This window comes from Thermobia domestica, chromosome 1, assembly GCF_964235325.1.
Source record: "Thermobia domestica chromosome 1, izTheDome1.hap1.1, whole genome shotgun sequence".
Lineage (NCBI taxonomy): Eukaryota > Metazoa > Arthropoda > Insecta > Zygentoma > Lepismatidae > Thermobia > Thermobia domestica.
The window spans coordinates 20218377-20362555 of NC_137454.1; positions in this window are offsets into that span (position 1 = coordinate 20218377).

Below are 144179 nucleotides of genomic sequence, written 5' to 3' on the forward strand. Positions count from 1 at the left end.
TATTTAAAATCAAGGTCTCTTAGTAAGGCTGCATTTAAATTTAAATTGTTGATATCAATGCCTTCATCGATTCATGTCTGTTACTTTTTAAATCATGTTGTAACATTTTTATCAGTAGAAAGTTACATTTTTATCGGAAGATCTTGAAGACCTTGGTACTACTGTATTTGAAAATCTTGTCTTACCATAAATTGTCATTAATGTATACATTATTCTAAGTTTAGAGTACATTATCATATATAGTTTGGTTAAAATATATATTAGTTATTACTAATAATTATTTTATTTTATTTTTTATTTGTTTCTTTGATTATATTGTGAGTTTCTTTATTATATTATATTATATAATTAATTGTTGCATATTGTAGTAAAACTCTTCATGATACGAAATTTTACAAATATTCTGTGTCCACAATAATATCTAGATAATTAGTTGGATTCGATTTTTTTTTTTTTTTCAGTTTCTTACGACATACCTCTATCTTGAAAAATTGTCTATGTGAATGTGCTGAAATCAAAACTAATGCCCACCTATTGTTTCGTGCAGTAGCAATAACCCCTGGGATTGCTGCGGGGAATATTTTTGCATTTTTTCGGAGTTCTCCCGTTTCCCCTCACGTTCTTAGTCCACCAATTCATTCATAATAATAATAATAATAATAATAATAATAATAATAATAATAATAATAATAATAATAATAATAATAATAATAATAATAATAATAATAATAATTTACTATTATTAACCACACGTTTTTCTTAGCTTAAAGGGCACAGTCGTAGGATCTTCTCCATTTCTCAACTACAAAACTCCTTTTCGTTTCATTCAATCAGTTATTTTTACAAATTTTTACTGTGTTACTGTGTTTTCGACAATATATCATTGTCCTCATGAGACACATTACATTCGTTCAATATATATTTTTTTTAATGTTTTGCCTATCCAATTTCTACTATCTTCCAGCCTCATACTTTCACGTTTATCTCGTCACAAACTCTCTTGATTTCTGTTTAATTCCTTCCTGTTTCATGACTACCACTGTTCTTCCTTTGTCAGCTTGTATTACAATATTTTCTTATTCTTAAGCTTTTCCAACTCTTCTTCATTAGGATTACTCACTCTCCTGTTCATACATTGCTTACCTACGAGATGTGTTCAAAAACAAGCCGAATTTTTGCTATAACATCTTTATTGCTCATTGTACAGTTCGCAGCAAAAAAAAAAAAAAAAAAAAACTGCAACATGAGCATGTAAGTTTATTGTAAAACTACGCCCAACAGCCCAGAGAATCAACATAACGTCTACATGGCACGAATCACGCCAGGAGAAACCTCGACATCCTCTCCTGCACACTTATTTTTGGAGCAAAAGACTTCGTCGTTGCACAATAAACTTACATGCTCATGTTGCAGGATTTTTGCTGCAGACTGTACAACATTTTAAGCACTATCCCCTTCCAAGCAGTCCCCTTTGCCGACAATACACCGTTTCCAGCGGTTTTTTTTTTTTTTTTCATTTTTGGAAAACCTCCTGGAATGCACGTTTTTTGTCGTATTGTCCTGAACCTCCTTTATGGTTTGGAAATGACATCCTTTCAAAGTGCTTTTAAATTTGGGAAAAAGGAAAATGTCTTACGGAAGTTTTCATTGTCATATGCAGCAGTAAGCAGCCCCTTGTTGATTTCAACACGATTGTGTTTACGATCGTCAGTCAATAAACGCGTCATGAATTTTGGACTGACACGGTGCACGTAAATTTTTTTCAGTCCAAGTTTGATGGCATGATGCTATGCTGATGCCCACTTCGTGAACAACTTTTTGAACAGTTGAAGGACGATTTTCACGTACCTCTTCAAGACCTATCTCGATATGGGCATCATCCGTTGATGTGAAACGCCGTCCAGGGCTGGGATTCTCATCGACCGACATTCTGCACTTTTTAAAACGCTTACGTTACTCGTAGCACTGTGTTCGACTCATACAAAAAAATGAAAATGAAATGAAATCTTTAAGTTTTACGTCCCACGGTTATGCCGGTTAGCCTAAAGGAGACGGTGATGGTGAGAGATGAGTGAAATGGTGGAATGAAGAAAGTGGGAGGAAACGGGGGAACCCCGAGAAAACCCACGAGCACGGTGTCGACTCATACAGTCCTCCCAGTATGCTTGTTAAAATTTTTATCAAGTTTGGAGCAAATTTTCACACACACACACACACACATGCGCGCGCGAGCGTTATTCTTCAAGCTCATACATTGTCACAATGTCACTACATCGATGAACACATTGTGCACGTTCTCGCTGTAGCTTGCGAAATAACGGTCATAGCAAAACGCGGCAAATGGCATTTTGATGTTTATACTTGTCGTTAGGTGGTTTCAACAGGCAAAGCGTGCTCCTTCTACCGGTTGATGCGCTATTTGAAAGGTTCGGTTCCTTTTGGAACACACTTCTTATTGCCACTATTTTTCTCAAGAGTCTTCATCCCGGCGAAATTAAAATACCGCTAATTTTACAGTAAATATGTGATATCTTCAAATAGATAAAGATAACTGAAATATGGAACATGAGCGCCCTAGACAATATTATTTTGGGTGAGGTACCGTTATCACAAGTCACCTAGTGGCTTTCCGTTTTCAGCTGTTTCGAAACGCGAAAATAAATGCCGATTTTCAAAATGGCTCGAAATCGAAAGCAGATGAGTGAGTCGTGATAACGGTTTCTCATGTAAAATGATATTGTCTAGGGCGCTCTTGTTCCACATTTCGATTATCTTTTATCTGTTTGAAGATATCACATAATTACTGTAAAATTAGCGGTATTTTAATTTCGCCGGGATGAAGACTCTTAACTCTTTCTTACTCTTCCTTTATGTCCATAATAACTCTTTTCCGCCGAATACATTAGTTCTGTTGGCTCTGTCTTTTCTTCTTTCACTCTGAATGTGTATTCTAAACAAAGATACTTTCCTTCTTCTATTAGTTCTACGTGTAGGTTAAGAATGTCCCTTAAAGAACACAACTTTTGACATGCCACCATTTCTGTTCTAGTAAGTTGGCAGCACTGAACGTTATACGATTTTCATCTGTTGTCTTTGTGGTTAGTAGTCACGGAGCGACGAATAGCGCCTGATCGTCATTGACAAACATTCACCAGTCTCTGCACAACATTCACCACATTCACCACATTAGTAATATGTTCACTATGACAACACGCTGTTCCGTCACAAAGCGCTACGCGTACAGGATACAGATGATGACCATGCGCTTCGGCTCTACATGACTACTAACCACGAATACAACAAATGGAAATCGTGTAAAGTTCAGTGCTGCCAACTTACGAGCGGCGGGCGTTTCAAAAGTTGCCTTCTTGCTAGAAGTATATTAGTGCGTCTCAGAACTATATGTTCCATTAGTTATTATTATTAGAAGACAAACAATAAGAGAGAAAACCTGCCACTGAACAATGAATATTTTTTTCATATGTAATACAAAAATAAACAATCTATTTATCTATATATATTTTAATTTTCTCAAAATTTGCGCGTGAAAATTCATTCTCAAATATATCGTTCTGTTTACCTTCCTGTGACTTAACGATCACTAGATGTCTTGTTTTAAAAGAAGAGTAATTAAAAAAAAAAAAAAATGAAAGTACCTATAAGAGTTTTTTTTTTTTTTTTGCTATATCTCATTAATCCTGCTATTTTACAAAGCCATAACTATGAGAAACTTGATAAAAAGTCATTTCAGTGTCACCTTCATCTTAATAGATTATTTATTTGGTTGCCGTACAATTGTCGAAAATTACACATGAGAATGTACACTCATGTCCAAAATTATTGTCGCATGTCTATAAATATGTTGTTGTAGGAACATAATTTGATAAGAATTCGCCCGGTATTTCTTATAATGTTAGTATGTGTACAGGGTGCCCCAAAAGTAGGTATATACATCTGCATTGATCAAGTATAAAATTCTAGTTTATGGGTTTATTTGCTTCGGCTCTTCCGAGCTTAAGATGTAAACAATAACACACTAAGAACAGATAATAAAGAATCTAAGTCTACCTGATAGATAACAATAAGAAATGATATAAAATGCAGTACGGTACTGTGTGCATACTTTTGGGCCACCCTGTATAATCGGCAAAGACATGAATGTTTCAAATTTCATGTCAAAACAGTAGTAAATAAGAAGAATAAAACGAAAATGAAACTTCCTTGTCCATTTAGCAACATTTTGTTTTACTCTTTCTAATTTTCTTATTTATAATTCTTTTCCTATGAAATTTACCACAAATATGCATTTCCCGATTATACACATAGTATCAGTATTAAAAGTACCCTGAAAATCATTATCAAATTATATTTTTACAAGATGACAGTTATAAATATGCGACAATCATTTTGGACACGAGTATACACTCATTTGTGTCAGTTTGTTCATCAATATAAGATTTTATTTTTACTTCAGGTTTGCATAAAATAGAAAAGTTATTAAAAATTGAAGACTCATCATTTTTATTACTGAATATCATAAGGTTCCATACTCTCAAGCACAGGGAACTGCGTGTATTTACTATAAACACATGCTCCTAATACGAACACGTGTTAATGTTTTTTTTTTTCTTTTTTTTCTTTCTTTTGTTTTGTATTGTTTTGTTGTTTGTTTGTTTGTTAATGTAGTTGTAGAATGGCTGTGGTTTCGCCACATCCAATTCCTTAATCCTTATCCCAAATAAAGATAATATAAACAAGGCTATTGAAACATTTCACTATGATGAGAGCCTTGATCAGCGTTAATTATAAGGTGCTGACAACAAAGGCAACTGAGTGAAAAATGAACACGTGTTATTATGTTCAAACATAAACAGCAGCAGACGACAGAAGAAGGCTACCAGAAAGCCACGAAGAGGTTTCGGAAGGGAAACGAAGACGGCCGACCTCCCCTCAAGGGCCTCCCCTTCAAAAGGATGTCTATAAAGGGGGATCTCAAGTGGGCAGAGTCATCAGTGCCAGTGCTGATCGCTAACCTACTTAAACTGTCTCCCGAAACCGCTATGGGTTATGGAAATTTCCTTTAATCTCTACTCCTCAGGAGGCTATAAGGAGCAACAGAGTATCCCTTTAATCAACCTACCCCTAATGCTGTGATGAGCAAAAGGCGGTAATCTTTAACTATACTATCTCCGGAGGCTGCCTTGAGCAAAGGAGATGTCATTTAATTACCGTCTGATATCGCTCTGGGCTAAGATATATAACCTTCAAATCAGAGACCACCTTGTATACCGAAGATCTTTTCCACAGTAGAAATACATTTTACAAACTTTGAAATAAGAATTTTATAAATTTTACATATTCCAGGCTTACATTGACACATATATATTTAAAAAAAAATCAAGATGGCTCGTTTCGAAAGCATGGTTTTGTGCTCAAAACACGAATCTAACCCAAAGCTGTCAGAGTTATCTATAACAATGAAATGTTTAAGGTGATGGTTTTTCCTGATGACAAAGGAAAGCAAAACATATGCCGAAGCGTCAATCAAATTTTCCACAACACAAGAATATATTCTCATTATGGTTACACTACATAACATGTGAAATTCCTGAATCTTATATTGAAGAAAATTTCTAAATTTAAAATTATTACATTACTTACAAAGCGAAATAAACAAATGAAATATAAGCACATAAAACACATTTCAACATCATAAAAGTTGAATTTTTATTTTTTTTTAGTTTCATTTAATTCAAAAGGTCATATCGTATTTTTTTTTCTTGTCAATGGAAGGCGTACTTATATTAGTTAACTGCCTATGTTACGTCACTTTAGTGAAATAACATTACATACATAGCCTTGTTTACAATGAATAAATAAAATTGTTAAGCTGCACGCGAGTGCACTCAAGCTTGACTTTGCGTTTGCCAAAATGGATTTTCCTTTTACACTATAGTCAAGGAAATACCGTGATTGTTAATTTTGTGTAATCACCAGAGGGGAAATACCGAAAAAAATATGTTTGTAATTCTATTCTTTCTTTAAAAAAAAAAAAAAAAAAAAAAAAAAAAAATAGGCGTAGCTTACTTACGTTCTAAATGTATTTTACATACATAACACTTCTCGTGACTACCATCCAAATAAATAATTAATTGATGCTTTTACGTAACAATCCAAAATATTTCCTATATCCTATGGTCACAGTGAATAAAATATATTCAATATGTTTTATTAGTTACATTGTATGCTGTAATAAAATAATGTTATGAATAGAGTTGGGGATTTTAGGTGCAACATTTTGCTAAAAGAAAACAAAAAAAGCAGGACGAAAGCCATATTCTGATATATATATATATATATATATATATATATATATATATATATATATATATATATATATATATATATATATATATATATATATATATATATATATGTGTGTGTGTGTGTGTGTGTGTGTGTGTGTGTGTGTGTGTGTGTGCGTGTGCAAAAATGTGCATAACTTTGAAAAAAATAGTACAAATTTCAAAATGTCAATATTATTACAAACAATACCAAAACTAATTACATCATATACAAGTAATCAAAATTCACTCGTGTATTAATAATTTTGCCTAGGACACATCTCAGAGCACAATGTTATTAAAGTCAGAAGTTCAGAAAACTATTACGAGGGTAAGTCAAAAATTATCCGCAATGTACCTATAACTTTTCTTACATTGTTCATGTTTTTTTTTTTTTTTTTTCATTCTTTCGGTGAGATTTCATCTCCGGTCACTAAGTAGATATTTGTATGAAGAAAGCCATGTTTGGTCAGTTTTATGTTCCCATCGACCTTCACTTTCTAGTCAATATCGGTAGCTTTCGCCTAAAAGGATTGCATTGAAGCGAAAGTAATATGATACAGCACACTTTCGGTGTTCCTTGTTTAATAATGCGGCAAGGAAGTCAAGCATAAGTTTTAAAAAATGAAAAAAATATAGCATTTGAGAAAAGGTTCCAAAGAGGTGCTTGCATTGAAAGAAAAGTGTAACCCAAAACACAATTAGGAATGTTTGTTTATTTTTTAATTTGTAAGACAACCTAATTTGTGCATTTTAATAGGGAAAAAATATGATGCAGTCCCTAAGATTCCTAGCTCTAGTTGTGTGTATAATATATGAAAAGAATATTAAAAAACTCTGAAAATATTTAACTAAGAATGTTTATAGAATGAATGTATGCACTAATGTCGTCACTTCCGCTGGTAAGGAAGTGCAATGTTCCGAAAGTTGTATATTCAGTTTCAAACAGAACGTCTATTAAGTAAAGAAAGCATCGGACGATGTATGATTCATATTTATTTTTGTGAAATACATTACCCAACTCCTCTTGCATGTTATTTATTTATTCTTTATGTTTCAGCCAACACCCTAACCTCGCCGCTTCTCGCGAGATTAGCAAAATCAAGCAGTGGCGAGTTCGGTCAGACAGAAGATGGAGACCGTTCGTATTGACTAGATGCTGTTGACGTTGTGACGTCCATCCAGTGCCGTGACGATAATTGGGGAACTACTTGAAACAAAGAAGTAACAAACTCTGTTCTAGAGAGACAGCATTAACGGCAAGGAGAGATGGGCTGCCCACACATTACCTCAAAGGTGTGAATGCTACATGCCGATTGGTTGGCTCTGACTTCGCCAAAAATTTAACATTGTTCCAATTCTCTATAGATTCTTGCTTACGAACTTTAGACGAAAGACAGAATTGTGTCTTTCATTATAACATTTGTGGTTTAACACGAAACGCAATTATTGGAAGTTCCCACTGGCGTCTCTGGCATGTAAAATTGGGGGGGGGGGGGAGCATAAAAGAAAGTGATTAAAATGATACTACCTAGCCCAACCTTTTTATTATCTTCGATTCCATTTGTTACCTTTCTGCTTACCTTCAAGGACCTCCTAATGTATATCAAGAACCAAAGTTGGCGTGGGTCAATGAAAACTTGACCCACGACCCACTGATCCACTACCCACCGTGACCCACGACCCACTGACCCACCACCCACCGTGACCCACTGATCCACCACCCACCGTGACCCACTGACCCACCACCCACCATGACCCACTCTGACCCACGACCCACCATGACCCACTCTCATCCACTTTGACCTACTCTGACTCACCAAAATCCATCGTCATCAACTCTGAACACGATCCACGGCCTCTTCTGAACTGACTAAAGTTTACACTTGTAATAAAACAAGACTGTGAAATTGTCACTAATTGGAGTTTGAATTTCTAGTCAATCGCTCAAGCACCACTCTGTTACAATAACAGTGGATCTGACCTAAGGTATAAAATGGTAAAGTGTTTGTCAGTGAGGAAATTGAAACAGTTCGAGGTGGGGGAAATTAGTGTGTGCCTAAAATATACTTGTGCTAAGAGAGTATTCTTTCAAGTGTTAATTTCTGAACGCATTCCACAAGAAACTTCTATTCGCAGGAAAATACCCCTGTACAATATGGAAAAGGTTATGGTTTTTCAGTTCACAGTATTTTTCTCACAAAAGACTTGAAAAATCAGTTGTTCATACGGTATGAAGGTGCTCAGTTACCCTCTGTGAGAGCATCTCCATAAAGTATGCTCATAATTGTAATTTGTGTAATCACTAAAACACCATGTTAAATTTAAGTTACAAATATGCATAATTGCAATTATTATGAATATTTATTCAAAGTAGTTTACCTAATCCAAAGAAGAGACTTACTAAAAATTAGGTACAAAGTTGAATAACACAAATAAGACGTTAGTAATACAAGTATACATTTTCCGTAACACGTAATTTTCCACCTTAAAACAAATCTGAAATCGGATTTATTTCCTGTTGGTAACTTTTTGGCGGTAAATCATCCGCAGTGGAATGATGTCCATCCTTCATCCAAGAAATAACTAGCTCGTCTACTTTGAGCTTGTCTAGCGGTGGGCAATTAACATTGATGAGCAACAAGCTAGACAATGTTTGAGCACTAAGTGTATTTCTAATATTAGTCACCTGTAAATTCATAAGGGGAAATTCCCGTTCGCACTCTGTCGTGGAAATTGATAATATTTCTACCTGATTTCTGCAACTTCTCATCGACAATGTACTTGTTAGACTTAAGTCTAATAACGATTTTTCTTGGTCAGGTTTGAAATACTCAGCAAGAAGTATCATCTCTCTATCACCATACAACATCTTTTCCATATCGACCATGTCAGTTGGTAATGTCGACCCATGTAGAACAGAAACTTCATCTACCACGCCTTTGATAGAGAATCTTGTGAAAAAATTATCAATTAAAGCCTGATAAACTGATGATTTCTTATTTGTTTATAAATTTAATTTTTGTAATGATACATGAAGGTTTGATACCATTACCAAGTTCCCTCCCCCGTCTAGAAAGCGAAAGGGAACGAGGTTCCTGGAAAGTGTTCAGAGTTGAGTGATAATTTCCCTCCTTCTTCAACTTCAATTACCACACTGCTGTTTGCCATGTGCCAAATTACGATAAATTTCAATTAAATTATCACAGTATAATTATTTCCTTGTTGAATTATCAATACTATTCAGTGGAAAAAAAGACGAAATTTCAAAGTTCCAAATCAAAGTAAGAAGACCAACGTAAAGGGGAAGAAGTGTAAAATTTTCCATACAATTATGCGTACAATCCAAACTTCAAATTTCCGTGTAATTAAGCTTACAGCACAAATTTTATGCCGATTTTTCTCACAACTTTATGGGTTGATTGCACTGTGCTGTAAGCGCTCCAAATAATAAACATAAGCTTCAGCAATTATTATAGCAGAAAGCAATGGATATATGAAGCCAAGCACTGTATTTTTTGTTTCTAATTTTTTTTCTTAAATAACATCGATAGTTTTCGATCATTTTTACAAACCAACTCACTACCAATTTTCCATATATAGAAATCCCCCCCCCCCCCACATAAAGGAGAATTTTAAAAAATGCTAGGACACACACTGTTTATTTTCAATAAAGAGTTAATACACTGAATTTCATCTCCGTAAGTTTAACGGCTTGCGAGATACTCATTTTTTTTTCGCAAAAATTCGGATCCTCACTACCTCCTTAGGATAATGTGCATTATAATAAAAGCAATATAGCATCCTAATTTGGATTAAGGCCTAACTATATACCAAAAATAATTTCATTTGACTTTGCAATTTGACCGTGATGATCAGGCGCACATAGTTACATTCAGTTTTTTTAATATAATAATTTATATATTACAGTGATTCAAAAATGTATTTTTTCCAGTAGTTAGCTCTAAAAACTCTCAGGCTTCGAAAGCCAAGTAGTAGTGTAAGTCCTATTGCTATTGTTACTATTAAAAATATCAATATCCAAAAGTGCCTGAAGTTCTTTTTTCACTTGGTTAGATATACTCATCTCAGGTATGTAGACAGAAACAAATGGAAAAGAAAGGGAAATGAAGGTCTTGAAAGTAAAACGGAGACAAATTTATCAGTCTTCAGAATATACTCTCTACAATGCAGTGAGCAGAGAGGGTCGGTAGATCATACTGAGTCGGTGGGTCGCAGTGGGTCACGGTGGGTGGTGGGTCACAGTGGGTCATGGTGGGTGGTGGGTCGAAGTGGGTCACGGTGGGTAGTGGGTCACAGTGGGTCACGGTGGGTGGTGGGTCACAGTGGGTCACATGATGTTGACCCACGACCCACTGACCCACCCAGAAAACTTGACCCACTTGACCCACCGACCTACTGACCCACTCCATCTCTGTCAAGAACTCTGGTAATAATCTTTTCACAGCCTGAATATTACATTCCAAATAAATATAATAATTAGACTATAATTTATATGTTATTCTATTGTTAGTAAATAAATTAAATTAGAATAAAATATTGAATATTTTGTACTTTAAATGTTGGAGGTCACGCGTCCCCCTCGTCCCCCGCCAGAGACGCCCATGGAAGTTCCAATTGATAATTACACAATAAATAAAAAGGACGATCCAACATAAGGAAATCCTCTTTATCTTTATATTAACAGATCCTGTACGAAATATGATTAGAGTAAGATGAATTTGCTGTAGCTTTGCAAGAGCAAACTCATTATGAAAAATGCCTTGTTCCTTATGCAACCAAAATATCAGTTATATTTTGCGGGTCACTATAACATCTACTATGATGTTAGGTAGATCCATATAAGAAGCAAGTAGATGTGTCACGTGAACACCATGTAAAGAAGTTTGGTTTGTAGGAAGTGGTGGTTTCTCAATTAATACTGAAACCGGAAGTGGAGTGGAGATGATATATATACTTGGGAGACTCTATTGCTTGTAAAAAAAACCAGCTTCTCGCTATATATTTCCATTTTTTACTCTCAAGTAACCAATGTTAAAATAGGAAGTGGTTGATATCTGCCTCTTCCGGTTTGAATAGAGAGTTAAGGCAGGCACGTAGCCAAGGGGTGGGTCCGGGGGATCCGGACCCCCCCCCCCCCCTTCGGATCCAGAAATGAAAAATATTAAGGAAGGATGAAACAAAAAGAAACGAGAAAAAGATGAATCAGCGTCAAAAATATAAAGCTACAGCAAGTGTTTGGTTACTCTTTCTTATGAGGAGCTTTGTGTGGAGGAAGCCGAGGGGAAAGGGAGTTGAAAATTGGTATTCTTGTAAGGAAGCATTCCAAATTCCAACTATCTGCATAGATAACATAGACTCACAGGTAGAACTTAAGAAATGCCCAGATTCACCAATAATATGAGCCATTTTGAATATCGTGGCAACTCTAATCCATTTAATAGGATGTCTTTACTCCCGAAAGAGTATCTCGTTGCTATCCTTGATGGCAATAAACGAAGATAAGAAAAAGAAGAAGGAAGAAGACAAGTAGAACCAAGTTCGAATTACCTCGGAAGTCTATATCTTTTTCAATACTTTTTATTTTCTTTTACTCAAGATTTCTTTATAGTTTTTCTTCTTAAAATACTGTACTTACTAACATGTTCTCATTTTATTGTCCTAAAAGACTAATATGGGTATGTTGTCAGTAAAATAGTTTAGATTGCTCGATCTCCTGGTGTGTAACCATAGTATTTCATGTCATCTCCCCCTCGATTACGAAATCCTGGCTAAACGAACGAATATATGTTGCCACTAAAATAATTTAGAATGATCGAGCCCCTGGTATGATAACCACAGTATTTCATCACGGACCCCCCCTATTTCGAAATCCTGGCTACGTGCCTGGTTAAGGGACAAAATGGTACCTATTTTCAGAACACTAAATTGATTCTCAAAAAAAGAAAAACAACGTTTCTCGTTGTCTCTTACTGTTTTTTTTCGCTCTGTTTACGTAGATCAATATTGAAACCGGAAGTTGTAGCGGATATCTATCACTTCCGGTTTTCGTAGACAGTTAAAGATGATGATGATACGTATTCTTAGGACGCTCTGTCGATTGCATGAAACCGCTTCACATTATGCATCACTGCTTTTGCTCTATAGTGATCAACGTTAAAACCGGAAGTGGGTGATTTATACCATTTCCGGTGAATCAATCATCTCCATTACGAACTCTAATCCCAACTTTTGACCAAATATATCTTGACCAAAATTTATGGTGATCCATCATGTAGTTCTTGAAATTTTTGTCCCCCGGAAGAATATAGAAGCGTAGGCCTATATTGACAGAAGAGTATAACATGGGAATTCTGAAACTCGTGAACACCCTAACAGCACAATTACATAGCAGGCATATGCCTATCATGTTCCCTCAGATACATGGGAATGTGTCCAGTATGTGCCTTATATACTTCTGACAAAGAAATCACATGGATAGCAAGTGATAGTCACAGTCTATGTCCGACCCTAGGCAAATGCCTGACATGTACCTGGGGAACGTGCCTAGTATGTTCTAGTTATGTCCCCATGCCGTAAGCGTCAACGAACCACAAAATTACCCCCCCCCCCCCAAATATGTTAAATCGCCTATATGCGTAATGTGTTTACATTAAGGTTAGTCTGAACAACACTTTAAACAAGTAAAAAAAAAAAAAAAATAGGGCTACCCTAGGGTGTGCGCGAACCACCAACCTTTGGATTACTAGCCGCGTGCTCTTTCAACTTGGCCACAGAGACGATGAAGAGAACGTCGCTTGTACACAAATAAATTATTGAGGTCTTTTGCATTCGGCTAATCAGAGTGCTCTTTTAACCGCATATATTCGACTATAACGTTTGGGATCAGATAAAATCTGCTCGCCATGTAATTTTATAACAAATTGACGAGTGTCTATTTACTTTATTTCATGGTTCTTCCATATTCACTTTCAAATGATCGGAGACAGTTGCTATCTAATAAAGTTGATGCGTTTGTTGCTTCTAGTACACAATCACTTAGAAAAAGAAGCAACAAATCCATCAAATGTGGGAGATGAATTTAGAACACCTAAATGGCGAATGCTTAGCATATCTTGTGCTGTTACGGCAGATGTGACAACTATTTAAGTGAAAGTGGTGATTATGTAGAGAAGTGAGAGAAGCTTGAGGCATGTAACAATTTTTTTTAAACAAATACTGTGTTTTTCATTTTGTATAACTAAACGGTCTTTATTTTCTCGGTGACCCTCGTAGATATGGCAACATTGGATCAGGCAGCCACGGCAAGTGACTGAAATCAAGCTAGCCAGCAGCGATGTCATTGTGTTCCTTCACTACATACTTTTGTTAATACAAAGTACTGTACACGCGCCTTCCTTATTCAAGAGCTGTGAAGTTAAGCTCTCATTCCAGACCACTAGTGTTCGTAAGACAGAACAAACTTCTATGTGCATCCGTTGGACTACAGAAATAAGACGTTAACATTGAAAACTTATTTCGAATTCAAGATTACTTCTGCCATATTAATTGACGCCGTACATCGAATTAAACAAATATTCATGCCTGAGTGAACAGTGCTATCTGTAAGCGTTACTATACCCTGGCCGGTGAACGATGATTTCTGACAGCTTTGTTCAACGGAACGGCGAGCGAGCAGAAAACAGCAGGTCAACCAATCTTAAGCTCAGAACCTGTCACGTCTCCATGGTAACCAACGCACATTGCCAAACTTTCACTCACCCTCAACGAGGAAGCAGAAAATTTTCCCTTTGCGCGAGAAGCACATGGCAACACCGCACTCCTCAGTCGTCCTCGCAAGCTGAGCTGTCAGAACTCATCGTTCGCCGGCCAGGGTATAGGCTGAACTAGCTTAAAGTCTGGCTCAAATCTCTTGACGTTTGTCGAAACCCAATGGTGTGCAGGTGCGACGTTGTCGGATTTAGCTTTCTTCCGTGTACAGGCATAACGTAAAACATTAACAAGAGAAATTAAGATACTGAAAACACGAATTCGTTCTTACTAATTTATTAACGCTATAGTGACAAATATCATAAGGATGTATCTTTGAAATTGCTTTCTCCTAGTTCAGGAACAAATATATTAGACAACTTCGCCGAACTAGCATTGGATATTGTGAAAAGGAGGGCAGGCCGAAACGTCAGGAGGTTTGACCCGGACTGTAAATAGCGAGTCTATGTGAAATGGGTATATCATCCGACAGAAGATGCCACAATTTTAAGGATATTCTTAACATGAGTATGGCCATGATATTAACAAAATGATAGCTTATTGATAGCCAATTACATTTGGAATTTGGTATGTCCAACCAACGTCCAAAAGAGATTTATCTTAGGGAGATATAAATACGTTCTAGGGTTAGTACTTTGCGGTTTATCCAGAGAAGGTGAAGTAAACAATGAATAAAATAAACAACGAGTTAATCCGTAATATAACAGACGAAAATTCTGGAATCTACTTTATGGGAACTCAGAAATTAAACTTACGTAATGCAAGAACGGAAAGCTCTGAAATTTAACTACCAGCTCAACTATTTCCGTGTTCCCTTCTTCCAGTGGAACTATATAAATTAGATATAATTCAGCTGAATACGACACTAGATTCTTCCTGCGCTAGGCTGAAGACAACTATTCATCGTAAAAAATCTGATTTCTTTATGTATATAAATAAAAACAGATTCTTGGCATTCTTAAAAGGTTAAAGTGTTTGACAGATCCCCGGTCGTGAACAGACAAGACATCTAAATCTATTATTAATTTAGATCCACTACAAGGGCTCTAATAGGAGACAAAAGTAGATTTAAAAAGAAGGACTGCTCGGCTCTTGTTAGGGTGTTTTACCAATGACTATGAAAAGGAAAAGCTGAGAAAACATATTTCTCTTTTTGATCCCGGGCACACGAGAGAAAAAGATAGAGGATTATACAATGTGTGCTGACGACCTTGTAGTTTACCAAATAAAAAGTTTGTAACAGACGGTTCCAACCAACCACCCTGCCTTCTGGCTCAAGCAACATGGAAATAATCTTCATTAAGAAGCCCCTTTTTTTGACACCCACGCATCAGATGCATACAACAAGTATAGTAGTTGGGGGCAAAAGGGAAACCAGTCTCGTATCGTCCAAACAACAAACGTGAGAAAGATTCTTAAAAAGATGAGTCTCTTTTAGGTTTTTCTTCTTCTTTTTTTTTCTTCTCGTGCCGTTCTTCCCTAGTGTTCCAGTCAATCCCACCTTCCCCTATGTCTCCCCGCGAGTGGTCCCATTTTAATAATGACGTCACTTCATTTAATAGGAGAACGTGGCAGCGAGGATTCAATGCCTTAACACACAAATAAGTCTCAGGGAAGGTTTGATTTGAAGGATTATGGGAAGAAGAATGAGAGGGGGAGCAGGGAGTTAAAAGGGCACACACAAACACATACACAGTTCCTTGTGGAACTTCTGTCAGCAAATTGATAAGACTTTTAAATTCGCGTTTCTATCTCTCTGTCCGACTGAATTATTCTCATCCACATTATGGTACCTTTTTCTTTTTCATTTTTATGACATCTGAGCAGGAATTTTAAGATAATATTCTGTAAGTATTTTGAATAAACGTGAATATGTGGAAATGAGTTCTTTCCGTATTCTCCTGACAACACTGTTTCCATACATTGAAGTAAAGAACTATAACAAAAAATAAATTTAAAATACTGGGATCAGCATTTTGTATCCAGTTTAAATAATAAACAAATGTTTAAAATATAATTTGAATATGAAATCAAGCATGTAGAAACGAGGAGATGCATTAAATTATCTCCTACAATACAATATTTTGAATAAATCCAAGCCTACACCACAGTCTGTATGAGGTTTTTTTTTTTTTTTTTTTTTACAGCTATGTTTTTTACTGTTTAATCCTAGCAGGACGAAGGGACCTAGGCTATAAAACGTCATAATTTTTAAAATTTGGGTTCTTCATCTTGAATCTTGGTGAGTGCTTTCTCCTCGTTTTTTTATTTGCTGTCAATAAGTGTCTAAAAAGTCACTAGAATACTATATGGAATGGAAATTAACATCGAAACATCGAAGGTTATGAGAATACCCCGTGAAAATGCGCCCTTACAGGTCAGGGTAGAATAAAGAGAACTTAGAGAGGTCGATAATTTCAAGTATTTGGGAAGAATTTTGACGGAAGACGCTTAGTACACCAAAGAGATCAAGTCAAAAGAATTGCCATAGTCGGAGAAGCATTCAACAAGAAACGATGAGTCTTAACTAACAAGCTTACATTGGACTAAGGAAGAAGTTTGTCAAGTGTTATACAGTAGAGCGTCGATTATCCGAACGTCGGTCAACCGAACGACCGCTTAACCGAACTGTGTACTCGCACGCACCTGTTACTCTCCCACCCTACCGTCCATCATCCCCCTCACTCCCAAACCAAGTTTCCCACAGTAGTCGCCGCACTGAGCCACCGCTGGCGGAACATTGCTTCTAATGGGGCCTTCATAAGGCGCTGCTGACCGGCCAAGTCGCCAGTCGCTGTGTTTCAACAATCAGCACACTTCTGTCGGTTTGGCACTGGCTGTAGAAGTAGCGGCAGTATCAAAGCTGTTCACAGCAACAGCTGCACCAGCTTAGAGTTGAGGCGTGCCGCTCCGCGCATGGCAAATAACCATGTACAGCTCGATTATCCGAACAAACCAGTTTTCCGAACACTCATGTCCCCCAATTACTTCGGATAATCGACGCTCTACCGTATATGGAGTATTGTACTGTATGATTCAGAGACGGACAATTACGGAAGTTACAGAAGAAATATTAAGAGAGCTTCGAAATATGGTGTTGGAGGAAGATGGAGAAGATAAAATGGACAGAGAGAATAACAAACGGAGATGTTTTAAAACGGATAGGAGAGAAGAGGACGCTTTTAGCCAGCATCCTTCGTGGAAAGGCCATTGGATTGGACACATCTTGCGAATAAATAGTCTTGTTCATACCGCCATAAAAAGAAAGATGGAAGGAAAACGAGGAATAGGAAGAAGAACACAACTGATCGATGATTTGAAGAATAGAAGAAAATATTGGGAGTTAAAAGAGGAAACTGAAGATCGATAAAAGTGGGAGAAACATATCTAGGCCTAAATTTAAATAAATAAATACAAAAGGCAGACACTACAAAATATCTTGGCCAAATAAGTTTGTGGTGGACAACATCGTGTTTGTGGGTTTTCTCGGGGTATTCCTGCTTTCTCCCACATTCTCATTCCACCAATTCATCTATTATCACTCATTTGCCTTAATCATTAGCCTAGAGAGCATTAAACGTGGAACGCTAAACTGAAGAAATTTAAGATTACTAATAAAACTCCAACTGACCAAAGCAGTATATATATATATATATATATATATAATGCTTTAGCAATCTTAAATTTTTCAAAAGGGGCCGCGGTGGCTCAGTGGTAGAGCGTTCACCTCTGGTGCTAGGGGTCTCGGGTTCAAACCCTGCTCCCGCCAAGTGAACTTTGTGGTGGACAAACACCGTGTGCGTGGGTTTTCTCGGGGTTCTCCTGTTTCCTCCCACTTTCTTCATTCCACCATTTCATTCATTACTCATCATCACCGTCTCCTTTAGCCTAACCGGCATAACCGTGGGACGTAAAACTCAAAAATTTCATTTCATTTTTAAATTTTTCAAAGCTGCAATGAATAATTTACAAGCTGAAAAGTTTAATTTAATTTAATTTTAACTATCTCTCAGTACACACACACACACGCACACAAAAGAAAACTTTCACAAGCTCTCCAACAGATGGGGAATAGATATTGCCCATCATTTCATAATTTATTGTATAATTATACTTCATTTATCATCGTCACATGTGGCTAATGATGTCACATATAAACATAAAATATATTTAGTTGAACAATGCTTAACCTTGGATTGGAAGAGTTTTCCAATTTCCATTCCACGTTTCGTTATGTGAGTTTTATAACAGAACAAAAATCCTATGTTTTCTTCAACAGATTCTGTTTTGTCAGCTTTTCTTAACAAAAAAAAAAAAAAAAGCTATATTCACGTTACAAAAACGTTTTTTAAATGTTTTTCTTGTTTATTTATTTCTTTGTTTAATAGAAACTCAGTAAATATTTTAACATTTTTTTTTCTTTTTGATCTTTAAAAAGGAAAGTCATTTAAACTTTATGAAAAAAAATGGTGATATATTTGAGGATTGCGTTGGTAACACTGATTAAAAAGCAGAGGCGTGCCAAGATGAGAAATGGTGATGAAGGCAGGGACGCTAGAGGGCTCCGACTGAAGACGAGCTGTCGGATTGAACACAACAGGAATAGAGAAGATGATACCCCCTCTCCTTAACAAATAATTATAGCTATCTCTTCTCCTCCCTCCCTCTTTCCCTTTCATTTTTAATTCGTAAGGAACTTCATCATACAGCAAATACGAATACTATGGTAGATGAGCCAATTCCCTTAACTTTGTCTCCAGCACCCATATATGCAGCTGATTTATACACATGGAGATCCTGTCCCTTAAAATGATATGAGAAGTTCTACCAAATAACACAGTCTTCAATTGCTTTTTTAGTATCGGTAATTTTATTCTTTACTAGTTGAATATACCCATGCTTCGCACGGGGGCTGTATTTGGAAGTCAACGCCTGTGGGAGTATCACCATTGATCTCAGCGACCGCGAAAACTATGAATTTGATACAAATATCGGTCATTTTGAGCTACTTTTTACATGTCTCGGTATACACCCCCCGTTGACTACCGGCCTGCATACAATTGTAACTAAATTTGCAAGTTATCGCTAATTTGAGTGTCATCATTGATTTCAGCGACCGCGAAAACTATGGATTTGACACTAATATCGGTCATTTTGGATTACTTTTATATGTCTCGGTATCTCACCCATCCCCCGGTGACCCCCGACACGGAGCCGAATAGCGTGAATTTGGAAGTTAATGCGATCAGCGTTTCACCATTAATTTCAGCGACCGCGAAAATTATGAATTCGACACTAATATCGGTCATTTTCTACTACTTTTACATGTCCCGGTAAACGCCCCCTTGAGACCCCCCTGGTTCGAATTTTGACAAAAACGTTTAACTTTGGTCTGGAGCCTGAACGAAGGTGTTCGTGACTAAAATTTGGTAACTCTCGGCCAATTTGTCTGGCTCCCAAGCCGGTTCCGGTAAACGCCCCTTCCCCCCCCCCCCGAGATCCCCCTGGTTCGAAATTTGAAAAAAGGGCTTCGTCTTGATCTGGGGCCTAGGCCAAGATACCCCTGACCAAAATTTGGTAACTCTCGGTGCACTGGTCTGGTTCCCAGGCCGCACACAGACAGACAAACACACAAACAAACTCTTTATTTATATAGAAGATAAATTTACTTACAGTTAGTGGAGTTTTAATTTCAAGAATAAGTTACAATTTTAGATTATCCTAACATGTCAGTGCGTCACGCAAATTGGTAATAGTCAACAGTCAAGCTAACAGATGTCGTTACCTGTACTTGCTATCTGACTGTTGTCAATAAATGTCGCTAGCGTGCAGGCAATTTGTAGATTTAATTGCAACTAAAACTGTATTGTTTCAAGATAATACTTGAAAATACATAGTAATGATACCGAATATAGTGTACACGGGTTGAAGGCTCTGGAGCAACAACTAGTTTAATGTAAATAAAAAAATGTGCCCCATATAAAACGCAACTTTTGAAATGCCTGCCATTTCTGTTCTAGTAAGTTGGCAGCACTGAACGTTACACGATTTTCATCTGTTGTCTTTGTCACGAAGCGCCGAATAGTCATTTGTAATACAGTGAAACCTGTCTTTAGCGGAATCGAGCGGGACTTGCAATAATTTCCGTTAAAGTCAGGTTTCCGCTTAATGGAGGTAGACCTTTCCTTTAAAAAAAAAAAAAAAATACATGCTTATAAAGGGGCATACTGAGAAAATATGTTGCTGTACGTACATTGTTCGATTACAGTACTTTTTTCTTCCACGAATAAATACACAAAATAATTAAAATGAATACAAAATATACTATGCACACGTTTTTCTAATAGCCAAGCAGAGTTTTCTGTGTACATTGCTGCTTGGCTGCTTGACTTTCCGCATACACTTTAGCCTGAGAAATTATACTAAGTGAATCAGAATCATTTTTCCGTAAGACAAATTTTTCAGTTCCTTTAAACTTCTGGCAGCATCTTGATATGTATTTATTCTACACTCTTCTTCGAACTCGGTATCGTATTCCTCTTCTTCCTCTATCTCGTTTTCTTCTTTCCGACATTCCGTATGATTTTTGATTAAGTTGCGGGGATTAAGGACAATTTGTGGGGGTGAATATGAGTAGTGGTTGGGGAAGGTAAACATTGTCCAGAAATATTTAACAAAAGAACTAACATTTTATCGCAGACAGTGTAATGTATATATCTCACAAAATGTCTAAACATCTTCTAAACGCTGTAGTCCGGAACTCAGAATTTTCCGTTAAATGTTTATTTTTCTTTCCGTTGTCCGCGTAACACAGTTTCCGCTTAATGAAGGGACTTTTACACGTTTTGTTCTCCAAAATTCATGGGTCCGTGAAATATTTCCGTTTAAGACAGTTTTCCGTTTAATAAAGGGTCCGTTGAAGACAGGTTTTACTGTAACAAGTTTTCACTATGACAACACGCTGTTTCATCGTGAAGCGCTCCATTATTCCTACTCGTACAGAAAACAGATGACGATCATGCGCTATTTGCATTCCGTGACTACTAACTACAAAGAAAACAGATGAAAATCGTGTAACGTTCAGTGCTGCCAACCTACTAGAACAGAAATGGCGGCATTTCATTTTTTTTTGCTAGCCCAAAGGTAGCCCCACCCAAGGGTTACGCCCTCAACTCGGGAAGAGGTAATCAGGAAAATGGAATATGGACTACTTTTGTTGGAATAAGTGATATTTGTTCATTTATTTATTTATTTATTAACATTTAATTGTCATTGGATTTTATGATCTTGTGATCATAAACATTAGCATAAGGTAGATATGGAATGATTATATGGTATGAAAGTAATGAGTACGTGCAATACACATCACAACACATAGGTGAGGTTAAAAGAACAAGTGAGGTTATCTTCTCGCCCCGGGGCAACGCGGGGCATTGATGTAAGACAGTTGGTGCACTGTTAGTACAGTAGGATTACTGTGGATGATGTAATGGAAAGATGAAATGTGAATGAATATCGAAATGAAATGCATCGAGAAGAGGAAGGTCGGGATGATTCGGAGGGACAGTGTAGCGATAGAGAGTAAAAAGCAGAGATAGAGGAGTGGGGCGTAATGGTGGGAGGGTAACGAAGTCGGCTGCAGTATGTACTGTGTCCATGAGTAGAGGGCGGTTCATTGTCAGTCGATCAGTGATGTATTTTAAGCGAAGATGTTCTATGTGGGAAAAGTAATACGACTATAGAGATCAGCAGTGGGGCTAGGTAAGGATATACGGTAAGCTATTCTGAAGGCATGACGTTCTAAGATTTGTAGTTTTATATAAGAAGGGTGCTGCAGGTATCCAGGCTGTGAATCCGTAAGTCAGTACTGGTCGGAGAAATACTTTATACGTAGTGAGAACTGTAGAGGCGTTGCGGCCCCAGTTGGTACCTGTCAAGCGACGGAGTAGGTTAATTCGATTATAGGCTTTGGACAGAATAGATTTTGAGTGAGGTCTCCAGGTGAGATGTTTGTCCAAGAGAATTCCTAGATATTTGGTTGTGTTGGAAGTGTGAATTCGTGTTCCTTGTACGCAAACATTCAGCAACGTTGGGTTGCGGTGGATCCTAGTGAATGCATTTCAAAAGTTGCATTCTTTTTGAGACACTATAATGTGTATTTTGACTGTGAGTATCTGAGTTATCAGATACATTGATGGACAATAGAGCGACACTAACCTGTGCATGTTTTTTTTATTGTTGCAATAACTTTTTAATCTAATTTCGTAATAAAAACACTGTGGTCCTCAGGATTTTAAATTTTTTTCCAGTGTACCAGTCAATGTGTTATGCATGTTCAAGATTTCATTTTATTTTTACACGAATTTTAAGCGAGCACTCTATCCATCAGATCACGGGAAGTTGTTAATTGAGAACAGTATTTTATCAAATTTTAAAACTGCACAAAATGGGTTGTTTATAAAATAGTAACAAGTTTTGCATAAGTAGATAAAACAGTGGTTTTATATCTAATCCTATTTGCAGCATCAGCTGTCCTTTTAAAAAAATGATCTGTTATATTTGTTTTCGTCTTTCAGGGACATAATGAATACCGAAAATAGTTCTGACTTTAGGACCAAGTGGCTAACCTACCTAATTTCTGTGCTTATGGGCCCGGGTTCTCTTCTCGATTGAGGTATTTGGTTCGGATATGATTCCCAGTAGTTACTTTAAGCAGTAGGTGCTGTCTCATACGGCCTCTGCGCTAAAAAGGAAGTTAAACTGCAACCAGACAAACTAACCAATCGACAAATAATTTTAACAACAATAATTTCTCAGGTTTCCTACGAATAACGTGCTTTCATTAGTGGTATTATTAAAACGCATAAACCGGCAAAAGAAACGTCTTTACCATCATCAAAATAAAAGAAAATCATAGACAGTAGAAGAAAATATAACCTTCGTATTGTGGAAATAGAGAGAATACATATTTAATTATATAGACGACGTGATTGAAGGCAGACATTCACACCATACATTGTAGGAGCTGGAAAATAATCAGGTTAGTCCTTGAAAAAAGTTCGACAGATGTGTGTAATAGGTTCTCTTCCTCCTCCCCCCCCCTCCTAATCCCCCCGCAGCCTTTTCCTCCGTTCTAATGTATGTTGTAATTTCATACAAGAGCACGCGTCGTAATAACCCTGTGGAAACACAGAAATAACATGAAAGAGGTAGTAGCCAGACGCACATGGTAAGTAAATAAGGCATTTCGAAGTTATAACTTCGCCTAAATTAGTGTAATAAACTAATAATCGGAAAAGCATATTAAGTTGAGACGAAAAGAAAAGAGCTAATTCATGAAAAAGAAGCGAAAATCTTTAGAAAGTTATGTCTAAATCCCAGGGGGCAAAACTGTCCATATTTATTAGCAATCTTCACTAGAAACCTTGATATATATATATTGCAACCATTTTACGGACACACAGAAACAAAAGAGAAATGAAAACGATAAACATGTAGCGTGTTTTAAAGAATACAATACACAAATCAATACATGAAGAGAGAGCTGAACTGAAAAAAAGAAGAAAAAGAAAAAACTTGGGAAATAATCTGTGTGTCGAAGATACGTCACAGACACCGACCGTGAGGATCCTATTATCAGAATTTTGGACAACACACGCTCACAAGTTGTCTGTTTGGGTAGAGGGGGTAACCTCGGGGGAATCATGGGAAACATGACAAACACTCTACCAATCAACGGACCAAATTCTACTCTGGTACAGACCCAAATATGTCAGCGTTGCCAGAACAGTCGAAAACACTTCGAAGCTCCACAGTATTTCATATTATATATGTGTGTTGATGGTTTAATTGACGTTGCAACTGTGACATCAAAAGAATTTTATTCGCGTTTCTGTTGTCTCAGACAATATCACGTAAAATTATGAATGTATGTAAAGATATTTCTTTCACATACGAGGTGTGTTCAAAAAATAGTGAATAATTCTATTAGAAACAAAGTAATAAGCTTGCACGGAATTTGATTTAATCTACAAAGTACTGTACTTGCCTAGCAATGCACTTATCCCAACTTTGAATCCATGACCGGAAGCATTTCTGGAAGGCTTCTTTTGGAAGGGAGTTCAGTCGTATTGTTGTGACCCTCTCAATATCAGGAATGATGTCAAACGTTTTCCTTTAAGTATGGTTTTAATTTTTGGAAAAATCCAGAAGTCGCATCCCTAACAGCACAAGATGTGCTAGGCATGTGCTATTAAGGTGTCCTAGCTACTTTTTAGGTACCCGACACTTGGCACATATGATATTCATGTGGTAAGTATGTACTTCAGGTACCTACAGTTTTAGGTATTTCTTACACCTAATTGACATTTTCAACTATGTTCCAGAAATATAGCATTTATATACCTGGCTCAGTTTCGCACTCTAACAGTCATTTGTTTTTATGTCGTCACTTGGGACATATATCTGTCATGTTCTAGGTACGTCCTTTAGGTACATACCCTAACATTGCTGATGCTTAAGATACCCTAACAGCACAAGATGTGCTAGGCATGGACATTTAGGTGTTCTAAATTTATCTCCCACATTTGATGTATTTGTTGCTCCTTTTTTCTAAGCGATTGAAGCAACAAACGCATCAACTTTATTAGATGGCCACTGTCGCGGATCATTTGAAAGTGAATATTGAAGAAAGTAAATAGACACTCGTCATTTTGTTATAAAATTACATGGCGAGCAGACTTTATCTGATCTCAAACTGTTATCGTCGAATATACGCGGTTAAAGGAGCACTCTGATTAGCAAAATTCAAAAGGCCTCAACAATGTATTCCTCCACAAGCGACGTTCTCTTCATCGCCTCCCTGGCCAAGTCGGAAGAGCACGCTGCTAGTAATCCAAAGGTTGGTGGTTCATGTCCACCCTGGGGTACATTCTTTTACTTGTCTAAAGTGTTTTAGACTCACGCTAATGTAAACACATTACGCATATAGGCGATTTAACATATTTTGGGGGAGTAATTTTGTGGTTGATTGACGTTTACGGCATGGGGAACATACCTAGAACATACTAGGCACGTTCCCCAGGTACATGTCAGGCATGTGCCTAGGGGCGGACATAGTCTGTGACTGTCACTTGATATCCATGTGATTTCTCTCTCATTGATACATAAGGCACATACTGGACACATTTCCATGTACCTGAGGGAACATGATAGGCATATGCCTGCTATGTAATTGTGCTGTTGGGGATGGTGCTATATCTGGAGGAGAGCACAGCAAATGTGGATAGACAGGAATATTTCTTCGGCCAAAAACTCACGGATCAAAAGCAAAGGGTGCCACGGCGCGTTTTCGTGGTGAAGAAGAAAGCCATTTGCCCATTTCATCATCGGTTGAAGTAATTTTCACGGACTCATAAGAGATATTTAGTTCTTCGGAAAGCTTCCGAGTAGTCATTGGCCTGTTTAAACAAATCATTTGTGCCACATTTTGCACGTTTTCATCTGTTTTTGACATCGAAAGACGTCTCGATCATTCATTGTTTTCAATCGACTCCTTGCCGCTTAGGAATCGCTCACACCACTTGTAAACAATCTTCAATGCCACCCCTTCATCGCGATGTACTGATTTTGACATTTCGTGAGCTTCTTTCGCACTTCTTTGCACCTTACTGTCACTTAATGTTGGCGCTTAACAGACACTCTTCTGCCTCTAGAAGCCAACTAACATGTCGCAACTCGTTCAAACTCGACACTGACTATACCAAAGATTTAGGCTACCGGGTTTACTAGTTGAAATGAATACAACATTGATAGATGGCATGTGCAACTACATTCGCCGTACTTTTTGATCACACCTCGTAAATATCTTCTGAGGTCATGTTACTCAAAACTTTAATAATGATAAATTAATTTAGGAATAAGTCGACCATGGAATATGTCTAAGGATGTCAATCCAGCATTCGTCTGATGGAATTGAAAGAAAGATTTCGGAATGTCTCAAAAAGCCAGCAAAGAGATTCGAATCCCAGACTCTAGTAACGAAACAATAAAGTTACGCATAACCTTGGTCTTCATTGATCTCCCATGAAGGATTTTATTTATTTATTTATTTATTTATTTATTTATTTATTTATTGAACAAATTCCCAGATACAGCATAACTTTGCCATTTTACACAGGGACATGCTAACAAAAGAGTGTAAGAGTAAAACTATTCCGTCAAAGCTCGCTTAATTGCTCTTTCAAATACTGGGTAGCTCGAAAATATGTCCACATCAGTTGTTACTTGATTATAACAGTTTGGTATTCTATGAAAGGAAGGGAATGGAGGATTAAATCTGGACATGCTTAATTGTTGAAAGTGAATTTATGAATATTTCCTCATCCACTTCGGCATACTATTCAGAATTTGTGTATCCTTTCAATCAGTGTGGCTTTATTTGACATTATTACCATTCGCCTCGGATGCAAAAGCGAATATTGACTGATTCAGGTCCCGCTTTAAGGCAGGCCACACACATTGCACCCGATTTGCCACCCTGCGATTTTTGGTTATGGCGTTACGTTAAGACACAGGTATATGCAAAAAAAAAAAAAAAAAAAAAAAACCAAAGGACTTGCAGGACCTGAAAGCTAGATTAGTGAGTGATCCATGACATTTCTGGCGACGCCAGACGGAATAGCATTCCCAGATTTCGCCAGAGGTTGCAGAAACGTATGGATGTCAACGGAGCCCAGCTGGAGGTGTGGCGAGGAGGCAGTGTATCTTTGGATGCTGATACAAAATGTAAGTCTCAATAAAGATCTTAATATTCATTAAAATGCAATATCATTGTTTTTATTTAAAAAAGTTATAAGCATTTGTTTTATAGCAAGAACTTTATAACAGCCTCGTATATTTTGAAATATTATTTACTTTCTTCTTTTGTACGACAAAATTTTTAAGACACAGAATTGTGTGCTTTTCCCCAATACATGGAATTAATATCGTTTTGACAACATTACGTTAAAACTTTAAAATAAAATTCAAGACAGATAATTTAATCATGGTTATTGTAAATAAATAACAACATATTGAATAATCATACTCATCTAGAAGTTTGTAATATATGTGTGCTCAAGGGCTTAAAGAAAACTCCTAGTATACACGTTGAATAGTAATGAACATTTCATAACACTTGTTGAGTTTCCCTGGGATAGTAATAAATAAGATAGAACAGATTATCGGATTATGAGCTTACTGGAAGCAGTGTTCCTTTCAGAAAAAAATGTTTCCGGAGACACATTCAGTATTCAGAGGGGCACATATTATTTTCATATGGTTTCGGTGTGATTTTTTTATCATTATATCATGGACGTATTATTTTGGTCTGCTCCAGGGGCACTCTCAAAGCTCCGGGGGCAGTGTCCCGCAAAAAAAAAAGAAAGAAAAGAAAAGAAAAAAGAAAAAAAGCTGAAAGGAACACTGGCTGGAAGTACATTCTGAAGTCAAATGTTAACTGGTTAACTGTTTCTTTTAATTTGCTTACAATTATTGGTTTAACGCCACAAGCCAATTATGTATTAAAGATAAAATGGTATTAGAAATTGAAACCAGGACTTTCTTTCATCCCCTCATGTAGAATTAATGAATAAACATTGTTCTACCGTATATTTAATAATAATACCGATAATATGTTTGAACAACATAATAAAACGAACACTGGCGAGCATTGATTTTCCAAGCATTTTGGAACCACCAGGAATGTTTCGAGAAGATGGAAAGCGGCCAGATGGAATTACCCTAACTCCATGGAAAATGGGTCAACGGTTGATATGGGATGTCACATGCGTGGATACCTTTGCACCATCTTATTTGCCATCAACACAAAACGAAGCAGGTAGTGCAGCTGAAGTGGCCTGCAAGAGAAAACACTCCAAATATTCTAAACTGAAAGAAGAGCATCTTTTCGTTGCTTTTGCAACTGAAACTATGGGGGTTTTCAGCAAAGAAGCTCACAAATTTTTGAAAGAACTGGGTTCCAATTTGATTGCTAAATCAGGCGACGCCAGAAGCCAACAATTTTTAGTACAACGCATTAGCCTAGCTATACAAAGAGGCAATGCGATTAGTATCTTAAGCTCCTTCCCTTCACACAAGTTAGAAGAAATCTTTTATCTTAATTAAACATAAATTTTCCCTTATAAATTTTCAAAAATAATTCATTTTAGCGGCTCATTCTTGAAAAATATTTGATGTATAGAATATCCATTATTTAACGGATTCATAAGATCATAATACATAAATAGCTTATATTTTTTCATATCTGTAATTTCTTGCTCTGTCTCTTCATAATATCATTGTGGCATTGGGGTTTTATATTTGCCATCTAAATGTACTAAAAGTATTTCACCTGTTCTCTAAAACTCTTTCTGTAAAACCAATACTAATTTTATTTTTAAACATATTCATTTATTGGATTTTTCAGTTCTAAAAATATTTGTCTTTTGAACTCTAATTTTGTTAGAATACAATAAACAACTGGTATATTCAGTATATATCAAAAAAAAAAAAAAAAAATGAATTAGTTTGGTTTTGTAAGAAGGAAGAAAAGTGAAATAATTGAATAATTCTTTAAAGATCATACTAGAAAGAAGAATTATTTTGTCATTTGTGATTCTTGAGTGCCTTATCGGAAACCTCTTTCGTGTAATCAACTTACATCTGGACAAGGAAAAGGAAATTTTATCGGAAATATAATAAATATCTTAAATGTAATTAAGAAAATAGTCTCTGTTTGAAGTAAAATGAAAGACCATGACAACCATATTGAAATACACAGAAAAAAAATGAATTAGTTTTTATCACATGTAATATTATAATTACAATACCTTTGTATAAAATACATTCGTGTGTGAAAATAATAATAATAATAATAATAATAATAATAATAATAATAATAATGTACAGTTAAATGTGTAAGTATATATGTGTGTAGTTTAAAACCCTGATGAAAGAATAATTGTAAAATTTCAGTGACTTGTCTCTTTATGTTATCTGAAGGAAGAACAGGGATGGATGAAAAATAACATTTTCATATTTTAGCATGTGTCTATTTCAAATACAATAAAGAATTCATGTTATTTCTATGTCTTAAGCAAACTATGACAATTCTTGCTCTTGTGATGAAACATAACAACGTTGTATATAAAGAAAATAGAAGCAAAAATCTCACAGAAAGAAGTTAATATGAAATTAAAAGGTTTGAAATAACATACAGTATGTATATCTATACATGAGTGAAAGGCTTTTCCCGTTATTTGACATTTAATTAAGTACACGTTTACACTAAAAGTAATATTATGGTTGGTTTAAGGAAAAACAAAATAAATTGTTTCGTATGCGAAGCACGTCATACATTTCACTGCTGATTCTTTTCACTGTTAAGTTTTGTACTGTACCTCTCGCCACGAATTTCCCACAACATTGGGTGTCCTAGGATAGATATCCAGTACATCTATTCCATTGGCCTTATTTTGTACAGCGACGGACACTTCTAAATGGTACACCTTAGCCGTAAATCTCCATATGGCTGTACCATTTAGAAGTGTCCACCGCTGTACAAGCATCCATCAATGCAACACACATACACACAAATGCGTCTTAGTTTGCAATATTCGAAACTCCAGGCCGATTTTGCAATATGACATCAGTGACGCAAATTTTGCGTTTTGATACTATCTGTTTTCCACATTCTTATTTATTTATTTTTACTGACTCATCATCAAAGTTCTTAACGCACATTTTGCGTTGCGTTGCGGTCAGCAAATTTTGTGAAGATTGATACTGAATGAGGACCTATGTCTACACCACAGAAGAGTAATAAATTGTTGCTACTGTTGAAAATTGCTGTCAGCACTTTTTAATGCAGAATTTTAACTTAACTATATGCTTTTCTATGCAACTTTTTGACTAATTATGACTAATCCGTTAGAGGTGCCTCTAGGGATGCGCACGAGACAAGATTTGAGGCTATCTCGTTTCGAAAATCTGCTATAAAAGCGATGTCTCGACTCGAAAAATGTATATTTCTCTATTGGAAGAGCTGAGTCTCGACTCGAATTTTGTTAGAAAAATTCTGTCTCGACTCGTCTCGTGCGCATCCCCAGATGCCTCAATTGTTGTGTCTCATAATATAGTGAAAGGGAAATTCAACTGGCAGTCCGCTCTGAAGTCTCTTGCTTTTAGTGTTACTTGGCTCATGCCTAGTGTCAAGTGTACTACGTATCAATTGTCTACAGAAATAACCTTTGCAGCGCAGAAAATAGCCCAAAAATGGGAAACGGTAGACTAGACAACTGTCCATTTGCCCTTTGTTGAAATTAGCTGCTTTGCAATAATTTCCCAACCAACTCAACTACCAACGTTGGCTCTGCGTTATAATTAGCCTACGTTGGCTTTGCCTACGATTTTCCAACCAACTCAATTGCCAACGTTGGTCCTACCTTCTAACTGGTCTCTTTCCTGAGCATTTGTCATCTAACTCAACTGCCAATGTTGGCCCGTAGCTGCAATTACGCGCTTTGTCGAAGATTTCCCAACCAGTTTACTTTTCAATGTCGGCCCTACGTTCTAATTGGTCTCTTTTCTGAGCATTTGCCAACCAACTCAACTGCAAACATTGGCCCTATGTTGCAATTAGCCCTTTTCCGAGCATTTGCTAACCAAATTAATTACCAACATCGGCCCAACGTTCTAATTGGCCTCTTTGTGCAGCGTTTACCAACGAACTCAACTGGTAACGTTGGCTCTACGTTGTAATTAGCTACTTTGCCGAGGATTTGCCAACTAACTCAACTGCGAACGTAATCCATACGAAAGAAGTAGAATTTTGATTGAAAGTTCGAGGTCGTAACTGTATGACAAACAACAGTAAATTGTTGTTTGGCCAACATAAACTTTAAAACAGCGTTGGACCAACGTTTTTTCAACTTTGATTTGCAATTACCAATTTCCAACCATAACAACCATGAACCTACTGAAATGTCCTGCTGCTAGGAAGTTAGATTTTCACATAATCACTTGTTTAATATTCAATGCCATGCGTGGCTATATCAGGGTAGCCAACCGTCCTGATTCTGTCGGGAATGTACCGATTTCTGACTTTGTCCCGCGTCCGGACCAAACATTCGTCGGGACACATATTGTCCCGATTTATCGATTTACTAAGTTAATTAATATTTTACTGGGCCATTTCACAAAGAAATAACTTATTCATTTACACGCACAGTTTTATGTATAGAATCAATTTAACAAATTTATGATTTGACTCATGAAAAAATAGCAGCTCTTCTTTAATTTATAGTTATTCCCTAATGTTTTGAATTGACATTCCAGCCGATTATGATGATAGTATATTCCATGCAGTGCTAAAAACATTCTTTTTGCAACCTCTACAAAATAGCGACTGCTATCTCAGTGGCAGTGGCAGTAATACTAGTGCTCATTTTAGCGGGTAGCTGCCACGCTAACTTTACCGGGTACCGGCTGTCTGCTAGATCTGCCACCACTGTCGGCGTCTTCTACTTCACTTTTGGTTTGGCGCGCAATCGCATTGTTTACATTAACCTGTGCTGTGCAGTATTATTCTGTTCTTCGACGTTAAGTTATAAAGTTATTTTTTACACAAGTCCATCATGTGTTGAATGTCCGCGGGGGGGAGGGGGCTCCAACACCGATTGTCCCGTCCCGATTTTTTCTTAAGAAAAGTTGGCAACCCTGGGCTACATAAGCATAAAACAATAATTTTGATTAATAATGTCATACAGCTATAAGGTAAGGAATTAGTAGACCTATATGGATTTCATTTTAATTTAGCGTCTCTTTCAGCACTGAGACCATATGAGACATGGGCTCCGAACCACATGAGCTCCCACTGGGAGTCGAACTCGGGTCCTCCACGCCAAAGACGCAGACGCTATTCACACAGCTACGAGGGAGCTTACGTCGTTTTGCTGCTGTTGTCGACCACATTCCACTTTTTAGGCGAAAAGCGACAGCGTAGGACAGCCCTCGAAACTGATTAAGACGGACGATACGGTCAAACGGAATGGTCAACATTAGTAGGTTTCAAAACCTATATTCGGTTATCAAAACAGAAATTCAGTTTCGGATTTATAAAACCATTTTCAGTATATGCAACACTCGAAATGGACCAAGGATGTTTTAAATAGAGGATCTGCCCATATGTATCTTCATCCTATTAAACCGATGAAGCCAAAACAACAACCGAGCATCGACACGTCTGATTGGCTACTCTCGTTTCTGCCATCGTCTGATTGGCCACTTTTGTTTCCGCCATGATTGTTGGCTCAAAACATTGCAATCCTATTGGGCGGAGTGGGCAGAGTAGGGGTGGCGAAACTGTGACGTATGGCTTCAAGATTTTGTTGTAAGGGCAGATCCTCTATTTTATAAGATCCTTGAAATGGACCGTATACTCCAGTATGATGTGCTCTGACGCTTCTTCTTTCCATTATTTTCATACCGGCACCTTTCATAGTCAGATTGTATAGGAAAAAGCTTTTATCTGGACGTCACACTTGAATATTCATATGTAAAACATATGCTGGTGCTTTGCATTGCTCGTTTCGACCACTGGTTGTATAGGAAATGTATCCAAAACTAGAGGAAATGGCAATATTAATGAAATGAAAAGAAGGGAATATTATTAGGGACGTTTGCAGGATTTTATCTAATAATAATAAAGATAGATACACGTCATTTACGGCCGTGAGACAGTTACGTTAAATTCGATTATGTACATGTGACCAACTCAGATGAATTAACAATGAGTCAAATAGAATCGAATTGAATCTAACAGCTTCGTATTACCATAAATGATAAGTAGAAAATCCCATCAATGACCGCATCTGACCCACTTAAACGGGAATTTTCTTCATGGTCGCAAATGTCGTGTTGCAAAAGACGCTGTACCACTCCGCTTCCTCTATTCCTTTAGGCTGTAATTTATAGAAAACGTGTCGTCAGTGAGGTTTATTGATTAAAAATCGAAAAGTCCCTTAAGCGCATTTTGACTTTTTGTTTCTGTAAACAGTGGTCCAAAATCCTGTCTAGAAGCTTTCTCCTCCCTCTGCTCCCGCCATATTAAGTTCCTGTAAGCGAAGAATATATTTGTATTTTCTCTGAGTTGAGAAGACTCTATATACCACTATTTATGTTATATGATCAACAGTTCCAAATAAAATGTCAATAATGGTAATTATTTTATATATAATGATCATATTTACATATTTTGATGTATTATTCTATTAATCAAAGCGTTCACAATGTTTGGAATCAAAGTTCAGTGGAATCAAAGCGTGATGATTCGTACCCAATGACAATTTTAAAATTCTGTTATTCAAATGAGCACAGTAATCTTTTAGGCTTCGATGGCCTACAAAAGGTTACAATGTAACACATACATAAGGTTATAATGTAATGAAATTTGCTATGGGCCGAGAATGGCGTATGCGAAACATAGTAAAGTCAACTTGAAGATGGCGCCACAGTATCTATAGTCCAACATCAGAATGAAGTTGTGCTCTTTTGAAAATAGAGTAATTTCCAAAGAATTTTCAATATACTCTTGAGTTCGGTCACTCAGATCACCTGATCTTAACCTCACCCCCTTTGGGTTTCTTCTATGGAGCATATTGAAAGAAAGGTTTCTCGCATAAAGTTTGCCGGTTCTCAGAGAGCTCCAAAGACAACATTCGGTAGGAAATTGGTGCTATTTTTATTATTGTTATATTTTGTAACATGGAGAGATTTATGTAGACATGCATTATTTATAATAGGAACTACTTTTAATATTTATTGTGACGTCACCACGTTTCTAATACACCAAGAAGAGACCGTAACAAATTTCATTACAATGCGATCAATAATTTTATTTTTAAAAGCGAAAATGAGGGGCTAAGAGTAACTGAAGCACCCTGTATATACATACGTAATATCGCACTCCCTAAGAGTTTTATTATATTAGCGTAAGTGGTATACCGTTATGACTAAAGAATGTAAGTGACAAATGGTATCTACTAAAATCTCTTATAGTCTTAGATCGAATCTGGAACCCATTATATCAGATATATCATTGAACCACCATGCTCCCAATTTCAACTAATGGATTTTTTCTATTAGTTACTGGCAACCTTGAACTGTGTCTATGGTCCCCTTCATTCGCATCCACTGAGTGGAAACACTTGAGTTGCGCCACTGCTTATGAAAAGACGAGCAACTGACAGCAGGTACCAAGACTTCTTGTTATTTTCTGTTTCCCCACCCCTTTTATTGCCCATGTTATGAATGGTGTTGCCAGGACACATAGAAATACATGGAACACGCAGAAGCGCACATATAGCTATTCATGATTCGAGATTTCAGTGTCCATTCGGCGACTATCCGGTTCATATAGTTCGTAGAAGCATTTCCACTGTCTCAAGTTATTCCAATTTGAGAAATAGCTGTTAATAGTAAGCAAGCACTTCTTCTTATTTTGCTGCTCAAAAAGAAGAAACGTAGAGGGGAAAAAACGAATGTCCGTGCATCCTATGCTATCAACGAGATTGCAAACTGGCCTGTATCATACTTTGTATCGTGATCTCTGTGCAGACAAAATGAAGTTCTTTAACTACTTCCGTATGTCGAAAATTTTTAGATTTTTAGAACTAAATCCTTTTCATTGAGTGAGTTCCCTGGGTTTTGAAGATGCTGACATGAAGGGGAATATTTTAGATTCCCCGGATGACAGTTGGCCTGAACTAGCTTGAATGAGGTTCCTGAGAATTCACAGGACGGCTCTCTTTCTGCTAAGAGATTTGCCTTAGAGGAGGATTTGCATGAGAGCAATCCTGTCATTAGGACTATATACATATGCATATTATTTCCATACTTTTTTTTTTTTTTTTTTTTGAGGCGTTGCAGCTCCAAAGTCAACATAAACTTTGTAATTAATTTCTCAATTTATATTCTTTTGTTAGACGCAGGTAATACTCTTCCACTTACCTATATTTTTGTTTATATATTTTTATTACTTACTCCGGTGCTTGTGGTCCCTAGTTCGATCCCAGCTCGCGCCGTGTGGACTTTGTGGTGGACAAACACCGTGCTCGTGGGTTTTCTCGGGGTTTCCCGTTTCCTCCCACTTTCTTCATTCCATCATTTCATTCATTTCTCATCATCACCGTCTCCTTTAGCCTAACCGGCATATCCGTGGGACGTAAAACTTAAAAATTTCATTTCATTTTTCATTTTTATTACTTAGAGTTCAACTTCATTTCAACACGTACGCTACTAGGCTACATGGGACGTAGATCTACAAACCACAGTACCTGCCACCGGAAATCGAACCCGACTCCTGCAAGGGTGCAAGTTCTAAGCATTTAGCCACAAAGAATCCCATAAATATATATTTGATTTTGTCAACAACATATTTCCGTCCTTTACTTCTTTCCTTAATGATTTAATAATAATAATAATAATAATAATAATAATAATAATACATAATTCTGTAAAGACAATAAAGTGGAGCGTGCCAATATTTTTTTCAAATTAGTCTGGAAACCAAAAATGGTACATGTGTACCAGGTTTGGTTTTAGTAAACAGATTAGAGTCGAGATGGAATATTATTCTTGGGACACAATTGATTACAGAAAACCGCTTCTCCCTACCTATTACTGTTTTTACCTTATAGTAATCAACGTTTAAACCGGAAGTAGTTGATTTATGCCATTTCTGGTTTAAATAGAGGGCTAAGAGGGGAGATAGTACATTTGAAATGCTAAATTGATTACAAAAACACTTTTCGCTATATATTATCGTTTTTATTCTATGGCAATCAACACTGAAAGCGGAAATGGTTGATTTCTGCCACTACCGATTTTAATAAAGTGTTAAAAGAGAAAATGCGAACTATTCTCAGAACGCTAAATCGATTCCAAGGAAATCGAACTTGTTCTCTTATCGGTTTTCTTTATATAGATTAATATTGAAACCGGAAGTCGTACTGGATTTCTACCACTTCCGGTTTTAATACAGTATTAAGGATGGACATGGAAGATATTCTTGGAACACTTAATCGATTTGAGAAAAACCCCTTCTCGCTATCTATTATGGCTTTCGCTCTATAATGGCAATGTTAAAACCGGAAATGGTTGATTTTTACCACGCCCGGTTGATTAATCGTCTCCATTAACGAACTCGGACGAGATATCATAATCGCTCCACATATCTATTGCAAAAACAGAATATAACAATTTGGCATTTGTCCAAGAGTTGTCGTAGGAGTAACGGACGGACGGACTAAGAATACAATATTATAAGTCCCGTTACGTGATAATAATAATAGTTATAAACGTATCCGGAAATGATTCATTTGGCATAAGGGGTGGCTGCTAATCTGGTGATGAATGACTAATACCCAAAGAACAAAACATAATAAACGACTAGGCAGAGTTGGATTTACTACTAGGCCCGGGGCGCAACGTTTTGAGCTGAGCACTTTGAATAAAAATTTAATTAGCAAGACGAAGAAAAGTGCAAAAATATAATAATAATAATAATAATAATAATAATAATAATAATAATAATAATAATAATAATATAATAGAAGTCAAATAGTTTCCAAATAATAATTGATTTAGGAAGTCTATTGGCGTTAATCATTGGTCGTCGAAGCTAAATAGAATTTTAACATTATACTTGCAGTAGACAGTAGCGAAGAGGCGGGTAATTATGGTGTACTGCACTTCCCTCGCAACAGTCTGTGCATGAGCTCCTCAACACCTTGTCACAATATAAATCTAGATAACGTTCAACAATCCGACAAGGGCGCCCATGTTGTGGTTTACAAGGGGGGCAGTATAAGCGACGTTTCAAAAATAGTTTCAAATTTTGCTGTAACTAATGTAAAAATTCTATTGGATTTTCGATATTCTGAAGTACAATTTCCTCTAGGGGGGGGATCGCCCCACCTTGCACCTCCTGATAGGCGCCCTTGTAATCCGATTATTTTATTTCCTTTAATGAAATTCTTAGTGTTGGAATATTCAAATTATTACGGGCGAAAATTCAAAATGAATTTATTTCATTATTGCGCCAACGCATATCGTAAAACTCATCATTCTCTGTAACTATTTCAAACAACAAGAAAAGATTGTGAATTTATAGTAATTAAAGTCTTTCTTCACAACATATGTAAAATGAAAATTCATTAAAATTTCTACTAAAACGAAATAAAGGTATGCATAAAATAAGTTTTTCATTATTATTTTCTATTGTGTTAAAAATTTCCCCCATCGGGGAGGGGTAGTAAACCCGTGACTAGGGCAGGCACGGAAAGATCAAGTGTGCATGTTTCGTCTGATCAGCACCTTTTCTTCTTTTCTTTCTTCCCCTTTTTTTTTTTTTTTTTTTTTTTAAACAACATATACATACATTGGCATCGAGATACACTGGCAACCTTGTGCGGTGACCGCCACTTCAGTGTCCCCATACGAAGGCTACAATTTAAAGCAATGCTTTTCCTCGAGTGGAAGACACTGAGAGTTGCTCGGGACAGTTGCTCGAGAGCGGTCGGTGGCGGCAACCGTTTTAGTGGAAGCAACTGCAGTGGAAGCAAACGAAGGCAGCAATTTAAAGCAATGCTTCACAAGCAGTTGCTCCACTGAGTTGCGCCACTGCAGTGGATAAATATGAAGAGGCAGTATGGCTCATGCCTTTTCATCCCTCTAAACGCTTGGTTTGGCCTCAAGCAAATTGTATTTGGCTCTCGAAGTGGGGTTGGTTTTCTTGTAACGTGGTTCTGAATCTGAAGAGGGATGGATAAGCTGATGCAAGGCAACCAAAGGAAACGAAATAAAAAAAAAAAGAAAAGAAAAGAATACGTATATGGTGCGGAGAGGAGGGGGGAAACGTTTTTGTATGTGAAGAAAATGGCTCTCTTTATACATGTGGATGGATCTTCCTTTTCAAAGCCTACCTACGGACACATGTCAAAAAAAAAAAAAAAAAAAAAAAAATCAAAGGAGAAAGTTTAGACTACGAAATTATTTTTTGTACCTTTTCTTCTTTATGTGTTTTTGTAGCTGAGTTTTTGTGCTTTCTTCTTTATTTATTTACGTTTTTTTGTAGAAAGAAAAACATTATACATCTAGGACTTCCAAACTAGCGGGATTTAACTCTTTTTCAATGCAGGTTTTCAGATATTAAATTCGTGTTGTATGCTGCATTATTTCAGAAACTGTAAATATTGTATATTCGTATCAATTACTACAGTAGCTGGCAAATAGCAAGTTCTCGATTTCAGCGGGAATATGAGAGAAAATTCCTACCTCTTCTCAAAAGTAACTCTATTTCTAAATCCAGTTTCGCTTCGTTCTGTGTCGCTCCGCATGAGTTATCACCGCCAGCCAATTTCAATAATAGTATCTTATCTGTAGATGATAGCAAAATAAATGCAATTTTGTTGAGTACAATAACATTGATCGCATTGGTAGATCCTTTCTATTTGAACTGTGCCCCTTCTGGCGCTGCTGTCGACATGTGATTTCAAGTACCTCCCTCGAAAAAGGTGGGAAAAGTTGCTGCGGACGAGATCTTTCAATTGTTGGATGCGGAAGCGTTGCCACAATGAATTATTTCATGGACTTCGCTCTGTACTGTCTTGTTAGCCATTCTAAGTAACCTATACGATCTTCACTCGTCAAGACCAAATGACTGAATGACAAATTGGCAACACAAGGTAAGATCTTTCGATTCTTTTCCCTAAGCAAAGGGAGGGTTTCCTCCGTCACAGGTTGGCGGGGGTGGCGCCGAAGTATAGTTCGCATAGTTTCCGAGGGCACAGGTGGAATAGACAGGTTCTAGTAGAAAAATTACCAAGTGGGTTTTATTTCCCTTTATGATACTAAGAAAGAACTTCCAAATTTTGCAGATTTAATATTTAAACCGGAAGTGGCACATGATCACTTGTAGTTTCGTTAGTAAAATAGGTTTCGAGATGCGACCTTTTCGCTGAATTGATAAGGAAGACCGTTTTCCGATATCTCTTATAGTTTATGCTTTATGGGAGATGTAATGGAGGCACGGTGGCTCAATGGTTGATCACTTGCCTGTGGTGCGTGTAGTCCCTTGTTCGATCCCCTGCCAACAACATAGTGCTCGTGGGTTTTCTCGGGGTACTTCCATTTCCTCCCACTTTTCATTCCACTAATTCTTAAATAACCATCCACTTGCTTTAATGATCATCGTCTTCCTTAGCCTAACAGGCATAATCGTAGGAGGTTAGACTTAAAGATTTCATTTCATGTGAGATGTCATGGAGAGTGAGTCATCCAGGACACGCTGATGGAGTTTTCGGCAAAATTCTAAGTGCAATTGCCTCTACTACTTCTAAACCAATAACCTGGGGTCGAACTTAACAGCAATACGCCGCATGTTCAAGTCACAAAAAAGGATTGCCTGCCCTTGTCCTATGACACATCGACATTGGTTGGAATGTTCTGAATTGTTCTTCGACGATCCTCATATAGAACTTTTCAATGATTTGGGACTTTCTCTGTAAGTTGAGGTCGCTAAAGATTGTTCTCATCTCTTGTTGTCTTCCAATGTCCGCTCTTGAAGTGCCCGTACCACTCAAAACTCCTCGTACAACTCATTGCAGCATCGTCGTAACTCATGTTAAACATTTCTGTGGTAGATTTTCCAGTTTAACCAAGGACAGGGAATCACCCACGAGGGGGGTCATCGGATCCGGACCCCACACCCTTTCTCAATAGAACTATACTTGTTTAACACGGAAATAATTGATGTAGAATAAAAATTTGATCTTAAACTTATCTGTACTCTTTCTCTTAAAATATATATAATATAATCATTCATAATTGATTTCGTTCGTATTTGTGGACAATTATGAATGATAATATTAGATTCGTCACTGAAGGTTTGGTAATAGCGTACTGCGAGCTTATTGGCTGACTCTATACGCCAATCTGGATGACACGGAGTCTAGTTCTATCGTGTTTTTTTTTTCTCCTAAAAATATACTGTAGGTGGATTTATTTTACAATTACTTATCGTCTTTTCGGGTGCAGAATAATATCCGTTCAATGCTACATAGACGTAGTGGTTTGCAGCATTGAACCCTCCCTAAAGCCTGGATACCCCCAACAAAAATTTCTGGCTGCGCGCCTGCTGTGTTCCATGATCTTGATGTTCATGATGAAATAGCAGACGCGGCAAAGTACGGGTCTGAGTAACATTAACTGCTGAGCTCCCATGTACATAGAACGATGTCTCTTAACCAGTGGCGTATTTAGGGGGGCTTCCGGGCTTAAGCCCCCCCCCGAAATCTTACTTACTATAGTCAAGTATATGAAATATCTTGCAGAATTTTCACATTTTCAGGCAAAGCCCCCCCGAAAGTTAGCAAAGCCCCTCCCGAAACAAAATCGTAAATACGCCACTGCTCTTAACACACGGACGTATGAAGACACTCTTCCTTCCTGTAATTGCGCGTTCAGTCACGTTCCGCCAACTGTTGGCAAATTTCAAAACTAGTCTCGAAACTTTTAGGTACCACCTCGTACAACGACATTCTCAGTGCAATACCAAAACTGTACTTCAAGTGATGCGACCTTTGTAAAGTTATTGCCAATAGAGAATTTTACAGCGAGTATATAGACTTTTGTTTGCGGTTGTACGTAGGTTAAATAAAATAACAGGTAATACCATAAAATTATGTCTGTCTATTTTATTATATACATGGAAAAAATGAAGCGGCGTATTTGGAGGTTCACAGAACTGGAATATCTCAAAATTGCAAAACAAAGCCAAGCACGTTGCTAACGCGTGATGAACCTTCTTCTTTCACTAATCTCTGTCATTTACGTTAAAATAAAGCACAAAAAAACCGCCACCCATTGATCGTACAGACAATTATTACACACGTATTTATAACTTTGTCTGTTATATGATTATTTGACTGTGGCAACGCTGGTCAGTGAGTTGGTTTTTCGGCTGAGGTGGTACTCCTTCGGGGCTAATTCATCTCAAAGCGCCATGTGGTTACTCGTTCGGCAATTTCGGTAGGAGATGCGGTCTGGTGCCTAAAGTCCTCACGACCCAACCTTGAACCTTCTTCAGCCAGATCTCGAGAGCTGGTGGAGGGTACATCTGGGAAAATATGTGATCGTGACCTGGTTATGCTTCAAGAGAGAAGATTCGTGTGTTAACGATTCCGGATCCATTCTTTGCTTTTCTGGCTCTGTTGTCATTGTCCATGAGTCAGTACCAAGCAGTTAAATTTATACGTTTTTTGTAACTGCTGAAGATAATTTGTAGCTCTATAGATTCGTTGAGATGGTTCAATTATTGCTGGAAGCGTGTTAAAGTACACGTTCATCACATCACATTACGATTGATCTATTAGCTATTCTTGCTTCATTCATTTGGAAGTAAACCACGTCTTTCCTCCTTAATGTCAAAGGTTTCTTCAATAGCTCTAACAGAACTGATACAGCACATACAGGGTGAACCGAAAAATAATTATGCATAAATTCCGGGAGGTGACTAGAGTTGCCAACTGACCGGTTTTTCACCGGCCTGGCCGGAAATGTTATTTTGATTAAAGCCGGTGATGGTACAAACTTCTTACCAGCATCTTTATAATCGTTTTTTTTTTTTCAATTTGTATCTAGTTCGAAGCAATTTCATCTAATTCGAAGTATAGATTTAAAACGTATCTTTCACTTTGTAAATCCAAAACGGTCACCTTTCACCATCTATCAACGATTAGTATGTTTTGTTCATCTGTTTAGATAATGTAAAAGAGATGACAGGAACTGTATTAGGTAAAATTTGAAATTTACTTGTAAGGAATTTTATACATTTATTGAGAGTATCAAAGGACTCCTTAAAGTAATTTCCTGTAGTTGAAGTATAAGCTTAAAGAATAAATTTCATTTTCCAAATCCAAAATTGTCACGTAAAGATTAATTAATATACGAGTCATCTGTTTCGATAGTTTTAAAGAAGTGGTAGTTACTGATAAATACTATAAAACATCAATGCCGATTTCAGTTTATCATTTATAACTCAATGTATCTATTAAGCTTATTAGTGAATGTACTAAGGATATGCAGAATACAGGTGCTAATGCACTTTTGTTCACGATAGTACATTTCCTCTCCATGGATTGGTCCGAACAGGGATACTTTACACTTAGACCTATATCATAGGGAATTATGAGGGGGTGCGAGTTTTTTTTAATTTCCAGTGTTGGCAACCCTGGAGGTGACATAAAAAGAAGACAAAAAGTCATCTTGCATATTGTCGAATGCCGCGTCGTGTACGAGTGACAGAGGTGCCAACTTGGAATCGAAACTCGAATTCTGACAATTGGAACGGAATAGAATAATGTACACGTACTTCGGAAGGTGATTCGTAATATCAAAAGAACACAAAAAAAAATCCTCTTGCATGTTATCCAATTCCGCATCGTGTACGAGTGACAGGAGTGCCAACTTGAAATCGAAACGCGAATATGGATCCAAGAAGTATGATGGATGCCTACGTTTCCCAGCCAAATCACTGAATGGTATACCTGGTCGCCCTTGCCACGTGTTGTCTCAGGAGGTCGTAGAAGTACAGCACACTCTTGGGATTAATCAACGCTGGTTCCTTCTGCTGTAATGCACGTTGCACCCGTTGCAGCTACTGCGAATACAGGTCCACAGCAATGGGTAGTCTTGTGGTATGTGAAGCAGGAGGTTACGAGTAACAACCAAATGGCTGATACGTTTGGGAATGTTAGCCATTGTCATTGGGAATCCAGTTTTCGTTACTCGTGAGTACTTGACCAAATGTGGATGTGTTGTGATGCAGAAACAGCAATGACATACAAACTGTTACTCGTTGTTCCTTGTTGGCTGTCAACGATATGTGGGGTACCCATTTGCTTAACTTGCACACTGTGTCTATGCGGTGAAGGCTGACTGTTCCCTCTGAAACGAGGAAGCGTTTGGAAGTTCACAAGATGTTTAACTGCTGTCCTCCTCTATGGTTGTCTTTAGGTCCTCATGATCGAATACTTGTGGTCGCCCACTGAGGATTTCATCACATAGGATTAGATCTCCAGGCCTGAATCGCTGGAACCAATTCCTGGCAATGCGTTCGTTCAAGGCATCTTCCTCAAATGCCTAACGTATTCGAAGACTTGATATATTGATGAAGTTCTTGAAAGGCTCATCTTAGCGTATGGCATTTGAGAATGCGTTTTTGATTCGTTACCCACCAGAGCGAACGCGACCTGAGTGGCTACTCGATAATTTTAGGTTTTCCAGAGTTATAAATCATACTGTGAGCCAGTCAGGGTTTCCAGGTCTATAATAGCAAAGTTCCAATACTCTGCACAAAGCATCTTCCCAGCAGCTGTTTCTTGCTAAAATCCCCTTACCTGGCAACATGTCTTTCATCTTTTAAACAGCAGGCGATCTATTGTTCCGAAACGCACCAAATACGCTCGAGTTGACGTTTTCTCCGCGTTTTTATTGCAGCGCACTGTGATTAGCCATTCGCATTTAAATACATGGCCAGCGTATTCCAAGCGTACGTTTGAGCAATAAAAAACGCTTCGCGAACGCTTCAAATAGCCGCCCTGTTAAAATCACAGCAAACAACAGCGAATCAGCTGCTTCAACCTCTTCGTATGTCTTCAACGTTGGACAAGCTGTGATTGTTGTGTGTGTAACGTGTCAGTATTTGCACAGGCCAGTAGTCACAATAAACCTTCTTCTTCTTTTTCTTCTTTTTCGCGTATGTCATTTCGTTACCTTTCCATGAACGCTTCATCAAATGGGACATAAAAGAAAGGTAAGAACTTTTTCGGCTACCTTGTAATTTTATTTGTACGATACTAATAGCTTTCCGTAATAAGGAATATAAGATTATAAAATAAAACTAAATAAACATGGGGTCACTCTAGCTATAGAATTTTTTTACACGTTGTTCCTTTCCATTCCATTGGTTTCTTTAGGTCCTAATTATATAACCTTTTAGGTTAAAATATCCTCGTAAAAGTTGCAAGTAGGATACTGTTAAAATAATAGTGGATGGTCATGTTGCCTTTGAGCACGACATTCCCCCTCCCCCCTCTTTAAAAGGTAATCTTTTATCACATATAGCTATCGATCGCATCTTACATTCCTCCTAACTCAAGATTTTTAGCGTGACAGTGTTCATCGTACACAATGGGCGGCGAACAGAATACTTACTTGTTCACAAGCAATGGATTTATCTGTATATCGCAACTTTTTCTTTTTATCTGTTTTTCTTAAACGCCCATTTACTGTATGTTTCCCTAAGATATTTTACAATTTGATGATCCAGGTTAAAAAAAAAAAAAAAAGAGAGAGAGAGAGAGAGAGAAGTTCCCACTAACAATGATTTTCAATTCAATTGTACTAAAAACTTCTTTGCGTTCAGTTGTTTTATTGATCGCATGTATAGTTGGTTTAATTTCATGAATTTTTCAAAATGTCATTGTAATAGGAATGATTATAATCTTTTTTTATTATTTTTTTTGTACATTACTGGTTTGTATTTCGTGGTTTACGTGAAGATGATAAGCATCAGGTTGTCACGGGACCTTTTTTTTTTTTTTTTTTTTTTTTTTGGAAAAGGTTAAATGCAGATAAGTACCAGAATAAATGAACCGTTTTCATGTCCATAATATTAGGCAATGACGCAGAAAATAAATTATATTCATTACAAAATGAAAAAAAATAATAACGGGTTTGTCGGTTGCGAAAAAGCAAACAAACACGTACTTCAATGATTTTAGTAAGTCTTAGTTGTAAGTACACACTGCGTTTATTTAACATTTATTCCAAAATTAATGTTTTTTTTTTTTTTACATATATTTCATGTATTTTCGTCTAACTACTGTTCGAAATACCATTTATTTATTTATTTATTTATTGCTGAATATACGAGGGTAAGTCAAAAGCTATCCGCAATGTACGTATAACTTTTTCTTACATTGTTCATACTGACCTGTGACCTCTATCTTTGTTTATTTTATTGTTATGCTGTTGTGGCCATACTATGAAAGTTTGATCCGAATTCCTCCATTTGTCTTCCTTTTGTTGCAGATAGATCATGGCCGCTCCATTAGAAGTATGCTATGTTGTGGTCATGCTATGAAAGTTTGATCCTAATTCCTACATTTGTCTTCCTTTTGTTGCAGATAGATCATGGCCGCTCCATTAGAAGTATGCTATGTTGTTGTCATGCTATGAAAATTTTATTCTAATTCCTCCATTTGTCTTCCTTTTATGTCAGATAGATCACGGCCACTCCATTAGAAGCATGCTATGTTGTGGTCATGCTATGAAAGTTTGATCCTAATTCCTCCATTTGTCTTCCTTTTGTTGCAGATAGATCATGGTCGCTCCATTAGAAGTATGCTATGTTGTGGTCATGCTATGAAAGTTTGATCCTTATCCCTCAATTTGTCTTACTTTTATTGCAGATAGATCATGGTCGCTCCATTAGAAGTATGCTATGTTGTGGTCATGCTATGGAAGTTTGATCCTAATTCCTCAATTTGTCTTACTTTTGTTGCAGGTAGATCATGGCCGCTCCATTAGAAGTATGCTATGTTGTGGTCATGCTATGAAAGTTTGATCCTAATTCCTCCATTTGTCTTACTTTTGTTGCAGATAGATCATGGCCGCTCCATTAGAAGTATGCTATGTTGTGGTCATGCTATGAAAGTTTGATCCTAATTCCTCAATTTGTCTTCCTTTTGTTGCAGATAGATCACGGCCACTCCATTAGAAGCATGCTATGTTATGGTCATGCTATGACAATTTGATCCTAATTCCTCCATTTGTCTTACTTTTGTTGCAGATAGATCACGGCCACTCCATTAGAAGTATGCTATGTTGTGGTCATGCTATGAAAGTTTGATCCTAATTCCTCCATTTGTCTTACTTTTGTTGCAGATAGATCATGGCCGCTCCATTAGAAGTATGCTATGTTGTGGTCATGCTATGAAAGTTTGATCCTAATTCCTCAATTTGCCTTCCTTTTGTTGCAGATAGATCACGGCCACTCCATTAGAAGCATGCTATGTTATGGTCATGCTATGACAATTTGATCCTAATTCCTCCATTTGTCTTACTTTTGTTGCAGATAGATCACGGCCACTCCATTAGAAGTATGCTATGTTGTGGTCATGCTATGACAATTTGATCCTAATTCCTACATTTGTCTTACTTTTGTTGCAGATAGATCACGGCCACTCCATTAGAAGCATGCTATGTTATGGTCATGCTATGACAATTTGATCCTAATTCCTATATTTGTCTTACTTTTGTTGCAGATAGATCACGGCCACTCCATTAGAAGCATGCTATGTTATGGTCATGCTATGACAATTTGATCCTAATTCCTATATTTGTCTTACTTTTGTTGCAGATAGATCACGGCCACTCCATTAGAAGCATGCTATGTTGTGGTCATGCTATGACAATTTGATCCTAATTCCTACATTTGTCTTACTTTTGTTGCAGATAGATCATGGCCGCTCCATTAGAAGTTTGCACCAAAGAGAAACAAGAAACAGTGATCCGGATTTTGTGGACGCAAGGTGTATCAGGGCATAAAGTAATAATATAATATAAGAGGTTTCAGCTGCTCTTCCCGCTGAAACTGTGTAGATTGTGGCGCCGCCACTCAAGGAAGTTGGGTACTACGAACTACTAAAAACCAAGAACGAATCAAATCATTCAGAGCGCGTGAGTCTGATAGAATTAGCCAATGATACACTTAGCTACTGCCAGTAGCAGACAATGCAGTTAGTTACAACTCTAGCCGGTAGTGTCGCAGAGTCACTTTTGTTGCATTGTGGGAACGATTTGGATTCCATTAGAAATATAGGGAATCAGTGTTGCCACACTTGGTACAATTGTACCAAATTCAGCCCTTTTGTTTGTCATTCATCGACCCGTTGGTACCACGCTGGCATTTTCAGCCCCTTTTGTGAAATAGTTGGTACAATTCAATCCAATTCAGCACCATTTAACAAATATTTGTAACATTTTCAAAAGTGTCAGTAAAACTTTTATCACATCTCACGTTACTCATACTGTGAACTTAAAAAATTCTCTTGAACATTCATTCTCTGACGTTGCACCGCATAACGCTACGAACTGTGTGTGGAAAGCGAGAATAAGGTGCAATAATTTATATTTTAATATTTTATTATAACGTACTGTTTACACATGAACTCGGAGATGATTGATTTGTTCTTCTTCTTATATATTTTTTTTTCTTATATGGCCATAATACCGTTTTGTTTTATTGGTCGCTTTGAAATAGAGGCGCGTTTGGTTTCCTTACAATACACATCGAAGATGATAAAACTGTTTCCCCTTTTTAATTTGCAGCTTCTGTTATACTTCCTACGTGCGAAAAAGTTCAATCTACTTCCACGGTTCTTCGGGATCCTCCTATTTGGATCCTGTAAAAAAAAAAAAAAAAAAAAAAGTATTTTTATAAGAACACTTTCTTGATTGGACTCTTGGAAGAGGGGGTGGGGGAGTGTTCTAGAACTTTACCTATTTATGAAATAATGAATTTAGCCCTTTTTTGTTTCAATTTGGTACTATTTTTCAGCCCACTCCAGAGCTAGGACTGTGGCAACACTGTCGGGAATGGTTCATCAGGGACCGCCATCCATCAAAGTCTTTCGGCACAATACGAGAACAGGGGTCTTGCCGTAACGGAGTGTTTACTAATGGATTGAAAATTTAAAAAAAAAAAAAAAAATGGTCGCCCAAGTGTTACGCACGAGGATGGAGCCAGACGACCATCTACTGTCACAAATAATGACAACATTGAGCGTGCAAGTAGCATTGTTCTGTTAGAGACAGACGAATGACTATTGATGAAGTGGTACATGGTCTAGAACTTACGAGGAAACGGTCTCAAGTGTAAACAACCGATTTGGCTGGGGTCCGCTGTGCAACTTTGGTGCCCCGTATTTCGAAAATTTCTGCGTATGGGCCCAAACGCCAAAATACGTGTCTCCTACTTTGGTCTCCCGTAACACATATCCGGACCCCAGCCAAATCGGTTGTTTACACTTGAGACCGTTTCCTCGTTAGTCATAGTTCCTGATACACTTTCCGACCACACAAACCGAATCATTGCTCGTTGTTCCTCTTTAGTGCAAAATTCTAATGGAGCGGCCATGATCTATCTGCAACAAAAGCAAAATAAATGGAAGAATTACTATCAAACCTTCAAAGCATAACCACAACCATTTTTTAAAAAAATAATACACATTTCACTATTTTTGGACACTCTGTTTCTGCTTATGACCACCTTTTTCTCCACTTATGGTTACTCAAAATAAATATAAAAATCACTTCCAAGTTAAGGGTTATGAAGTAAAAAGGCATCATAGATAATTTATTTATACATAAAATTAGCCTCTTGCTTGCTTATAGCCTAAAGATATACAGGCTACGCTACAAAATGTATAACAAGAAGTTGGTAATAGAATAACATCTTAACAAACAGAAAAACTAGTCGACCATGGATCAATATTCATGTCCTAGTGTTTTTTTCAACTGTTTTTGTAGCTCCAGGAAATACATTTTCTAACACTAAACCTTTTCCTTTAAGGCTCGGTTCTGGTAATAATGTTTAAAATATTTAGTTGTGATATGTCATTCTTAGTGATTACATATTGTGTTTTCTTTGAATCCATACATTTGAAACATTGAATATCATACTCAAACTTTGATATTTTGTTCAATATCACACCAACATATTTGTACTCTGTCACACGGAGAGATTTTACTAAATTTACATATACACTAACACACACTTTTTTTTTTACCGAGTAGGCTATAGTAGGCTAGGACCAGTGGCGTATTTAGGGGGGCTTCCGAGCTTAAGCACCCCCCCGAAATCTTACTTACTATAATAAAGTATATGAAATATCTTGCAGAATTTTCACATTTTCAGGCAAATCCCTCCCCCCAAAAAAATTTAGCAAAGCCCCTCCCGAAACAAAATCGTAAATACGCCACTGGCTAGGACTATTGTATTTTATTTAGTTATATGATCAGATAGGGTTAAGAAATTTTATTTAAGTCATTTTGTTACGTCAAATTATGTTTCATTTTGCAATTTAAAGTTAACTGAATATTTAGGCATATTAGTGGATTTGCCTACTTAAGCTTGGAAGCTAGTGACAGGATTTCAAACATTTGAACATTTCAGAAACATTTAAATCAATCTTTTCCGTTACTGGTGTATAGATATATCCTAGGTATTATTATTATTATTATTATTATTATTATTATTATTATTATTATTATTATTATTATTATTATTATTATTATTATTATTATTATTATTATTAAACGGTTTAGATCTTTATATGGCATGTAATGTAATGGTTAGTTCACTTTATGCGAAATCTTCTTGCTATCGGAAGCTTCTGGAAACATGCCGAGTACAGTTGGTCAAAGAAACAATCTTTGATTGTTATCATCCAATTACTTACGAGAGCAGGTAAAAACAGAAATATTGTGTCTTATGAGAAAAATGTAGAAGTTGATACAAACAAAACACACCCAATAATCACGAAGATCGTGGCAATGAATTATCTGCTTTAAAAAAATAAATAAATAAATAAATACTCTGGGATGCCATTCTGTTGGATGGCTACGGCAACCGCCATTTGTCACTACAAGAAAATTTTGTGTCCAGGAAATGTAATCCAATTGTTTTGAACACGCTTTAGAACAACGCTTTAGAGCAGCCATTGTACAAGATGATTAAGATAATGATCTCTTTAGGAGATTGCCAATGTTCTTCGGCCTTCTAACGAGCGATATTTATGTGTATTTACAGCCAGGTGATGGAACATCCAACGGGTCACGAGAACGCTGAATGGCCAGGTACGCTTGAATTTGGAGGCCGCACAATGTTACTGCATTTTTGACCTTCAGAAAAACCCACGCTAACTAAACTGAAGCCAATCTCTTTTTTTTTTCTTTATATATAAATAAGAAAAAAAGGACGCGGTTCGTCGACGCTCTCCAACGGCGTCCGTGCATTGCAGACATACCAAAGTGATGCTAGGGACTTTTTTTTCTGAATCAAAGGTATGTGCATGTGTTGTCTACAGGTAATAGAAGAAATAAGGAAGAACTACCAGCCCAATGCAAAAACAAGGACAGATGACCATGATTTGTAATGTTAAGAATTGTGAGCAATTTGTACAATAGATCTGTAATTAATCCGAGCTTTTAGCAGCTTAGTACTTCCGTATTGTTTCTTTCTTTCTTTCTTTTTTTTTTTTTTTAATGATTTTTCGCAACTGAAAATCGCCTCCAGTAACTTCTTTTTTACTTTGATCTTATCGGTTTGAATTCAGCCATTGAGCAAAGACAAACAACTTTGTGGACAGCAAGAAAATAAAGTTGAATTTTCAATAATACAAACCGGAAATAAGTATTCAAAAGTGCTTCTGAATATTAATTAAAAAAATAGAAAAGTTAAAAAAGATATGAAGAAGCTAACTTCACTTAACTGAAGACAGTCGAAAGTAACCAATTAGGTACAGTACAGTACAATTTTCAGCACTAAGTCTTACGGTTGCCTATGAAACAGGAGCTGACACTATCACGTCTCGTAAAAGTGTGTCCAAATTGATGTCTCGTCTCGGAAAAAGTGTGCATGTTTCTGTTGAAAGAGATCTGTCCCGTCTCGTGGGCCTGAATGTTACCATGAACAGATTTAAAACTTATTCTATTTCTTGTTACTGACAAGAAAACGCACTTTTCTTTGCTCACAATAATATATTTTTTAACTATACAATTCAAAACCTAATATATAATATTGACAGTAACTATATTTGTGTCTTCATCACTCTTGAACCACCCGACCGATTTCAATCAAATTTTCGAACTCCTTCGTAGCTAAGCGGTTAGCGTACGCGCCTTTGGCATGGGAGACCTGAGTTCGACTCCCGGAGGGAGCTCATGTGATTCGGAATCCACATTAATCAGTAGGTCCCGTCTCATATAGCCTCGCTGCTGAAAGAGACGTTAAACTCAAAATCAACTCAACTCAATCAAATTTTCAACATAAATGCGGTTCAGGCCTGGAAGGTTTTTATTATTGCACTTTGACGGTGTAACTTTGAGGAGATAAAGGGGGAGATATTTTTAAAAATATCGAAAATGAGCGATATTATTGTCGAACCTATAGTTTCTGGGGTCGCGAAGAATGAGCAATCTGCTAGTTACTACTGATGATTGGTTATTATTATTTTTTTAAAAGAAAAAACGAATCACGGAAGTTCGCTGACAATATATTTCCAATTAGCCAAGATGACATTTTGCGATCAATGTCAAGAAAAAAATAATAATACGTTATGCTAGTTGGAAAACAACTATTATCTATTCATGAGCCCAGAAGAACTAGCAAACAGCATGATTCAATAAGGAAAGAAACGTTACTTACACTCGTGTACTTAACCTTCAAGTACACAGCATGATCTTGGCTCTACTCTAAGGAAGTGAAAGGAAGAGAAAACCAACTTATTTATAAAGTTAAGGATGAATATTGACGGAAATAAAGGGTTACGACAGCACTTTTTTTTCTTTTAAGAATGTCTCGGAGTGTCCAAATATGTCAGCAGCATTAAGATAAAATAACCTATTTCTTCCTCTGGCCAATGTAAGTAACAATGGCGCTCAATAACCGTGTTGCACTGCGGGGCCGTGCCGTGGGGGGGGGCGACGGCCCCGGGCGCCGAAGTAAGAGGGGCGAAAAAATCGAGAGAAAGAGGCTAAAGAAAGGAAAAATTACTTGGAACATATGTATGGTGGCGCCGTCGCTGATTTTCGCCGGCACGGCCCTGTTGCACTGTAAGTTGCATAGCGACCGATATTTTTTATATAGAAAATATATTACTGTTATTACTAGTTGTTTGCTTAGGCCTTCGGCCTGCTGTACACTTTAAGTTAAAATCTTTCAGTTTAACGTTCCACGATTACGCCATCTGTAGGCTAACGGAGACAGGCAAGTGAATGATGATGGAAGTATTGGTGTAATGAGAATGCGGGAGGAAACGGGAGTACATAGCTCTTTTTAAAACCAACTTTTAAAAACAGTACATAACGATTTAGTATGAAATATGTGTTCACAAGAGTTCAAATTAGAAGTATATTGTACAACTTTGTCTCATATAGGTTGTAGGTAGAGCATTTAATAAAAAGAGCGCCCGGAATCAACTCCCACTACCAGTTTTATTATAAAAGCTTCCACTATAAAAGTATTTTTTACAAAATACTGTACAAATTAATCTCTCTAGAATCAAAGGTTAGTTTTAGGTGGTCTTTGACCGTAAGGTCGCAGACATGATCTCCAACAGAGCCCCGTAGCAGGCTAAGCCAGGAGATAGGATAGGCGTAGTCCCGTAGCAGACTAGAGGCCTGGGGTTAGGTTACTCCAAAAGTCCCGAAGCAAACTAGAGGAGGGTCACCAGAAAACTGGTGTCGTGTTACCGTCACGGTCACGGTCACGGTAATTTTGAAGTTTTGAGTAGAGTATCGGGCCGAAGCCCCTGACTCCATGAGTTAGATGGTATAAAATATATGCAACATGTGCAGGTGGTTTGTTGGGTAGTACTATTGTTTTGTTAGGCGTGGTAGACTACATCGGCAACTGTCGCAGAGTAGCTGATGATGATATCAGTGCGAACGCTGGGAAGATATTAAATGCGTGGCGTGCGATAGACATTTCGTAGAGCGAATTCGGTGCCGATGTTAGCTATTGCTGGATTAATGTGTCTGGGTAAAGTACGCCAGAACTTACTGTGAAGATGTCGCAGTAGTTCTCTAACAGTAGGAAGTTCTAAATCTTCCAGAATTTGTCTGTTTCGTGTATATCTGTCGTGACCAGTGATTATACGACCAGCTCTAGTTTGCACACTTTCAAGTGTTCGAAGGTGACTGTATGAAGCGTGTTGCCAAGCAGGGCATGCATATGAGAGGGTGGACAGGACTATCATCTTAAGTATGTGAACGCGGACCTCATGAGAAATTGAACTCCAGCGAAAGATGGGATATAACGCTGAGATTTTTCGTAAAGCTCTTTGCTTGATGTCGCTGATATGTCCGGTAAATGTTAGCCCACGGTCTAAAGTCACTCCCAAGTATTTGGCGTGGGTGGCGTGAGGAATGTGTGCGTTCTCATAGATAAGATGTCGATGGACGCGGATGCGTCTGCGACTGTGGATGACAGCACAACTTTTGTCTGTATTTATTTTAATCCTCCAACGTCTTGCCCATTCCTGAAAACTTGTTAGTTGACGTTGCATATAGATGTAGCATTGTGCAAGGGAGCTACTGGTCGTGAAAAAGGCAGTATCATCGGCGTACGTTGCGAGAAAGCAATGTGGTAGTGTCGGAAGATCTGCTGTGTATAGAGTATATAAAAGCGGTGAAAGTACAGTGCCCTGCGGAACACCTGCTTTGATAGTCCTAGAGGAGGATTTGACACCGTCAACAGAAACATGAAATTTTCTGCCTATGAGGTAAGAACGAAGTAAATGCAGAAGACGATCGGGAAGACCTTGGGTGTATAGTTTATATAGTAACCCTGCTAACCAGACTTTATCAAATGCTTTTGAAACATCCAGATATATTCCAAGGGTGTGTTGTTTTCTGTTGAAAGCCACTGTTAAGTGATCTACTACGCGTACGAGTTGCGTAGTAGTGCTATGTTGTGTACGAAACCCAAACTGATGGGGTGGTATGAGATCATTATTGATTACATGCTGTCTCAGCCTCTAGAGTAACACACGCTCAAATAATTTACTTAAGTGTGAGAAAAGACTGATCGACCTATAGTTTTCTGGGTGCAGCGGACTTTTTCCAGGTTTGGGTACAGTGATGATACGAGCTTCCTTCCAGGTCTTTGGGAAGTAGCATAGTTGAAGGATGGCATTAAATAAATAGGTTAAGAAGACCAGTAATTTAATTGTTGGGTGTTTCAGTATCTCACAAGGGAACCTTCCGAAAATAATAGTCGCAGTGAAAGATGTGACCTATGCCAATTGAAAGATCTGTAACAGAGATGAGCATTCCCAAAATATTAGCTGCCCATAGCAATAGGTTCAAGAAATATAAGGAAGGAAAGTTCGGGAAACAGCAAGGTTGGACAAGTGGGGAAAAGTGCAAATTCCGCAAAAAAGGGGGTCACGGCAAAATACAATGCTGACAAGTGATGTATAGAAAGAGACTTGCCACAATAGGGAACAAATAAAGGCCACCAGTCGGGTTAACAGTGTTGCCAACTGCAATAAAAGTACATGTTTTGCAAAGTGAGTGCAATATTCAGTGTCAATCTGTCATGTAGAACATAAGATATGACGTGTATAATCAGTGGTACAATGTAACAAAAGAAAATAGAAAAAACATAAGTACGAAAAATACGGAAAAGACGGAGTTGGCCATAATGCACCACATTTGATCACGAGCTGTACATATTAGAATGAACAAAACAAGAAAGCACCAACTAGGCAGGAAACCGACGTACCCCCTAGAGTCGAAAAGTAAAACGAGTTACAAAGTTGGCAACACTGCTCATGAAAATTCAGACAAGTCTAATATAGTTAGGCCACTCGCTTCACAAAATGAAAATTCCGGCAACAGGCATCAGTCGGAATGCATCAATGCTGTGATTGAGGCAATGTCAAGTCGGGGAACATGAAATGGTTGGGTTGAGCCAACAACTGATAATAGAAGTAGTGAACACTATGACATGGTTGGGTCGTATGTGGGAATATATAGAGTGTCCCACCAAACTTTGTGACCTGAAAAATTTGCGAAACGAACAAAAATGTGACGGATCAAGTTGTGCAGGAATGTACCAATGTCAGGGGGTGATAAAAGTCTGTAAGAAGCAAGTGCCCACAGGATCCCCATCATAGGGCCCCAGGAGCCAACTTCAAACTTTCAAATGGCAACAGGGACCGAGTGGTACCTCTTTCGATAGATCATGGAATGTGCAACAATACCTATAGGAAACATTTGCTATATGAAGCATGGTTTTCAAAATGGCCGCCACAAATATATGTTGTGTCTTAACATGATATCGAACATTGTGATCTCAAATTGCTGCGAAGCGAAAAGAGATGTAACAAATCCAATTGCACGAGAATGTACTCATGTCGAGGGCCAAGAAAAGTTTGTAAGAAGCAAGTCCTCCAGGGCCCCCATCATAAAGCTCGAGGGGCCAAACGCAACATTTCAAATGGGAACAGGGGGCGGATGATATTTCTTTGGATAGATGCAACACCGCCTATAAGAAACATTTGCTTTATGAAGCACAGGTTTCCAAATGGCTGCCAAAAATGCACGTTGTTCTTGTCACCGAGCAGATATTTTTGGCGGCCATTTTGACTTTTTGTCAACTCTTCCGAATATTATGGCCTTCCCAAATACAACCTCAAACATGCGGAAGAGTGATTTAAGCGTGTTTTATGCCAACGTGTTTTGGCCAAGTTTGGCAGAAAGAAACCTAACTGATGTGCTACTTGTTGATTCTTGGAGAGCGAACAAAGACACCAACTTGCTCTACGAGCATGTACCATCCGGAGTAAATTTCAAAGTTGAGCTGATCCCTCCTGGTTGTACGGGTCTGATACAACCACTTGATGTTTATTTTTTAGACCATACAATAACTTTCTGCGCTACGTTACAGAGCTTGTGTTATCAGATACTCACTTTAACATTTGGTCCCGCGAGAATTTTCTGAAACTTCAAGCCTTAACCCATTACAAGTTTACGACATGTTTATTCAAGCCTTTGATTATGTATGCTTCCTACAGGTGTAGATATGTGATAGAAAGACCACCAAAGGTTCCGACACCTCTAGAATACTGTTTCGAGACATTCACAGGCGATCATGGTACCATGTGTGACGGATTGGCAGTATTCCGCTGTGCTTACTGCAAATGTATCTTCTGTTTGGACCATTGTCTCATCGAACAATGCACGTACAATGTTGACGAGCATGCACAGATGAATCGAAGGCTAATGCCTGTTGCCGGAATTTTCTTTTTGTGAAGCGAGTGGCTTAACTATATTAGAATTGTCTGGATTTTCATGAACAGTGTTGCCAACTTTGGAACTCGTTTTTCTTTTCGACTCTAGGTACGTCGGTTTCCTGCATAGTTGGTGCTTTCTTGTTTTGTTCATTCTAATATGTACAGCTCGTGATCAAATGTGGCGCATTATGGCCAACTCCGTCTTTTCCGTATTTTTCGTACTTCTGTTATTTCTATTTCTTTTGTTAGATTGTACCACTGATTATATACGTCATATCTTATGTTCTACATGACAGGTTGACACTGAATATTGCTCTCACTTCATATAGTGCTCTTTGCGAAACATGTACTTTTCATTGCAGTTGGCAACACTGTTAACCCCATTGGTGGCCTTCATTTGTTCCCTATTGTGGCAAGTCTCTTTCTATACATCACTTTTCAGCATTGTATTTTGCCGTGCGCCTCTTTTTGCGGAATTTGCACTTTTCCTCACTTGTCCAACCTTGCTGTTTCCCGAACTTTCCCTCCTTATATTTCTTGAACCTATTGCTATGGGCAGCTAATATTTTGGGAATGCTCATCTCTGTCACAGCTCTTTCAATTGGTATAGGTCACATCTTTCACTGCGACTATCATTTTCGGAAGGTTCCCTTGTCAGTTCTAATCCCATCAGGCCCAGATGCTGTCCTGGCCGGCAGACGTTTGATATGTCTTTCTATTTCTCGAGGTGTTACTAAAGTGATATCATCTAGAGGGTTTTGTTTATTTATGGTATATAATGTGGTTCGGATGTGCTGTTGGAAATAAGGATCGAGAATTGCTCTATTTGGCTGGAACTGTTCTTCCAAAGAGTCGGCGAAAATATCCGCTTGTGACTGAGGGTCTTGAGTCAGTCCTTGAGATCCTTGTATGACTCTAGCTTTTGAAGCGTTTGTAGTACGTTGGAATGCTTTGGAGTACGTCCAGATTTTGCGATCATTTACTGTAACGTTGCGAAAAGTGTCTTCCCAGTATTGTTGGTTTTTTCGCATAGTCAGCATCTTGAGTTTTGCACGCAGTTTGTTCCATAGTGTCTTATATGCTGGATGTAGTGTGTGCTGCCATCGACGCCTAGCCCAGCGTTTCAGATGAATATACAGGTGTAGATGAAAACTGTCGCATTGACCGGTTTGGGTTGAAGAGATTTTGATGGTGGTACTTGCCGTCTCTGCAGTACGAAGTGCTAAAGTGACGTGGGAAACTGCTTGTTCTATGTCCTCAATGGTGGCGGGTCTATCTCGTAGATCGATCATAGTGTTTATTAATAGTTCCCGTTTAAATACATCCCAATCAGTTTCTATTTGTTTGATGAGAGGGGTGGTATGTTCAAGGCTGCGGTGTGAAACGTGGAAAATGACGGGGTCATGATCAGAGTCTAAATCCGAGATGACATAAGGATGTACAGTGAAGGATACGTCCTTGAAAAGAGCGACATCAAGCACATCGGGTTGACCACCGAATTTTGGATGGTGAGTCTGGTCTCGTGGGGCACTGATGATGAAATTGGACGTTAGGATATATTGGTGTAAGGCGTCTCCTGCGTTGTTAGGTTTAATTGAGTGCCATTCGCCATGCTTAGCATTAAGATCTCCAGCCAAGATGAGTTTTGGCCCTAAGCTAGCTATGATATCGAAGTCCGTGGGCTCTAGTTGTGTGGCCGGGGACCTGTACCCAGTGACTAATATTAATGGAACGCCTGGAGTTATTAGCTCAACAGCAAGGGCCTCCAAAGTAAGTAGGGGTGGTATTGTAATCAACCTGACTGGGAATGACTTTTTGATGATAAGTAACAATCCTCCTTTCTGTCTACCCACTCTATCCTGTCTGTACACAATGTAGTTAGGTAAACGCCAACTAGTTATTCGAGCAGTAAAATGCGTTTCTTGTATAAACATAATATCAACTTTATGTTGGATGAGAAATCTAATAAGCAGGTGTTTCTGCCCTTCGAGACCATCTGCATTCCACGTAGCAAGAATAAGGGAGTGATGGAGAACCTTGGATTTAGAAGCAGCCATCGTCAACCATTTCCGCTATAGTTTCTATTACAACTGCAGCCTTAGAAGCTGAATCGACTGCTTGTCGGAATCGCGTAATCCCACGTTTGATATGAGTTATTATTTTACGGAAAGGTAATTCCTTGAGGAAGGAAAGAACGGACTTTAAGTCCAGATCTTCTTTAGAGTTCCCTTGATTGAGTGCAGAAGTTGACTGAATGTTGGAAGAAATGGGAGCTTCAGGACCATTATCTGTAGCCATTGGCTGGTTATTAACAGAAGTGGGAACGGAGGTTTTCTCTGCCGTTGGTTCCTGTAAATTTTTCTTGGGTGCTTCTGGGTGTTTCTTCGGCTGCTGTGCCGGTAATTTTAGAGCTTCAGAATAAGACTTAAATACCGGGCAACCACGGTAATTTGCCGGGTGATCCCCCTGACAATTTGCACAAGTGGCGGGTGTCTGGTTTACTGCAAGACTGTGTGAAATGCAGTTGTCCACATTTGAGACACCTCGGGTGAGCTTGGCAGGTATCTTGAGAATGCCCCAAGCGTTGGCACCTGTAACATTGCAGCACTGAAGGAGGCTTATAGGGTTCGATCTGGACCTTGTAGTACAGCAAGTTATTAATTGCATATATCTCTTTAGCAGCTGCAGTTCTCTTCAATGCTACCAAGAACAGTGGCATCAGTATTTTCTTATCATCAGTCTTGTTTTTGCGAGACATTTGGTGGACGCTTATTGGTTTGAAGCCTAATCGTATAAGTTCTTCCTTCAGGTCATCTAATTCGGTGTCAATAGGCAGTTTACGGACAACTACCTTTATGGGCCTTTCATTTTTTGCTACTCCTGTGGCATATTCAGTTTTCGTTTGCTCACAATAAGTTTTGATCGAGTTATAGTCATCTTTGGTAGCCGCTTGAAGTCGGATGCGATCCTTATTGGGCTGAGCTAAGGGAGGCTCCTTCAATGCTCGTGACAAGGTCTTTATAAATGTATATGTGTTTGTTATTCCGTATATGAAAATCGGAGGCGGCCTGAGATTGGAGAGCTTGTTAGTCGGTGCATTGTTGTTGCTGGTACTAGTATTATCTGCTTGTTCAGGTGACAAAATATCGAACCTATTACTGGTGGGAAGAGGTGGATATTATTGGGTGCTATTAATTATTTTCTCTGTCTTGTTGAGGTTCTCCAAAGAAGACCTTCGTCGCTTGAGTGTTCCCACTACTGTGAAATCCATATCTTCAGTGTTATGCGACGTTGATGGCTGCGATTCATTTGACTGTTTAAGTGTAGTTGTCGTTTTCGCTTTTAGCTTCGCTGGGGCGGTTGATTGTTTCTTTTTGCCTAAAGGCAGAAGAAAATCTTCCGGTTTATACGTTGATCTTATTATTTTGCCCCTGATACTAGGATTCTTGGATGATTGTGCCTTTTTCTCAGTCTTGACTGGGGTCTTCTGAGAAGTCATCTTTATAGCGAAAATGGGAGACGGCGCCAGCTTACCACAAAGGAGGGTAGTGGAGTGCCGAGTAAACGATATGTCCTTAGAGCGATGCTCTAAGTCTGGACTTGAATAATATAGCTTTTCCTCCGAAGAGGAAGCACAGAAAGTAATCGTTAGCCGGTAGAGATGCCGAAGTCGTCAACTGGTTTGTTCGAGTATCTCTGCCTCCGAAGAGGAGAGTATCAAAATAAATCGTTAAGCCTAAAGAATAGCTAGGTCGTCTTAAGATAAGATCAAATTAGTGTGTCAGCCTCCGTGGAGGCACAAAAACAATTCGACGGTTGTTTCCTTAACCTCGATGAGGTAAGTAATCCAACCGTATATACGAAGATCGCGATACAACTCAACAAATGGGGATGAAACACCTAAGTGACTAGTTTATTTTTCTCCGCCAGCTACGGATACCCTATTTTTTAACCTGGTTAGAGATTCCAGGTGGCCAGTTCCGGTGTCGTGTTGTCTTCGACCATCCAATTTATAGGGTCCTTTGGGTGGCGGTGGCGCTGCTGCTTCGATGTCGTCTTCTGTGCCGTGGGAGGGGCCAGAAGCCGTCGTCTGCATGTGACTGTAGATCCATCTGGTGGGAGATCCTCTTGCCGAACCACGTTGTGGTGTTTGTAAACACTGATGCGCTGAATTGTTTGTTTACAACATCACATAGGATATTACAATATACTTCTAAATCATAAATAGCGACAATATCTTCTACAAAAGAGGTAACAAAAACGAAAAAGTCATTAAAGGGGCCATAGCTGGTGCGTACACCCTATGTGCTTAATGAAAATTTGTCACCTGTCATCAGGGATAAAAGTAGATCTGAAAATGGTATGATGGGACGCATGACGTCACACCGTTGTAATTTTTAGAAACTGGAGGGACGCCTTTGATGCTTTCTGGAAGTGGGGCAACGGCATCCTTCTACGTTCCCCTCACTTTTACTTCTGCCTGCCATGCATGTCGCATCACATAAACACTTCACAAACGCCGCATAACTACGAATAATCAAAATCATTAATCTAATTACATATTGAACCTTGTACCTACTTTCTACGCCTAAAAATATCATGCTTTAACTCATAAAACTTTTACTATCAAGAATATAGCAAACATTTTGGTTATGTATTGGTACTAAAAATCTCTCGCAACGCACCCTAAATACAATTTCATAAATAAACCCAAACCGTAACCACATTAGTATTGCTTGCAACAAAGGCGTGAAATGGTACTAGACAACATGGGAGATAGATAACAGGATTTGTGTTTGTTAGGATTTAGGATTTAGATTTCTGGACTTTCAACATCTATGGTCATTTAGCAAGTATGAGGGATGACGTCCCTCGGCGAGCACACTATCCGGGGAAAGGGAAGGAAGGAAGCGGCCTGGGACCTATAAGTTAGGTACCACCCCGGTATTTGCCTGATGTGAACGAGGAAAACTCAGGAAAGCCTCATTCAGGGTGGCTAGCCTGAAAAAAAGCTATTTACATTTTTTCGACCTAGTACCCCACGGGGTATCGAACCCGGGACCGCTCGCACCGATGGCGAGAGCGTGAGCGACTACACTACGCGGAGCAACTTTTTGACACAAGGATATGCATGAATGTTTAAACATCTCTAACAATGGTATCATTTCGTCAAGTTGATTTAAACAATTCCTAAGCTTGAGATCGGCCACCTAAGAAATGTATGCCAATCACTACCCAGAAACTTTTCTTGGAAAAAGTCGAAGCTTTTGGGTATATGTTCAATACTACAAGCTACTATACATATGTAGTATTAACGGGCATTATTCTACACCCTAAAACACGATAAGTAATTGTAAAATACTTCCACTTATATTTTCAGAAAAAAAATAGAGAACTGAATTGTTGTTATAACAGAAAGAAAATGAAATGAAATCTTTGAGTTTTACGCCCCACGATTGTGCCGAACAGGCTAAAGGAGACGGTGATGAGAAATAAATGAAACGGTGAAAGGAAGCAAGTGGGAGAAAACGGGAGATCCCGGAGGAAACCTACGCACACGGTGTTTGTCCACCACAAAGTTCACTTTGCGCAAGCTGGGATCGAACCATGCACCCCATGCACCAGAAGTGAATGCACTACCACCGAGCCACTGACCCTATAAGAGAAAGAGTACATACGAAGTGTAAGATCAAATTTTCATGCTGCATCAGTCATTTTCCTGTTAAACAAGTGTATTAATGTATGTTGAATTAGGAAGTTTTGTGGTGGGGTCCGGACCCGATTTACGCTCTCCCTGGTGTCCCTGGTGTATGCGAATAACAAATTGTATCGCATAAATTAAAGGAGATATAAGAAGAAATTTTGTCTTTTACCTTCTCCAATCTGAAACTGATACCAGTATTCCTTCCATCAAAGGCACGGTATGATGCTAGACAACATAGGAGACAGATAGATAACGGAATTTGGAGGGTTAAATAAGTAGGACGCCTTGTGGAAAAGGTTGTGGAACACATTCTTGATCTAGATCGGTCAGCAAGGGTTTACCATGTTAAACATAAATCAGTTTATCTTCTGATTCGAAATGCAAGTTTAAATGTTAAATTTCTGATATCTTCCGTCACAGCAAGTGTTAAGTTAAAAAACAGTTAGTAACTGTCTTGCTTCTTCTAAGATTATGAACGACATCTTGTCTTGTACGACACCTAACACCTTTTCTCCCAACGAGTCAAGGGCAGTGTCTTCTAACATTCTTCCTTGTCCAATCCTGGAAACGGAAATAGGGAGGGAAAAAAAGGACTTCTTTCACAAGATCTCTGATCCCTTTAGAGAAGAGAAAATGCGGGAGATCTCTAAGCCTGAATTTAAGCTCGCTGTCTGTTCATCTGACAAGAATGTTGTGGGCGCAGAAAGAAACTCTAGAAGTGTGGGAATGACGGGAAAATCTTGAAAAATAGTTGATTCAGAGCCTTGATTAGCAACGGATTACCACACAAAATTCTCCTGATAACCACCACACGGACAGTCAGAGAACCTTCAACATGATCTCGTAAAGTCTGCCATTCATTCGGAGAAAGCTACGGCCAGGAGCATCCTTAGTCAACGTTTTTTTTTTTTCTACTTACAAATGCAAGTACATACACAATTTCGGAATCTCAGCGAATTTCCATGAAACTATTTGGAATTCAGTCATTCTTATTTTGGGATAAACTTACCAAGTTCTTCTACACATAATAATCATCTCTGTTCTCATTTGTTTCCATAGACGCCTGCAGCGGGGACAGTTGCTCCCCCCCCCCCCCAATATATTTTCGAAGGGTGTTCAGTTCTTAGAAGTACATGTCAAGACACACTATAGTACTTAATATCTTTGTTTTAAATACTATAGTATTCTAGTTTACTTATTGTAGGCAATAAGCATATGCTTTTAAATTCTTGTTTTACAATGGTGTTTTATGTGTGTTTGTGTGTGTATAAGTTAACATTCACACTCACACACTATTCATTCTTAAGATATTATTTAACTTAAATTGTGGACTTCCAAACTACGCTACCGTACACAGCAAAAAATGGGATGTTGAAACAACACAAAATGACTACCACTTTGGCGTGTTACTTGTGTGTCAATTCAACACCAAGTTTTTTTTTTTTTTTTTTTTTTTTGCTAGCCCGCAGGCTAGCTACCCTGTAGAGGGCTACACCCTCTTGGAGGGAAGTGGTGCAAAGGGAACCATCTTGGATGCGGTAGGACTGGCGTTGGGCTATGGGATGTTCCTTTATTAATAAATACTGCAGTTGGAAGGTCATTATGGGCTTTGCGTCCATAATCATTATTGAGGAAGGTAATACATAACACATATATGAACATATTATTAATCATAAGTATAAATATCATATAAATACATAAAAAATAACAACATTTAAGAATACAGGATAGATTGATTAGAAAGTTTATATGGGCAAGGATGAAGATGAGGGATGGAATGAGGTGCAGATAACGTCACAATACATAGGAGATGTTAGCAAGGACAAATGCAGGTTATCTTCTGCCTAGGGGCGATGCTAGGCCAATGAAGACGGGGGGAAGCCCTGTTAGAGACAGAGGTTTATCACTATGCTTGATGCGATGGATATATATGCGGAAGATGAGCATGCAATCGATGGTCCTGCAAGAGTTCTAAGTCGGGATGATTGGGCGGCAAGGTATAACAATACAATGTAAACAGTAAATTTAGAGGGAGATGGTAATATCGAGGGCGTGCCGATGAAAGTGCAAGGTAGTGCATGGTGGCTAACAGGATTGGTTGTTGCTGCATATAGCGGACAGTGCTGAACTTGAGGCGAAGAGACTCAAGGTGATAAAGGAGTGTAGGAAAAGTAATGAGTGAATATAAGTGTCGAGTAAGGCTGGGAAGAGAAATGCGATAAGCAATGGGGAAGCCATGGCGTTCGAAGGTGGCAAGTTTGTAGTAGGAGGAGACGGGAGCTGATATCCAAGCAGTGAAACCGTATGTAAGGACGGGGCGGAGAAAAGCTTTGTAAGTGTTGAGGATAATTGTGGAGCTGAGACCCCATGTAGTGCCAGTGAGACGTTTGAGAAGATTCAGACGGTTGTAAACTTTGGTTTTAGTGTAGTTGAAATGAGGAAGCCAGGTGAGATGGTGGTCATAAACAATACCTAGGTAAGTACCTGTTTTATATGAACGGATTGGTGTACCTACAACTGACAGAGAAAGAAGCGAAGGATTCCGGTGAGTCTTGGAACGTTTGCGTGGTGGTAGAAATACTATGGCCTGTGTCTTGGAAGCATTAATATTGAGGTGCCATTTGCTACACCAGTGCGAGAAACGATTTATAGATTCCTGTAAGATGATGTTGATATGGCTGATGGTGCGACCAAGGGCAAGGAAGGCAGTATCATCTGCATATTGAAAAGGATACACATCGTCCGGAAGAGAAGGGAAGTCGGAAACAAAGAGTAAATAGAGCAAAGGGGACATAGCTGAGCCTTGAGGGACGCCAGAGTTCAGGAAGACGGGATGTGATAGATGAAAATGAAATGAAATGAAATCTTTAAGTTTTACGTCCCACGGTTATGCCGGTTAGGCTAAAGGAGACGGTGATGATGAGAGATGAGTGAAATGGTGGAATGAAGAGAGTGGGAGGAAACGGGAGAGCCCCGAGAAAACCCACGAGCACGGTGTTTGTCCACTACAAAGTTCACTTGGCGGGGGCTGGGATCGAACCCGGGACCCCAAGCACCAGAGGTGAACGCTCTACCACTGAGCCACCGCGCCCCCCTGGGATGTGATAGATGATTGTTGATATTAACATATGTGATACGGCAAGCCAAAAAGTGAAAAATAAAGCGTATGTAGGACATGGGCAATCGACATTTGATGAGTTTGAAAATGAGTGCAAGATGCCAGACTTTATCAAATGCTTTTTCTAGGTTGAATAGAACAAGGCAGGAGGGGCGAACTGAATTATAGTGATTGGTAATGAGGGTGGTTAGACGTTGAAGTTGATCGTTAATGGAATATGACGGGCGAAATCCAGCTTGAAAAGATGTTATGAGATGGCGGGCACGGAGATATGGATGAAGTCTGTTGACAAGGATACGTTCAAGGATTTTGCTGAAAGTGGAAGTAAATTGTATAGGTCGATATGAAGAGACGTCGCTGGGAGGTTTATTTGGTTTCGGAAACATGAAGGTTTTGGACATTTTCCATTCAGCAGGAAAGAAGTCAGCTCTAAGAATAAAGGTGTAAATAGAGGCAAGGAGAAGTAGAGAAATAGGACTTTCTTTAATATGGCGATATGTGATGGAATCAAAGCCAGGAGCAGAGTTACGTTTATGTTGAACAACTGTTGTTATGTCAGTAACGGAGATGGGAGTTCATGTGGCGGCAAAAGATGATTATGATTTGGTTGGAAGATAGGATTTGCAGGGTTGACATTGTCTACTGGATGACCAAAGATGTGGGTATGGGAGGATGGTGTGAAAATGTCTTGCAGATAATCGGCAAAGGCGTTGGCTTTATCTTGATCAGAAGGTGCGTGGCTGTTGTTGATGATGATAGGGTATGAGGTTTTGCTGTACTTGCCACAGAGTGCGTTAAGACGTTTCCAATAACGTGAAGGATGTGCACTTTCAGCAAGGTTATTGCAAGTTTTGATCCATTGACGGCGTTTGTATGCTTGGATGTAATTTTTGACTGAACGTTGCAGCTGACGGTGAAGACGAAGAGCTTCGGGATTTTGTGTTCTGACGTAATCTCGATAAACTTGTCGAGAGCGTTTGACTTGAGCAAGGTAATTCGGAAGTAATTTAGGCTGATATGGTGTGGAACTAGTAGTAGGGATATACAGCTTTGACGCATGGGTAATTTCTGATGTGATAGTGGCAACATGGGCGTAGAGCTCCTCTGATGTAGTGGGAGGATGCAGATGTGCTGTGGCAGATGTAAGATAGGTGCGATAATGATCCCAGTCGGCTTTGTCAAAACGTGGCGATTGAATCGGTGGAGGGACTGCATGGGGTCGAGGAGTGCCCATACGATAGGAAAGCTTGAAGGAGCATGATCACTGCCAAGGAGGTCGAGAACTGTAAGGGTGACGTTAGCAGCAAGCGTGTTGGACGTGATAGCTACATCGGGGGTTGTATTTGTTATTGGCCTAGTAGGAGCCGGGGGAATATGAAGAATGCCAGTGGTATGGGTGGTAATATGGTCGGAAAATTGTGTGCGTTCTCTAGGAGTGCGACTATGGTAGTTGATGTCAGCGAGGATGATATAATGTTTATAGCTATGAGATATGTGACTGAAAAAAAGCAAGAGGAATAGGATTGCCTGGTCGAACGTAGATAGTGGCAAAGGTGATCATGATAGACTTAAAGTATAATGTAGAGATGAGATGTTCGGGGAGGTGAGGAATGGGACAAATTTGTTGGCGATAAGGTATATGATTGCGAAAGCCGATCGCTACGCCGCCATTTGCCCGTAATGCTGGTACTGTGTTGTCCTGACGTAGAAGTGTATAACGAGGTATGTTACAGTGAATGGTTTTGGTTAGAAACGTTTCATTTAATAAGAAGACTGATACGTGTTCCTCAAGTAGAAGTGCTTCGAATAGAGTTTTGTTCGTTGGTAGAGAGCGAATATTAAGAAAAAGAAAGACTAAATCCATGATAATCGTATCTAAACGGCTGTTTCTTGCGGTGATGTATGGAAATGGACATAGTTGTTTGTGTATGTGGCGTATAAGTTGACATTGAAAACAGATTTTGCGGCCTTAGTAAGTTGTTGAAGAATGTGGGTACGCTGAAAAAAATGGATGTTCTGTAAAGTGAGAGTTAGAAATTGAAGGAGTTGTTGAATAGTAACTGGATCTGAAGTTTGTTGGGCAGGAAGAGGTGAAGGGTCTGGGAGACGAAGTGGAACTACTAAATCCGGATGTTGTTGGTCAGGTTGCGGTTTATTTTTGCACTTATAGCTGTATGCCGGATGTTCAACACCAAGCACATCGTCTTCAGAGCATATCAGAAATACCTTGTTACTGGCTGTGAGTATTTGCATTGTTTTCTATCGTTTAATATGAGCAGTGCTTTGCGAAATATATTTGGCAGTTATGTCAAGTAACGAATAAAGTTCTATGTTTTCTGTAATCTGTTACAATAATATTGTTGTAAACCTGTGAATCATCTGGCAACAGTTACACAGACAGCTGTGCTTCCATCTATTTTCTTTATCTGTCATTCTTGTGCCTTAGCACTTATGAACAGAAGATGGCAGTACTGTTGCCTATGTAAATGTTGTCAGACGATTCACAAATTTACAACAATATTGTAACAGATTACAGAAAACAGAACATTATTCGTTACCTGGCATAAGTGCCAAATATATTTCGCAAAACTTTGCTCATATTAAACGATAAATACCAATACAAATTCTCTCAGGTAGTAATGTGTTATTTCTGATATGCTCGCAAGACGATATGCTCGGTGCATCCGCTACGACCGTGACAATGATGCACCGCCTCATTACGTTGACACTCCCCCTCAGCACTTCATGAAACTATATCATTTACAATTAGATAACGATATGCTGGACCCCGAAATCTTTGCAGTATATCGCCCGCATGAACTTTCATCTCATACCTATCCAGCATACGCACAGTAAGTACCTATTAACAAGAGCCTCCTCCGTCCTCATCAGTTCCTGAATCGCCCCAGGAACAGCAGATAACTTCATTCGTCTGAACTAACATAACCCAGTGATGTGACGTCCAGAGCACTTCATTTCATTCATTCCATTAATTACATTTGCACCTTTTATTTTTGAGTCCACAAATTCCTCCATGCTTTGTGTTCATGTAATACCTGGCAATGTTAACATATTCACTTATAGCATCTAAAATATTATCGTTCATGTATGTGTTTCTTTTTATATGTATGTGTGTCTATGATTAATATTAATATAATGAATAAATAAATGATAAATAAGAAACCTCTTAGACCACCTACATTTCCTTCAATTCAATCAATCAAATTAATGCACTTACCCAAAGAAAGGGCACAACCCCAACCGGGATGACGGACAAAAAAAAATGCTCGGTGCTGAATTAACACACAAGTAACACGCTAAAGTGGTAGCCATTTTGTGTTGTTTCAGCACCCCATTTTTTACAGGATATGTATACATGGCCGGCTCTAGACAATTTGCTGCCCCTCTTCCTCTAGAAAGAACAAATCTTAAAGGCCACCACTTTAAGTATGCTACCATATCATGAACAACGAAGGGGAGGAGGGAAAGGCACTCGCACTCAGAAAGGCCTAAATACTACAAATTCAATCTCGTTCTGTCTGTTTTTTCTTTAAATACACTAGTGAAAGATAAAGCAAACACGCCTGCATAGGAAAGATGGTAATTGTTTTTATAGAATTCAATATCGAGATTTAATCTCAATATGCCAGTTTCCAATTCCAGTGCAACTAGCTCTTTTATCTTGATTTCTTGATTTTCCTTCTACATTTTGTTAAAAAACATTTTAAAAAAACTTGTTTCCACCTTCAATGATAAGGAACTTGTTTGTGACAAAGATAATACTAGTTTTCATATCGAAACTGTGATAACTAACTAAATGGAACAGGCGTTCGCTACTGTTTGGGAATTGAGTTACTTTATTTGACAACAATCAAGCAATTTATGCTCGAATTTGTGATCTTAAACTAATGCCACTTAAAAATGATTTACGTATGAATATAGTGTTCAAATAGAATGTCAGCTTAGTAAATTTAACTCTTATCATCATGAAGTATGTTTGCAACAAAAAATATTTATTTTAAATAATATAGTTATGACAGATGTTGTCGCTCACTGCAAATGCACATGTTGCACGTAATGTATGAACATGGCATGTTTTACAAACAATCCTTCCCCAATGGTAAAATTATATTTTTTCAGTTGTACGTCGTAATTTTCTTAAAGAGACGAGACATAGCTCTTCCAATAGAGACAGATATGCTTTTCAAGACAAAACAACAACTTCTCACCCCTTTTTCGAGATGAGACTGCCCTAAATCTAGTCTCATGGACAGTACTACTGTAATCCCTGAACGATGTCTGGCGCACGCTGCTGCTGTCTCTGCCGGAAGTTAACATAACATTCGTGCACACGGTATTGCTGCAGTAGCATTAATAAAATGGTAATATCACTTAACAGCAAATTTAATTGTTTACTGGATCCATGCAGTGTTGCCCATGAAACTTTGCGTCTCGTCTCGATTCTCAAATCTTATTTAAATTCAAAACAAGACAATAAATTTGTAGAGTCTCGTGGACAAGGCAACACTAATTCATCCAAGTACTAGATTGCAAACACTGTTTTAGTGTTATATCATCCACAGTGTTACATGATTGATCAACTGATTCTACGAACATAATGAATAGGATTTATCAACGTTTAAAAGCTCGCAAGTCATTATACAATATACTCTAATAAATTGACTTATTTCTGTTATATCACACCCTTCGTGGTCCTCTTAGAAACATGACATGGAAGGATTCTGACCACTTTTGGAGGAAATTGTGACAATTGCTCGCACACACTTAATTAACTACTCATGTATTTAGATCATTTTTTTTAAATCAATTGGCCAATAATAGTATTTTATTGTTTGTGTGTTATATTTGAGTATAATATCTATGTGTAGTTAGTTTTTGTGTGATAATTTTTTATTTCATTGCATTATATTTCTGTATTTATCCAGTATGTGTATAAAGCTGTATTGATTGTGTAAAGGAAATCATAAATCTTTTTATATTAAAGCTAGCATACACTTACAAGAGTTAGTTAAAGACAAGTGCACTAATTTTTCGTATAACAATTCTATTACTTCTTCCTTAATATATCTCTTACATAAGTCGCAAAACTTGGTGCAACCAAACTCAAACCCAAGCACCTCCTGTGGGTTACAAAATTATGAAGAAAATCAGAGCATAAGTTTTGTACATGAATTTAGAAAACCACATTGAGAAAAATCCGTTCTTCGGACAGCGGTATATTGTACAAATATACGGAATCCTCTTGTTTACTACAGAAATCAGTACGGAGCATTCATTATCCCTATGCTATATAGGCACTGCCCCTAGATGTTACATCATGCCGTTGCAGGATGTCTGATATTTAACAGTCTTCCTTATATTACATACATACAGTATATGTATGTTACTTTTGTCATTTATTTGTTATATACATCCATTTATATGTGAGATCCTGGCCGCCTATATTGTTTCATACGGAAAGTACATATAGATGGAACATTTATACAGAAAGTATTATAAAACATGCGTTTTCAGTTATACGTTTCCTGTACGTTAAGTCCAAAATCTACAGGATTTACAAATGTAACATACGATTTTACGTACGCCATATACATTTTATTCTCAGTGCAGATGAGAGGAGACAAGACGAGAGAATTCGATAAAAATTTACGAGTCGAGTCGAAAAAAAAAACTAATTTTTCGTCTTGTCTCGTGCGCAAGACTAGTTCAACGTATCAACATTGTTAGATATATATTTAAATGTGCAATATAGTACACTGTAACACACAGACTGTTTTCGTATTGCAACTGTACTGTAAGTACAGAATAGTTGAAAAAGATTCATCCAATTAGAAATTGCTGTATTTCTGCTTATAAAGCTACAGCGATTACATGCTTATTACAATAGCCCAGAATTATTTTTTATATATCTTATTCCGCATGGTGAAGCTAATGAGTTCCAAATGATACCTCAATTTGGCGTCATACGTAATCAATCATGTTTCTATGGTCACCGACTCTTTGGCTTTATGAATGCTAATTTTGTGTTCCATCTAGCGTTGCGTGCTCTGAGAACACATTACATCTTTAACGTATCTCAATAATAATAATAATAATAATAATAATAATAATAATAATAATAATAATAATAATAATAATTATAATAATAATAATAATAATAATAATAATAATAATAATAATAATAATAATAATAATAATAATAATAATAATAATAATAATAATAAATGTCGCAGGAAATTAGGTTCAGAGACCCTGGGAGATGAGGCCATTTGCAGAACACCTTTTACACTGATTGTCTTTCTTGCATGCATTAGTGCACGTGGAGTACTCGGGCAGGAAAGTTGAATTGGATATTGTAATATATGTTTTTTTTAATGGATCAAAAGATTGCGATCTTGGCCAATAATTGCTTTTTTGGATCAAGGGCCACAAAATTTTTGAATGCCCTCTAAATCGAGTTTTCGTATTTTGTACGGCATAAGCACATCATAAAGTGTTTGGGTTTGGCCACACTATAATAAATATAGTTCTCCAGATATAAGGCCTACAATAAATTTTTTGATTGAAATATATTGGATCAGGGGCCACAAAAATTTTGAACGGACCCTAAATCAAGTTTTCGTATCTTTTACGGAATAAGCACGTTATACTGGGATGAGTGATAGTTTGGGTTTGGCTACACTGTACGTAGTTCTCCAGATATAAGGCGTAAACGAAAATTTTTGATTGAAATATGTTGGATCTTTTGATGCAAAAAATAAATAAATAAAATAAAATAAAAATCTGGACTGACTAGATCCATTTTATGAACATGTAATCAGTGTTTTTAACCCAGTCCAGTGATTTGTAATTAGATGAAACATAATTTAACAATCCTGTACTTTTTCTCAGTATGTGAAAAGAAGAATTAGATATAAAACTAGTTACCGTAACAATTAAACATTTCTTAGAGAGTATTTGAGACTTTACTTCCTCTTATAAGCATTTTCTCATTAAGCAAAGGTAGAAAAACAGAAACGCTTAGCTTTCAATGAGCATCCGCAATATAAACTACAACAGTGACATCTAGCGGTCAAGTGTAAGAAAATATTTGATCGCACCTCGCATTCTAATTTGAAATTGCTTCAAGTTACCCCCATTAAATTCCTTGTCTCTGAAGTGTAATAAGGTCTAATAAGTATAATTATGTATTTTGGTACATAATCTTGGAAGTAGATCTACAGAGACAAAACATGTTTTCTTCAACTAAAAGAAAAGGGGGAAAAAGAAGTCAGTAAGAAATTTCTATGCTGAGTTCTTATCGCTATCACAGTTGGAACCTCTTCAGAAAATATCACTGGAGCATTACTCACTGTGACAAGTCTTAAATCACTACTACAGACCATCCTCTTTCCAGTGTTTTTTTTTCTTTCTTTCTTTCTTGTACGCCCCTAAAGCGGAATCTCCTAATCTGAAAATCTGGTATTCTTTAAAGAAAACTTCACGAAAAATACTCACCGCTCGTTTTTTCAAGCTTTATTGGTATGCATAGAAGCGCATAGGAAGTTTTTTGTTTTCAACAGAGCTAAATCAGAATACGGAGAGCGTAAATCTCGTCACAGCATCATATCACCCAATAAAGTTACAAAAAGAATGGATGGAGGGCATTCATTTTGTTTACATTGTCCCTGAGAGTTCAGTGAATGTGGTTAGTTGCCGAGTTGAAAGTGTACTGTGAATGACTACAATATGTTTATAGATACACACAGTGCTTCTTGAATTGCATACGTAAGAACCAAGTACGTCTCAATACACTATTCTTTTGTTTTTAGTCTTCTAAAAGAAAAACGAGAAATGAAGAAATAAACAAGCTGTTTGTATAGTTTGTCAGTTACGTGACAATTTCGTTCTTTTCTTCAGTGCATACACATGGCAGCATAATTTCAAACATCAGAATTGATCATACAGGGTGGTTCTGATATGTAAACACTAGTGGAAACGTTATCAGTGCACTGTCTTAGTGCTAAAACAATTTTTTAAAAATATTCCATTATAGGCTGCCTCAAATCCTCAACAAACTTCTTCAAATGTTTTATAATAGGCTGTCTCAAATCCTCAACAAACTTCTTCAAATGTTTTATAATAGGCTGCCTCAAATCCTCAACAAACTTCTTCAAATGTTTTATAATAGGCTGTCTCAAATCCTCAACAAACTTCTTCAAATGTTTTATAATAGGCTGCCTCAAATCCTCAACAAACTTCTTCAAATGTTTTATAATAGGCTGTCTCAAATCCTCAACAAACTTCTTCAAATGTTTTATACTAGGCTGACTCAAATCCTCAACAAACTTCTTCAAATGTTTTATACTAGGCTGACTCAAATCCTCAACAAACTTCTTCAAATGTTTTATACTAGGCTGACTCAAATCCTCAACAAACTTCTTCAAATGTTTTATACTAGGCTGACTCAAATCCTCAACAAACTTCTTCAAATGTTTTATAATAAGCTATCTCAAATCCTCAACAAACTTCTTCAAATGTTTTATAATGGGCTGACTCAAATCCTCAACAAACTTCTTCAAATGTTTTATAATAGGCTGTCTCAAATCCTCAATAAACTTCTTCAAATGTTTTATAATAGGCTGTCTCAAATCCTCAACAAACTTCTTCAAATGTTTTATAATAGGCTGTCTCAAATCCTCAACAAACTTCTTCAAATGTTTTATAATAGGCTGTCTCAAATCCTCAACAAATTTCTTCAAATGTTTTATAATAGGCTGTCTCAAATCCTCAACAAACTTCTTCAAATGTTTTATAATAGGCTGTCTCAAATCCTCAACAAATTTCTTCAAATGTTTTATAATAGGCTGTCTCAAATCCTCAACAAATTTCTTCAAATGTTTTATAATAGGCTGTCTCAAATCCTCAACAAACTTCTTCAAATGTTTTATAATAGGCTGTCTCAAATCCTCAACAAACTTCTTCAAATGTTTTATAATAGGCTGTCTCAAATCCTCAACAAACTTCTTCAAATGTTTTATAATAGGCTGCCTCAAATCCTCAACAAACTTCTTCAAATGTTTTATAATAGGCTGTCTCAAATCCTCAACAAACTTCTTCAAATGTTTTATACTAGGCTGACTCAAATCCTCAACAAACTTCTTCAAATGTTTTATAATGGGCTGACTCAAATCCTCAACAAACTTCTTCAAATGTTTTATACTAGGCTGACTCAAATCCTCAACAAACTTCTTCAAATGTTTTATAATAAGCTATCTCAAATCCTCAACAAACTTCTTCAAATGTTTTATAATGGGCTGACTCAAATCCTCAACAAACTTCTTCAAATGTTTTATAATAGGCTGTCTCAAATCCTCAATAAACTTCTTCAAATGTTTTATAATAGGCTGTCTCAAATCCTCAACAAACTTCTTCAAATGTTTTATAATAGGCTGTCTCAAATCCTCAACAAACTTCTTCAAATGTTTTATAATAGGCTGTCTCAAATCCTCAACAAATTTCTTCAAATGTTTTATAATAGGCTGTCTCAAATCCTCAACAAACTTCTTCAAATGTTTTATAATAGGCTGTCTCAAATCCTCAACAAATTTCTTCAAATGTTTTATAATAGGCTGTCTCAAATCCTCAACAAATTTCTTCAAATGTTTTATAATAGGCTGTCTCAAATCCTCAACAAACTTCTTCAAATGTTTTATAATAGGCTGTCTCAAATCCTCAACAAACTTCTTCAAATGTTTTATAATAGGCTGTCTCAAATCCTCAACAAACTTCTTCAAATGTTTTATAATAGGCTGTCTCAAATCCTCAACAAACTTCTTCAAATGTTTTATAATAGGCTGTCTCAAATCCTCAACAAACTTCTTCAAATGTTTTATAATAGGCTGTCTCAAATCCTTAACAAACTTCTTCAAGTGTTTTACTATAGGGTGTCTCAAATCTTCAATTTATTTCTTCATATATTTTATTATAAGCTGTCTCAGATCTTCAATTTACTTCTTCAAGTGTTTTATTATAGGGTGTCTCAACTCTTCAATTTACTTCTTCAAGTGTATTATTGTAAGCTGTCTCAAATCCTCAAGGTATTTCTTCAAATGTTTTGTTACAGGCTGTCTCAAATAGAATACTCAATATACTTCTTCAAATGTTTTATTATAGACTGTTTCGAAGTAACAGCCAACTCTTAGTACAATGGTTGCTAAATAATTTCCTGATTCTCAATTGCGCTAGGGAGAAATTAAGAAAACAAGACGATTAAAAAAAAAAAAAAAAATAAGTCAATTCTGCAGAACAGAGGACGTTTAGATATTTTCTTTTTTTCCTCTCAGCTAAAGACGTCTCTTGTTTTCCATTTAAATTGTTTGGAAAGGAAACAGAACATTGTAAGTACTATTTTAAGAGTTAGTCTATACGTTTCTTTCTCTTCAACATATGAGGATGTATAGCTACTATTGCATTAGATATCCTACCCCGAATATACGTGTAACGATTTAGAGTTTGTAAAGCATACACTTTAGATTAACAGCACGCACACAATCCATCGGGTTTAAGTCAGGTGCCTATGAAGCTCATGTCGACGATCCCCTTCTTACAATCCAGCGTCTGGAAAATATGCCATTCAACCAGTTACAAGCTGCAACTGGTTCTAGATTGTCCGCACAAAGCATAACTCAGTACTTTCCTTAGCTTTAGACATGTTGTTATTTGCAAATTGGTTGTTCCAATCGTCATATTGGCTATATAGTGAACCTCGTTGGTCTATACGTACTGCAGACCTCGTGATCTATGATTTTGTCTAGTGGGGATTATTCCAAGATAAAGTCAATGTGATACCTTTATCATAGCATATATTTGATACACAAACGTATATCACGTAAGCCATTGATGAAATCGATAATCATCTAGTACAATGCGTCGCGCAGGGATTTGAGCTTAGGCTGGATGCACCGAATTGATACTATGTGTGAGGAAAGGGGCTCATAGTACAATACGTTTTAGAGTTTTCCTTGCATTTGAACTGGCACCAATTTTATGTGTGAATTTAATCACTCTTGTTTTCAATCGAGAATGGGTTTTGTGACCGAGACACGATAATCTGTCATTCATACCCTACGAAGAATCTGTTAGGACCTGTAATATATGTAGTCTCCGGTCATTGATATCCTGAACGGAAATTGGTTAGTTGGTTGGTTTGGAACGAAACATCTCTTTTTGCACTGAGGGTGTATGAGATATGGATCTACACCTTAACGTGAAATTCGAACTGTATGATCTTTATCAGGAATGGAACCCAGGTCTACCGTACTAAAAGAGCGTATGCTAGTTATACGTTTGACCCTTGTACTCAAATGAATACGAGATGCACTTCCCCAGCAGGAAGCACAGGTACTTGCGCCAATATGTGTTGTCAGATATACTCGCAGGAATCATTAGGGCAAAAGAAACAAATGTTTGGATAAAAGAAAGTTTATATGAAAAACTTCTGGAAGTAAGATTACAAAATACTATGAGCTGAAGACTCATTAAATTAAAAATTTGTGTAATACTTGTCCAAAGCTCCTGGTAGTAGACCGTTTTTCTTGTTTCTGCCAGCCTTGGTTATCCCTAGATCCGCCTCCTCTTCATATGGTCCTCGTGTTCACATGGTTTTCTGCCCTGACTCCGGTTGCGGGTGATCTGCCTGCTGCTGTGAAGAACTGGAGAAAAAAAAAACGAGTTTTTGCTGGGTTGCAAGAAGACCTCACTGGTTATCCGTGCTGCCGCCTGGTGGCTACTTCTGTAACTGGCCCAGTTGACGATAGACACGCAAAGAAGCATATTTTTTAGTCTGCCATCAACATACGCTAGGCATGAAGGAGCTTGTGAAGAGGCATGATTAGTTTTACTGAGTAAACAATGTATGTATTTAACGAATCCTCAAAGGAAGAAAGTGGCTAACGTTAGTTAGATCGGGCGAACAAAGTGACCACCGAAGGTCGTTATTGATATAGGTAGCAGCTGTGAAAGCACATAAGTGAGAAGAACCGTATTGTCGTTAGCACAATCCAAACATTAGCAGCTGTCCTTTGTAAGGAAAATGTTACTACAATCGTGTACAATGGTGAAAGGTGTTCCTTTTTTTCTCACCTACGAAACCCACTATTTTATCGATACCCTGTATATGTTTCAAACTCACCATATAGTCACAAGTTAAATCGTTAAATTATAGTTTAACTAAAACCAAAATAATAAAAAAAAACTACAGAAACAAATTATATGTGAGAACATGTGTACGAAGACAGAAACTCCTATAAATTCTCTCTGTGGAAGTTTATCCTCTAATTTAACTTCTATAGAATAATTCCAACTTCTGAGAGGATTATCAAAAGGGGAATTAAAAAAGAAAAAAATAAACAGAAAAACTCGTTCTTGATTAGAGCGTTGTGTTGTCCACTAATTTATAGGAGCAGCACCAATTAATTCTAAGAACAATGTTCGTAGCAGACAAATTATCACAGAGGTCTCTTATCAGCAATGTGGAAAATGTATGGCCAGATTTTGTTCATTTAATTAATACTAAAAGACATAAGGAGGATTTTATGACCTGTGTTTCTCTCTCTCTCTCTCTCTCTCTCTCTCTGTGTGTGTGTGTGTGTGTGTGTGTAGGAAAGTCACTAATGGTGGTCTTTGCTTTTCAAATATATGTATTTAGAGCGTAAAGTTGTAAAGTTGTATTTTAATAGTTGCTTGAAACTAAACGACAGAAAACTTCTGATTAATTTAGTACACTTCCCCTTTGATAACAATACATTCTACAAAAACGTACTATAGGGAGCACGATGGCTTAGTGGTGGAGCTCTTACCTCTCGTGCGTGAGGTACCTGGTTCGATCTGCGGCCAAGTAAGTTTGTGGTAGACAACATCGTGTCCGTGGGTTTTCTTGGGGTATTCCTGTTTCCTCTCACTTTCTCATTCCACCAATTCTTCCATCAACATTTACTTGCTTTAATTACCGTCTTCCTTAGCCTAAATGGCATAATCGTGAGACCATAAACTATTCTTTTTGAAACTCGGACAAGCATTTCATTTCAATTCGCTGCATTGTCTACATGTATATCCCTTAAGAGATCCGGGGTTTTCGGGCTATTTTTTAGACTTTCAGTCAAGCAGCTACTGCATCGTCACTTTTTATCCTAGGATCATGGTTCATACCTCATTCTCTTCAGAATGGAGCTGGCTTTCAAATGATACCACTTGCATGCTCATACCATATACCAGGAGCGGGGAAAATTATGTCAAAGGGAAAATTTTGGAGGGAATTTTTTTCTCGCACTTTGGGCTCCCCTGGAGCGACCCTGTGTGAACGTAGCCATCTAAAAAAATCTGATAAATAGTTTTTGGTATACTGAATGTGTGTGCCAAATTTCAAGTTTCTATCTTGAATACCAAGGGCGGGAGAAATTTTATCAGGAATTCCCACCATGCCCCAAATTACCGTAAAACACCATAATCTCAGGTAAAAAATTTCCTGAGACATCCCTAATTACCCTAGGGTCACGTTTCGCCCATCATTCTCTTCAGAATAGAACTGCCTTTCAGACGGTACCATTCACTTGTCTCCATCATGTATCTAAGGCGGGAAAATTAGAAAAAATGGGATTTTTGGGTAAAAATATCCCTTTTTTCAACTTTTTGCCCCTCTGGATCCCCTCCCTGTTTTAACGCAGAAATCTGAAGAAAAAACTCTGGTAAATACTACTCGGTGGACTGCATGTTTGTGCAAAATTTCAATCTTCTACGTGCAAAAATAAGCCCGCCAAAAATACATTACATAACCCCCCCCCAAAAAAAGTATTACACGAAAATATAAATTTTAGACTTATGACGTCATCACCTCCTATGTCTCGACACAGGAAGGTGTGAAACCATCCGTAATGTCTTCTACAATGCCTCTGGACTTGAAAAACAAAAAAACCCGGACGAAAAAGCTCAAATAGGAGAGTTATAACGCAATGTACCATAAAACACCCCGTATGGTACAAATTGTACCATAAGATCCCCAAAGGGATATACATTGTCATCATTCAAAAATATTGCATTTCAATTTTGCTCTATTGAATGGCCAGGGGTGTATCTGGCCCTGGACTCCTGAACATTATTTAAACATACCACAAGCAGTCCACATCTTGTTCAATAATGTTTCTCTTTCATTTGAATAGTCGATATTGAGTTCTGTCGCTGATTAAACTTACTAATCTTCCATTATGTAGTCACGCACTAAAGCCAAAGACCAGTAATATGAAACATCGGTCTATATGAAGTGGTAACCAACCCTAGGATCATGAGCCACACATTGGCACACCAAGACATTTTGAGGGCCTTTTGAGTGATACATTTAAAAATAAGCAATTTAAAATTATTTCAATTCCGGGATGACTTTAGTATTCTTTCCTGTTGCGTTACAGTTGGAAATTCAATTTAAACTAGCTGAACCTGCGCTGTCTAGTCAGCGCATCATTCTAACATGACCATAGCTTTTTTTTTTTTTTTTTTTTTTTACATCCTCACTACAGCTATCCACATCACTTTACACACGCCATTAAAGGACAAGACGACTCACAAAGGGAGAGAATGCTATAGACAAACATATAAACGTAGCATTTTAATATATACAGGGTGACCCAAAAGTAGGTATACAGTCCCGTCTCGTATTTTGTATCATTTCTTATTGTTATCACACAGGTAGACCTAGTTTCTTTATTATTTGTTCTTGACGTTTTTCACTTATAACTTAAGCCCGGAACAGTCGAAGCAAATACATCCAGAAACTAGAATTTATACTTGATTAATGCAGGGGTGTATACCTACTTTTGGGCCACCCTGTAGGTGTTGGGTTGAGTTTGTGGCGAACTTCGAGATGTGACAGATGATATTCTTATAAATCCATATCCGTCCGAGGACGCCTCATTGCGGCTCTTGAGGTGTTTGAAGTTGCCAGCATGCAAAAGGTTTCCCGTGCATGCATTCATGCAATACGTTAAAGCAAAGCGCCTGCAATGCCAGTCAACCCTCCATACATAACTCTTCTACTGGTTGCCTAACACAAGGATATGAAATCTAGCTTCACCCTAGCGACAATGTTAACCTTACCCGCTCAAAACGATCCATAAAATGTTGAATATAAAACAATAACGGCACTTAAAAAAAAAGAATTAGAACTGGCAGGTGTACAGGAAATTTGAAATAGACTAATGAAAGCAACACGTTTCTAGAGCTTGTGGTATCCGAGATCTCGTTGTCAAAAGGAATTGACTACAAACATATAAACGGAATTGACCACAAACATATAAATTTCTTTTGACCACAAGCATAAACCTAGAATTTTAATACAGTAAAAACTCGCTAATCTGCACGCACGGTACTCCGAACGCCGCGCTACTCCAGATGGCTTTCAGTCGTCGTCTGTCTGCAACCATAAACAAATGTAAATAAAGCTGTCGGGATTAATCAGGTCAGTCCATTTTCAGGGGTGTACAGTATGTAGTACAATACGTACTGTAGTTTCGTGCAGTCAGGCGTGAGTTGCCAAGATGTCGTCGAAAAGGAAACATATTACTCTAACTTTAGAGGACAAGTGCAAATTGTTAAAATGTTTCAGTGTAAAATGGCCTAGTGCTGTATCTGAAACCTATTATAAATAAATAAATAAATAAATAAATATTTTCAAGCGACTGAACAATGGAGAAAGTTTAGGAAAACTTGCTTCAGAATACGGTGTTGAAACATTGACAGTGCTTGACAATAAAAGTAAGAGAGAAAAGATAATCTCTCACTGTTTTCGTACGTAATGTGGCCTGGCAAAGCGACAAACTTTAAGAACGGCTGAAAATGTGGATGTTGAACAAGCACTTGGGCAGTGATAGCTACTGTGAGTAAATTTATGTACGTATTTTAAGCTTGTTTCGAACTTTTTTTTTTACCATTCTTAGTAATCCGAACTTTTTGATAATCGAACAGCTGGATAGGGCACAGACTAGTTCCTAAGTAAAGTCTTGACCCGTCTACGGTAGGTCCCATAGTTTTGGAGCTATGGAGTTTTAAAGTTCATTTTTTCATGTTTTCGGCAGCCTATAACTCCGAAAGGAAGCATTTGTGCACCCAGATTGGTCTATATTTTTTGTCTATCTTGTTGTCAGGAACCACCTTCCAAACATTGTCAGTGTTGTTTTGAAATACCCTGTATATATATCGTTACTTAAAAAACCTGTACTAGGGGATTAGAGCGAGGTAATGTATATATATATATATATATATATATATATATATATATATATATATATATATATATATATATATATATATATATATAAGGATTAAAATATATCTACTTTCTTAAGTAATTTGTTATTACCTAAGAAATTATCTTACTTTTAAGCCTAAGGAAGTCGCCAATGAGAAGGTTTTCTTTATATGGTGGCCCTTCATATAATTTCTAGTAATATTTTGATATTTTGATTCGAGCTCAGAAAAAGTTGGCCGACTCTAATCTTTATACTTTGCTATGCAGATATTTACAATCTTGCCTTAAAAGTTTAAACTTGAACAATGAACACACTTTGCATATATAAGAGAGAAGTTTCCTTGTCGCTATCGCCAACAGCATATCTACCCCCATTCTACAATGTTTCCCCTTTCGAAAACTGAAATCAAATTGGAGAAAGGAAACTGTTGCCAGGCAACGTAGAATATGAAAGAAAATGGGATACATCTCCATCTAGGAAAGAAGTGAAAACGAAATTTTTAGAGTAAAAATCGAATTGAAAACCAATTTCTCTGCCATGTAGATTCGCCAAGGAAACCCCTCACCCGTTGCTACGTAACTTCATTCAGAAGCAAAATCTCCTGTTTCTATTACATGAGAGACAACCTTATAATTTCTTTCTTTCATTACAACAAATAAGTTTTGTGAGAACGGAGTTGTTTATTTTGTTACTTTGCGTATATTTACTTTTTTCATACTTCAATAAAAATGCAATTCCTATGGAATATCCGTTTTTCCTGTTAATACAGTCAAGTTTCAAACTCAAACATTTTGCAGAATTTTTTTCTATTGAAAACTATCCGCTGCATCGAAAATTGCTACATGCAAAGTTGATACCTAATTTTATATTACCATAATTATAATTTAAAACATGAAAATACATCCAAAATGACATAAACAGATTGGTATAGTACCTATAAGACATTGATTGGTTATTGTTATCCCAAAGTAGATCATTAACTGATTAAGCCTTGATTACTGTTCCAAAGCAGATCATTAAATATTATATAGTGTGTCACTGACTATTAAATCTTGGTTACTGTTCCAACGTTGGTTGTTTACTAGGACATAATATTTGTATTTTATTAATTGCTTAAGCCCTGAAAATGTCCCAAAATAGTTATTGACTATGTTATAATGAGTCATTGTCCGATTAAACTCTGATTTTTGTTCCAACTAGGTAATTAATTACGGTCTAATGTGCATTGATTTATTGTTCCAAAGTTGGTCAATGACTAATTAAATCCTGGTTATTGTTCAATTTTGGTTGTTTACTAGGGCATATTTCATTGACTGACTTGAACAGAAATGTTATACATCACTTTTTTTTGTTTGTTTGTTTTTTTTGCAAAAAAAATAGTAAGAACGCATATGTATTGCTTACCTATGTAGGTATGCATTCTCAAAAGCAGATTGCCCGTTTTTGGCACGTGGAGAATACGTTTCATTTGGACATAAAGGGCAAAATCGGGGCTGAATTTGGATTTAAACGGCATCGGAAGTGTCACTGTTCGTCTCACCCACCCCGAAAACTATGGATTCGATATCAATATTGGTCATTTTTGATCATTTTAAAATATCTCCTCCCTCCTCCTTTTCCCCACAAGTTGCAGTGTCAAAGTGAAATGATAAAAAACATCCCAGTCTGGAAATTCATCTATGTTGAAAATTTGTTCTAAACGACGTGACAAACATCTTGGCGTTTGAAGGCGGCGCTCCAAGTTCCCTTTAAATGCTGCTAGCAAATGAGAGGCAGCAGTATTGCCACGTTTATTTTGCACACATTCACGTCTATTCCCTCTCCCCTGATTGCGCTGTAGTTTGTCCGCTTAGCCATAGCCACACCCCTGATCACTCGGCAACATCGCGTCAGAGCTTGCGTTTTATTCGCTTAGCTGAAATGTCAAGATGTTTGTCACGGGCTTTAGATCGGTGGAGTGGTTCAAGAGTTATTAAGTCACAAACATAATCATTTTCATTTTTATATATAGAGATTTTTATATCTCTCCCCATCCTCTTCCCTAAGTTGTACCGTCAAAGTGAAATGATAAGCATCCCAGGCTCAAACCTCATCTATGTTGAAAGTTTGATCGAGATCGGCCGAGTGGCTCAAGAGGTATGAAATGACAAACATAGTCACTTTCAATTTTATGTAATAGATAAAACATAGACAAGCTAAACATATGAGAAACTCTAATGTAGGAAAAATCTACGTAGTATTTGTTCACAAGTAATATAATAAAGCTTCAGATCACTAACTTCGAAATTTTATTTTAATGCGCACTACGCTTTTTTACTGATCGTCAATTTTTTTCCTTCTAGTCTAAATTCAATTTTCTTATTTATAGTTAATACCTTTGTAAACAACGTATAGATCTTAGTTTGTCGAAGGGTGGTGATAATCCACGTTTTGTTCCTGAAAGTAATTTGGAGATTGATTATTATGAAGGGACCTCTTCTATCTTCGTTCAAGGTACCACGCTACGTTTTGTTGTGTGAGAACCGAAGCAAAGATGGACCAAAACTAAGACTGATAAGAACTCTAATTTGATCCGTGACTATCCATAGTGGTAGGTCAGTGACTGTGTTATCAGTACTGAACAAGCCATCTTTGGCATAAATGAGATGCTTCTCAAGACTTTTGCGGCAATTGTTGAACACTAGTTTGCCGATTCAAGAGTTTTCTGATAATCATCTTGCAGAAGAGGGCAAATAGAGGGTTGCAGAGGCGATCGATAAGAAAACAGTAATCCAAATTACACCAATTACATCAGTAGAGGCTGCTCACTATTAAATCCCGCAAAATCTCCTTTCACTTTCTCTCCTGTCTTGGTTCAATCGTCCTGTCCACCCTTCATCCACCCTCTTTATCCTCTGGAGCGGATCAACAAGCTGATGAATTCTGCACCGAAACTGACGCGACTTCAGCTAAATTGGGGTGTCTATAGAAAAGCATCGGATGTGCACAGGAGCAAAGTAGGGGCGGCATCGATGGGTGAAATTCATTCGAGCCAGCAGCGGAAAAAAGTTTGTCAGTTGCATCGGCTTAGCAATCCCTCTGCCTCCGGTAGCTCATTCTGTGCTCACCCCAAAAGCGTTTCCAACTCCCTCCTGCTGCTTTTGCTAATGATGGTTTATCCATCTGGTGTATATATGTGGTCCATGAGTGTATTGCTTCCCTTCCCATCGACAGTACTCCTGCTTACAACTTTGGTTAAGCCACTAGTTCCGGTGATTTTTTGTCACTAAATGTTCCAGTGAAAGACAAGAAGAGCTTGCTTGCTGTTTGCAATGTTTTGTTGTGAATGAAAACCCATTTCAGAAACGAGAACCATACACTATTAGCCTAAGTTACAATTTCAACTAGGTGTTTTTTAAGTTACTTGTTTGAGCATTCCTTTCTTATTAACAGTGTTTGTTGTGATTTTAAAGGCTGGTAAAATAGAGCTCTTTTAGCATATATGTTGCATATTATTTTGGAATGATCAATATTACGAGTTTATATATTAGTTTAACGTCCCATGATTATACACCGAGCCTAAGGGAAACGACGGTGCTGAGATGGATGATAATGGTGGGAGGAAACAAAACTCTTATTAAAACACACGAATACAGTATTTGTTCACAACAAAGTCCATTCGGTGGGAGCAAACCTGGGGCACCACTCAATATTATTTTTTAAAATAATATCCCAGTTTTAATTTCTGGTAGGAGCTCATTTGGTTCAGATCCCAAATAAAGCTTGGTGCAACTCCAGATGGGGACATTTGCAGTGTAAAACCTTTTTTAGACCAGCTTTTCTGATGCAAGTGAGGTTTCCCTGCGTTTTTCTAATTCCCATCAGGCATATGTCGGGGTGGTACCTAACATAGATAGATCCCAGGCAGCTTCCTTCCTTCCATTTCCTCGGACAGTGTGATTAGAGTAATTTCACCTTACACAATCCTTCCTCCCAAAATCATTATCAACTCCCAATCTTAATTGCTTAGCCACCTGTATTCCCCATGCTCTGTGACGTCACAGGCTCTTGATCCCTTTATCAGTAAACCACACAGAGAGGAGAAAGAGCAGGCAGTTAAATTTGCCTTGAGAAATAGCATTGAAGACAGATAACCAACAACATCAATAGTGCAATTGTTGGTTTTGCAGGCTTTACTGCTCGTGAATTTTCGTCTATGCACACTCTTTTAATAATTGCTCATTCCTAGCGTTGACCGACACAAGAGAAGAAATAAGGTTTCTCTTCTCTCGTAATTTTTTGTCGAAATCTCGTCTCATTTTGTAAATTTTTGTACGAAATTTGTGCCCTGGTTTTCTTCTTAATTTCATCTAGAAGTTATCAAAATCCTTCCGCGCAACGAAAGGTCCCCAAAGGGTGTGGTATAACAACATCTAAACCCAGGGCCGGCCTAAGAGCTAAACGTTGTGTGTGCAAGAATGAGTTTTGGCGCCCCTTACAATGAAAATGGGTATAGAAAACCCTCCAAACAATCGTATGGTTGCTCTATAACTGAAATTTATCGGAACTTAAGAGGCCTCATCCCGGCGAAATTAAAATACCGCTAAATTTACAGTAATTATGTGATACCATAAATGATAATCGAAATGTGGAACAAGAGCGCCCTAGACAATATCATTTTACATGAGATACCGTTATCACGACTCACTTATCTACTTTCGATTTCGAACCATTTTGAAAATCGGCATTTATTTTCGCGTTTCTAAACGGCTGAAAACGGAAAGCCACTAGGTGAGTTGTGATAACGGTACCTCAAGCAAAATAATATTGTCTAGGGCGCTCTTGTTTCACATTTCAATTATCTTTTATCTATTTGAAGATATCACACAGTTACTGTAAAATTAGCGGTATTTCAATTTCGCTGGGATGAGGCCTCTTAATACCTGAAGTTGGCATTTTAAAGGAATTAAAAACCGAAAACTAAAACTAATAAGTAGTAATAAATAGTAAATGTCATATTAAAGTATTTAGTTTATTTAGACAAAATTGCGAAGTTGTTGAGTCTTGCGAAAGAGCAGAACTTATATAGGTTTTTATTAATTTTAATTTTGAAAAACTTCGCTCCGCCGACGCTACCGACACTGGTATTGTCAGAAGTATTCGCAAAACAACTCACACATTTACGTAAGCGTCAGCAGATCATCCAGTTTCCAACAGAAAGTTCAGCACGTTTAGAGATTTTCCCGCCTAAAATCAAACAAAAAGGAATTAAAAGACTACTTTTTAATTTTGAAAATTAAAAAAATGAAAAATAATAATTTTGTTTGAGCCTAAAACAATTATGTATTAACTGACCAAACAATAAATCAAGATTAAATTTTGTATAGCTAAAACGTAAAGTGAAACTGTCGGGCTCCTCCAGGGGCGTCATTTAGGGGGGCAGGGAGGGGCATTTGCCCTCCCCTGAGTTTGAGATGTATATAGATTTTATCAATAGAATAGTAGTAAATCAATGGAAAACGCGAAATTTTACTTATATCAAGGGGTCTTGCACCCCCCCAAGCAAAATCTGAAATGACGCTCCTGGGCTCCTCTTGCTGTTTTCCTATGGCTTGTCACTGGGTCTGTGTGCTAGGGTTGCAGCATCTTCTTTAACCCTGGTAGCACCAAGGCTAGCAAGTTACGCTGAGCACCAAGGAAGCACTCCATATGGAAATAGTTTAATATTTATGTAACACTGTGCTTATGCTTTATAATTATGCTTGAAATTAACAAATAAATGCATCTAACATATTTTAGCCTATTTTTTATTGTATTTAGGCGCTTGCATTGTATAAATTTATGCACAAAAATAGGGGAACAGTGCATAAAAAGCTGAAGCTGGGGTGCATGTGCAATTCCCCTTGGTGCTACGAGGGTTAACGTTATGTTTCTGCACGCAGCATGAAACAGTTTGTCTTCCCACTCCTCACATTCTTTTCGTGGAATTCCGAAGTGTTCCAGAACTGGATTGTTTCTAATCTTGCTGAAGCATGCAGTGAGCGAGTCCTCATCATACTCACCTGCAGAATTGTTCTTGGGCAAGCTTAGGAACAATCCGATTCTGGATCACTTCGGAATTCCACGAAAAGAGTGCGAGGAGTGGGAAGACAAACTGTTTCATGCTGCGCGCAGGAACATAACATTAAAAAACGTACCTTCATTTGGCATGAGGTTTTGATAGAAATCAACTTCTCAAACAATTCAGCTTCTTTGATGCCAGTGCCATCCCCATCTGAAAGGAGGTCTTGTAGGTGTTTAGCGTTTAACAGACAAGTCCTCTCTATTGGGGAATTCAACAAATTTAAGGAGAAACTCATCTTTTGACATTTTGGCCTTAAGCTGTTCGAACTTCTCTTGCGCAGCCAATAGAGCAGTTTCAACAAGTGGTATAAAAAAAATCAACTCTTAAACACTCTTGGATCCAATCGGCGCTTCGTCATTGCTCTCGTAGTCAAACTGCATCTTCTTCCTTCTAACCCAGGGTGTTTTGTATTTTTCTTTTCACTTCTAAATTTTCAGCCAACTTTTTAGCTTCCACTAAACAATTAAGAAAACCATATTCACGATAGCTCGTCTAAAAGTTCCCAACGAACTTCAAAATAGCTATAGCTTAAGGTAAGTTGATCTTTGATTGGAACGTCTTACTAGTAATGCTTATTTGAAACAAGACATCATACCATGCAGTCCGTGACACAAAGTAACTAAAGTGTTTAGTTGTTTCGAACAAGGAATTTGCTCACTTCTAACCTCGTCTTCAAATGATGCATCCTCGTGCAGGTCCCAAAGTGCTTGTCGGATGTGCACAATCTGGTACTGCTCTGAGTGATTCAATACGTGCTTCCCAGCGAGTTACATGAAGTTTTTTCAATGTGAGAGAAGGTCCAAATAGTGATGATGCCTCATATGACATCTATTTTTTTAAATACTTTTTTTTTTCATTTTGGCGCCCCTCTCAAAATCACATCTGTGCGACCACACACGTTGCACATGCCTTAGGACGGCTCTGTCTAAACCATATTTGTATTGAAGGAAATTGTGCAGTGGCGTGCCCTTCATCATGCTTGTACAAGTATTTTATTAATTTACAGTATTTATACTTTGAAATCATGTAACACTAAAACAGTATGTGAGATCTAAGACTTGGACAACACTAATTACTCTCTTATCCAACACACAGTGGCAACAGTAATTACTCTCTTATTCAACACACAGTGGCAACACTAATTACTCTCTTATCCAACCCACAGTGGCAACACTAATTACTCTCTTATCCAACACACAGTGGCAACACTAATTACTCTCTTATCCAACACACAGTGGCAACATAATTACTCTCTTATCCAACACACAGTGGCAATACTAATTACTTTCTTATCCAACACACAGTGGCAATACTAATTACTCTCTTATCCAACACACAGTGGCAACAGTAATTACTCTCTTATCCAACACACAGTGGCAATACTAATTACTTTCTTATCCAACACACAGTGGCAATACTAATTACTCTCTTATCCAACACACAGTGGCAACAGTAATTACTCTCTTATCCAACACACAGTGGCAACAGTAATTACTCTCTTATCCAACACACAGTGGCAACAGTAATTACTCTCTTATCCAACACACAGTGGCAATACTAATTACTCTCTTATCCAACACACAGTGGCAATACTAATTACTCTCTTATCCAACACACAGTGGCAACACTAATTACTGTCTTATCCAACACACAGTGGCAATACTAATTACTCTCTTATCCAACACACAGTGGCAATACTAATTACTCTCTTATCCAACACACAGTGGCAATACTAATTACTCTCTTATTCAACACACAGTGGCAACACTAATTACTCTCTTATCCAACACACAGTGGCAACACTAATTACTCTCTTATCCAACACACAGTGGCAAAGTCTCAGCCTTAATTTTTTTGGAGGGGGAGGAAGTGAAGGAGTAGATGCATTTTGTTGGGTAGTTATTATATCTTCGTGTATACCGAAAATAATTTTATATTGCATGGATTATCTTAAAATACATCATGACTGAGAGAGCAGTCGGAAATAAATGATGTCAACACGGAGGTACCCATCTCCATTGTGCTCCAGCTAGTATCGTCACAGCTTCTCTACTTCATCCTCTCCTCTCTTTAGATCACTGGGATTAGTGTTTAGATTTCTGTGTTTTTGGTATGGATGGCCATGTTAGCTTGTCACGTATGAGGAATTGACGTCCCTTGCGATCACACTAGTCGAGGAGAGGAAAGAAAGAAAGGATTGGGGAAGGAAGGAAACGGCCTGGGACCTATATGTTAGGTACCATCCCAGTATTTGTTTGGTGTGAATGAGAAAAACTCAGGAAAAACCTCACTCAAGAGACTGTCCTGGAAAATCTGTTACACCTTTTCGACCGAATGTTCCCACTGGAATCGAACCTGGGATTGCTCGCATCAAAAGCGAGAGCTTTAGCAACTTCTTTAGATCACAAAAGCGTTAACACATTATACTACGGTTAGTCAGTTGACTGTTCTAAAACCTTTTTTGTGCTTTTATTTTATTTTATTTACAATTTAGTTATTGAATGTGGCGTTCTATGTCGATTATACAGTACATGATCATAATTTTCAATCATGTATTCCACTTAATATGGACATAAATACAAACAAATTGTTCGCAAAATCTATTGATCCAGAACAGTACAGTATAATATTGGGACAGATTGCACGCAATGATTGCACAATATATAAAGGTCTTTGGAGCTAATTGCTGTAAGAGAGATCATATTCGGAGAATAGGCACAAAAAGGTATTTATTTCTTTTTTACTGAACCGTCTCCCCATTTCTGTTCCTATACTACCACGTAAACATGCTCCTAAATCGAAACTTCTAGAAGCAGTGACAAAATCACAGTTCCAAACACTGTTTCTTGCACTGACATAATGGAAACCCGTTCACCCATTCAGAAACTCGTCACCCATTTTGCTTGCTGACTGTTCTCAAACCACTTTGCGACTAATGTACGTTGTATTCATGGTGGCTGAGTGAGAAGCCCCCCTCTGTTATTGTCGTAATGGGGTCGTTTTTACTAAATGTACTGTGTTGATGAGAAAGAGTCCATATAAAGTTACCAATGTTACACATGGTGCCTATCTTTCTTGCTAGCTTCTGTTAAAAGGTAAATGAAAAGAATACCCTAACAGTTCATTTGCAGAATTTGCCTTGTTTCTACTGGGTCTTCCCTCACTTCCTATGATGCATGTGACTAATTCTTTCCATTTCTTTCCATTTGGAGGCCTCTCCCTGTGGTACCATTCCAGATAATATTGCACAAGTATTTCTTACTGTCTCTTTGTCAACTTGCATTTTCTTTAACGAAAGAAAGCTACGTAAATCTTCATATTTAAGAGATTCGAGTCAGACGAAACCCTCCATCTCAACTCAGTACCAATTTTAATAAACTATTGTGGGCATTAGAAGTTGAAGAAATTTCTTTGTTGTTTTGTTACCGTACTATACACACACATACACTGTATATAATTTTTAATTAACGAATTCTCTTGAGCAAGATTTCTTTTTAGGTCTCATTTTGAGTATGTATACCTAATACAACATACTTCATTTTCTCTCCCCTTTCTTTTGTTATATACTTCTTATAAAGTTTGTTCTTATACAGTTTCTTTTCCGTCTTTTACAGTGCGTTTGTGTCCCCCTAGATGTTGTTTATTGCAATTCTTAAAGCGCGTAATAATTATCGTCAAAAGAAAAGTTTCTTGGCTGGTGGGATTTTTTTTTTTTTTTTTTAATAATTGGTCGTTGAAAAGTGAAGAACTGCTATGGCATCTTACAAGTAGTAATTGTTTATTTTGGTTCCTTTTCCTTTTTCCTCCCCATTTCTCCTTTGTTGAATGAGGAGGATAAAATTACAAAAGGTAGACAAAAAGAATGTAAAATGTGGTGTTCCTTCACTTTTAACTTTTCTCCCCCTTTTGCTTCTTCTGTTGTTTCGCGTGATTTTTCAGGAAAAGTTTAGGGATGAGACGCTAACAGATGAAACTAATGGTGTTCTTCATTATTAGTGAATGCGCAATACATTAAGACTGTTTAGCAAATCTTTTTTAAAAAAATCCACGGAAAAGAGTGTTCAAGCAGTTTTAAATCCCTCAAGCGAATAAAATGCTTCTAAAGAAAATAAAATGTGTTGAGGAAGACTTTCATCTATATTTTTTAGAGAAACAGGTGTTCCATAGGGAAATTTCCTGTTCTTCTAATTCATCAACACCCTACCACCACCCCTCAATAATTATTAGATTGTGCTGGGGTTTCTGTTTCCTTACTAAATAAATATCTTCTGAATGGTGGGAGTCTGTGATTTTCTCACTACTTTATTTAGTACACAATTTGAAAATATGACTTTCTTAGTATCTCATGCAATTGAAGGACCTGGAGAAAGAGGGGTCTATTTCACTACTTCACATAATAGACGACGCCAGTGACGATGACTGCTCGCACCCTCCGAATAAGATGTATTATAATGTAGTGTAAAGTAATACGAAGGTTATCGCAAAAGTCATGGCGACTACCCGAAAATGGAAACGAAAGCAAGAAAATCTAAAATATGCAAATGGAAAGTTAGTAAATATGTGTTATATATAGGGAGTTGAATCAGGATATAGCACAAGAAAAATAAGTACAATGAATCTCTCTTTGGTGTTACAACGCATATGGTAGCATGTGTGCAGAATCTTCTCACATGATGGGGACAGGAAGTACTGTAGCCAGTGGCGTATTTACGATTTTGTTTCGGGGGGAGCTTTACTAACTTTCTGGGGGGATTTTCCTGAAAATGTGAAAATTCTGGAAGATATTTCATATGCTTTACTATAGTAAGTAAGATTTCGCGGGGGCGGCTTAAGCCCAGAAGCCCCCCTAAATACGCCACTGACTGTAGCATTCACTATAATCGCTAGATTTATCACATTGTGATTTCGACTTCATCCTAAAACTGAAAGAATAATTTACGTGGAACGCACACACGAAACAAATAGTTCATTGTATTAATTTTTCTCGTGCTATATCCTGATAGGGTTATGTATGCTCATTCGATTCCTTTCATGTAATATTTACATATGCACTAGCCTTAAATTTACATATTTCAGAATTTTTTCTTCGTTCCCATTCTCGTAAAAGAGTTGCTATGACTTTTTCGGTATTCTTTGTATTTCTTTACACTATATTATAATATACGTATCTTGTTCGGGGGAAGGGGAGGAGTCATCGCCACCGTGTGATGGGAGAGTTTGCCACTTAAGCCGTTGGCGTTATCAATGCTGTGAAGTAGTGGGATACACTTCTCTTCCTCCAGGTCCTTCAATTGCATGCAGTGGCGGATCCGGGGGGGGGGCGATCGGGGCGATCGTCCTCTCCCCAGAAGAGGAAGTTCTTTTTTTTTATAAAAAAAAAAATATATATATATAAATAAACCCATCCCAGAGTTTGGAGCTCTTAAAAGTAGACCGCCCCCCCAGAAGTCCGTCCTGGATCCGCCCCTGATTGCATGAGATACTAAGAAAAACATATTTTCAAATTGTGTTTTAGATTAGCGTGTGCTTTCTTTCAGGCTTACCAAATAAGTCCATTGATTGGAGTTAATTTCTTAAGAACAGGGGGAGGGGAAGTTAATATTAATTCTAAGTTGAAAATATCTTGAATATACGTTTTCTTTGAAACTTTCTAATCGTCCTTGCTGCTTGGGGTTAAACTTACACAAGAAAAAGGATTTGAAACACATAATGAATTTAGTGTTTTTGAAACTCTATATATTTGATTACATAGGATTTGACTATATTTTAGTCTATTCAGAGAAATCTGCCGTGTCATCGACAAAAATTCTTCGATTTTAATGAAACTTGGCGTATGAAAAATCTCTGATCCTTAAGCCAAGCCCTATAAATTCAGCTATCCTGAAGGACAGATAGTATGGTAAAGAACTTCCGACGTTGCAAAGACTGATCTTGTATGATGGTCTACCACTCGGCTACGGTGCCAGATTCAAGTCTCGGCATATTTAGGAACCCATATTAATAGTAGATTCTGTCTTTCATAACCTCGGTGCTGCATAAGAAACGTCAACACAAGAATAAACAACGAACGTATAAATAAGTCTCTTAAATAAGATTTTTCCTTTGTGCTATTGTGCATTATTAGGTTTATACATAAATATTCTAAATTGGTTGTTAAAATCTTAATCTGTACCTACCTACCCGAGTAGTACAGAGAGTAGGCAAAACAGTGGGAAATGGTTAAATAGCCGACTGCCAATGTTGGCCCGATGTTGTAATCAGCCGTTTTGCCAACCATCTTAATTGTCAACAAAGCCCCTACGAAATGAGCAAAATTGAGATTGGAAGTGTGAGGACGAAGCTATTGAATAAATTATGGCAGATTTTTGGTTGGCCAACATAAACTGTGGATAAATGACGGGAAATTGTTGGTTGGCCAACATAAACTGTTGGATAAATGACGACAAATTGTAGGTTGGTCAGCATGAACAGTTAGATAAATGACGATAAATCGTTGGTTGGCCAACGTAAACTCTTGGGTTAATGACTGCAAATTATTGGTTGGCAAACATAAACTGTTGGACAAATGATGGCAAAATGTTGGTTGGCCAACATAAACTGTTGGATAAATGACGATAAATTGTAGGTTGGTCAGCATGAACTGTTGGATAAATGACGATAACTTGTTGGTTGGCCAACATGGACTGTTGGATAAATGACGGCAAATTGTTGATTGGCCAACAAACTTTAAAAACAGCGTATTTTTTAACCAAATACCAACTATGCCGACCATTATCCTACATAGGGCTCACCAAGCATGCTTTCAGGGTACATGAGTAAAACTTGAAGTACGTGTTTCAAGTTTTTTTTTCTTAACATAGATATACAAACATACGATCAGGGATGAAAACCTCAGTTCAAATTCACTCCTAAGAAAGAGAAATAATCATACATGTACGCGCCCCTTTGACTTTCTTCTTAGAATAGTATTTTCCGTGAACCGTTCTGGATGGGAATACTCCGTATGTTGTTTCAACTGTTTTGAAACTTTTGTTTAACAAGTAAAAGGGAGAGAAAAAAAATAAAGCCAGTCGTTTAAATCGTTGTGTTGTGAGTTTATTTGTGGAGCGCACCGCCAAAAGAAGTCAGTCGCTTTTTGGAAAGATGGTATAGTGAAGTAAAGTGAAGTGAAGGACACTGTGGACCAGAGGGTTCCTCTGCAAAGAAATACAGAACGTTCCATTTATCAACATGGTGGTAGCAGTAGGCCCTTGTTTCAAAGATCTGAAGGTTAGGGTAAGGATAAAAGAAAAAATATCTTGAAAAAAAAAGTTTGGTTTTTCAGGCCTGAGGCTTTTCAAAACGCTAGGTGGCGTTTTTTCTTGAGCTCTTCCGAAGTCCCTTTGCTCGTTTCTCCTTGATTCATCCTATCTGTGTGGTGGTTCTCTCTGCTTATGTGACTTTCAATGTAAAAAAAGGTAGTCCCTTACTACAAACCAAGTTATTTGTAAAAGATATTTACCCGCCATTTAAAGTTTTCTTTTTTCAAAATGGTCGTGTCCAACTACTTCTGACATTTGACGCTCCATGTTCTAATGGCTTAAAGTGATACCAGCTACCATCGAAGCCTGAAAGAACAGGATTTTCTTTAAAAAAAAAAAAAAAAAAAAAAAAAGCTGAGTTCTGTTTTTTAAAACACGACTGATAAAGTTTTATCTTGCTATATTCATTTTTTTTACCATTTTCTTGTAATTAATCGTATTACGCAATCATATACCGTGAAACGAAAACTGTTTTGTTGAACATCTGCTTATCTGATGCCCTATAACGAATCCTATTATACATATACCTTTTTTTTTTTTTTTTTTTTTTCGTAAACTACACAGTAACATTGTGACTTAATTTTATTCTTTAAATTCATTCTGGTTTTCTCAAACGCTTACTACAACACTGTTTTCAAACTTCAATGTAAGCGTCAGTGTTAAATGTAAATGCACGATCTTTCAGGCAGAATGCACGGTTGGTCATGCACTTACGTTACCTATGTCAAGCATCTACTTGATAAAAGGTTCGGTCAAATAATATGTGCAACTCTTTTGTCTATCAAAGAATAACACATTGAAGCCCATATTAGCAAACATTCAATATACTTTGGTACACCAAAATAATATTCCTGTGAACCCTCCTTATATTTGATTTTATCCCCCTCCCCTTCCAAAACAAAATGTTCTGGATGAAAGCCCATAACCAAAAAGTCGCTCTCCTCAAAGTCAGAGGGCTATTGTCAGTTTATAGATGTTAGGTAGTGCTCGCTCAAGTTTAAAAACCTTACAGCTACGCATATAAAAGCTGAATGTTTGTTCTTTATACAGACACTGTACTGTTGACGTGCTTCTATCCAGGGCCTCCCCTTTCTTCAGGCAATTTTCCGCCCCCTCTCCTTTCTCCAGATCTTAAAAGCCACGATTTTAAATATACTACTCCATCATGAACAACGGAGGGGACGGAAAGTGCACACGCACTCAGAAAGGCCTAAACACTACAAATACAATCTCGCTGTGTCTGTATTTTTTTCTCTAATAATAATCTATTATGTTAGTGAAAGGTAAAGCAAACATATCTGCAGAGGAAAGATGGTAATCCTCCTTTTATATATATATATATAGAATTCAATATAGAGCTTCAATCTCAATAGGCCTATATCAGTTTGCAATTCCAGCTCAACCAGCTCTTTTATCTTTATTTTTTAATTTTCCTTCTACATCTATTAAAAAAAATAAGAAAAAACTTGTTTTCACCTTCAATGATAAGGGAACTTGTTTGTGACAAAGACAAGACTAGTTTTCATATCAACTCGAATAGGCATTCGCTACTGTTCGAGAATTAAGTTTTTGTATTTGACAACAATCAAGCAATCCATGCTGGGATTTCTTTGACCATTTGCTTTGGCACTGTTTATGTGGCCTTAAGCTAATAGGCCTAAACATAATTTATTAATGTACTATTCATCAGCTTAATAAATTGAACTGCCATCATCATGATGTTTGCTTTCAACAAGAAATATTTATTTTAAATAATATAGTTATGCCAGATTTTGACGCCCCTCGAAATTTGCCGGCCCTACTTCTACCTTGGCATACTTCTGGGTAATTGCAGGGAAAGGATTTTAGGTTGCTTAGAATTTTTAAAATGCGTATTTGAAGGGAGCAAGGGGGATTGGAAATTTGTAGTTTTTCAGATGCTTCTCAAGCTACACAATCCATAAGGGCTTTACTGTGTTTCAGGTTGCAAACTTCTCATGCCCTGCGAAGAGCGACCACTTCTGCTAGTAGACCCTATGTTGTATTTGAGACCGTAATAAAGTGCTAATTTCAAATAAGATGGGTTCATAGTTCGATCCCAGCACATACGATAGTTTCTGGTAAGAAAAAAGAAAATCGCCTCTGTGAATTTGCTCGGATCTTTTCAATTTTACTCCCCTATGTATGTTAGCCGAACCACAAACCTCAGACTAGTCTGGAAATTGCCTCCACCCTAGCAACATCTCTTGTCATCAGATAGATACCGGCGCAGCTAGCGACAACTATTAGTCTGATTGTGTTTTATTAGAAAGCAACATGATTGAGAGACTGAAGCATCTTGCGCTTATATTACGGATTAAGAATATGTTCGCCTAGACGTTTATGCAACCAGTAACTCTGATATGTTTTTAAGTTTGCATATTAACTTTACTCACAGAATTATACGTTTTGCTTTATAATTTTAAGGATTTCACAAATTTTACCATCGCCATTCGTTTTTAATAACCACTGATACGTGATACATCATTGATATGCAAAACTTCTTAATGAAATTAAAACTAACGTTCTGTCGCGTAAGATAAGACTGATAGGGTGGACAAAGAGTATGGAAAGACAAAAATTTTAAAATAAACTGAAATACACGTAATTATAAACCAATGAATGACTAGAGCTCACGAGTAGCACGTCTTGTATTCGCCAGACTAGCAAACAGACCACGCAACTACGTTAGTCCAATTTAGTTTTATGGATTTCTGTATTGTATACTTTATATAGCAGTGTTTTTCAAACTTGTTTATCTTGTGCCTCCCTTTCAAAGATGGCGTGGGTTAATGAAAACTTGATCCACTACGCATTGTGATTTGTGACCCCACGGCCCAACTGGACCCACTCACTGCCCCCTGTGACCCACTCTGGTCCACCATGCCCTCCTCTCCACTGACTAAAGAGTTTACATTTATAGTACAACAAGGCTATGAAATCATCACTAATTTAAATTTCTACTGTTAATCGCTCAAGCAGCACTCTGTTTACTAAACGGCGTGACAAACATCTTGGCATTTGAAGGTGGGGCTCCAAGTTCCCTTTAAATGGTGCTAGCAAATGAGAGGCCAGCAGTATTGCCACACTTATTTTGTACACATCCAAGTATATATCCCCTGCTACCTGATCGCGCTGTAGTATGTCTGCTTAGCCATAGCCACACCCTTTACCACTTGGCAACGCCGCGCCAGTGCTTGCGTTTTATTCGTTTAGCTGAAATGCCAAGATGTTTGTCACAAGCTTTAGGTACAACACCCAATGGATCTGATCTTTACGATATAAAATGGTAAAGTGTTTGTCAGGGGCCTGTTACGATGAATTTCAATTTAATTGTCATATATAATTATTTTCTTGTTGAATTATAGATACTTTTCAGTGGAAAATAGGATGAAATTTGAAAATCTCAAATCAAGGTAAAATAGGCCAATACACAGGAAAAAAAAAAGTATAAAATTCGACTGTGTCTCGAGAGCCAAGTAGAAATTACATTATTACTATTATTACATCATTACTATTACTATTATGAATTAATATTTATACTTAATTAGTTTCGAATAATGTCAAAATCTTGAATCGGAATATGAAAGACAAAATGTCTGTAAAATATTTCAGTTTAACGTCCCACAATTCTGCCCTTTAGGCTAAGGGAGACAATGATTATGGAAGAATTGGTGGAACGTGAAAGTGGAAGGAAACGGGAGTACCCCGAGGAAACCCACTGGCACGAGGAGGCGTCTCTGAAGTATTGCTAAACGCATCTTGTATATGGTCATTGCAAATGGTGTTCTATTCATATTTTCAGAGTTGATTTCTGTCAGTAGTTTTCAGCTCCTCCGTGGCTAAGCGGTTAGCATACGCGCCTTTGGCATGGGAGACCCGGGTTCGATTCCCGGCGGAAGCTCATGTAGTTCGGATACCACGTTAATCAGTAGGTCCACGTCTCATATAGCCTCGCTGCTGAAAGAGACGTCAAGCTCAAAATCAACTCAACAACTCTGTCAGTAGCTTTTACCTCCTTGTTTGCTCTTCATGGCCCCCAGGTTGGGAACCACTGCTTTATAATATTGAAGAAAGGCTGCAATATAATATAATAAATAAATACATGAAATACTTATTTACAGCCATTACAGACGGAATATAAGATTTAGTCTAAACATCCGCCGTTATTTTTATTTTATCACTAACATAATTTGATTTTTACTTTATTTGTTGCAGGATGACATGTTTATATTAGTTTAAAAACAAGGGTGCAAAGGAAGCCCTTTAAATGCTCCCTTTGGAACGAGGAGCTAACAGCTGGTAGATGTACTTTAATATTTAAAACCCGTCCTCATCTGCCAGCGCAACGTTGTCAAATGTAGGAGAAATACTTGTGGCAAGGATGTTATTACCAATCGGATGCTTATGTTTCAGTAGGGTCTTCTGGTCGGCATCCCAGGACTGATGAAGGGAAGGGAAGTGGTTTTCAGTGAGCTAGCCCTCGGTAGGAATACATAGTATGTCTTTCTCCACCCATTCGACCCCCCATCTTAGCTCATGTGTCAACGTCAAACAGGGTGCCTGCAAGAGGGTTGTGTTGCCAGGGTCAAGTCCAACCCTGCCGGGAGCAGGGTTGCCAACAGTACCGGTTTCGCGCCAAACCCAGCGATAAACAAAAAATCACTACTAAAGTGTATGTCTGAGAGAATGGTTTTATACAATTTCTATTTGCTTTTAGGACATCCTTATTAAACCTTCTAAAATTTAATAATTTGATTAATAAATAGAGCTGTCGGACTACTGGTGAACTGAGTAGCAGTGTCGGATTTAACCAGGGGCCAGGGGGCCTGAGTCCCCCAAATTTTGGTGACAAATATAATTTAAGCTATTATTTATATCTTTTTGAAAGTTTATAGTAAGCTCATGATATACATATCAAAGTCTAGGTTCTGGCTGCTCCCCCTCCCCCGTTTTTGTCTTCTAGTGTTGGCTGTTGGAACTCGAAGTTTAAGAGAGCGCAAAAGCCTGATTCTACATATTTTATATACTTCTCGTTTGCGAGGAATCATGGCTTGGTTCTAGGGCATGCGAACTTTTAGTGGACAAAATTAGGTTCATGAAGTTTATCCCTTATCCTCCCACATCCTCATTCTATCAATCGTTCTTAAAGTAATTTCCTTCACTAATCACCCTTCTTTAGCCTAAAAAATTATAACCATGGGACGTAAAACTTCATTTCACTTTACAGATTTTCGAATATTCTCCTGAAACCTTAAACCAATTTACTATATGGTTTATGACGCACTGCGAACATATTTATCATATTGTAAAATTATATATCGTATTTCGATGTGGCAATCAAGCTGAAATGTGGTCACGAATAAACCTTTTGAAAACCTTCTCTTTTACTTCAGGCGCTGTTTATGTTTTGGTAATGCTGTAGTTCAGAAAAACCATTGAATTAAAATTCTGTAAGGCTATTTCAGTGGTGTGATTTAGGGTTGCAAACGGCAATAGCGTCTTGGGTTTCACATTTATATATATTTTAACCACTAGAATAATAACATACTAATAAAAATGTGAAACTACTCATTTCAGAAGCTCTTGCTTCCCCAAGCGAAATCTAAAATTACGATGCTCAACTATTTTATTCACTTGAATTAAAATTCTTCAGAATTCTTTTATTTAGTTCGCGAACATTAAGTTTCATTTGCTTTTCATCTAATGCATAATTTTCTTTCTTTATAGGGTCGTACAGGTACTCATTTTCTGCCATCTAAAAACCGGTATTTCCGAAAATCCGGCACTCCTCAGGACCGTAGGTTGGCGGATTTTGGAATGTTAACTTGTATAGTACTACGGCGTAGCAACTATTTGTTACAGGTAAACATTTCGTCTCGTTTACGAGCGTGTAATGCGCCGCTATTCCGAATCTTCACCACAGACCATTACATGTTTAAAACTCATGATATACATGGTATATATAAGGTTACCAATCCGCACCATATAATAAAAATTTATAAAAGTAAATAATATTTTCGAATCAAAAAATAAATAAGATAGATAAAATGTAAATGTTGGAAGTTATTAAAGGTGAGAAAATAATTAATTATGAATTAGTAGTTTTACGTTTCTTTGGGAGAGATTTCTCTTCTCTCTTCTTATTATAATCTGTCACTATTTAGGATGATTCAAATTTTGTCCAGTACAGAAATGGCGAACCCAGTCTTCAGGATTGGACTGATTACAACGTTGAAAGATAGAAGAATTTGAAGAACTTCTGAAAATTTTCTGTGAAATAAAAAATAAAATAAAATAAGGTGGTAGATAGACGAAGAAGGAAGAAGATAAGGCTCTTCAGTGATAATAATATTAAAGAAGAATAAGACAAACTATGGAAGAAGAAAGAAAAATAATAAAAGTTGTTGTTGAAGATGAAGAAAAAAAGAGAAGAAAATAGTAAAAGATAAAATAGAAAATGTGAAAGATAAAGAAAACAGAAAACATAGGCACATAGAAGAAAATAATTAAGAGAAAGATAAGAAAATAGTAACTAATGAAATAAAAGGTATAAAGGAAAAGAATAAAATAAAGAAAAGTAAAAATGACACAGAAAATGTCAACGTCTTAGCTGCAGATCCCGCTTTCTTCTTATCAGCTCTCGTGAAATAACTTAAGCCAAGCAGGGTCATTTCTGGTCAGTACAGTATTAGAGATGGATGATCTGCTGGTGGGGAAAAATCAGATGGCGTTGTCAATACGGCGTATACCCAGCTTCATGGAAACAACTAGAACTATCTGTGAGAAAGAGGTGCCAAACTGCTACGAAGAAAACCAACAACACTAGTGATAAGCTTCTAGTGATTATACATTCTTCAATTTTGAACGACGACCTGTCGACTTAAGCCCTCTGTGTCTTCGTACCAAAATATTGTTAGTTATCATCGGTTAGCCTCAACACCCCCTTCCCCGTAACCAAGGCTATTGAGTTTAGTAGAGCTCACTAAACTTTATAGGTTAAAATCATTTTGTGAAATAATTGAATTGAAATGAACTTTGATAAAAGACAGTAAACAAGATCATGATTTCCAGAAAGTTTCCATTGGCAATTGCTGGAGGATGTTTCCCGCCATCTAACTAACGGTGCGACGTGTAACTTCTAGCATTCTAGAATTGACATTTGTTTCAATAGTAGGAAATGGGATATAAATAGCCGTTGTTATTACCTGTGAAGATGTTAATTGATTGGCTCCATTAAAGAACTCGTTCGAGGCAATCACTCTATCTTTTCTAATAAAAATAAAAAAGAAATCAAGAATTCGTTTTCATTTAAGAGTTTTATCGTGAGAAGAAATGGACCTACATTTACTACAGTCTCACTTGCGTGATCCTAATAATCCAGTTTTTAAGTTGCAATTGAATTACATGCACACTAGCGCCATCTATTGCCTGTAGGCAGGCATACAGCACAGGGGAGACACCTATTAGGAAACTGTGAACTATTAGGAGCGTTACACACGGACTGAGACGTTTTATGTATTATAATAAGGATCACTGACAGATATACCCGTCGCTCGCAGATAAACCCATAAGAATGAAGTTTATTAAATATAGAATTAAAAAAAAAAGCAATTGAATATCGTAGTAATTTGCCCCTTCTTTCTCCCTTTACGAGTAAAATTATCGAAAACACTGAAACACCGATTCCTTTATTTTTAATTAAGAATTTACATATCGAATTCCACATCTCCAATTTAAAACAAATCCTCACAGTGGGTACTTCCTAAACAATAATAATAAAAAGACCCTTTAGAAGTACCTCTTTCTTTTCCCCCTAGAAGCGGAATTTTCGGGCACGCTGTAACATTTATTCCCTTGTTTTTAATTAAAGAGTCTATATACCGAGTTCCAAATCCCTAGATTCATGAGATAATTTATCCTTAGCGAAAAAAAAAGTAAAGCGATAGTATTAATTAAAAAAAAAAAATCTTTCTTATCCCATGCTTCTATGATAGAAGTTTCCTATTCAGATTTCCCATTTCTAGCAACAACAATATGGCTTGGACATTGAAGAGTCCCTTTTGCTTTTTGAGTTATTATGTCAGCTTTTGTTCTGATGATTTTTTTTTTTTTGCCTCGATTTAAAATAATTTCGAAACTAAGTATTGGCAACCCTGTACGTTGAGAGAGAGAGAGAGAGAGAGAGAGAGAGAGAGAGAGAGAGAGAGAGCGAGTGGATGGGTCTGGCTGAACAGGGTGGGGTCGTCAAGTAGGGTAAGATTGGGACAGGTTAGTACCAGATCTCGCTGTTGGAAACCTTGAACGATGAGCAAAGTGAACTGGCATGACTAATAGGGGGGTTCTTTTTTCTCCTAACGAATTGGATCTGTGAAATTTCATAGAACGAAAAAACTTCATTTCAACATAACTTTACATGTTATATTATTTAATATACGTGAAGGACGAATACGTGTCCCTGTGCCTTAGCTTTTCACATATGTTGACAGTTACATATTATCCTTCAACCTGCTCACTTCTCCTCAAAAGGTGTTAAGAGTTCCTATTTTTTAATTACTCAGAGCTCTTTCAATACTACAAGCCACTACCTCTATATAGTATTGAACGGGTATTATTTTGCACCTGAAAAGGCGATAAGTAATTGTGAAATACCTCGATGTACATTTTCAGGGAGAAAAAAACTATGGAATTAGATTGTTTTTATAAGAGAAAGAGTACAGATGATGTGTAAGATCAAATGTTCATAATTTTCCTGTTAAACAAGTAGTTTTATTCAGAAAGTGTACAAATGTATGTTGAATTAGAAAGTTTTTTTTAGGGGGGGGGCGGACGCAGTGGACCCTCCATGGGTGCGCCGCTGACCTCCACCAAGTAGACTAGCAATTTACAGATTACGCAATAAATTTGATGAAACTGTCTTCATCTAATGTACTGTACCAAAGAGTAGTCGACCAGTCAGTGTTAGTAGCCAGGACAATGAAAGGTTAGTTGCGCAGACATTTATCCAAATACCCCTCCCCCCCAAGAAAAAATAATTTGGTATCGTAATTTCTTCTGCTTACAATTACATTTTCAAGAATTATCTCATGGCTCGACGTAGGAAGTGTTTGTTATTGACTTGACACATTGCTGCATAACATAAGTTATATTTTCTATTAAAAGAATGTTTTTTTATCTAGACATAGCTTGAGTTGTTACGAGACTTCTTTAATTTTTCTACACATGTGAACGACCTAACAGCACCAGATTGGGAATTGAGTTTTTATTTCCATTTAAAATATGAAAGTTTACAAAATATTAACATCAGAATTAATAAAATATTATTTGCCCTTTACCAATTCGCTTGAGTCATATTACAATATTACTTCATGGATTCTTTAGAGAAGTGTCTTGACAATGGATTATCCAACCGTTGGATAGGTCAATGAAGACCACTTGACTGGCCAGTACGATCACCAATCACCAACCCCAGACCGTATGGAGTTTATCCGGGCGTTGTCAAAACTAAACTATTTTCGAGGAAACCAAGCACTATGGACGACATGACTATGATGATAAGAAAAGCGTGCCAAGCAATTATTAAATAATAAAAGTAATAATAAAAAACCTGTGTGCCAAAGTGTGCTTGAGTGTATACAAATTGCACTGCAGGAATGTGAAAATGCTGAAAGCTGGCAGTTTTTGAACCTTAGAAATTGTACTTAATTCTGATTCCTATATCACCCGGATTGTGACCTCAGAAAGCTCTTGTTTTCTTCTTAATGGCGAACTCTTTATATAATACATAACTACTAACAAAGAAAACAAGAACTCTTATTATTTTTACACACCCTCCCCTGAATTATTAACTTCAAATGTGCAACAGGAACGTACACCCTGTTTCAAAAAGAGTATACGTATCAACGAAGAATTATTTTGTCCAAGCTATCGATCGCTGTGCCTCGGCTCGGCTATTGGAGAAACGGATACAGTGTCTAGTTTATATTAATAGCCGCTAGATGTCAGTTGTCTTGTTTTGCTTGGTAACCGTCATATGTTGAAAATCGCTACTCCGCAGCAGAAATCATTTTGTGTTCTCGAGTTTGCCATTTGTTGGCGATCTGGTCTTTTCTGCGTGGAAACGGGATCGACAGCTCAACAATAAATCCGGAACTGAGAATACAGCCACAAGCAATCGAATATGCGAACTCTACATCAAAGTCCAGAACACTAATTATCCACGAGGGAGCTCAGAAGTTATTAATAGCAAACGCTTAATCGGAAGAATATAACATTGAACATAGCTATATATTAAAATAATTGCAAATCTAAGGAGATTTTAGGTATAACAGTTACACATAATAATAATAATAATAATAATAATAATAATAATAATAATAATAATAATAATAATAATAATAATAATAATAATAATAATAATAATTTGCTTTCCAGTTTTATGATAATGATTACAAACGCTTTTTCTACAGAAATGATTGTAGTAGGAGAACTGAATGTTTTCTGTTTGATAGATCTCACGTTTCGATGGTTCATTTTCACAACAAAAGCCTACAGGAGACCTTCATGAAAATTTGTGACGTGACAGAATAGAATGGAAAAGGGCAGTTAAGAGAACTACAGAACAATGCACCTGCGTTCATATGCAAACAGCATATTTCTTTATTTGATGAGCACGAAGAGTTCCTGGAATGGATGCTATTTGGTTGCCCTCTCTCGCTTCCAGTGTGCATGCAGTTCGCGAACCCCATTTTATGACATGCAAAAGAGAGAGAGAGAGAGGGACAGGAAAACGTGTGAATCATTTACGAGACAGGTAAACAGTTATAACTTATTTTTGTTTATTTGTCAAATATTGTCTAAACTAACAATTAGGCAGTATTAATTTATACGCTGAAAAAAAAAAAGTCCAAATTTAAGGAGAAAACGAGGATAATGTGCTTCCTGTTGGGAACACCATGACAAGACGGTGGTGTCCAGGGCCAGATTCAGGATTTTCTGACCGGGGGTGCACCAATAACTACCAGTACATCAACATTAAATTTGAAGTTTCTAAATACCTTTAGGCATCTGCGAGTGAATGAGGAATCGCCCTGGAAATGCTCAGTGTCTGGTCTCGCGTTCTTTCCTTCTCCTGGTCTCTGTTTTCTTCCCTACTTGATTTGAGAAATGACATACGTATTGTTTTGGTTGATGAAATCCTTTTCCTGCAACCTTCAGAAAATTGAGTTAAACTATTACTTTTGCAAAACTCTGCTATCTTTTGAGCCTCAAATGGAAACAGGACGGCACAAATTTTGGGAAAGTTGTTGCTATTTTCACTGCTTGTTTGTGATTTTAGATAGTGTATAGTTACGCCGAAGGGAGGTGCACGTGCACCGTTTCACTCCCTGAATTCGGCCCTGGTGGTGTCAATCGTAATATTGGGTGAAACACTCTTATTTCCTATGGCGACGTACGTCAATAAGTGAGAGCACAATTACTCCTGTGAAAACAGTAAGCACCACTCTCACTTTACTGATGTACCTCGCCACAGGAAATAAGGGTATTTCATCTAATATTACGATTGACACCACCGTCTTGTCCCCAACAGAAAGCATATTATCTCGTTTTCTCCTTAAATCTGGATTTCGTTTTTTTTTTTTTTTTTTCAGTATAGTATTTGCTGTCTACGAGTGTAGTGTCCTGTTCTAAACAAAAGCTGGTACAATGTGAATTGTTGTAAAGTGGAATGAATGCATCTTTAATGAATTAAAAACAAAATTGTTGATTTTTATTTGTTTTTAAAATTTACAGTACATAGTTCCAAATTGAATGCCATTCATTCTAGCTTATGAACTGCTATATTTTAATTAAAATTAAAAAAAAAAAAAACAATCTCACGGAACAAATCACTTATAGTAAATAACAGTGACAATTTCGACAACAGGTTTTATTTTTTAATTAAAGCTCGGGACTTTTTGGTCATGATTCCTGCAACTTATCTGTTCTGTTCAGTTCACACTGATAAGGCGCCCTATGCTACGTTATGCTACGTTATGCTACCCTGGCCGTTGAACGATGATTTCTGACAGCTTTGCACAAGGCCACGGCGAGCGAACAGAAAACAGCAGGTCAACCAACCTTAGGCTCAGAACCTGTCGCGTCTCCATGGTAACCAGCGCACATTGCCAAACTTCCACTCACCCCCTCTCACCCTCAACAAGGAAGCAGACGATCCTCCCCTTGCGCGAGAATCACATGGCAACACCGCACTCCTCAGTCGTCCTCGCGAGCTGACCTGTCAGAAATCATAGTTCGCCGGCCAGGATATAAGTAGTTTCCAGTTCAGCAGGATGCTGCCCCCCTCTAAGACAAAATGTTGTAGAAAATTTTTAAATTGCAGCGAAGCTAGATATAAAATTCTTGCAAGTTTATTTGTAAAGCGTTATAAAACTACAGTAGTATTTTTAGTATATAAAAATAGCTGATCATAACAGCTCTATGACCTCCTACTCTGCCTCCCCCAAGAAATTTTGGCTGACATTGTTATTGGTTATCACTCTTAGAATGTAAGTTACAATTTATTGGACAGTGAATAGATCAGTGTATATATATTACAGAGACAGAAAAAAATAAAATAAAAGAAAATTTTCTTTTGTCTTATCATCGGTGAAGGGGCGAAGTGGCACTTGTCTTATCATCGTTGAAGGGGCGAAGTGGCACATCTTGATTTTTATAATTTTCTTGGAGAGCAACTTAAAAAGTCTCGTTCAACGTTCTACCGTGCTACACATTTCAAGATACGTCATTTTCAGAACCTTTATACCGCTGTTAATATACGAAATTCCGGTATGAAATTATTTATATTTGATAGAGCAGGTTAAATCATATGTGTCTATGACACGACACTACCTTCCTGTTCTTCTCTCACCAACTGCATCGAAATCTCCCATTATAATTATACATTCACCCATCTTCTCCCTGTCTATAATTTCTTTTATTTTCTCATAATTTTCGTTCACTTCTTTAGTTGTATCCAAAGTCGTTGGTGCGTATGTCTGTATCCCTACTAGATCCTTCATTTTTCCTTTTTAAGTCTTAACATCATAACTCTATCACCAACAAATGTTACTCTCACTACCTTCTCTTTTAAGCACTTAGTACCAAGAATTATTTCCATACCATTACCTGAATAGAACATTCTATACCCTTTGCTTTTCAATTTACCATTATCTTACCATCTAACTTCACAACTAGGTTGTTTAATTTCTTCTTTAAGATTTTCTAACTCCCCCCCCCCCGTAACATGATACTACTTTCCATGCCCTTTTCCTGTAGCCCTAAGTAGAGGGATATTATACTGAGACTATATTCTGACCTGCGAAAGACCATTGTATACATGTTCTCTTCCTACTGTCAGCAAACTAGGGAAAAATAGAGTGGTGGTTTCACGTTGTCTCCCACCCCCAGTATCCCAGCCCGTTAAAGTCACTCTCACTACGCCTAGCACTAGCATCTAAATTGTCGTACCAAGCACTATGGCTTCTGCGTTTACCCAGAACACACTTCGTCTGGCTACTACATTTAGACCAGTTCGGTAAAGATGGCTCTTCTGGTAGTGAAGTACCGCCAACATAGCTCTAAATTTCATTGCAACACGCAATCGTCCCCACTCGACACATAAGTGCAGGGCCGTGCCGTGGGGGCGGGGAACGAGCGGGGCAACGGCCCCGGGCGCCGAAGTAAGAGGGGCGAAAATTCGGGAGTAAAAAGGAAAAAAAGATCCGAAAAATTGTTTGGAATATATGTATGGGGGCGCCGTTGTATACTCTCGCCCCGGGCCCTGATTTTGCACGGCACGGCCCTGCATAAGTATCTTGTTATCCGAGATTGAGTTGTTTGCTCTCTTATAGGTTCTACTGAAAAACTTCCCTGGAATTGAAAATGGATACCATAATATGAATACTCAGAGTTTGGATGTGGACAAAGGAACAAATAAATGGTACCGGTAATAGATCTGCTCTTGATCAGTGTGTCTTTCAGACATACTTCCCGGTGCTCTTTGTCCCTCCTCTCGGAATAGGTCTACCTCCCCCCCCCCCGGAGCAAAGGCAAATTAAATTACTATTAATGAATCCTTTAGAAAATTGCATCCTAGTGCTAGAGACCTGCACGGGCCGAATTTTCCGGCCCGAGCCCAATCCAGCCCGAACGTACCGAGGCCCGGCCCAGCCCGGGCCCGAAATGTTTTGCAGATTTTCGGCTCGAGCCCGCCCCGGCCCGATAAGTTTTTAAAAATTCTTGGCCCAAGCCCGGCCCGGGCCCGATAAATTTTAATTATCGCATTCTTTGTAACATTTTTCACACTCACACTTCTTCAACGTTTGGCTTTATTCCAATTATCGTTTAGCGAAAGTCATTAATTATTAAAGAATTGCAATTGATCCGCCCCAGCCCGGCCTGACCTGAAGAGAAATCAGTTTCGGCCAGCCCAAGCTCGGTCCGGCCCAAAGAAATAACAGTATAGGCCCGCCCAAGCCCGGCCCGGCCCAAAGAAATAACAGAGTTGGCCCGGCCCGTGTAGGTCTCTACCTAGTGCAGCCCCCTCACACTTAAGATTGTGCTCCCTCCTTCTTCCTGGGCAAAATTTTCTAGAAGAAAGCCTGCTCTTGTTGGCGAACACTGAAAACCTTCCATATTTTCACGCTTAGTGTATCATTTTAGAGTCAACAATACGTACTTATTTATATTAGCTAAGTTATCTTAGATCATACACACTGTAACCAATTATTGTTTGCTTAAGAGTCTGTCTATATTTCTTTCCAAGATCCCTCATAATCTCTTTTCCTCGTTGTTACACTGAATTTAAAGCACATAAAACGAGAAGGCAGTAGAAGATCCATCCTCTATCGTACATCTTAGCTTTCCTTTTCCCCTCTAGAGGACACCTTGAGAAAAGTAAATTCTCACCGGCTGGTTGGTTGCTGGGGTAAGTTAGAAAGGGTAAAAAAAGCTATGAGGGTAGAGGAGTGAGGGGAGATGGTAGTTAGCAAGACCGTGTTGATAAATCATGTATGGGTGAAGAAAATAATGGTAGTACCTGTGTATATATATATATATGTATGTGTTTGATGTGTCGGGAAAGCTTTTAAACGTGCCTCTTATGTACGTTTTAAGTGACCATAGACGAAATAAAAGAAAAATCAAGATAGTGGAAGAATACAAGGGTAGAAAAAACAAGGCTGACCTCTCCTAGGTGGAAGGTTGTGGTCGGTAAAAAAAAAAAAAAAAAAAAAAAGTATTAGATTCTCTGCCAAGAACATGTCACACCACATTAAACCTTCAGCAGTAAAAATCTTGCTGAATCATCGAAAAGTTTTGTGAAGGGTGGAATCCAACAAACACACCATCAAACTGCAGCTACTTCAAGACAACTTAGCGAAGAAACCAGTCCTAGAATATTTTTTAAAACAGTGATACAGACCCCATAAAAATACTTCCTGGGCGTTGGACAAAAAAAAAAAAAAAAGTTTCGTGTGCTACACAACAGGATTATCATTTACCTCTCTGAGCTATTGTTAGAAACTACCAAAAGTGAAAAGAAAATATAAAAACCTATGAAGGGCAAGTGAATACCATAGGTATAAGCACAGGATCATATTCTGCCTTGGTTCATAGAGCAACCCAGATAAATTCTCATACTGACTTACCGCCCTCTTCAACAGCAGCACTACTGTTATTTTTAAAGTTGTAATCTCTAATATTTTGCTTCCGATGTATCACTTAGGTTGAAACTTTTTCTGTAAATTACACACATTTTTCACAAAATTTTAGTTGATAATTTTTTTGGAATATCTTTTATCATCGTAAATTCTGTTGTGCTGCATGGTTGCGGAACATGGTCGCTTACTCTGAGGACAGAACGCAAACTGAAAATATTTAGGAATAAAATCCTAAGACGAATATTCGGAACCAATAGAAATGACGGAGAATGGGGAATGACGGAAACTTCATAACGATAAACTCCATAATTTATACCGTCTAGCAAACATTGTTAGGGTTATCAAGTCTAGAAGGCTCTGGTGGGCGGGCAGATCATATAGCCACAATGGAAGAAAGTAGGAATGCTTTCAAAGTTTTAACTGGAAATCTAATCGGAAAACGACCATTAGGAAGGCCTAGATACAGATGGGAGGACAATATAAGATGGATCTCGCAGAAATAGAAATACAAAGTAGAAACTAGATCCAAATGGCTAAGGACAGAAATCAATAAAGAACTTTTGTGAACGCGGCATTGAACCTCCAGGTTTCATAGGCTATAGAGAGAGTTAGTTAAGGGTTTGGAATGGTATAATTAACTTCTTTTTTTTTTTTTTTGACCCCTCTAAAATTTCTATGACGTACGTTGCTTCGTGAGTTTTCTTCCACGTGGACACTATTGGTATACGTAAAGTACTAATTTGTTTACAATTAATAAAAACATTTCTTCCCTGTGCTGCTTATTCCGATAATGTATTTGTTTGCTGCAGTGATATCCCATGATAGAAATATGTACTGTAAGTATCAAGAGAGAAAGTGTGTGTAGGGTGTTCAATAATATTTGTAAACACTAGTGTATGTTAAATGTATAGAGTGTCTTTAAAGTCCTCCCAAAATTACAAAAAAGAAGAAAAAAAGTTATTCTACAGCTTGCGCAGAAGGATGACAAGCTTATAATGTTTCTATTGCGATGTCAATACACAATCATATATGCTCCTTTTGTCACCCATAGAACACCTAAATCTACACGATATTCGATTCGTATCAAATGTTGTGCAATACGCATGCAAGCAGGCAGGCATCCAGCATCATGACAATTTCAGGTCGAAGCCCATGCCTTCCATTTGAGCTATGACTTCCTACTGGGATATTCACTTACAGCACTTTTTTGTTACCTTGGGTCGTTGTTTGTTGCTCAGGGTCTTGGCATCACTTAAGCCCCTATATTCTTCTAAAGTCTTTCCAGCCTTAGAACAAAGTAGACGTAAACAAAGCGAAATGTATTACTCCGCGGCTCCCACGTGCTTCAGCAGCAAGAGACGTGAACGGCAAGTTCGTCTGCTTACTTACTGTCGTCGCATAATTTCCGAAGTGTAAGGCTATGGTTGGTTGGTAAATAATTAACGCACTGACTACTACTCTGTTGGAAATATGTATTTTCTTAAATCGTTATATAAACGAGATTGCCTCTGTTCCTGTTGTTCTCTTTTGTGTTTTATAACACGAGACGAAAATGGGTTATTGTCAATCATCGTCGCCATGGAACTCTGCATTCTACAACAATTTCAAATGAGCGGGGTCGGCGCGCGAACGTATACGCATGCGCAGTAAATACTATATGTCCAAGTCCGGGTGAGATTGAAATAAAGCTACATCTGTTGTTAAATATTATATATATTGCGTTTATTATCACAAAATACAGGATAAAATCAGATATCTTTATTTCAAATTATTATTTTAGTAGGAATTATATTGCGTTAGGATACTAGTGCAGTGAGACCAACAACCAATCACTGGTCATCGACCCGCTGGTAGTCAGGTAGATTTGTTTACATCTACTTTTTTGTAAGGCTGGAAAGAGAATATGAGGATTCTGTATAGCAGTGGATGCGCTGATTGATTTGTGAACGAGCGAATAACGTTGCTGGGGTAACGTAAGCTGTAAAGTATGTTATGCTTGTACTTAATGTTCCCAAATCGGGTACCGGTAAATGTGTTGTGTTAAGGCTGTTCTTGGTATCACTTCGAAAAGAGAGAGAGAGATGTGATGTCTGGCAACCGTGGTGGCCACCTGTAAGGCCGTCATCTGTAAGAAATGCCTCATTTCAAAAGTCTCACGTGAGAATTCCTAATACAGCGGAGCGCCATCTTGCTGAAAAATCACCATAGCTTGTAAGTCATGTAACTAAGCTCTTGCTTAGTTTTCGAATGGTTCTCTAAGGAAGTTCCGGGCGTTATATATACAATAAGGGACCCCTTTATGAAAAAGTATTAAAAAAAAGAACTAAAGACTGTTTTTAGGCATCAGGCAGCACGGAAGACGCCATTTTGATTTATCTCGCGCGCGCGCGCTCGCTTGCTCGCTCTCTTCTCATATATGATTACATGATATATTTCTGAACCTCATATCTGTAAGTTAATATGCATGTTCATTTCCCCAAAATTATGGAAAGTAATCTAATCTTATTTATTAGTTGTAAAAGTTTTAAATGCAAGTACTTCACTATTACTAATGCTCTAGTAACACTTAAATGATTTATTGTCCTACAATTTCTTTTTTTAACAAAATACTACAACGTTTATTATTAATTCTTTTAAATATTTAGGAAACATTTCATTATTTTTAAGTAAATGTTTTAAATTTTTAAGTCCACGTTAAATGTTTTAGTACTTTTAAAAATAAAAATGACTATGTTGATGACTTAATAACTCTTGAACCTCCAGACCGATCTCTATCAAATTTTCAACATAGGTGAAGTTCGGGTCTGGATTGGTTTTTATCATTTCATTGACGGTGCAACGTAGGTGAGGGGGAGACTAGCTTATGTGACCCCAATATATAAATCAAGACTTAAAGATCAAGTATCCTCCTATAGGCCAAAGACAGGCTTTTCAAATTCACGTCGCCTTACATTCACACCTCTCAGCATGGCTTTCTACCGAAAAGCTCAAGTCTCACAAACTTAAGTACTCTTCTTTCCTGTGCAGTTCAATGTATAAATAACAATACTCAATTAAATGTCATTTATTTTGATCTCTCAAAGGCTTTTGATTCTGTCAGTCGCATTCTTCTTCACAAGCTTTCCAATAGGTTTAATGTACATGGTAAATTTCTCTCTTTAATCACCAGCTATCTAAAGAGCCGTAAACAGAAAGTTGTTATTTCAGGGGCGACTTCTAACCCCCAACCTGTGATCTCGGGGGTGCCTCATGGAAGCGTACTAGGACCCCTGCTATTTGTCCTGTATATGGACGATCTCTACTCTCACCTATCAGTTAATCCTAGTGGCCTTTTGCTTTTTGCTGACGATTGCAAATTATATAGAGAAATATCGTTTCCATGACACAATTGCCCTACAGGAAAACATAAATTATATTGTAGACTGGTGTGAAATGTGGCAATTGAAACTTAAAAGTAAGAAATGTGACGGTATTACAATTATTCTGAAAAAGTCTCCTGTTCCCTTTAAATACCATATTAACGATTCCCCTATAACACATTCTGCCAGTCAGAATGATCTTGGTGTCATCTTTGATTCGAAACTCTCGTTCTCTGACCCCATCTCCTCAATAGTTAAGAAATCAATGCGTATGCTGGGGCTTCTTTACCGATTCACTGAACTACGTACTGTGGCATCATTAACAACATTCTATAAAACTCTAATAGCACCCAAGATCGAATACTGCTCTCCCATATGGGCCATGGCCGCACCTACACATCTCTCTAGACTTGAGTCTGTTCTCAATTTCTTTATTGTAATAGTACGTTTTCGTGTTCCCGCACTTTGAATATTTCCTAAGGAGGAAATTTTGCGATATCTTAATATCCAGACACCGGAAAAGTACGCAGAAATAACTCTGATTTGTTCATAAGATTGTAAATGGGCACCTAAGATCAGAAACCCTAATTCAACAACTATCCTTACATGTCCCTTCCCGCAAAACCCGGAATACCCATCTATTCCATCTTGCACGCCCTAGGTTGACAATTATACAGAGGTCTCTTTTTCACCGAGTACCCAACTATTATAATAATCTAACACGTGAGGTGGACATTTTTTCGAGCTACCCGGTGTTTGAAAAAGCAATAAAACGCGTTCTGGCTAAATAATATTACTTGTGCATTCTTTGTTAATACTATTGATGTTACTGTTGTTGTTTATTTTTTTAAATTATTTTTCTTTTTTCCCGCTTGTTGACATTTCCCTGTGTAAAATGGCACAATTATGCTGTATCTGGAAATTTGTTCAATATATATATATATATATATATATATATATATATATATATATATATATATATATATATATATATATATATATATATATATATATATAAATGGTCGAAAAATAACCGATATTAGTGTCGAATTAATAGTTTTTAATCGCTGAGATGAACAGTGACACTTTCGATGCCGTTTAAATCCAAATTCATCCCTGCAATTGGGGGAGGAGACGATATATATATACAGGGACAAAATATTAGAAGAAGTTGGTGCCACTGTATATATGTATAAGATTTGTGTTAGTGTGGTGAAACTAATAGCTTAGCTCACTTCTTCAGAAGCCTCTTTCTTAGTGCATCTTCAACGTCTCGTACCACGATGGCTGTCCATTGAGCCAAAATTCAATACGAAAAAGCACGAACAAGAAAGAGTGGATGATGGAAGCAGCTTGGAAAAGGTAAAAGAAGAAAAACGAATAAAAACGAGAAAGCAACGCAGAGTTGAAGTGTGTAGATAAGACAAACAGAAGAAAAAGAACAAATAAAGAAAAAAACTACTCGTGGGGATATCTGTGATGATGGATATTCGGAAACATACAGAAGGACGTCTCTTAACGTACCTGTAAATAGTCTTAGCTATATAACTTCTGATGTTAAAAGGTGTGTACTACTATAAACCCTTCTATACCATTCTCATAACAGAGAGAGAGAAGGTCTTTTTTCTCTGCACAATGAGTTCATTTTTCCTGAAGATGAAGAGACCAGAATACGTAAAAATAACTCGCGTGTCCTTCTTCGCTATCTACCATAAATGTTTCCTTACTTAGCTTAAGAGGAATGTTAAAATAGCTCTCAGCCAGCTTATTTATGATAAGTACCTATTTTCGTTGCCTGTCGTTTCTTAATCTTTCAAATAAAGAAGCCTACACGTCAGGCACTAAGCTTCATATATGATGGACCACAATGTCTTCTTCACTTTTTTTTTTAAATCTACGTACATTCTATGCCAACTACCTGTGTTGATAAGTACCTGTGATTGCGCAATGTAAACGAACCTTAATTTCCCTACTAGTCTAAGAAAAACATACACAACGAAATTTATTTCATGCTTTTTTTTTTTGTTGTTTGTTTTGTTTTTAAATAGACAGTGATTTTTTTGGACGTCTTATTTACAAAAGGATATTTCCCAGTATGAAGCAGGCCCGTATTTAGGTAAGTGCTATTCTGTGCTTGAGCACAGGGCGGCAAGGAGGCGGCAAAATTTTGGATTTTTACAAAAAAAAATGAAATGAAATCTAAGTTTTACATCCCACGGTTAAAGGAGGGATAAAGGAGATGGTGATGATAGGAATGAATGAAATGGTGGAATGAAGAAAGTGGATGAAACGGGAGAACCCTAAGAAAAACCACATACACAGTGTTTGCCCACCACAGAGCTCACTTGGCGCGAGCTGGGACCCCATGAACCAGAAATTCACAATAAAGTAATATTTAAAACTAGCAACCCGTAGAGTCCCGCGCAAGCGCGAGAAAATATGTTAATGTGTTTAATTTGCTCTAATTACAGCAGTTACTAATTAGCTAGCTTATCTGATTATTTTTAAAAAGTCATCCTCTCCCACCCCTTCCTAGAGGGGTGAGGATGAACTTGAACATCATGAAAATTGATACCGTTGAACTCAGCGACCTCGAAAACTATGAATTCAACTCTAATATTGATCGTTTTCGGGGGGCGGCAGCAGGCCCGTAGCCAGCCCCAAAATTTAGGGGGGGATAGAAGTTAGGGGGGGGCCGACCCAATCATATTATACTTCATCACCATATTATAGTTCATTTGCAAGTCTACCGTGAAATTTTATGGGAGGCAGCCAAAATTTAGGGGGAACCCGGCCCCCTCTTGCCCCCCCCCCGTGGATACGGGCCTCGGCGGCAGATTATTTAGAGCACAGAGGCACACAATTTATAAATACGGGCCTGGTATGAAGAGCAAGGAAAGTTCCTCTCCGGTATGAAAGACCAAGGTTCGATTAATGTGATTTGAGTAATAGCAGTTCCATGTTCCATGTAACCTTGTTGCTGAGAAGGAACTTCAGAAAACGTAATGAAATTTTTAAGTTAACGTCTCAGGGTTATATACTTTAGGCACAAGAGGACAGATGATTGGTGCACGTGAATGATTATGAAAAAATTGGTGGAATAAGAATGTAGGAGGGAACAAAAAGCTCTTGGACACGTTGTTATCCACTAGAAGTACATATGTCTAAGGAATTAAACCAGGGACCTCTCTTACCAGTTTAGTATTTGAAAAAAAAAAAAAAAAAAAGAAAGACCTTTGTGTGATCCGGATAAGCGGTTAAATAGGTATATACGTATTTTTCTAACGAGGGAAGGGCGCGATGTCACTCAGAGATAATTGCACCAAATTTAGTGTAGGAGTAGATAATGGAAATAGAGAAGAACGTGATGAAACATTCGTTTCGCAGGCGTTCGAAATCCGAAATAATGGGCCCTACTCTTCTGCAGAAGTATGGCCTGTCAATCAGATATCGATGGGACGGAGCCTTTGCTCGTTGTTGCGGCCAGTGTAGAAGTTAAATAAAGTGGAATGAAAACAGAAAAGATGAGCTGAACAGAAAATGTCCTAATGTCTGCCCTCAGTCCCACCAGGCGAATGCTGGGATACTAAATCTATCAACTGCCCTGCCTCCGCCATTATCAATTGGGTATGTATCACTAGTTAGCTTAACGAAATTATATTGAAAAAAAATAAAGAAAATATATACAGAAATGAATCATGGCTGTCGTCAGAAGTTTTCCAGAGAAGGTGTCGAAATGAAGTTGCTGTAGCTCTTTCTTCACTTTATAAGATGCTATCATTACGCAAGTATTAAATGTTTGAACCTAACAATATTAACTGATTTCATTTGTACAGGTGTTTGATGTGTATGACGTGACGCCCACCAAAATTAAAGTATTGTGTGTTTGTGAGGCGAATTTAAATATATACTGTATTTCGGAATTAGTGATGTTTAAAATGGGAACGACTGTGGACGGCCATAACAAAAATAACTGTTTGAATACATAGAAGACTGTTCACTAACACAACTATGTTAACGCAAAGGATAAAGGAAATATTTGAATTTGATCTACTCATCATTAGAAAGCAGCAAAATGTATTGGACAGAAACAGCCTCGTAACAACTGGGTTCAAGATTCCAAATATAATTTACGCATGTTTCACATACACTGCAATTTAGTACACACATAATGAACATGAGCGTTTCACTTCTGTTGCCTAGCACACATGAGACAGAACGTCTTCACTGTCTACGCACATGCCATGTTCGTAAAGTTAGCTTCCAAATTGGTCTCAACAAGAATAGAAAATACCGTAGTTAACCTTAATATACCGTATAGTGAGTTACTTATGCCTATTAGTTTTTAACACAATGAAACAATTGTTAACAGAAGCATTAAAAAATATGACAGGCACACATAGTATTAGGAATTGTATTTAAAAAATAAATATGCTAAAAAATCAACAACACACGCTCAGTCTGAAACAGAACAGATTGCTTTTTAAAAATTTATTTCAATTCCTCTTTACAGAGATAAAGTGGGTAATGGAAAGGTCACTTGATAATTTAATATCCCGGCATTCGCCTGGTGGGACTGAGGATGGACATTGGCGCATTTTCTGTTCACCTCATCTTTTCTGTTTTCATTCTACTTTATTTAACTTCTGCACTGGCCGCAACAGCGAGCGAGGCCACACTTCTTCAGAAGAGTAGGGCCCATTATTTCGGATTCCAAACGCCTGCGAAGTGAATGCTTTCACATGTTCTTCTCTATTTCCATTATCTACTCCTACACCAAATTTGGTGCAATTATCTCTGAGTGAAATTGCGCCTTTCCCTCGTAAGTGTAAAGTGTGAGGATCCAAAAAGCGCATTATTTTAAGCAGCATACAATGTGACAATACGTTGTAAAAATCAATTTTTGTAAGGCCGTGGATTTAAGCCTCACTGTAACTTTTTACAGTTGAAATTTGGACAAAGAGTGTGGCTTATTTGTATGTCAATACATAATGAAGTATTTTTTAAACTTTATTCTCCTCGTAAAGTTGGATTCTCGGTTCATAAAAAAGAAAAAGAAAACAAAATAAAACAAATAAAGATAAGAGAAAATACTACCATTTATTGGTGATAACATATATAAACCATGTTTCCATGGAAATAAGATCTAAATATAAAATAAACCCTAATATTTTTTTAAAGGTTGCCATACTACAAAAATAAGCACAACCCCAAACCTCTCAACAAAATTCATTTGCACGCTTCTCGCAATAATGAAAGAGAATGTTTCTAACGAATTGACAGGTACAGCGTCTCCCGAAAATAAACCCTAATCCGTCTTTTGGGCAAAGAAAATTAACATAAAACTCTGTCTTATATTCTAAGAAGCACGATATATAGTATTACCCCAAAACAATAACAGCAACTTAGTCCCCGGCTATTTGTAGCGTTCGCAACGCGTTTTTATTGCTCATGCGTACGCTTGGAATACACTGACCATGTATTTAAATATGGATGGCTAATCACAAACGCGAAAGCAACAAAAACGCGGAGAAAACGTCAGCTCGAGCGTATTTGGTGCGTTTCGTAACAATAGAACGCCTTCTGTTTAAAAGATGTCAAAAGGAAGGGAAAAGAGGAAAGACGTGTTGCCAGGCAAGGGGATTTTAGCAAGAAACAGCTGCTTAGAAGATGCTTTGTGCAGAGTACTGGAACTCTGTTATTATACACCTGGACTTGGCAAAAAAGACCTGGAAACCCTGACTGGCTCACAATATGATTTATAACTCTGGCGAAAGTAAAGTTACCAAATAGCCACCTTGGTCCCGTTCGCTCTACGGGGTAACGCTTCGAAAACGCATTCTCAAATAGCCACAGACTTAAGCAACATTCTTAGGCATTGAGCGGTTACACAAATAACAAGTAGAGCTCCTCCGTGGCTAAGCGGTTAGCATACGCGCCTTTTGCGTTGGAGACCCGGGTTCGATTCCCGGCGGGAGCTCATGTGGTTCGGATCCACGTTAATCAGTAGGTCCACGTCTCATATAGTCTCTGCTCCAAGGGACGTTAAACTCAAAAACAACAACAACAACAAATCACAAGTAATGTCAACATCCATACTACAAAACAAGCTGAAAATTTGAAACTTGAACAAGATAGGAGAATATCCATCGAAAGATCTCAAGACACTAACACATTCGAACGATAAGACAAGAAGACAAAAAATCTGCCAAAAACATAAAAACATGAACTTTAAAGGTCATACATAGCTGTAGTACTATGGGACCTACCGTAGTCGAGTCAAGACTTCACTTGTGTGTGTGTGTGAGTGAGTGAGAGAGAAAGAGAGCGAGAGAGAGAGAGAGAGAGAGAGAGAGAGCTAGTAGATGGATAGATATAATTCTCTTGTGACATGTAGTACACAGCATACAAAAGTGTCAAGAAATTATGTTGCACTTCGAATATCTTGGAAACGAATAATCTAAGATAGATGGTTGTCAAAAAGTAATTTAAAGACCTTCATCCAGCAATGGATCGACAATTGTTAATAATGGTATGTATGAGTTTCAAATATAAATAACCCTCATTGCTTCACTCATATGGTTCCAGTTCTCATTCTTGATATCTGAGCATTTGAGATTAAGGAATAAACGTCTATACCTTCTTCTGAGAGATCGTACTTAACCCTGTAGCTGTAAGAATTTTTAAGAATAAAGACACTTAAAATAAAATTTACCGTTCCCCTCGCCCTCCATTAATCTTCTCGTATGTACAGAGCAAAGCAATGTTCTTCAAATAGAACATTGTTTTTGGCTGTGAAAAATTTGTATTTTAAAAGTTCTATCTTTCAGCTGAAATTTGCAATGCACACACTTGCTATGCTAACAGAAATACAAAAGATATAGAAATCTTATCTACATGGTTTATTTTCGGTTGCCGAAAATGGGTTCTGCTTCGTGAAGTTGCCAGTGTCCATTTTGTTTTTGATATAAATTGTTTATAAATCCTGAAGAAACGAAAGTTTTATGAGAACAATCGTAAACAAACGATCTGCATGGTTTAATTTTCAAATTCTGAAAATTGGTTCTGCCAGGTTTAAACACATACTTTGGCTTCTTTCTTTTACGTTTGGCTTGGTAATGTGTGTGTGTCTGTATATGTTTGTATGTAGGTTTATCTTGGTATAACAAACGGTTCTGCGAACTCGAAATATTTTAACAACCGGTTCGCCCGAACCGGCTGAATAGCACCACTGGTTACGGACCTTTAAAGTTCACCTTTTCATGTTTTCAGCAGCCCATAACTCCGAAATGACGGATTTGTGCACCCAGGTTGGACTATATTCTTTGTCTTATATTGGTGACAGAAACTACCTCCGAAACATTGTCAGTGTTGTTTTGAATTGGTATATGCCTGTATAAGACGTATACCAATCTAAAGATCTCATTTAAGTCGACAAAATGATATGGCTGAGTTGTATTGTTTTCAAGAAAATCGAAATAACGATTTTTTTCTGGTGAAATATTAAGGACTACGCGACCTACAATAATTGTCCAGTGAAGAATCAAGTGAGAAAATAAAAAGTACAAAGTACAGGCTATAAGATAATAGTACTTACACGTTTATAATTTTCACGCATTTTTTTTTCGAGACGAGACCGATATGTACTGTATATGTAAAAAAAAATCTACTATTGACTATCAGACAATTGTAATTTATTTTCTAACGATTTGACATATACTCCTGACAGTGACGCATATTCTTCTACCAGTAACACAAATATTACTCGTAGATAATTTAGTAGATAATTTAGTATACTTCAAATTTTACAAATAGCTAATAAGTCGCTTATAGAAGATTTGCTTTTGTTAGATTTGTATAATAGCCAGCAATTTAATGTTGCGAAATGGTCTTCTACTGAATGGAATAAGCACTCCCTGTGGCTTCGTCGGCTACGCACGTAGTTACTTACTGTGTAGATAGTGTGTATGTGCGCGTCGCGATATGGTAAAAAAAAAAAAAAAAGAACTAGGTGGTTCCACCTAAGTCCACGGTGATAAGAACGCTTAGTCGAGTCTATAGAAAGTTTTTTTTATTAATAAAATACAGTTCTTGTAGTTTTCTAGGAAGTCTTGGTTATTCTTAATGGAATACAAAGTTAATTTCGAAATACTTTTGAGCGGCGTTGATGTGTTTAACTTATATACAAACTGATAATATGACTTTATCAATAGAAGCCGCCGTGAGGGTGTCTGTAATTGGCTACTTACGTCTTACTTTTCGTTGTATCTGTGTCTCTGTGTTATTAAAGTTTGATTGAGCAATAAATTCGTACGTATGTATGTTTACTTTGCTGCATACTGTTAAAGTCCTATACACTAACACCATGTGTTTCTCGGATTGAGAAGCATTTTCATGTGGTCTCCAACTTGTATAGTTAGATTGGATTTCAGTTGATGCATATTTTGTAATGGATGAAATACTGTTGACATAACTTAGAAAATGCCCCTCGTATTTCTTGTACTTATTTCCAGCAAGGACTTATTATTACAGTATTATTATTATTATTATTATTATTATTATTATTATTATTATTATTATTATTATTATTATTATTATTATTACGAGTGTCATAGGATATTCAGCAATTTAAGACAGAAAAGTAAACACTCTAGACCAGTGATCACCAAACTGTCGATCGCGAACTACTAGTAGCTCGCGGGGACATTTTCGGTAGATCTCGTTAAAGCTCCCATTAGCTAATCTTGATTCCTCCAGTGATCTGACGCTAACGTCAGGGGACACTTACAACAACAACTGCTTGTTTCTCTCGCTCAACTGCCATTGTCAGCCTCATCTCACCGTTGATTATATAGGCGTGAGGTTGTGCATGTTATGTTTTTCGTGTGTATATTAGACATTTGCTGTGTTTTTCGTGTGTATATTAGACATTTGCTATGTTTTTCGTGTGTATATTAGACATTTGCTATGTTTTTCGTGTGTATATTAGACATTTGTTATGTTTTTCATCTGTACATTAGACATTTGCTAACTTTGATAGTTTGATTTCATATTTACTAGAAATGTAAGTTTATAATCAATAAACAAATGTAAGATTTTTTTAAGCTTCATAAGTTTGGTAACCACTGACTGCTCTAGACCCTACTTATTATTAATTACTAGGGATGGCCACATTTTCCGGAAAAACGGAAAATATTTTTTCCAGAAACCGGAAAATTGAAAACGGAAAACGGAAAATTTTCCGGAAAAACGGAAGACGAAAAATTTTCCGGAAAACGGAAGACGGAAAATTTTCCGGAAAACGGAAGACGGAAAATTTTCCGGAAAATCGTAAGACGAAAAATTTTCCGGAAAATCGGAAACGGAAAATTTTACGGAAAAACGGAAAATGTGATTTCCGGAAACCGGAAAACTCTTTTTCCGGAAATGGCCATCCCTATTAATTACTTGAGCAGGAAAAAGGAACTGGCTATTCTTCTTTGCTCTACAGGTATAGTATATCCATAGAAACTACTTTCGATGTAGGATGTTCAGTCAAGAAAAAAATGAACACAAAATGCTACAGATGTAAAACAGAGAATCCTTCCTTTAGCTTGATGTTGCTTTGTGGATCTATCCAAAATGTCACTCGAATGATGAATCATGTACAAACACACGTACATTTTTTAAAAACCACGGAATAAGCTTTTTTGTAACTGTGTACTTTCTGCATTTTGTAACGGAGCCATTAGTTAATTTTGTATGATTCACAGCACCGTCATTTAAGAAATTAGATCTTTTCAAAGGTTTTATAGGAGCCATAACACATATCAGCCACTATGTGAACGCAACCATGTGTTATTTGAATATATGTGTGTAGTGAGTCCCGCCTACTATATGTAGATTCTTCATTTCACCCTCGCGTGCATCAAGCTATCACATATACGCTCACACACATATCTTCTACACGTGGCGTAAAAGATGGAATAAAAAAAAAAAAAGAAAAAAAATAAGGCTTCTTGAAAGAGATAAATAAAGGAACAAGATGGTGGGAAAAAGTGTTATTTACTTTTCTGTGAGCTGAGTCTCCATTATCCCAAGTGGGAAAGAGTGCAAAAGGGGGCGGATATCGATAATGGATTTGGATGGTTTTCTCTACAGCTTCTGCAAACTTTAACGCTTGTTGTGATTGTTGGCGAACCTGCAAATTGTCTCTCCATGCTTGTTTTGCAAGTGCTGTGAAGAACCAAGCCATGGTTGGTAACACAAACACCCTGCGTGAAAGGGGAAAAAAATTATGTTTCTTCATTTCACATTCTGGTACTACGGTAGACTTCCAAACAATGTAGATTCATTATGTAATCTGGAAGTTTTAATCTATCACTCCCTGCTTTAACAGAAGAATAAAGTCGGAAAAGAAACATATACTATGTTAAGGGATAGCGTTTATAGCCTTTGAAGGCGGTGCTTCGAGTTCCCTTTAAACGCTGTTGGCAAATGAGAGGGCTGCACTGTTGCCACATCTTCGTATATATTCACGGCAGTTTATGCACGAAAGAAGAGATTCACTATTCACTCGCGTTTGTTTAGTCACAACAATTACACTACACGGCAACGTCGCACCACAACCTTCTTTTCATTTGCCTAGCGCACACGCTATTGACTCTGTCCCATGCATTAGTTTTTCCTCCAGAGCCTTAAGCTTGCTATATAGTATATACTATTGATTAAAATAGTGCTTAATTAAAAGCTTTAATTGTTTGCACTTATTTCTTTTTCTTTCTCTCCAACCACTCCAATTATATAATTCTGTATACCTTTTGGGTCCTCGTCTATGGACACCAATTGCACTATGTGGTAACGTCGCAAATAAAGAATCATAGCGTAGATCTACCAATCCATCAAATAGTTACATTGATTCTTTCCAGGTGACATTTAAAGTGGATACACGTTGACACTAGTACCACTTATTAACGTAACAATCGATGTAATTTTTTGATGGATTCGTGTAGAGTAATGCTAAATGATTCTAAGTTAATATGCGACGTTGTTACATAGTCAAACTTTTTATTCCGTATACCAGCCGACGGAGGCCCTGGAGGGTACACCATTATATAATATTTTCGCTCTATTTTACGTCAAGGATAGCGCGCTCTGTTGTCCGCGGGAGCCATCTTTAGAACATCCGATAATATACAGTGGCGGATCTAGGATTGTTAGGGTTTGTAAACGTTCGGACAAAGTGTTGAGAGATTGAGTGACAAGTGAATAGCGTTTCTATGTTATGTTTATTGTAATGTATGAAGTTGAAGATTGTGAAACTTGAGTGAATGTCAAAATTTGAGACATAAGTGGCTAATGTGGTTAAAGAGAATAAGAGCCAAAAGTGACTAAAGTTAAAGTAATAATTACGGTGTTAAATGTAGTTGATATTGGAGATGGTAGGTAGATTTATGTGATAGAACCTTTGGGTTGAGATGTGGTACAGGTAGTACAGTGGTGCCCACCCCCCCTTATGTCTATGACGCACCCCCCCACTTGTCTATCCGTAGGTGTTCTTCCATGAAGAAAATCTTCTTTTCGATTAATTTTACCCCGCCTCATCAAACATATTTATATAGATTTTAACCCCCCCCAAATATTTCAATGACGCAATTTGCGTCATAGCCCCCCCTTGTGGGCACCCCTGCAGGTAGATATCTGAAGTATTGAGTATTAAACGTATTTAGAAAGAGGATAAAGGTTTCTACATTCAATAGTAGTCGCTTGTCTAAGTAAATCAGTTTATTAAGTAATATTCGGCAGTTGAAGAATTACAACCCAACAAGGATATGATCAATAGAGGGGCTAAACCATAGTTTGGAGCTTTATCTAGTGTAAAGCAGGATTAAAGCCCATTCTATCCAGTGTATACCTGAGCGTCAAGGGGGGGCTATAGCTCCTATAGGCCCCCGTGGATCCACGCCTATATATATATATATATATATATATATATATATATATATATATATATATATATATATATATATAGAGAGAGAGAGAGAGAGAGAGAGAGAGAGAGAGAGAGAGAGAGACAGAGATAGTAGATATAGATAACCTTTATGAAATGAAATGAAATCTTTGAGTTTAACGTCCCACGATTATGACCTTTAGTCTAAGGACGATTCTGATTAAGGTAAGTGAATGATGATGGAAGAATTGGTGAAATGAGAAAGTGGGAGGAGACGAGTGTACTCCGACAAAACCCATGGATACAATGTTGTCCAACACAAACTTACTTGTCCGGGAATTGAACCAGAGGTATGCGCTCTACCACTGAACCACAGTGCTTCGTGTATCTCCTTTAGTCAGTACTATAATATACCAATGAAAAGAGAAAATTTTATTTATAACGTAAGGTCTGTTTACCCCTCACCTCCGCAAAGCAAAACCTAAAATGGCGATACTGGATTTTATTAATGTTAAGTTCTCAGAAAGATCTTATCATGATAGAACAAGACACTGTAACTAAACTAGTTCTAGAAAAAAGAAAAAGAAAAAGAAAAAAACAAGAAAAAAGTTAATTGCCACATTGCCACGTTAAATGAATCTTGTAGCTGTCATTAAAAAAAAAATCTTGCAACTCGATCTTTTTATTTACTGTTTACATGTTACAACTTCTTGAAAGCAAGAAAGGTATTTCCAACCTATGCAGCACTGCACTCTAGTAGACAGACAGTGAATCTCCTCATTAAAAACGTGTATTTTGGCGGACTCGCCCCTCCCTGTTGTTTCGGAAGCGGCGAAACTGGTTTTTCCTTTATGTCAGCGGGAGGGCGATAACAGGTAGCAAGCAAGACGTCCCAGAAAGTTGCACACTGTTCAACTCCTTGCAAGATGGAAAAAAAGTTTTATGACCCTTTCAAGACTATGTGTACATGGTAAAATATGGTAGGGTTTCAAGATTTTTTTCTTTTTTTTTTTTTTTTTTGTCAGCTACAAGTTCTTCTAACGTGGCAACCCCCTTTAAGACGAAATTACCATTTGCATGACAATAATAAATCAACGCATAAGAAACATGTATCAAATTCTACTGTTGTTCTTCTTAAGTAGTTAAATTAAATTATTAACTTAAAGCTGGAAACACAGTATCGCAAATTTCAGAACAATTCTTTAAGTAAAACGAAATGAAATGAAATATTTTAGTTAAACGTCCTACGATTGTGCCTTTTAGGCTAAGGGAGACGATGATTAAAGCAAGTGAATGACGATGCAAGAATTGGTGGAATGAGAAACTCGAAGGAAAAGAGAGTACCCCGAGAAAACTCATGAGCACGATGTTGTCCACCACAAGCTTACTTGGCCTAAGATCGAACCAGGAATCCTACGCACCAGAGGTAAGCGCTCTACCACTGAGTCACCGTGCTCAACAATTATTGAGTAAATCATACCCCATCAGGAAGTAGCGGTCGGAAAGTGGGGTTGCCGCCATCGACGGTGGCAGGCTGCAGGAGGTAGCCGACACCCATCCGCGGCGGCACAACAATCTACTTGTTCAAAGTTGCCGACCTTTTGCCGAGGCGGCAAGCGGTCGAAAATCATAAAGTAAAATGCCCCTTGCCAACTCTTTGCCGACTGTTGCCGATCGTCATAGTCGGCAAAACAGTCGGAAAGGCCTCGTACCGACCCTCTGCCGACTCCTTATGCCGGCCTCTTTTTGACGGCGCCACTGACGCATTTAGTACTCATTTCCGGCTGTTTGCCGACGGCTCGGCAAGGCAACTATTCGTCGCGGTCGAAAATCGCGCGGAAAGACACCGGCGTCCGGCGCCGGCAATCCGACCGCGGCATCTGGTCGGCATGGACCAATTGTCCGACTGTAGGCGGCGGGATCCTGATGGGGTACTGAATCAAGACTTGCAGAATTAATAATAATAATAATCATAATCATAAAAACGCACAACTCCTAAGCCAGTTCCATAATGTTAGTCTATTCTCGATATTGCAGTGGCTCAGTGATAGAGCGTTCATCTCTGGTGCATGGGGTCCTTGGTTCGATCCCAGTTCACGCCAAGTGAACCTTGTTATAGACAAACACCGTGTGCGTGGGTTTTCTCGGGGTTCTCTCGCTTCCTCTCACTCTTCATTCCACCATTTCATTCATTTCTCATCATCACTGTCTCCTTTAGCCTAGCTGGCATAACCGTGAGATTTCGTTTTTCTATTCTCGTTACCAGTCACTCAAATATCTACTAGCTATTTCTGCTCTAAGAAAAAAAAAAAACGTTAATATCCAATCTGTCAATACACGTGTAAACATTGGATGTTAAATAATTGACCGGTATCATTAATTGGGCTACATTTAACGCTTAAAAAAATAACATGTATACCTTCCTTCGATTAAGACACACTTCACGTCCATCAGACGAGAATCAGATCATGCCCAAACCTCTCTCCTCCTCTGTTATTGCCCACAATTTGTTTTTGTGGCTTTTTACTTTTTATTATTTTATTTTTTTAAAAAAAGACGAGAGCTCCCCCTCCTATTAGACAGACTCCCCTAACTTCTTGCCTGACAAGATTTGCATGAGGTGACAGGTTAGAAATAACTTGCCCGTATGTAAATTTCAGAGGCTGTTTGTTATCTATATACTTCGCTACGTTAACACGACTCGTGGCTGCAAGCTCATTGCCACGTGCGCTACACAAACAGGTTCTACCATCAAATGAACTTTTTTTTTTTTTAGTATTAAGTGTATGTACTTTTTTCTTAAGGTTTTTTATTATTATGGCAGTAGCAGTAAGGAAACTTGATAGCAAGTAACACCATCATTTAAAAAAAGGGGGGAGGAGTGAATGAACCAACCTTACCTAAAATAGAAGTGAGATTGTTACAGTAAGTACCATGAGTCAAATGACATTAGCGGAAGGGAAAAATCGATTTTCTTAAAACAAAGTTAACGAGTGTTTTGTAAGGTAACGCATGTTAAACCTCAGATCTCAGTGGCAAAGCATTCACCTCTGGTGTGATGGAGGTCCCTGGTTCGATTCTCGTTCCCGCCAAGTAAGCCTTGTGGTGGACAAACACCATGGACGTGGGTTCTCACATTTCCTTTCATTTTCTTCATTCCACATTACATTTATTTCTCATCATCACCGTCTCCTTTAGCGTGCATGGCATAAGCATGGGACGAAAAACTGGAATATTTCATTTTTTTTTTCTATCGCAGATCGCATGGTCCTGAGTTCTACTTTTGCGGGAAGTTAGTGCCCCGAAGTCAAGATAATTGTAGAAAAGTGGATCCTTACCTTTTTTTTTTACCTGGTCCTTCCTTTCGCAAACCTGCTTACTCCTCTATCCTTCTCGTTGGTGAAACGTCCTGTTTTTCCGACCTCACCTGCAGTGTCAGGTGCAGTATCTATTAAAATGCTACAATAGTAATTAAGAGCGCCCGAGCTCCAACCTATAACTTTGGCTCTCAAATCTTTCATTTACGGTTGTGTGTGATTTCACGTTTAACAGAGACAAACATTTTTTAAGTACGAGTACTTTAAATAAATCAGTTGACTAGATCTTTTTCATAAATTTTATGATATAAAATTGTTGTCCAAAGCCTTTGTATTTTAATAAGCCTTCTCTAAAATCAATGCATGTGAATTGTGCTTCCATCTTACGAGTTCTTTTAAATTATATGTTGTAGAAGTTTATATGTTTGTGGTCAATCCTTTCGACAATGAAATCTCGGAAACTACAGGCTCTAGAAAGATGACGTTTTCACTGAATTATTGGAAATTTTGCGTAGATTGTCCAGTTCTAATTGAATATTTTAAAAAAAAAAAACATGGCCGTTATTTCTTTATTACATTTTTAGGGTACACATGGAAGCGTTGAAATTAAAAAAAAAAATAAAAATAAAGCGTCATATCCTACGCGTTATACATTCCAACACCACACTGTTGTACATAGGGGTTGCATATATCTCTGGTATTTGTTTCATGGCCAAATAATGAAAAAGGAACGATAACCATTTCTCCAGTCTAACCAGTAAGATGAATCTTTACTTTTGGAGTAATTTGCCCAATGAACACCATATATAACTGCCATTATAATTAAATGTGTATGTAATATATTTGCATATTACATACTGCATGCAAGAAGAAAGAAAACACTGGTCATGCATGAATTAGAAACTCCAACCGGGAGTAGGCTCAAATCTTACAAACGGTGCGAGATATTGAGGTCCCCTTTATGATACCCCTTGCCGATTTTTTTTAAATCAAGACTTTTTTCACTTGTGTCTGTAAAGGGACATGTACAGATGTTGTGAGGAATGAGAGGGAGATTTATGCTCATATGCGAATGATGAGCTGTGTAGAGAGCGCAGGTTCAGCTAGTCTATATAGTAAAATGCTAAAAAAAAAAAAAAAAAAAAAAAAGTTTATAAGTTTGTGGTCGTTGAAATGTTTGCCTCCAATCCTTTCGACAATGAGATCTCGAAATCCACAAGTGCTAGAGACATGCCGTTATTGCTGGTCGATTCCAAATTTTGTGTAGACTGTCCAGTTCTAATTGAATATTTAAAACACGTGGCCGTTATTTCGTTATTACATGTTTTAGAGATACACTAGAAGTGTTGAAATTTTAAAAAAGTAAAGCACCATATCAATGAGTTATACACTCCTGTAATCCAGCTATCATGGAGGCCGCGAATTGGTATTGTTACCTTTGATGGGTATCTTCACAGGTATCACACATAGCACAAAACATCCGCAGTGAGGTCCCAGAGAGGCTGCTGGGTGAAAATAAGCACAGATCAATGAGTTATACATTCCAACACAACATGTTTGTATACAGGGGTTTTATATCTCTCAGGCGTTTGTTTCATGGCCAAATGATAATGAAAAAGGAAGGATAACAATTTCTCCAGTCTAAGTTGTAAGATGAATCTTTATTGTTTGGAGTGTTTTGCCCAATGAACACCATGTATCACTGAGATTATAATTAATTGTGTGTGTAATGTATTTGCTTATTACATACTGCATGCATGAAAAAAATCTCCCCTTTATAGTACCCTTTGCCGATTTTTATCAAGACATCCTTTACGTGTGTCTGTAAATGGACATTTACAGATGTGTGGAATGAAAAGGAGATTCATGGTCATAAGGTGTGCTTCAGCATAAGTGTCGCGAAATTGTAATCAAGATAGAAAGCGCCATACTCACGATAAACTATTTATTCTTTCTTGCACGAACAGAAGGTACAAAACGCTGCAAGAAAATGTTACAACTTGGTTGACATGGGTCCATGCCTGTAGGTCTCCACCAGCTTGCTGCGGAACCTCATTAACAGCCTTTTTCCGGACTTTTCTGCCACTCGCTTGGAAACGGTTGCCCACACGCGCTTGAAACCATTCAAATTCTTTGGAGGCGTCTTCCTTTTCTTGTATTCAGCCTTGCATAGTGCCCAATATCTTTCGATAGGTCAATATTGGGGCACATTTGGGGGGTTCATGTTTTTGGGAACTAAGTTGATGTTGTTGTCCTCTAAAAGCTTGGTCACTGTACCCGCATAATGTGAAGTTGTCAGGTCTTGCCAAAATACTACATTACCCATGGCCCTCTTCTTCCTCAAAAATGGCAAGAGCCGTCTCTTGATGCACTCTTCTCTCTATATATATATCCTGGTTCATGGTACCGGTGTTAATGAATGGTTCGGACACATCACCGTCTTCAGAAATGATTTGCCAAACCAAGTATTTAGCTGGAAATTTCGATTTTTGTTGCACTCGAGCTTCGTATGGGATAGCATGTCCTGGAACTAAGCTATAGCACTCAGTTCCAGCCGTTTCTGTGGGATCCGCGAACACGTATGCTTCGTCATCCATTACAAACAAATGTTCTCCGCCACTAGGAACACTGATCTTGTAGAGTTTTCTTGTGCCCCTTTTGACTCGCTCCACTTGATTTTTCACATACTTTGGTTTATGCTGCTTCTTCCTAGTGACAATCCCAAGCCTCTTTTTTGCTCGATTCACTGTTGATTGCAACGTTCCCACGTGCTTTGCCAACTCACGTTCTGAGCATGATGGATTTTGGACCAATAATCTCTTGAGCCTTGCATCTAGCTTGGTGTTTGGTTTCGGTCGGTATGATGGCTTTAGATCAGTGCTTCCAGTATCCACGAAACGTTTTATGGCTCTCTGGGTCGTCCGGTCAGACACACCTTGCTTCCGGAAATGCTCTAAAGTTGCTTTTCGATTGCCGTTTTGGCTCTGGAAAAACTTGCCTATCGCCTTGCTCAGGTATTTTAACTCTTCACGCTTCATTCTGCACCTACTCTGCTGGGTAGAAACTGTGATAAACACACTTTACAAGGACCTATATATGGCGCTTCTCGTGCAATTTGTTCCGTGTTGGCATTACATTATACCACACGACACTTATGCTGAATCATGCTTTATGTGAGTGATGTGCTGTGTAGAGACTTTCTTTATCTAACTATATCGACAAAATCAACTATTCCATATAAAAATGACCATGGGTTCCCTCATTATTATAAGGTTCATCTTTGGTGTGAGAGTGCCTAATTCGATTCTCTGTATAAGCAAATTGATTTAGATCTCATGGTCAGTTGTAGACTCACTTATCATACAGTACCAGACGTGAAAGGAATGTTAATTTTCAAACAAGCAATCAGTATTATTAGTACTACTACTACTACTACTACTAACAATCTTCCAGAAAATCAAAATGTGAGGGGTGCATTGGGACACTATAGAAAATATGCTAAAGGACATGAACTGCACAAGAGTAACATGTAATCACAACTCAAATTATCTCAGTTCCTAGAGTTCTTTGTACCGTAGGGTGTAGTCATATCTGTCACGCATTGACAAAGAGTGCTCGCGTATTTTAAAATAAACAGCATGTTTCTCTCTGTTACCAGTCCTTAGTAAAAAATGAAGGTGTTATAATTTGGATGTACCTCGTATAAACTCCTTATTAAAAATAGTTGAACACGTGTCCCTATAATTTCGAAAATTTCTCTTCCAAAGGGGACGAGTCAATTTCTATAATAATTTATTTTCCCATTTCTTTAAATTCAAAAAATGCCGAAAGTGAAAAAAGGTTTTTGCTGCAATTTCATTCCGATTCAAAAACATCCTCAGGGAGGAGGGTTCAAATATATCTTTCAAATATTTTCGATAAGCGTATTCTGTCCGTGTAAAGATCGAATATTCTAGCTAGTAATATAATAAAACCAGAAATATTTGATCGCTATATATACAAGGTGCGTTCAAAAATACACTGAATATTTTTTAACAGCTAACGCTACAACCATTTGTTTTAACTTGTCCGATAGCTTGATTCCTTGAGATAAACAGCGTCAAGTAGAAACACGTTCTGACTTGTCAGTCAGCGTCCAGAGCCACTAGAGTGAGGTTGTGTTTACGTTGTCTGTCGCGCATCATGGATTTCGAACAATACGTGTACATTACGTTATGTTTCAAGTTGCAAAAAGGCACCAAAAAACTAACGAAATGTTGAAATTGGTGTATGGCGCTAATGCTGTAACTCTGAAGACTGTTTACAAGTGGTATGAACGATTTAAAAGCGGAAATAAGTCAATAAAAGACGAGCAACGTTCGGGATGTCCATTAACTTAGACGAATAACTATTTGAAATCTTTCCAATGGACTAAACATCTCATACGGGTCCGTACAAAGCATTTTAACCACCGATTTGGAAATGAGAAAAGTGAGTGAGAAATTCGTATCCCGACTTTTGACTGACGAACAGGAGTTTTTGGCCAAAAAAATATTTCTGTCTGTCTATATCCACCGTACTCTCCAGATATAACATGACACGAATGGTGGCTCTTCCCAAAAATTAAAACCGCGCTTAAGAGTCTTCATCCCGGCGAAATTAAAATACCGCTAATTTTACAGTAATTATGTGATATCTTCAAATAGATAAAAGATAATCGAAATGTGGAACAAGAGCGCCCTAGACAATATTATTTTACATGAGAAACCGTTATCACGACTCGCTTATCTGCTTTCGATTTTCAGTCATTTTGAAAATCGGCATTTATTTTCGCGTTTCTAAACAGCTGAAAATGGAAAGCCACTAGGTGACTTGTGATAACGGTACCTCACGCGAAATAATATTGTCTAGAGCACTCTTGTTCTATATTTCAATTATCTTTTATCTATTTGAAGATATCACATAATTAATGTGAAATTAGCGGTATTTTAATTTCGCCGGGATGAAGACTCATAAAGGAAAAGTTTTGGACACCATTCTTGACATTGAGAGCTCTAGGAAAGAGCAGCTGAAAGCCTGTGCAAAAGCAGCCTTCCAGAAATGCTTTTAGTCATGGATTCAACGTTGGGTAAGTGCATTGCTAGCCAAGGGGAATACTTTGAAGGAGATTCAATCAAATTCCATGTAAGCTTATTAGTTCGTTTCTAATAAAATTATTCACCGCATATTTTGATCACACCTCGTACAGTATCTAAAGACTACAAAAGAAAAAAACTAGTGAATGGTCTCTATTCATACTCCAAATCTAGACTGATGCCCATATATATATATATATTTTATCAATATCTTAATTGTGTATTGCAATCTTTGAACAATATAACCTAGATTCGAAACCCGTTGGCCATATTCCAGTAAAATATATATATCTGCTTCCTTACTATGATTCGATGATAGTATAACAATCTATACCCACTGTGCACGACAAAAAAAGGAGGAGGAATGTTTATCAGTATGTCCCAGGACATGCCATCAAGGTCAACAAACCGTTACCATCAGTAATTCGCTAAATAAAAAGTTTCATCCTTCGCTGCACAGCTTCTCGAATGCATCAAGTGATAATTGAAGCCTGTCTAGACGATAACAGTAAGGAACAACAAATGTTTTTAAGTCAAGAAAAGCCATTTTCTAAATACCAGAATTGAAAGACAAGTTAAGCATTTGTTATCTCGAGACAGAAAAATAAAAAGAAAGGAATAAAAAAAAGCAACGAACGAACTTCCAAAATGACCAGATGCATTCGTTAACAAGACATTTTGCTACCGAAGTTGTCAGGTTCTATCAACCCAAACGATCCATTCCTTAATTTCATTGCCCAATGAGGATTTGGAGCGATCCGTCCGCAAACTGATGAATACAGGTCGCCAGTTTTGGCAAACCCCACTGCGCGCAGCAGGTAATCCCAGTGAAACGAGGAACTTTGCTAACCTCTGTTTGTATCAATGTCAAAGTGTAATGCACAGCGCTTATGTCTTGTGAAACTCCTATAGAGCATAGCAAGTTCCTGCTAATGGCATCTAACAGTATTGAATCTGTAAAGAAATAAAAAAGAAAGAAAAAAAAAAGAAAACTTAACTTGGGATAAGAAATGTCTTTTTAATGCAAGATATATGTACGACTAAAAAGCGTTTTACATTTGCAACTTTTGTTTTGAGAACAGATTTTTAATCAACGGGACAACCAGGATGTGTGTGATGTTTATTTGTATTCTATCGCAGTTTGGAGGGGAACGAACTGCGAATGGTATATAATACAAAACGAACAAGAAAGATCAGAGTTGAAAGGAAAAAAACAATAGACACGCAAAAAGATACTTTAAAATATTACTTCTAGCTCGAAGAAGAATTGCAAGTTATCACATTAACTTCAGAGAATGTAGATATGTTTTAAGAAATTACACTTGCGAATAATTGTTAAAAGGGTGAATTATATTTGTTTTTATCTGACAACTAAGAAAAGAAAAGACAAAATTGACTTTGATTGCTGTACTTACTAACTAGAACTATATCTCAATGAGGAGTTCAGATACGAGGAATGATCGAATGTTTAAAAAAAAAAAAAAAAAAAAAAAAAATCCCTAATGACCATAGACATACACCGTACATAATACATGTTTTGACACAAATCATTTATTAGTACGCCTGAAATTACGAAAAAAAATAAAAGTAATAATTAGCACAAGGTCATTTCTATGTCAGGATTGCCAGTAAGATTAGAATTTGAAGGGGTTCGAGGTTCTCAGAATGATAAATTGTTATTTCACGCAACAAAACAAAGATCCAATATATTTCAATCAAAATTTTTCTTGTATGCCTTATATGTGGAGAACTACATACAGTGTAGCCAAACCCAAACTATCACTTAATTCAGTATGATGTACTTATTTCGTATTAAAAAAAAAAAAAAAAAAAACGATTTAGGGGCCGTCTAAAATTTTTGTGGTCCCTGATCCAAAAACTAATTATGATCCATTTTTTATCATTCCTAAAATTCTTGCTTTATTATTTTTTTTAATAACTTTTTGCGTGTATTATATATAATTCGCCAATTATTCTTAAGATAATAAGTGATCCGTGTGTAATGGTCTCTACACATGACTTTGGTGTCTAGTGTGGTAAGGGTTGTCAACTTTTCAAAGTATGTAATGAGAAAAAAAAAAAAGGCTAGACACTAACACACATACTGTGCACATGTACCAAGAAAAATGACTTCTTTCCTTGTTTTCTCTTTACTATTGTTTAAATTTACATTTTGTTTATTTATTTTTTTTTCGGTATGCAACGGTGCCTTTTGGTTTTCGCACAAATGCTTAAAATTCATTATACATAATCTGAAGGTAAGATTTCACTATCATTGCAGCTTCCGCCAGCGTAACGTAAAATCCATTGCGCTCGTCAATTTGCAGATTTTTCATGCTGGAGAAAAGATATCATATAGCATTACTCAGTGAAACATACAGTAAAAATTCTACAGTTTTAACCGAATTTGATGCTTTTTTTTTTTAAAAAAAATTCGAAAACAAATCCACACATCTTTGTTTGCTGACTTTTCTGTTTTGGTTAGATCGAAAATAACATGTTTAAAATATCAGTTATGAATTGAAATTTCTATTGGATGATGTACAGAAGTGTATTTTCTAATAATTTTATTATGCAGTTTTCGATTATTAATATAATTAATTAGAACTTTAATATGCCTGTAAAGCTTCCATTGATACAGCTGCATTAATGAAACTATTGTTCACATTCAATTATTGTGCCATTACGCAAAAAAAAAAATATATATTATGCAATTATACATATAAATCTTAAAAAAAAAAAAAAGCCTATGGAACCCTGTACTTCAATGCCGCGTTCGCAAATACTCTCTGTTGATTTCCGTCTAGCCACTTTGTACTCTTATTTCGGCGAGATCTATCTTAATATTTTCCCTCCCATCTGCGCTTAGGTCTTCCTAATGGTCGTTTTCCAAATGGTCTTCCAGTTAAAACCTTGAAAGCGTTCGTACTTTCTTCCATTCTGCCTACGTGACCTGCCCACCTGAGCCTCCTAGACTTGATGACCCTAACAATGTTTTTGCAAACCGTATAAATTATGCATCTCCTCCGCCATTCCCCATTCCCGTTCCTATTTGTCTCAGGATCTTGTTCTCAAATACTTTCAGTCTCAGAATAAGCGACCGTGTTTCGCAACCATACAGAATAACAGGCACAATTGTCGTTTTATATATTTTAAGCTTTACATTTCTGACAGAATTCGTGACGACATAAGATTTTGAACCGAATAAAGACACAAATTACTTGCTTTTAGTCGACATTTAATTTCTTCATAAAAATGGTTTTGGTCTGTTAATATTGATCGTAGGTATTTAATCTACATATAATGAAAAATATGAAGTATGGATCATGATTAAGTTGCCCATTAGAGGGGACGAGAAATAATATTTTCATGCATCATTTCGTAAATTTTGTGTAAGTCCCGTCTCTCGAAGAATTCCTCGATTCTCGAAAATCTATTCAGGCCTTGTCTCCTTTTCTCAATTTATGCACAAAATTTATGCTCTGTTATTGTTTCTTAATTTCATCTAGAAGTTATCAGAATCTTTTCGCGTCACGAGAGGCCCACGGAAGGTGTGATATAACAATATTTATTACTGAAGTATATTATGTAATGACTGGTACATCTTTAAACGTCGATAAATTCTCTTCATTTTGTTTGTATATACAGTCACTTCAGGGACGTACGCAGGAATTTATTTCGGTAGGGGTCCAGGGCTTTTTGGGGGGTCCAAACACAATTTCAGGCTCAATTATATTAAAAATTGTAAAAATTGCCCCTAAAATTAGACTAAATTTACAAAAAAGTCCGGATTTGGGGGGTCCGGACCCCCATGAACCTCCCCCTGCGTACGTCGCTGAATCACTTTATCAGTTTATGGTTTTTATCCTGTGATTCGTGTAACACTAAGAGGGTGTTTTAGATATAAGACTTGAGTGAAGATTCGTGAAATTTCTGGTCTCGAAAATGAGACAAGAATTGTCATATCTCTCGTCTCATCTCGAATTTGAAAAGGAAATTTTCTCCTTATTTCGGAGACTACAATCGAGACGAGACGCGAAATTTTTCATCTCGTGGATAACTCTAACCATGATGAATTAAAGCTCTTAATTATTCTAGCTATTTCTATTCTTAAGCAGAATTTGCAATTTATGATTTACATTGTGTAAAAAAGATGTTCAATAAGAACTACAGTGACCACGATGACTCGTGAAGCCTGAGCTCTTCACCAATCATAGAACTGCTTTGACTCACGTGTGATAAATCGGAAGAATTCGGTATGGTTCGTGGAGCTGCCTTCCGAACGCTCACTTGACAAAACGTGAAAAAGCAGAAGTGTGCCAACAATGTTGCCAAATTTAGCGGCAAATAAACAACATTTAAAGAACTATAACAGGAACACTATTTGTCAAATCAAAAGATAACAACAATAATAGCAAAATTATAAAACAAGAATAACAACAAAAATAAACAAAAGCAAATTTAGCAGCAATCCGACAACACTGACCGTCAAGAAATGTTCTCCGCATAACGCGAGAGATAAAAAATGACGAAATTTCATTGATGGAGGTTGACAACCGGGACACACCCTCGCGTCTTATTGGATGTTGAAATTGGTAGATCTAGGTCAAGCTTCACGACTCCGTGTGATCATTATGGTTTGTCTCAACTGAAAAATCAGGATTGATATTGATTGATAATTAAGTGAGTCGTCTCCCGTACATTGTTCGGAAATTTTTGAAACCAAATTACTTTTCGATCTAAGAATTCAGTGGATGAAAACGTGTAGTGTTATACTGCTTTTACACTTACGTAGAAATACAAGTCACGAAAGTAATAATATAACTAGTGATGCAGAAAGCTATATTTCTTGTACAGAATTGGTTTAACCAAGGTCAGATGGGTATCACTACAGTAAGAAGATAAAATTATAGATTGAAGTTTCTTCGGATCAACACACATACAAGGAAGGAAAAAAAAAAGGAAAAATAACACAAATTTTAAGCTTCTGCCATCTTAAAAGAATTGTCATTTCATTACTAAGCTTGCTGCCATTTCAAGAGAAGAATTGTTGAATTTGAAATGATAATCATTTTGCTTTCCGTTTTATTACAGTACATCTGCTGAACACTGAATCAAGTTTGAGCACGCCATTTGCAAGAAAAGGCAATCGTTGGAACAGAAGGAAGGATTGTTTCCTTCCAAAATGGCTTTTTAGAAGTCTAAAAGGAAGAAAAAAAAAGAGCTTTCTGGATGAATGTAGGTCAAGATTAGGTCTTTCCATCAAGCGTGTACAGTATCCTGGCACATCTTTTAAGAGTTTCTTTTTAACATGATTCAAAGTGATCATTGGGCATTGGGCAAAGAGCCCGAAACTTAGCGTTTTGTAAGCAAGTAAGTGGTTCTATGTATGTATGTTATGTTAGACGATTTTAGCTGTAAGTTCAACTTCTTCTCTATCCATTGCATTCACTGGAAGAAAACTCATTCTCAAAGTCCTGGAAACTCTTCGCTTCATAATGATTCTGATGTTCACATGGGAAGCTCGTAAAAAGTCGACAGGAGTCCTTATTTTGGGCGGACGATACCAACCCCTCACGTCGCATCTTCTTCATTTTAGCTTCAGTCAAGAGATCAATGGTGCCAACTAACTGACTTTAGAAATTATTTCTCAGACTGTTGCTTACTTTCTTTATTTTTTATTTATTTATTTCGGAAAAGAATAGGCAAAGCCTAATTACAGTTTTCTATCATTGTATGATAATACACTTTAAAAATACACACATAATAACAATAATACGGTAGCAAAGATACTTGTCTTACACTTTATAATAGTCTACATGTATAATACAATGTACAGTTCATTTACTTAGAATCAAATTTTGTCTATAACTAAAAATGTCAATGTCTGGGTGCTCTTGTGACGTCTTATTATACAATAAACACATTTTTCTGACAGGCGATACACCCAACGCATTAGTACTTTGCGCTGAGAGATGGAATATGGCATTATGGGGTCTCGCTGCTCTATGTGGGACGTGAATTTTGATTTCTGATAATAAATATTCTGAATCTACTGTACTATGAATTATTTTATGTAACAAAGATAAAATGAAACGAGTTCTGCTTTCAAGTGATTGTAATGAATATTTTTGCTTCGAAGATCTTCGTACTTCTCAAATTTCGGATATATCTCTGTTTCTTTATATGTCAAAAAGCGCACAACTTTATTTAGAATGTTTACGATTTTGTTTATATATTTCTTACTATTAGAACCTCATATTATCGCTGTATTTGACACTTCAGACCTTACATAGGCAGTGTATAGTGTTTTGAGGACATTAGTGTTAGAGAAATCATTCCCTAACCTCATCTCAAAGCCAGGGTTCCTAAAGGCCTCACCAACTACTCTGTTGACATGAATATCGAATGATAGGTTTGACTGCAGAGTGACTCCAAGATCAGTTGTATAATCCTCTCTCTCAACTAGCATCTGATTAATAGTATACATATTGTGTACATAGTTCATTTCCTGGTGTATGATAGATAATACTTAGCCTTTTTTTTTAATACTTAGCAGCAATTTGTTTGATTCACACCATTGGAAAATAGAATTATGTCCCTTTATAAAGAAATTGCGTCTAATTCCGTGGAGATAGTGCGATAGATTTTTCGATCGTCCGCAAACAATAGTTTGCGGGAGGATGTTGTTGCAGATGGTAAATCGTTCACAAATAACATAAATAAAAGAGGACCTAAGTTCGATCCCTGAGGCACACCAGAATCTACGATATATTCCTTAGTTAAAATATTCTTGTATCGAACGTGATGTTTGCGTTGACAAAGATACGATAATATAAGTTTTAGATGTAGGTAATCAGATGTCACCCTGTTCAACAACTCTGCCGTTTTTCGTTTCACCTCTTCCACAGATTGAAAATGTGTTCCCTTCAATGCACTTTTCACTTTTGGGAATAGATAAAAGTCACAGGGAGCCAGGTCTGGGGAATACGGAGGATGGTCGAGCATCGGAATGCGCTTGGCTGCTAAAAACTGTTTCACAGAAAGGGCATTATGGGTGGTGCATTGTCTTGGTGGAGGATCCATGCATCGTTCTTCCACAAATCCGGTCTCTTCTTCCTTATTCTTTCCCTCAGTTTGATTAGGACTTCTTTGTAGTAGGTCTGATTCACCGTTTGACCCTGAGGCACCCATTCAGTCATGATGATAACCCTGATATCGAAAAAAAGCATGAGCATTGCCTTCATTTTCAACTTGCTCATTCGTGCTTTTTTTCATTCTTGACGATATGGGAGTCTTCCAGTGCATGGATTGACGCTTAGTCTCGAGGTTATACTAGAAAATCCAAGTTTCATCACATATGATGACACGTGTTAACAAGTCTGGTTCTGCTTTGAGTCGTTCCATGATGTCACAGCAAATGGTCTTTCGAATGTCTTTTTGTTTCTGAGAGAGGTTTTTTCGGGCAATTTTTGCACAAACTTTTGTCATATTTAAATTATCATGCAAAATTTGTCTTACTGTCTCTTTGTTAATGTTCGTCATGTCTGCGATCATCCGAATGCTGTCTTTCCGCACAAGTTCATTAACTTTTTGAACATTTTCGTCAGTTCTTGAACTCAAATGGCGGCCGGGTCGTTCGTTCATCATCTTCAACCTCCTCTCTACCTTCTGAAAATCATTTGTGCCATTCGAAAACTCGCGCACGTGACATAGTATTATCTCCATACATCTCTTTTAACGTTGCACAGCATTCCGTCGGTGTTTTGTTTAATTTCACCAGAAATTTGATGTTAATGTGCTGCTCAACTTTACTGTTCACCATGATTCCGGCACTACTACAGAACACTGTCCTCTTCATGCAAGCCTGCAAAGAAAAGAAAAGCTTTCAGAATCATGAAACAAACAGTGGCTGCTCATGAAGGTTCAAGATCAACAACACATCATTAGCTACCTGCCCCACGATTATGCACCGATAATAAGGAAGATGGCGATGACATAATGAAGGATAAGGTGGAATGAAGAAAGTGCGAGGAAACGGAAGAAAACTCAGAGAAAATTCATGCTCACGATGTTTGTTCACAACTAAGTCCATTTGGCGAGAGCTGGAATCGAACTTGGGACTCCAGGTAGCAGAAATGTGTGCTCTAATAATTACTTTCTTCCTACTGTCGTCGTTCGGAAGCTTTTTTTAAAATCACGCTCGACCCTAGCCATAGGAGCTAAATACGCGGTTCTGATTGGTTCAAGTTAGCCGTTTCTCGCCAATCAAACACCTGTTGCTGTCGGCTCTCGTGGCCGAGAGTGCTAGCGCAATGCATAAGAAGTGACTTATTTACGTTACGAAAATGCTGAGCGAGCGAAGGGGGTTAGAAGTCCCGCAGGGCTAGTTCTGTTCCACCTGTACCCCCATGATAATATTACGTGGCATTATGTCACACTCGGGTGGTCCAACTTCGAACCTCATTCGCTTCATGTGACCAAAACCCATATTTTTTAAGGGTAGCGCTTTAAAAAAAGTATGCCTTCTGTTCTTATGAAATGTAACCCAAACATAATTATATTTTTATTTTTATCAACACACAAAGTGACAATTTTCATCTCTTACTATAATACACAACACACGCACCAGAAGGTTTGGATAATCGCAAAGTGCAACCAATCAGAAACGTGTATTTAGTTTCTATGGCTGAAGTTGAGCGTGGAAAAAAAAATATGACGTTTAGAAAGCAAAAAAAGAAAAAGAAAGAAAGAATAAAACTATGAACTTTTATGCTCCAACTTAATTTATCGACAAACATCTTGAAACATGTTACTGGGTATTTTCTTCATTCCTTACGGAGACGAAAACACAAAACAAAGTGGGCCTTATACAGAGTCATTCTGACGCATATTAGTACCATACTAAAGAGATCGACTAACATTATGTTTCCTGCAGTACTCAGGCCTCCAGTATGATACTAATCATACGTCAAAACGACTCGGCACAAGGCCCAGTAAATTTAAGTTCAACATATATGCTTTTCTTTTTTCTTACGAAGGAATCATTTACTTGTCTAAATTTAGTTTATCTAAATTCTGAGCACATAACACATAGTTTCTCAGTTAACAAAGTTATACTAGCATATGCAAGGTATGAAGGAAGGAAATCGTACAAAGCCCTTGATGAAATCCAGGAAACACTTCGTCAAAATGAATGACCCTGACCAAAAGCCAAAGGCAATAAGATGGTTCGGCACCTAATAATTACCATTTTACTAACTCAAGTTTCTCTACATCTTCAGGAAGAGAACTGTCTGCGTTGAAACTGCTAGAAGTTACTTCTTTAGCGAAATGCACTCACTTTGCAGCTTAGGAAACCCGCTGATTTATAGTCACAGAAACGAATTTTTGCCAGTAGATCCTGGTTAAATAAATCCCAACTAAGATGTCTTTTTCTTTTTTCAGAATCACCTTGCATAACGAAGTTTTTATTATTATTTTACATATTTACGAATTGTAGACGCAAATTTATACAGTAGATATTCGATATGCTTTGATAGTTCTTTTCCCGTGAGAAGATATACGAGGGTTCTTCACTTAATTCCCTGATTGATGCTGTAAAAAGTCGGAATTACTTACCACCTATTCGTACTCGTCTCTAAAAGTGCTTTCCTGCTGCATCTACACACCAATTTCAATGTTATCGTCCTCGCTGGAAGTAGTCCTGGAACGCCTGTTGTGGAACGCATTACACTAATTTCAATGTTATCGTCCTCGCTGAAAGTAGTCCTGGAACGCCTGTTGTGGAACGCATCACACCAATTTCAATGTTATCGTCCTCGCTGGAAGTAGTCCTCTAACGCCTGTTGTGGAACGCATCACACCAATTTCAATGTTATCGTCCTCGCTGGA